General features: G+C 39.9%; 23 protein-coding genes across 33 annotated transcripts; 10 read left to right on the top strand and 13 right to left on the bottom strand.

Moving 5' to 3' along the window:
• Window positions 1–3,162: 3,162 nt before the first annotated feature.
• On the bottom strand, window positions 3,163–5,238 carry LOC130703879 (innexin unc-9-like). Its single transcript, XM_057525335.2, has 4 exons — window positions 5,164–5,238; window positions 4,247–5,061; window positions 3,708–4,167; window positions 3,163–3,640 (listed from the first exon to the last, which is right to left on the bottom strand). The coding sequence occupies exons 1-4, from the start codon at window positions 5,236–5,238 to the stop codon at window positions 3,449–3,451; spliced, it is 1,542 nt and encodes a 513-aa protein (XP_057381318.1). The 3' UTR covers window positions 3,163–3,448.
• Window positions 5,239–8,462: 3,224 nt separating this feature from the next.
• On the top strand, window positions 8,463–13,199 carry LOC130703861 (opsin-2-like). Its single transcript, XM_057525311.2, has 4 exons — window positions 8,463–8,925; window positions 10,122–10,252; window positions 11,912–12,331; window positions 12,391–13,199. Exons 1-4 carry the CDS (start codon window positions 8,627–8,629, stop codon window positions 13,170–13,172), a joined length of 1,632 nt encoding a protein of 543 aa, XP_057381294.1. The 5' UTR covers window positions 8,463–8,626; the 3' UTR covers window positions 13,173–13,199.
• Window positions 13,200–17,656: 4,457 nt separating this feature from the next.
• Window positions 17,657–20,220, top strand: LOC130704141 (rhodopsin, GQ-coupled-like). The gene is made up of 4 exons (XM_059496565.1): window positions 17,657–17,670; window positions 17,738–17,868; window positions 18,357–18,866; window positions 19,256–20,220. The coding sequence occupies exons 1-4, from the start codon at window positions 17,657–17,659 to the stop codon at window positions 20,146–20,148; spliced, it is 1,548 nt and encodes a 515-aa protein (XP_059352548.1). The 3' UTR covers window positions 20,149–20,220.
• A 578-nt stretch (window positions 20,221–20,798) lies between these two features.
• Window positions 20,799–22,145, bottom strand: LOC130703870 (leucine-rich melanocyte differentiation-associated protein-like). The gene is made up of 6 exons (XM_057525325.2): window positions 22,005–22,145; window positions 21,707–21,940; window positions 21,504–21,643; window positions 21,291–21,420; window positions 21,114–21,192; window positions 20,799–20,985 (listed from the first exon to the last, which is right to left on the bottom strand). Exons 1-6 carry the CDS (start codon window positions 22,038–22,040, stop codon window positions 20,906–20,908), a joined length of 699 nt encoding a protein of 232 aa, XP_057381308.1. The 5' UTR covers window positions 22,041–22,145; the 3' UTR covers window positions 20,799–20,905.
• Window positions 22,146–22,150: 5 nt separating this feature from the next.
• On the top strand, window positions 22,151–26,355 carry LOC130703855 (DNA mismatch repair protein Msh3-like). 2 transcript variants are annotated; one of them, XM_057525304.2, is made up of 15 exons: window positions 22,151–22,397; window positions 22,469–23,267; window positions 23,331–23,634; window positions 23,719–23,764; window positions 23,858–23,973; window positions 24,040–24,202; window positions 24,270–24,522; window positions 24,592–24,635; window positions 24,749–24,885; window positions 24,948–25,175; window positions 25,233–25,514; window positions 25,590–25,776; window positions 25,836–25,959; window positions 26,020–26,191; window positions 26,252–26,355. In XM_057525304.2, exons 1-15 carry the CDS (start codon window positions 22,254–22,256, stop codon window positions 26,298–26,300), a joined length of 3,048 nt encoding a protein of 1,015 aa, XP_057381287.1. In that variant the 5' UTR covers window positions 22,151–22,253; the 3' UTR covers window positions 26,301–26,355. The 2 variants fall into 2 exon arrangements, with proteins under 2 accessions (XP_057381287.1, XP_059352446.1); XM_059496463.1 differs by having other exon boundaries at window positions 26,017–26,191.
• Window positions 26,356–27,081: 726 nt separating this feature from the next.
• On the bottom strand, window positions 27,082–29,974 carry LOC130704030 (protein cereblon-like). The gene is made up of 9 exons (XM_057525504.2): window positions 29,913–29,974; window positions 29,779–29,851; window positions 29,487–29,644; window positions 29,226–29,425; window positions 28,994–29,164; window positions 28,485–28,908; window positions 28,233–28,426; window positions 27,535–28,167; window positions 27,082–27,240 (listed from the first exon to the last, which is right to left on the bottom strand). The coding sequence occupies exons 2-8, from the start codon at window positions 29,807–29,809 to the stop codon at window positions 27,999–28,001; spliced, it is 1,347 nt and encodes a 448-aa protein (XP_057381487.1). The 5' UTR covers window positions 29,810–29,851; window positions 29,913–29,974; the 3' UTR covers window positions 27,082–27,240; window positions 27,535–27,998.
• Window positions 29,975–30,048: 74 nt separating this feature from the next.
• LOC130704026 (uncharacterized) lies at window positions 30,049–31,623 on the top strand. Its single transcript, XM_057525498.1, has 4 exons — window positions 30,049–30,190; window positions 30,251–30,396; window positions 30,456–30,753; window positions 31,093–31,623. Exons 2-4 carry the CDS (start codon window positions 30,277–30,279, stop codon window positions 31,611–31,613), a joined length of 939 nt encoding a protein of 312 aa, XP_057381481.1. The 5' UTR covers window positions 30,049–30,190; window positions 30,251–30,276; the 3' UTR covers window positions 31,614–31,623.
• A 2,015-nt stretch (window positions 31,624–33,638) lies between these two features.
• LOC130704022 (H/ACA ribonucleoprotein complex non-core subunit NAF1-like) lies at window positions 33,639–35,364 on the top strand. Of its 2 annotated transcripts, none has more exons than XM_057525495.1 (4): window positions 33,639–33,879; window positions 33,938–34,047; window positions 34,129–34,567; window positions 34,633–35,364. In XM_057525495.1, the coding sequence occupies exons 1-4, from the start codon at window positions 33,751–33,753 to the stop codon at window positions 35,248–35,250; spliced, it is 1,296 nt and encodes a 431-aa protein (XP_057381478.1). In that variant the 5' UTR covers window positions 33,639–33,750; the 3' UTR covers window positions 35,251–35,364. The 2 variants fall into 2 exon arrangements, with proteins under 2 accessions (XP_057381478.1, XP_059352641.1); XM_059496658.1 differs by having other exon boundaries at window positions 33,779–33,879; window positions 33,942–34,047.
• Window positions 35,365–35,616: 252 nt separating this feature from the next.
• On the top strand, window positions 35,617–37,856 carry LOC130704028 (NEDD4 family-interacting protein 1-like). Its single transcript, XM_057525501.2, has 5 exons — window positions 35,617–35,824; window positions 36,083–36,175; window positions 36,238–36,529; window positions 36,997–37,182; window positions 37,242–37,856. The coding sequence occupies exons 1-5, from the start codon at window positions 35,780–35,782 to the stop codon at window positions 37,343–37,345; spliced, it is 720 nt and encodes a 239-aa protein (XP_057381484.1). The 5' UTR covers window positions 35,617–35,779; the 3' UTR covers window positions 37,346–37,856.
• Window positions 37,857–37,933: 77 nt separating this feature from the next.
• LOC130704029 (rab-like protein 2A) lies at window positions 37,934–39,599 on the bottom strand. Of its 2 annotated transcripts, none has more exons than XM_057525502.2 (6): window positions 39,033–39,599; window positions 38,798–38,907; window positions 38,585–38,663; window positions 38,394–38,506; window positions 38,223–38,320; window positions 37,934–38,165 (listed from the first exon to the last, which is right to left on the bottom strand). In XM_057525502.2, the coding sequence occupies exons 1-6, from the start codon at window positions 39,206–39,208 to the stop codon at window positions 38,043–38,045; spliced, it is 699 nt and encodes a 232-aa protein (XP_057381485.1). In that variant the 5' UTR covers window positions 39,209–39,599; the 3' UTR covers window positions 37,934–38,042. The 2 variants fall into 2 exon arrangements, with proteins under 2 accessions (XP_057381485.1, XP_057381486.1); XM_057525503.2 differs by having other exon boundaries at window positions 37,934–38,138.
• Window positions 39,600–40,610: 1,011 nt separating this feature from the next.
• On the top strand, window positions 40,611–42,486 carry LOC130704025 (DDB1- and CUL4-associated factor 7). Its single transcript, XM_057525497.2, has 7 exons — window positions 40,611–40,845; window positions 40,944–41,085; window positions 41,153–41,251; window positions 41,322–41,444; window positions 41,513–41,800; window positions 41,857–41,974; window positions 42,085–42,486. The coding sequence occupies exons 1-7, from the start codon at window positions 40,739–40,741 to the stop codon at window positions 42,258–42,260; spliced, it is 1,053 nt and encodes a 350-aa protein (XP_057381480.1). The 5' UTR covers window positions 40,611–40,738; the 3' UTR covers window positions 42,261–42,486.
• On the bottom strand, window positions 42,481–45,568 carry LOC130704021 (uncharacterized). The gene is made up of 6 exons (XM_057525494.2): window positions 44,941–45,568; window positions 44,528–44,870; window positions 43,818–44,467; window positions 43,136–43,257; window positions 42,874–43,016; window positions 42,481–42,777 (listed from the first exon to the last, which is right to left on the bottom strand). Exons 1-6 carry the CDS (start codon window positions 45,030–45,032, stop codon window positions 42,577–42,579), a joined length of 1,551 nt encoding a protein of 516 aa, XP_057381477.1. The 5' UTR covers window positions 45,033–45,568; the 3' UTR covers window positions 42,481–42,576.
• A 3,545-nt stretch (window positions 45,569–49,113) lies between these two features.
• LOC130704027 (exosome complex component RRP43-like) lies at window positions 49,114–50,422 on the bottom strand. The gene is made up of 6 exons (XM_057525499.2): window positions 50,278–50,422; window positions 50,045–50,219; window positions 49,684–49,978; window positions 49,498–49,618; window positions 49,326–49,429; window positions 49,114–49,269 (listed from the first exon to the last, which is right to left on the bottom strand). Exons 1-6 carry the CDS (start codon window positions 50,292–50,294, stop codon window positions 49,151–49,153), a joined length of 831 nt encoding a protein of 276 aa, XP_057381482.1. The 5' UTR covers window positions 50,295–50,422; the 3' UTR covers window positions 49,114–49,150.
• Window positions 50,423–50,944: 522 nt separating this feature from the next.
• On the bottom strand, window positions 50,945–62,756 carry LOC130704020 (intermembrane lipid transfer protein VPS13B-like). The gene is made up of 13 exons (XM_057525493.2): window positions 62,593–62,756; window positions 62,349–62,526; window positions 62,215–62,293; window positions 61,965–62,149; window positions 61,829–61,894; window positions 61,731–61,768; window positions 58,061–61,658; window positions 56,207–57,991; window positions 55,814–56,143; window positions 55,038–55,757; window positions 54,894–54,979; window positions 52,024–54,835; window positions 50,945–51,959 (listed from the first exon to the last, which is right to left on the bottom strand). The coding sequence occupies exons 1-13, from the start codon at window positions 62,677–62,679 to the stop codon at window positions 51,097–51,099; spliced, it is 10,827 nt and encodes a 3,608-aa protein (XP_057381476.1). The 5' UTR covers window positions 62,680–62,756; the 3' UTR covers window positions 50,945–51,096.
• Window positions 62,757–63,427: 671 nt separating this feature from the next.
• Window positions 63,428–69,721, bottom strand: LOC130704023 (protein phosphatase 1 regulatory subunit 3C-B-like). 2 transcript variants are annotated; one of them, XM_059496541.1, is made up of 2 exons: window positions 69,608–69,721; window positions 63,428–65,592 (listed from the first exon to the last, which is right to left on the bottom strand). In XM_059496541.1, exons 1-2 carry the CDS (start codon window positions 69,717–69,719, stop codon window positions 64,370–64,372), a joined length of 1,335 nt encoding a protein of 444 aa, XP_059352524.1. In that variant the 5' UTR covers window positions 69,720–69,721; the 3' UTR covers window positions 63,428–64,369. The 2 variants fall into 2 exon arrangements, with proteins under 2 accessions (XP_059352524.1, XP_057381479.1); XM_057525496.2 differs by lacking the exon at window positions 69,608–69,721 and adding an exon at window positions 66,049–66,438.
• Window positions 69,722–70,777: 1,056 nt separating this feature from the next.
• Window positions 70,778–74,323, bottom strand: LOC130704272 (beta-1-syntrophin-like). 4 transcript variants are annotated; one of them, XM_057525752.2, is made up of 8 exons: window positions 74,057–74,323; window positions 73,137–73,486; window positions 72,968–73,069; window positions 72,108–72,405; window positions 71,690–72,037; window positions 71,437–71,624; window positions 71,170–71,378; window positions 70,778–71,105 (listed from the first exon to the last, which is right to left on the bottom strand). In XM_057525752.2, the coding sequence occupies exons 2-8, from the start codon at window positions 73,477–73,479 to the stop codon at window positions 71,013–71,015; spliced, it is 1,581 nt and encodes a 526-aa protein (XP_057381735.1). In that variant the 5' UTR covers window positions 73,480–73,486; window positions 74,057–74,323; the 3' UTR covers window positions 70,778–71,012. The 4 variants fall into 4 exon arrangements, with proteins under 4 accessions (XP_057381735.1, XP_057381738.1, XP_057381737.1 ...); XM_057525755.2 differs by having other exon boundaries at window positions 72,108–72,381; XM_057525754.2 differs by lacking the exon at window positions 74,057–74,323 and adding an exon at window positions 73,650–73,797.
• A 1,046-nt stretch (window positions 74,324–75,369) lies between these two features.
• On the top strand, window positions 75,370–78,002 carry LOC130704273 (coiled-coil domain-containing protein 50-like). Of its 2 annotated transcripts, XM_057525756.2 has the most exons (10): window positions 75,370–75,480; window positions 75,791–75,891; window positions 75,963–76,022; window positions 76,085–76,147; window positions 76,211–76,349; window positions 76,426–76,540; window positions 76,600–76,691; window positions 76,761–76,827; window positions 76,889–77,306; window positions 77,363–78,002. In XM_057525756.2, exons 2-10 carry the CDS (start codon window positions 75,837–75,839, stop codon window positions 77,500–77,502), a joined length of 1,149 nt encoding a protein of 382 aa, XP_057381739.1. In that variant the 5' UTR covers window positions 75,370–75,480; window positions 75,791–75,836; the 3' UTR covers window positions 77,503–78,002. The 2 variants fall into 2 exon arrangements, with proteins under 2 accessions (XP_057381739.1, XP_059352525.1); XM_059496542.1 differs by lacking the exon at window positions 75,963–76,022.
• Window positions 78,003–78,469: 467 nt separating this feature from the next.
• On the top strand, window positions 78,470–81,805 carry LOC130704081 (esterase E4-like). The gene is made up of 13 exons (XM_057525564.2): window positions 78,470–78,773; window positions 78,840–78,990; window positions 79,101–79,295; window positions 79,403–79,464; window positions 79,532–79,655; window positions 79,729–79,824; window positions 79,905–79,996; window positions 80,067–80,232; window positions 80,306–80,496; window positions 80,554–80,737; window positions 80,844–80,970; window positions 81,223–81,361; window positions 81,486–81,805. Exons 1-13 carry the CDS (start codon window positions 78,519–78,521, stop codon window positions 81,699–81,701), a joined length of 1,998 nt encoding a protein of 665 aa, XP_057381547.1. The 5' UTR covers window positions 78,470–78,518; the 3' UTR covers window positions 81,702–81,805.
• Window positions 81,806–82,518: 713 nt separating this feature from the next.
• On the bottom strand, window positions 82,519–85,600 carry LOC130704050 (glycoprotein 3-alpha-L-fucosyltransferase A-like). 2 transcript variants are annotated; one of them, XR_009004867.2, is made up of 4 exons: window positions 84,605–85,600; window positions 83,648–84,116; window positions 83,113–83,558; window positions 82,519–83,077 (listed from the first exon to the last, which is right to left on the bottom strand). XR_009004867.2 is itself a non-coding variant. In XM_057525529.2 (3 exons), exons 1-3 carry the CDS (start codon window positions 85,206–85,208, stop codon window positions 83,177–83,179), a joined length of 1,455 nt encoding a protein of 484 aa, XP_057381512.1. In that variant the 5' UTR covers window positions 85,209–85,600; the 3' UTR covers window positions 82,519–83,176. The 2 variants fall into 2 exon arrangements, 1 of the variants encoding a protein (XP_057381512.1); XM_057525529.2 differs by having other exon boundaries at window positions 82,519–83,558.
• Window positions 85,601–87,008: 1,408 nt separating this feature from the next.
• On the bottom strand, window positions 87,009–91,102 carry LOC130703836 (uncharacterized). The gene is made up of 9 exons (XM_057525288.2): window positions 90,868–91,102; window positions 90,538–90,794; window positions 90,398–90,455; window positions 89,962–90,072; window positions 89,603–89,760; window positions 88,747–89,132; window positions 87,586–87,731; window positions 87,281–87,417; window positions 87,009–87,199 (listed from the first exon to the last, which is right to left on the bottom strand). The coding sequence occupies exons 2-9, from the start codon at window positions 90,756–90,758 to the stop codon at window positions 87,094–87,096; spliced, it is 1,323 nt and encodes a 440-aa protein (XP_057381271.1). The 5' UTR covers window positions 90,759–90,794; window positions 90,868–91,102; the 3' UTR covers window positions 87,009–87,093.
• Window positions 91,103–92,552: 1,450 nt separating this feature from the next.
• LOC130703845 (probable methylthioribulose-1-phosphate dehydratase) lies at window positions 92,553–94,141 on the top strand. Its single transcript, XM_057525294.2, has 7 exons — window positions 92,553–92,848; window positions 92,930–92,968; window positions 93,027–93,187; window positions 93,260–93,363; window positions 93,439–93,575; window positions 93,635–93,700; window positions 93,777–94,141. The coding sequence occupies exons 1-7, from the start codon at window positions 92,703–92,705 to the stop codon at window positions 93,862–93,864; spliced, it is 741 nt and encodes a 246-aa protein (XP_057381277.1). The 5' UTR covers window positions 92,553–92,702; the 3' UTR covers window positions 93,865–94,141.
• LOC130703839 (E3 ubiquitin ligase Rnf121-like) lies at window positions 93,721–95,576 on the bottom strand. The gene is made up of 7 exons (XM_057525292.1): window positions 95,370–95,576; window positions 95,185–95,234; window positions 94,970–95,111; window positions 94,850–94,899; window positions 94,322–94,792; window positions 94,147–94,248; window positions 93,721–94,085 (listed from the first exon to the last, which is right to left on the bottom strand). Exons 1-7 carry the CDS (start codon window positions 95,418–95,420, stop codon window positions 93,965–93,967), a joined length of 987 nt encoding a protein of 328 aa, XP_057381275.1. The 5' UTR covers window positions 95,421–95,576; the 3' UTR covers window positions 93,721–93,964.
• A 1,409-nt stretch (window positions 95,577–96,985) lies between these two features.
• Window positions 96,986–103,817, bottom strand: LOC130703850 (uncharacterized). Of its 2 annotated transcripts, none has more exons than XM_057525299.2 (8): window positions 103,407–103,817; window positions 101,198–101,626; window positions 99,815–100,660; window positions 99,534–99,694; window positions 98,241–99,021; window positions 97,922–98,125; window positions 97,571–97,765; window positions 96,986–97,367 (listed from the first exon to the last, which is right to left on the bottom strand). In XM_057525299.2, exons 2-8 carry the CDS (start codon window positions 101,265–101,267, stop codon window positions 97,288–97,290), a joined length of 2,337 nt encoding a protein of 778 aa, XP_057381282.1. In that variant the 5' UTR covers window positions 101,268–101,626; window positions 103,407–103,817; the 3' UTR covers window positions 96,986–97,287. The 2 variants fall into 2 exon arrangements, with proteins under 2 accessions (XP_057381282.1, XP_059352408.1); XM_059496425.1 differs by having other exon boundaries at window positions 103,610–103,817.
• Window positions 103,818–104,456: the final 639 nt, after the last annotated feature.

Below are 104,456 nucleotides of genomic sequence, written 5' to 3'. Positions count from 1 at the left end.
AAGCTCCTGGTCTTTCCCAAACACCTTCCAATCATACGGTGGCACTGGCCAAACCAGTGGCTAAGCCTAAGAGGACAGAGGATGGCCCAGCAACTCTCCCTGTCGAGAAGCGTTTCAGGGATGGAAAGTCTAAAGATTTGGTGCGCCAGTTACCATCTCGAGAAAGGCCAAATTATCTGGCGGCCAAGCGTAAGCGGGAAGAGGATGCGCCAGCTACCCTTCTCTTGGCTGAACGTGAACAAGACTTACCCCCAGGTGCCGGCAGAGCTTCTACGATTACAATTACCAATTTTCCTTTGATTAGTATAAGTTATTAGTAGCGTGCATTCATGAAATTCAGTGGGTATGTATGTGTATGTGCGTGCAAATGTGTATCCCTTTGATGTAAATAATAACCTAGTCAAAATTACCTCTTGTATGCATGTGTGTGTATGTGTGCGAGTATGAGTGTGTCTGTATGTTGTAACATTTTGACCGTAGTTGAAAATGCACTTATTTAACCCCTTACAATAATCGTGTTGTTTTTTATTGATGTTCGGTGGGGAGAAAGGAGGGAGATAGGGTAATCATCGAAATGCCGGCTCATAGTTTGGCTTAACTGAGACGCCGCATTTCGTTTGAAATTAATGACTAACCTTACTGGAACAGTCACAGAGGCCAATCAACTGCATTTGTTACTTACCACTTTCCAATACACATAACTTCGCTATTTAATAAATTGAAAACCTAAATCATGGCGAATCAGATATTAATACTAATCGTATGTTTCTAAGGTAAATTCGTTATTCTAGAGCAAATTCCGAAGAAGTGGCCGGTACGACCAAGTCCAGTATACGGTATTTGGGACTTTGAAATAATTTGAAAATAAAAATCTGGTGTGTTTTTGCATTAATTTCCCCTTTCTGCAATACTGAGTTCCCCCCTGCTATTGAATGGTGCTTATGAAATTATAGCCGATCAAAATCGAATGAATGGAGCAACAACTGAGTTATGTTAGCTTTTTGGATGACCAATTCACCATGCCAGTCCCGTTACATTTTTTTGCCTTAAGTGAATTCGTTGCCATTTGGGTTCTGTAGACATCAGTACTAAGCTATAATATTCCACGAGGCCTTCACGAAAATATTTTTAATTTTCCTGTTTGTTTTTTTGTAAGAATTTTTAGGTTACCGAGTCCGTTGCCATTGAGCTTCCAAGGATTTGTTTTGATACGAATAGACTCTTTGAAGGAAGCCCACATATGGCAATACTTTATTGTACCTTTGAAGTGCAGCTCCTTGCGCACTCTTTTGACGCAATTATGTTTCTGAACTATGCCGTTCCAAATCAAATTCACTCTGTGGTGTTCCGTTGCCTACATACGGGATCTCTATTTTTTGCATAAGATATACGAAGAATGCGTTGCAGGAAAAACAAAAGAGGAATAAATACATGTACCTTGCTTAAACTTTGCCTTTTTGATCAAGATAAACCACGAGCTTTTTTGTAGGGAAATTCTCTTGGGCTATACCGGCTCTTGAAAATCGACATTTATCTTATTGACAGTATCCGTAGGCTAGCGAAATGACTTAAATATACTGTACGGAAAAGGAAAACCACGTAGTAAGACACGTTATGGAACTGAATAGCAAAATCGATTTCTGCTTTTCCCTTCAGCTCAATAATTAGGCTACTTTTAAAAAAGCTGATTATAAAAGTCGAGATACACCTATGGGGTGTAACTCTTAAAGGGCGAAAAATTAGGCTGCATTTTTTTCAGTACCAAATGCCCTCCGTAATAGGTTCATAGTTTGAGGACTAATGTTCCTGTAACCGATCGGTGAACTGTATAGACGTAGGGTACGTATAAAAGTGCTTGAGTGATGGATGTCTGTCCAAAGCTGTAGCCTGATGAACACATATTTTATTCCTGCTATAAGCGACAAGTTTCGCAATCCAATTAGATACGTTTCAGTTAAAAATACAGCTTTTAAAAATGCCTTTTGAACAACGCTATTTGACAGGTATGCTGATAGGAAAAACATACTTACTATACTCCAGACAAGAAATCAAGAGGGTTCAACCAGAGACCAGGTTTAATTCCTACGATTAAATAGAAAAATACAACATTCAATTAGTCATAATTGCAAAGCTGGGAAACACGATGTGAATTACAACCGCTGGAAATTGTAAGTACTGCTATTACTGTGTCCAAGTGGTTTACTACACTGAATTGAATGACGTTTACATGCGTCCAAACTCCACTGTTTCGATTCATTAACCCTGCGGTACGACACGCATTGAAGGGGCCGTATTGTTCGTGAATTAAAACTGTATGCTTATTCTGTGCGGAATACAATAAAACGTATAAACATTAATTTCTATTTAAAGCATTATACACAAGAGAAGTGTAAATGTTGTTCCAAAAGAAATTGTAATGTTATCTTTGAAACAAGTTGAACGCTTGTTTCCTTAAACCTATGTTGCAAGATGTGTTCTCTCACTGAATAATTTATATAGTTTGGATTACGACAACGAAAAAAAAGATATGATTTGTTTCATGACTAATGAATGATATAATCTAATCCTTTCCCTAGTCGGTTATTACAAGAGGGTACTAGTATGTCATTTGCTTAGCGGAAACATTTTTGCTATTTTCCCCATAACTAAAATCAGAACTGGCAAACCAAAACTTTTATTTCTTCCGAATATTTGAGCAGCTGTGAAATAGAAACTTCAGGTTGAAACAAGGAAACAGCCATTAGCCATGGAAAGGCGAACTGAAAAAAAATTTCGCTGTACAATGCTATTTAGTTATAAAACGTGAAGGGTAAATGGATTTTAACCACAACAATTAAACATATGGCAATGCACTAACGCAAAGAATCAATGCTATTTCGTGCTATGCAACTGAATTTCTAAATTCATAATAAATTTATATGCGCATGATATAGTTCTTACAAATATGTCGTAATGCATAACTGTGTTATGGAATAATGATTAAATTAGATGCTGTACTCCAGACAAAAAATCAAGAAGGTTACGTAGCCAAAATTAAATCATGCACATAACAAGGTTGTGATATTGCTATTCGAATATGACCATGCAGTGTATTCCAACCAATGGCAAAGATATGTACAACACTCTGTGACACGCATAAACCTACATTGAGAGAATAGACAATGAAAGTTTCATTGGGCTAAGGAAGAGAACACGCTCCCTTGACTGATGATGTGAAAGGCTTCGCTTCACCATTTAATATAGCCTACTTCATATGGAAAGTGACCCCAATAATCTCGAGTAATTAGTTGTTTCCCAACTGTGGTTGAAAAATGCGCTGTGATTGAGAGAAAACCAATTTTCTCGCTTATCCCTTGAAAAGGTTCATGGGATCAATGCCCTTTCGTTAGATCAAATCCACATTCCTTCGTGAATTTTAATTATCACAAGCAATAAATAGAGGTCATAATTACGCGACACTCGACATCGAGTGGACTGAATGACCCTGTAGTGAAAGCCTTGATCGCATTCGTTGAAAAGGTGCTGGCCGCGAAGCGATGCCACTCAATCGCCGAGACAACGGTTGGGCACCTGGACTAGACGGATGTATCTTGGGTTGGCCTTGCGTCAGCCGCGAACTCATCGGCGTATACGTCTGCAACTAACCGCGCGAATTTCATGAAGCTAGATTTATTTTTTCTTTTAAATCACCAACGTTTCACTTTTACCTGTGGTATAGCAACAGCAACGGTAGGAATAAGAGCTGGATTACCAGGCTCCGGTGTTCTGGCAATATGTTGAGTGATCTTTCTGCGTTTGTAGAGTTCCTGGACAATCGTCCTGAGCGTCGTGCTGCCATGGTTAATCTCAATCAACCGTAGTACGAAAACTCCATCACAACCCAAATAATCTATGGTAAAAGCACGGCAATCGCGTCGCTGATTGTCGTTTTCTTCATCGTTATTTATGCTGGGCAGTAAATAATGTTCAACGAATTCCGTGCGAATAGAAACCAAGCAGTTTCTGTAGCACCATATCGCCAAGCTTGTCATTGTGAGAGGTAGCAGTGCCACAATATAAAACCACCAAATTGAACAGATTTTCTCGTTGAATAAATTAATTGGCAAGACGCAATGACATTGGTAAAGCCGGAGGGATCCTTGTTGCGCAGCTCTGACAGAGCATAATCTAATAAATAGAAAGAACCCACAAACCAACATTTGAACTAATGCTAAGCAAGTATCTCAGAAAGAAACTGATATTATACGTTTGAAGGGGGAAACGTGGGCTGGTCCACCATGTCCTTTTCGTCCACAAGTGTCTCACAATTTCCCAGCCGTGCGTGAGGTAATCGTCGCCGAGAAAGGTCACTAGCAAGTAGAACTGAAGTAGAACGTTGAGCAAGTAGAGAATCTTGATGAAGAGGAACGTTATGAAGAGCTGACTTTGTTGCATCGTTAGCCTGACGGGATGAGATGCTGGGCGTTGCACTTTATTCGCGGCGCCCGATTGCCTGTTGGTCGCGCTCACCAGGAAATGGAATTGTTCCACGATCTCGTGCAACAAATTACATCGATCGGGATGACTTGGACTGATTTCACTTAAACGTGTAATGCGTTTCATGAGCTGTCGAAGAGAAATGCCTCTTCGACGTGCCAGACATTTCCAGATGGCAAAGGGCACGTAGAATGTGATGGCTTTTCCCAGTAATATCATGGGCGCCCATTGATAGTAATTGACTTTCACCTGTACTCGTTGGCCTCCCTGTTGAATTGTCAATGGAATCTCATATTCGTCCACATAATCAACTGAATGCACTCTGGCATCGCCACGATTCGTATTGTGTGTCGTTCTCTTGGTTTCACTAATGTCGCTCATTGAAGGCGGTTGAAGCTGCTGCGATTGCTGTTGACCTTGGTCCAGGTAAAAAGTCGAAACGGTCCAACAGTAAGAATTGACGTAGCGTGACTGGGCTTCCGTAAAATAAGTGGGCGTGAAGCACTCAATCGGCTCGCCCGCAAACTGCTTCGTGAATAGCGGAAGCGAGAGCAACAGCAAGAAGACAATAGTGCAACGTCGATGCTATTTTTTCGTGAGCAAAAGTTTTAATCAAATTTCGCTTTCACATGAGAAGTATCGATTCTTTTCAAGTGTACGAAAGTAAAGGAAGAGAAAGATCATTACTATTTTATCGACGCTATCGTCGACAGGGTCTTTGCCATCCAGCAACAGATCTCCGAAATGAAACAGGAAAGACATATTCCTGGATATTTCAAAGCAAATAATTAGTTTACTAAATAAACACGGCTCGACTTTAGGATAACTGGAATGGGGGGAAATTCATCCTTTCGTCGTGTTCTCTTTATCTCGTTTGAGGAGATGAAACAGTTTGAGCGCATCACGTTTCCAGATATCTACCTTAAAGGGTTTGTTTGGATAGAGCTGATTCACATTACATGAGCACAAACACGTATCGATTCTAAGTTACAATATTGTTCGCATTCAATTGTTTCTATGCAGTGCTGCACACTGCGCACAGATTTAAAGGAATTCAACTTAAAACCTAGGCTAAGGGGTGAAAGACGTGCTACTCCATATCAGTACCGTTTTATTATTGTTTTCAATACTGCCTAACGGGGAAAAATACATGTACAATTCCTAACGCCGCATGCTGCTCGGTTTCACATTACGCGTGCCATCTCATTACCTAGTACGTTTTGAACTTGCATTCGCAGTTCAAAAGAACGTTTCAACAAAATAATTTCACGCGCATCCCTTGTTTTTGAATTGGTCAAATTAGAGCCAAGGTCAATAAAAGAATATAGTGGCTCCATTATCTCCATAAAAAGGAGCGCGAAAGGCTTTCGGAATTCAACGTTGACTTTGCTCAAAAGCCAACGATTTTGTGACACCGATTCAGATTGAAGGTACGTTTTTAGCACGCATGAAAGGATCGACGATTGTTAGAATCCGAGTTTCAATGCAGCATTGATGGACATACAAATCGATTCGGCATATAAGAGGAACAATCGGTTCGTTACGAACTCACTTGACGCAAGTCCACGCGAACACGACTCTTATAATACAAGCGTTACATTCTTGATACCAGCTTTATTGAAAGTAACCTAGGAGAAGTCGTTTGAAAGTATCGAACATTGACTAAAGGCGAAGTCAGTCTACGAAGCAGCCAACAATGTGTGTACGCAACTTGGAAATCTTTCAAGTAAAAAAAAAAAAAAATGAGTAACCAAGAAAGGGGTGTATACGATTTCAGTTAAACTGATATGTTATCCCGAGCACAGATGGTTGGCGCACGCATAACATACATCATTTTTTTAAATTTTTAAACACGCACTAGCAATTAGATTTGCGGTTAGCCGCCAGTAAAGAGCTTGGGTTGCGATACCAACACAATGTTTTTCTTTATGCCTGATATATTATCAAGCACTATTTATGGCATAGCTTTCCCCATTCGTAATTGATTCACAGTAACAACACCTCAAAATGGGATACCTAAAAGGCTCTTGAGAACAAAGCAAAAAGAAAAAGGTTGTTGGGGACAATGGTAAGAATTAAATTTCGAGCTGCTTCTGAATATGTTGTAACAAGATCGAGCACCTTTGTTGTTTTTTTAGGTTATCCCTGAGACTTGCCATTATCTTCTCTACTCCTTTTTTTTTTTTTTTTTTCACTTTTTGCAGTTTTTTATATGAAGAATGGTGTACCACATAAATCCTGAATTTCAGGCTAGTATTAGACAGCCGTCGGTTTTTTTTGCGATCGATGAGAACAGACAACTCTCAAACAAGCAGCTTTTGTTGTGTACCGGGACACACGCTCCTAACGCCCACTGTAGATTATTAGATATTGACGTCCTCAAAGCTACTGAATAGCCACCGACTTAGGCAGCTTATATAAGGACAGCAGGTCTCACACACTGACATAAAAAAAACTGTCCAGGCTAATGTCTAACAAACACGTTAAGAGCTATAATAACAATAATTTAGGTATAGACATTAATAAACCAAAAAGTTAAATAGCTAAAATTGTCTATAAATCACAAGTTAAAAATCGAATTAAGCAAAGAAATAAACAAAAAATAAAAACAAAAATTTGAAATAAAAATCAATGGGTAATAAAAGCCGGTTGATGACTTTTGCTTATTTAGGCTCATGAATGAGAGGCTAGAGTTCAATGAGTTTGCGCAAATTACCTCGATGGCGGCGATTGATCACGGCCTCCGCTTCAGATATATCCTAATTGATGATTTGCACTATTTTCAGAATCAGTCGTATCCGTCGATAGCGAAGGGAACACACACACACGATGGAATAGAGCTGGGCAAAAGAGACATGCGATTGGTTTGACAGCCAAGGGAGAACGTTTTCTGGGGGCCAGTGTCTAATACAGGATGACACGATAAGAAGACGAAGTAACAATTCCTATGGATTCGCCTTCCTTTCACTTTCTTTCCTTTATTTGATTTTCATTTCCTTTTCCTTCCCTCTTTCTCTCTCTCTCCCTGTGTGTGTGCATGTTAAACTTGTATGCATAGGAGAAGAACCAGTAGGGCTAACGTCAGTTGGTTTTGTTTTGCTCGAAAAATTGTTTCAGACAATCCGGCGAAGCCCGTCCCAGCTCATGATTGGTACCAAACAAGATGAAATCATTATAGATGTTTCCTGAAACATTGGGATAGATGCGTTATTCATGTTTGTTTTTTTAATCTATTCATCTGTTTTTCAATGAACGCAGCACTTTGTGTGCATGAGATTTTCGTTTGAAAGACAATTAGGCAGGATGGCATAGGTAAGCTATAAAAGCAGAGAATATTCTTAATCCTCTTCCTTTTCAACGAGGATTCTAATTAAGTCAAGAAACGCGCCAACCCTTCAGCGACCCTTCGAAACACTTCAAGAACTTTTGTAGGAGAATAGTTTAGCTGGAATAGACCGTCTCTGATGTTAGGGTATAATTTTGGTCCACAAGGACAGATGGAAAGAAATAGGAGGTACGAGGACGGCCTGAGTGCTTTCTTGTTTGAATTTACAAAAGACAAAATTTATTGTGCCCAACATAAGGGACTGTACTAACAAAGGACTGTGAATATTTATGCAAACATGATTTTTAAACTATATTTAGAAAACCATTGACATATATCAGTTTAAAGAACCAAGCGCTCGGACTGGCTTTGCTAGTCTTCCCTGTCCTTACTGTTGCGCCAACTAAAGAAGCTTGAAGAAAGCCAAACTAATTAATGAAATCTTACATTTCTTTTGGCGGAATGAAATCACATAAATGGGACAATGACTCTCCGTGGAGTTGATATAATAAAATTTTTAAAATTTCAGATCCTTCTCGAGGTTTCCTATTGTAAAATGACGTTAACTGTGACAATGGCTCTTATCCATGCACGTGCATTTTGCGAGGCTGCTATTGTAATGCTCTGGAATAAAAAAAAATGCTGACAGTTGCGCGGAGAAAGATCGGCGCAACAAAGCTCTCCACTTTCCTGCAGGCCGCGTGAGTCTTTTATCGCCCGTTGCGTATAAGAAACGGTAAAGCTGCACGTAAACGGGTCAGATAGTTTCAATCTTCCAAGACTAAAGCACCGCAGGGTCCGATCCGACTGCTGGCCGCATTGAACATGAACGAAGTTAACATCCATCAATCCTGCAGCGAAAGGAACTGCACAGTGGACGAAGAGATAGCGGACGCCATCATTTGCCCGTGGCTGGAAGAATACCGGCTGCGGCACTCGGCCCTTATCGAACGCTGGAAGTTGTGCGGATTCTTTCAAGACGACGATTTCTTGGACATCAACTGCCACTGGCTCCAATTCGAGCCCGTCCCTCTAGCCAACCATTTGCTACTCATTTGCCTATTCATTTTCATCTTGCTGATCGGCTGTCTGAGCAATTTCATCGTCGTCTACATTTTAGCCAGGTATTAAAAGTATTGCACTTTATGTACTGCTACATTGTTTTTTGTGGGTATTACGTTGTACAGCTTTCTGTTCCATAGTTGTACGTGGACATTAGATATTGCCCTTTGCATGTTGACTGTTGCGTTAATGCTGACTTTGTTGCTCTATTCAACGAACTTGTCAGGAGCGTTATGAAAGTATGGAAATGCTGTTTCCACGGCTATGACTGGGTGGTATAGGATTTGGCTTAGAGCAACAATAGCATTTAAATAGATTGAGAGCCGGTGTTGGTTTCCTTGCTTATAGTACTCGCACGTTACGCTTGTAGTTTACTCGCACGTTCGCTATTTTTGTAGGGGAAATGACCTAACAAGCCCCGGAAAATCGTTGTTCCGATTTTCGATAGTAATCGGATCAGCCAGTGGTCCACAATCGAGATCTAATTACACCCTTGTTGGCTAAACTTCCTTTAATTAAATCTTTCAATTGGGTCAAGTTACTGAACTGACATATGGCAAAGGCAACGATGGGCAACTATGTAATAGTTTACGTACGTTCAATCCGTGTACTGTTCCGATCTAAAAATCCAAAATCTTTATGCGCTATATCAGAGTTTAAATTCAAAATTTCATATACCTCAACGAACGCTACGCCGAATAAAACGGTCGTTTCATTCCTAGATCAGTCGATCAATAGCAGTGCAAAGCCAACGTATTTAGTAAAGTAATGATTTAGTTATTTTCATAGAACCAAATCGAATATAAAATCCCACAGAAGACGCATAAACCCATCACATGTCTACCACAGTAATTACATCGCGTTACGTTATAGCATTCTATTTGTGAACACTATATCCTTTATTCGTCATTCACGCGTGCATTTGACAGGACCATTACATGGCGCCGAATGCAAAAAGAGGACCACAGATAGTTGATTATACAATGGCATGTGTCCGTGAGTCTATCCGTTTCGTACAAATCTAACAAACTTGTTTGGCTTCTCACAGGAGGCATGGAAGTTTTGGGTGAAATGAATTGGCTTTTGTGGCCGCATATAACGAACCTAGTAAAAATGGACAGAGGAATCGTTGATAATCCGATTCGTGTGCACAGCCTGAATAATCTTTAAACGAAAACCCTCGATAAATAACCTATAAAATGGCATTATTTCATGCTTTAAAAAATCTAATTTGATCGCAATCTTAATTGGACCACAGTTCAAGGCATCTACGCACGCCAGCTAACATCATCATCATGAATTTGGCAGTCAGCGATTTCCTCATGCTCATCAAAATGCCAGTCTTCCTTTACAATTCTCTACTACAAGGACCAGCACTCGGTAGTAAAGGTACTTCCGTTTGAAAGCTAATGAACGGCTTTCATTTTTTTTTCTATGTCACCGTCCCGCAATTAAATTACTGGTACCACAATAAAGAGCTAAGAAACATACATTAGAGGCAGTTTAAATGGTATGACTGAATAGGCACAATGTGTAAGCGTCTACCTCGCTGCTAAAATGGCTTACAAAATAGCTTCATTTTCATGACAAAAAAAATTGTCATATGAATGCTGATATGCGTTTCAAAAGCAGCTACATCCCAAGTTTAGTTGCCCTATTGTATTGCATCCATAAGAACTATTAGTGTGCAATATACCAAAAAATGCGTGCAGTATCCCGGGAGAAAGCAGTCACGTGTCAATGGTAATATATATGTCTATATGTTTGAGTGATAAGCCTTTTTGCTATTCCTTTTCATATAGTGGGTTGTACATCTCGTTTTCATGTCTAACTTTATGGAATTTTTTAAACGATTCTAATTCCTACGATACATCTATCTTTTCCAAGAAAAACAACTTAAGGGGCTGTATGTACACAGTCTGGTATAAGCGCATGTATGCCATAGTTGCTATGCAAGACAATAATAAACACAGGTTCGACGAAGTACCACACATAACAACGATACACAGACGTATCTAATAATGCTGATTTTGTGCGCCGCCGAAAATGAATTTTTCAATGAAAATTGGATCGATGTTTGATAAGTACAAGAGCACCAAAATGGATGTTATCCGATGATCAGACAATTTGCCGTCATCAAGCCTCTCTGTAATTGCAAGCCGTTACGCGAGGGCGGTTAGTTCACAGGGGAGGGACCTTATATATAATAGCCATGATTGATATTTCTTCGTGTTTAAAAAGTGATACCCTTGGAAACGGTCGATAAATTGAAGCCTAACTGGCATCAAATAGTATAAGCTGCCCCACTGTGATGGATGACACATGCCATTAATAAATTCATTTACCTTTTGTGGAAAAAAAACAAACACATTGTCCTGCATTCAACCCTAAGGTAGATCGGGAAGTGGGGATATCATCGTTGTCAGTTGCTGTTTTTTTAGAAGGTATTTTCATAAACGATGCAGCAAAACAAATTTGAATTTGAAAAGTTCGGAAATTTTTCCGGGAAGTCAGATAATGAAGCAAAAGTTTTGGACTTCGACATTTGGCTAAATGCAAACTTTGATTCTGTGAAAAGCTTTCGCAAAAAGACGTTCATCCAAAAAATTCTAGATAATTCTTTAGTTACTAAATCTCTTTGTCAGCAAATCACAAAAAACAATCTTATTGCAATGGGGTTATTTGAATTGGTATCCCGCCGTATGTCTTTGCTCTTTAGCATTTTGCACACGTAGATATAGGGTCGCTATATGAAAGTTGATTTTACATTCTTATTAACCCAGAATGTTTGTATTGGTACTTGTATTCCATACTCGAGACGAACTATGTATCATATGAAACTATTTTTCTGTTTTTACGGCGCATATTAAACTGCGCAACCAACCAATCGGCCTACGCATAGGCAATAAAATAACGCCTATGCACATCCTTACGATCAAACAAAGGAACCTTAGACTTTTTTCCGTCGCTATAACATTCAAAGCTTACTTAGTTTTCCTCATTTGAAATCTAAGAGAACAACCGTTTTTTTCCTCCTCCTTTTTCCAGGTTGTTTAGTGTACGGCTTTATGAGTGGCTTAACTGGGACAACGTCTATCATGTCCCTAGCTGCCATTGCTATCGATCGTTATCTGGTTATCAGCCAACCGTTAAACGTCAACCGGAAGCAAACTCGAACAAGGGCTTACGTAACTTCTTGTTGCATTTGGTTTTATTCGGCCATTTTCGCTTCTTTACCTTTATTCGGCATTGGCAAGTACGTGCCAGAAGGTTACCTCACCAGTTGCAGTTTCGATTACCTTTCGGAGGATGTCAAAACTCGGATTTTCATCTTGGTTTTCTTCGTGGCTGCTTGGGTCGTCCCGTTCTTCACCATCACTGGCTGTTACAGTGCCATCGTTTGGTACGTTCGAAAAGCAAGGATAGAACTCAATCATCAACAATCCTCAACGAGAAACGTGGCATCAGGTATTAAAGTAGTGCAATCACGATTTATTCTTTATTAATAATCTTTGCAACTCCCCCAGGTTGGCGTCAGAGCAACATTGAAGTGGTTATCGCCAAAATTGTATTGGGACTCGTAATGATGTGGATGATTTCTTGGACGCCGTACGCAATCGTCGCATTGCTTGGCATTTCCGGTAATCAGAACCGACTTACACCTGGCATGACGATGCTCCCGGCTTTATTCGCTAAATGCTCGGCTTGTGTCAACCCAATCGTTTATACACTGACCCATCCAAAGATCAAGAAAGAAATGGTGCGTCGATGGTACTGCCTCATGGCTTCGGGAGCTTCAAATGGAAACGCTGATGCAAGTGCCAATGGAGGTGGACTTTCTACCGGACGCCACGGTCAAGTTTGGCGCCAAAATTCCACTACGGATGTCGAATCGGCCTCGCCGATGGCAACCCGTCGTTTGAGAAGATCTTTATCCAGAAGAAAAGAACTAGTCAACGAATCGCAAGATTCATTTTACAATCACGATCAGCTGATGATGACTAATACCCCGCTGCGAGCTGAAAAGGCTCAAGATAAAACGGGATCATCCTTCAATGAAAAAACGGAGAGCGATGAAACTTGTCTGTCCATCCCGGCAGCTAAAACGAACACAGTCGATGCCAAGAAAGTAATCGTCGATTCACTTTGCAATGACAATCAACATAATTCTTGTCGTCGTCTTCGTTCGGTTGTCTCTATTAATGTGTCGTTGAATATTAATCCTCGTGAAACAATGAATAAGCGGAAGGATGACAAACCGGACGTCACGAATATTCCCTACATTGATGCGGCGAACGACAACGTTTGAATTGCTGGCTTTCATTATTCGTATCACATTGTATACATGTATAGCATGTCGTCATTTTGTGTAACCTTCGTTGTACACATTGTTACTTGTATCGCAATAAAATTCATTTCTTTTTCGAGAATCACGTATTCGTCAATCGTAAAACATTTCGCAACACAAGATTCGTTTCTACCACCGTTAGGACACCCCAACGGCCACGCCCCTTTTCACGTAGTGATACGTCGTCGGCTGGTATCGTGCAAATCGTGGGCTTACTAGACATTGTCCAAATCATTGTCGATTTTTTTTTTATTGTCGGAACATTTTTTTAAACATAACCAATTCGCCATGTCTGCTGTTAAATTTTCTTTAATGCTTATGTAAGACAACTGGTAATTGTTTTCAGAATTTAGTTGAAAAACATGTTTTCACGGAAATTGATTTATACGACGTTATCAACAGTGTTTAGGCACTTAATCTACGGTAATTAAGGATTAATGTGCACATGAATAGTATAGCGACACTTCTAGAGTCTGTCTGAATGATTCAAATATAGCTGACGTCAGCTGGGAATACCAGCAGAACTGCCGAGATGCTGATATTATGACGGTATTTAGTTATCCTGACAGGTCCCACGGAACTGATTCGCCTTACCCCGCATTCATTAAGTCACACGACTAATTGAAAGTTAAGATGCTAAGCGAAATTTTCAGCATTCTCGATATTTACAAGAAAACGATACAAGAGGACGTTTGGGATACACAAATATTAACGTACTCGAATTGCAACATCTCCTGTTGCGGGAATTTGTTCACAAAATATCGCCCTAACACATTTGAAATGAAAATTCACTTACAAATTGTTTGTAAGATTTTTTAAAAAAAAATAAATAACGGAATGCCGTTCATGTAGCTAGATCTCGTATAGCATGATGGAATCTTATTACTAACGAGCATATAAGGACTCTTACGTCCCCATAATACTCCGTCTGTACACGTAACTGATCACTTGATTAACAGAATTATTTCTGCAATTAGATTCCTTCCATGTCTGCTGATCCTTCCTATATTCCCTTAAGAAAGAAGCCTTTTCATGTCTTTTGGTTAACAAAACTAACAAAGGGAATCTCAGTTTGCGAAATATTTCTTGGATTTCTCGACATTGTGTATCCGCTATTTGCTGATTAGGCTTTTGCGGAAACTAAGGAAAATGGGTCTGGCAACCACCTAATGGTTTTATCGCTGATTAATAAATTCCTCGAAATATTTTAGATTTCTGATTAATTAAAAAAAAATCAGCAAACGAGTGTGCCAATGTTAATATTTTTTCGATGTTTTGTACAGTCGTTATATTTGTTTACGTATTGCCCGTTGCCTTTAATCCTTTCAACGTAAAAATTTTGTTTTTAATGCGCTACGCGATCTTGGGATGTTCGACAACCGGACAAAAGAATAGCATGGTAGCCTACATCGTGGTACGTTTTTTATTAGTTATCTCTGAAGATCCTTCGACTACAAAGCATATATTTCCATTTTCCTCCGTGCAGGTCGGTGTATGATTAAAAAAAAAAAGAAGGAATCCTTGCACGATATTTTGCTTCTTTGTCGAATCGATATGAAAAAGGGCTTGAAAAGGCAAAAATAAAAAACGGGATGAAAAAAGTAAGACGTAAAAGTGGCAACCCTAGGCAACTGGAAAACGATGGGCGTGATAAAGATGCGTCGATCGAAAGCGCGTGCGGTACATTCAACAGACATCAGCTCGTCACCCTGACTCCCACGAACACCCATTATCAATGCAGCTAGATCTATGTTTTCTTAAGACACTTGGCCACATTAAGAGGGTTGCCTGCCATTCAATTGACCTCAGTGTGACAATAGACTTCGGTAACAGTGGCTCGATACGTTCTGCTTTCTGTTGTTTCATTCCTTTTCTCACCATTGATTGGCCCATTCTCATAGCATCAAGTGACATATTCTTTCTCTTTCAACTATGTGTTGACATTCTGATCGGAGGACAAACTCAGATTTAAAAACAGTGGGCCAACATGTTGAACCAAACGGACGTAATAAATCGTGAAACGCTAGATGGAACTTTGGCTTGCGAACTGCTTCGCAAACAATTTGTTGTTCTTTATCCTGTCGAAGCATGGAAGTCGAACGGCTTCTTTGATGACAGTGATCTGATGGATATTAACTGCCATTGGTTGCAATTCAAACCGGCCAGACCAGCAGCTCATTTTATGCTCGCTATTTTTTTTGCTGTTATCTTTGTCATTGGGCTCGTCAGCAACATTGTCATCGTCTACATACTCTTAAGGTAATTGCTTATCAAACATCTGCTAATAAGATTCGATTTGATTCATCCTGTGTGTTGCGTTTTAAGTATATATGAATATGTCTGATGGCGCCTGTGGGAATATGTACATCCATAACAACCAAATAAAACATTTGTGTTTTTGAGGGGCTTGATATGGGGCTAATAGAAAAGTATCAATATGAATGTGAAAAATAAGAGCCAAGTAGCTCGGCAGGTTTCTCATGTTATGACAAATGTTTCCATCAACCCGTCCAGTCTTTTTCTTTGTAGTTGAAGCTTTACAGTTCAACAATGTACTGTGATTATTTCCGCTGCAGTTTCTTTGAAACAAAAGAATCGATACAGCATATTTCAAAATGTGTATCTGTATTATTTCAATACTAGGCTGTTCTTTTGTGCGGTTATCTATATAGACAAAGGCGTATGATTGGTTCGTGACAATAAAGCCGGAAGGAAGAAAGGTATTACAACTTGTGCAATGCGGGTTGGTACGCAACATTTTTTGATGATTGTTGATAATTACAATCATTCACATCCGCAAGATTTGATGGATTTTTTTGCGATTATTTTTCTACGAGTGATATTGATTTCTTTCCTCGGCTAATTTCGTCTCGCTGGCTTTTCCTCGAGTCTTATTGATTCACGTTTACGACGTCTTCCTCTCAGAATCCAGTCGAAGGACTCGTGAATGCATAAAGAATCTCGTAGAGTCTCACATGCAGAGACCAGTATCTTACTTCAAAGTCATGGACTATTTTCCACTGTTAAATTTTCCGATGATTGCGAATGGGAGATCGATCGACGCCAGGATGAACAATAGGGATATGGAGAAACAAGAACCGTGGATGATTAGTACGCTATATGGATTACGCGTCGTTTAGGTTTATGAAAACAATGAGCAGCCCATCCAAGTTTGGGTTCCCATTAGAGAATTAGGTATACCTGATACGTCCTCTTATTATTTAGGACGTCTCGCCTTCTCGCATATTTGACCAAAAATGCTAACACAAAACTGCAGTCTAATTTACACCGTTCGAATGATCCCAAGTACACTGAACGAGAAAAAAAAATGCAGTTGTCTCACCAGTTTTAAGCTTCTTAAATGTTATTACATCGCATCGATTAAAAGCATTCATATCACGACGTAATTTAATCTCGTGATCCACTGCCCAACCCGCTCAGAACACATCATGTGAGATACCTCCATGCTTCGCGTAGCACACGGATTGATTTGAATTTCGTTTAACATGCGGAGGCACTCGACAAACAAGAGTTGCTTCATGTTTTACGGCGCCAAATAGAAGAATATTCACAAACACCGGTTTAACGGGTAAACTCTCGTTTTCGGATATTTATTCTTCTCTTCTCACCTTTATTCGCCTTCCTATTGTTGCCTCCACTTCTTTTGTGTCCTCTGTTGGGGACGTTAATTGTCGTTCACGCGTTCCTTGCTATTCGACGACTCTATCGACTTCATATTTGTTTACAGTTTTTCCATTCATCCAGTTTTGTACGATCCGTTCGCTGACGCACAGCTAGCAAATCTACATCCACTGTTTACAAACAAATATTTCGTTCCCCTGTCGTTTCAGTTTCGTTCATTTTTCTATTAAATGGATGCTATGAACATTTCCACTAGGGATGTAGAGAAAGACAGGGGATTAAGCTTGTTTGCTGATACGAACGTATGCAATCACGGGAAATGTTAGACGATTCAAATACGAGTTCCAAAGAAGCTGCTAACCCCAGGCTCCAAGAGACTCTTGAGATGTTCTTAATCGCGTACCTACGTCCAAACAAAAGGAGGTAGATACCTTAAATACCCTATATACTATAAATACCTTATAGATACCTATAACTCAAAAATAGCTCACTGATTTTGCAACACAACAATTGCTAATCACGACTGCAGTCATTTATATGCATCGCGATACAATTTTAGAACCATTCTCGCTTTTGAATCAACGTAACAACGTTGACTAAATCAAATCAGAGCAGTATAATTGCGTGTACAAGTAATATGCTGTTATCATGATGAATTCCGCTTTTAGTGGGTTCTTTTCGTTTAAACCGTGCCGCTAGTTGCTACCGGGCAAAAGCTAAAAACATAACAATACTACACAGCAACATTAATCGCTAACTTCGTTATAGCAACGCTAATAACAAAATCTGTCGATTGGCATATCATGTTTAGCGAACGGTATACCCCAAAAATGATGTTCGTTATGTTGCTTAAACCAACAATTGTTTTGTTTTGTTTATTTCAGTTCCAGGAAGTTGCTTACTCCAGCCAACATTCTGCTAGTTAATCTAGCTTTCAGTGATCTAATCATCATCTCCATGATACCAATCTTCATTTACAACAGCTTTCTTCAAGGTCCGGCAATCGGAGGCTTTGGTAAGATTTGGTTTCTAGCACATGCGTAGAACAATACGAATGCACAGCCTGTTGAAATAAAAGCTTCTTCATTTTTAGTTATACGCCGACGAATTCTTTAGTAGTTTACAACTGGAGCTTTTTTTATTTCGTGTAATGCTATAGGTTTCTGTTTATAGTTTAACCGATAGAATCCTAAGCCGATACACGTGTGGACATAACGAGAAAGCAAATGGAAGTTGAGGTACACGAATATGGCTCTTATCCTTGCCTTTTCCATAGAAACGCTTTTGTGGCTTTTATTTTTTAAATATTCGTTGGAAGACGAGATCGTCCCGCCATATTCAGTTAATAAAATTATGTTCCTCGTATTCAGTAAAAGAAACTTTATAAGTCAGGAATAGAATGGCGCTTTCTCACGATAGATAAAGGGCGCAATGGCCTTCCCTATTTTGTTTATTTTTTTTTCTGCTATAAAAAAAACAGTAATAATTTTTGCATATTTTCAGGTTGTAAAGCTTATGGCTTCCTAAGCGGTTTTTCCGGGACTTCGACCATATTGACGTTGGCTGCCGTAGCGGTCGATCGCTATCTTGTCATCAGCCGACCATTAGAGCTCGGCAAGAAACCAACTCGTTCGTGGTCGTACGTAACCATCGGACTTATATGGTTTTATTCGGCCACGTTCGCATCGTTGCCGTTTTTGGGAGCCGGAAAGTACGTCCCGGAAGGCTACTTGACCAGCTGTAGCTTTGATTATCTGTCAGACGACACTGGAACCCGTGTTTTCATCCTGATTTTCTTTATCGCCGCCTGGGTGTGTCCATTGACGGCCATCATTTTCTGCTATGCGGCAATCATCCGTGCCGTCTACCACGTCCGTCAAAATGTTACACGCGGAGCGTCTGATCTTGGCGTTGAAAAGCAGCGACATCGGCAGTCACTTTCGCCCATTACTAACTCCACCACCGCCATAGTTCGCGAGAAAAAAATCGCTAATCAACTTGGAGGTACTCACAGTAATTAGGAATGGCTATGCTTTCCTGAGCTAAGCTCTAATTCGTGATTGAAGACCACATTCGGTTGTCAAGGAGACCGCACGATGCCTTGAGAACACTAGGGGCTTTGACTCACTCGAAATATGATTCGTTTGCACGACATGGAATGCGATTTGAGTTTCATTTGCTGTCAAGTCAAGAGGTTTACTATTAGTAATTTTAGACCTGTATTGCACGGTCGAGCGCGTTCGAAATAACAATCAAATGAAAGTACGCACATAACAGGGAATTAGTGATTAGTAAAATACCAAGACTTGTGTCTAACGAGGTAAGAAACTTGTATACATACACAGTTTATTGAAACAAAAAGAGGCGTTATATGTTTATGTACTTTTACTTCTCGACTGTAGTGCCTTCTAGAAAATTATTTGATAAAGTTTGGCGTAAAATCTGCACGGTTGGTATATCCATTTTATGTTCCACACACCTGTTTTTTTTTCTATCGAATTTGTGGAAGTGCATTCAGTTACCTTTTTTCTGTGTCATTTATGTAACAGGTATCAACCAACCGAATGTCGAAGTAGCAATCGCCAAAATTGTTGCCGGTTTGGTCATCAGCTGGATTATAGCTTGGACTCCGTATTCTCTCATTGCTTTGTTAGGAATCTCAGGTCAGAGTCACCTCTTGACTCCCTTCAGTTCAATGTTGCCCGCCCTGTTTGCTAAGACGGCCGCCTGCGTTGATCCGTTTATTTATTCGCTAAACCATCCCAAAATCCGCCAAGAAATCATTTACCGAATCTACAACTGTTTCCTCCAATCTGCTGGCCGACGAGGCGCCTCTTTCAATTCAGATATCCCTGAGTGGAAGATGAGCGGATCGGCCAGAGCCACCAGGCAGCAATTTTACCATAGTAACTTGCATCACGGCCGGATTGCTGGTCCACTTTCTTCTTCTCGTCGAACAACAAGAGGCCTACAGGTCGGATTGTCGAGCGACGCAGTTAGAGGGGACTATAGCATCAACGGAAAGGACAATAAAAATAACATTACCAGTGAGTTATCCAGCGAAGAAAACCGTTCTTCCAACATTGAAGTGTTAGAATCGGCAGATATTATCACTGATATGATCGATTGCAATCAAGATTGGCATTTTGGACGACTCCGCCGTCTTTTGTCAGGCACAGATGAGACAAGTTGTACGTCTCAAAATGGGGTTCCTACAAGTTTGGTTCACATCCATTCGACAACGAATCACCATCTCGTTTGTGCTACATCATCTTCAATGTCCACACAGCTCTAACGCGTGCTACGGCAAAGAAAAGCGTAACGTGCATGAGAAGGAATTTAGAAATTCATTCTATTGTACATTTACAGTTTGCCGATAATGTCTATATGTGCTGAGACAAAATGTAGAATCGATACCGTCTTGGTGAATATAGCACGCCATGCGTATGTATTCCCTAGTATGTTGTTTAATTTTACACATCGTGTAGTTTTAAACGAAAGCTATGCGCAACTGTTTACTTTTTGCACTCGTGACCTACGGACTATTACTTTTGGCCGTTAAAAATATTAACGGTTTTTTTTTATGGATGTGGCCCTAATACGTGTTTGACTTTACTTTAAGTGCATAATAGACTGAAATATACTACTAGTTTGCTGAAACTGTCATTTGCTGCCATTTATCGACAACTGCTGAATAGCTAATAACATAAATATATATGTATATATATATATGTATATATCATCATACAAAAATACACTCCATATTCTAGTTACACACACCCGGAATTCCAGTTACATCGGGATTCAAAAGACTCACAGAAATATGGATAATTTTCCTTCTTTTACTATTATTTTTGGCTAATGTACAGATAACGTTTGTATTGTAGGACACCAAAGCTTAGCAGCTAAATACTGGTCGAAAACTACCATCATCAAGCCTTCTACTAGGTAGAACTGTGTATTGTTGCATTATCGTCAGAGTTTAAAACACTTTCATTAAAATTCCGGAAAAGAAAACAACAATATCAAATCTTATAATTACTTTTGTGCGTTTAGAGGTCATGATTACGGATAAAACGATTGCCTTCAGAGTTTTTCCCTGTGTAACGGTACCTGCAAGCGCCATAAATACCTAAAAGCGTTTATTTACCGCCAGGCATACAAGATGAAATCAATTAGTTTATTTTGGGAAATCATTTGCTATTTCAAAAGTTATTTTGCTTCAAAAAAGATCTATTATCACTAAAAAAAGATTATTACCTTTGTGTAGAGCTATGTTTAACTTTGCAGGTGGCAGGGGTACAAAGTCTTTTCTGTCTTGCCTGATAGGTTTGGCTTGCTACGAAAGCAATAAAAAAAAGTACAAATGTAACAAACGTTCAATGGTGAGGAAAGTTTCTCAACATGACTTCATTGCCTAAATAGGTAATTACTTACTGTTTTTAATGACAAGGGTTTTACGGTTTTGAAGTATTTTCCCCTTAAGTTTGCTTCTTCCCTTTCAGCTCTGGTAACAGGAGTGGAGTCTAAAAACTTTAAACTTGGCAAGCAGTATATGACATAACACCTAGTAAGAAAATGTTTATAGTTAGTTAGTTGATGTATTACTGTACTGAAATTGATAAAAATGTGTGTAAATAAAATATTTACCTGTAACGATGGTAATCATTATCATCATAGTCTAAACCCATTAATTGATGTGGGCAAGCACAGTTTCCAAGTAGACTCAGGAAACGAAGTCTTGGAGTATATCTTTTGAGGTTTCCAAGCAAACGATCCAAATCGGAGATCTACTTATCACTCATCAAATCTTTTACTCTTTATATATGAAAGTTATTCATAAATAAAATTACTTGATTTTTATTTAATGAAATTGTAGTCAGAGATTTACAACATGGAAATTCAACGTCATCACCGATACGGTTGCAATCAAGAATCAATGTTTCTAAGGAAGTAAATGATTCTAAGCCATCCAGTGTTGAAATTTTGTTATAGCTCAGATCCATGTATTTTATTTGACCAACATTTAGTCCTTCATGGTCTGTGGCTGTTGGTAACTTTCTCAATTTTTGACCAGAGCATTTCAACTTGAGAACACAAATCACGTTTTTAAACTCAAAAGTCATTCTAGTGAAATTTTCTTACTAATACCTCGGTTTCTGTCAGAGTGTAAAATATACCTTCCATTTTTATTTGCTCCGTTCGTGGCTAAGGCTGACCTTGGACTGTTGCATCTAGAAATGACCTTTGAAATAAGCAGACGACTTTTCTGGACGTCTCAGCAACAGACGAAATGAAGAACTTCGAACACGATTGTCGATTAATTTTTCTGTAGTCCACTTTACGTGCATTTTGCTTGGTCTTTATAGGTTTTAAACAAAATTAGGTGAAAGGTAGGAAATGAAGCGACAAAGGGCTAAGTCTACCGTAAAGAATCAACAAGTGAAAATATCAAAGTTTTTCCACGTCGCCACTCCCAGGAGGGATTTGATGAATAATGTGGTGACGGAGGAAAATACTGGAAAACTTTTAAAGTCCACGAAGGTTTACATTTTGTTGAAAAGGCTATTATGTACGTACGTTCATAACCAAAATTATACTTCCTATTGATATAGGTTGATATTCCATTTGGTATTAGCATCTTACAGAATGAACTGTGTGATGCAATTGCAGAAAGAAGCAATCTAAGTGGACCTTCTAGTGGTATACTAAAACTAAAAAAATTTGTTCATTCAGAGGACATTAACTCAGATGAAGAGACACATGGGAAAATAGAAATAGAAACCTCATCTTCACAGCTAACAGCCCCTGTACGAACCAACCATCATAGTATGCTAGCAACCGTCAGCACAAGCTCGTCAAATCATGACAAATGCAATCTGAAATTGACTCCTCTGGAACAACAAATTGTTGCTCTAAAGCAGGAGCACCCTGAACTTCTGCTTGTGGTGGAATGTGGCTACAAATATCAAATGTTTGGAGAGGATGCTGCAATGGCTGGAACAATCTTGAACATGGTTGCTTACAAGAAAAACAATTTTCTTAGCTGTAGTTTCCCTCTCCATCGACTATATGTACATGTCAAGAAATTAGTCGCTCATGGATGCAAAGTCGGAATCGTGCGTCAGAAAGAAACCGCCGCGTTGAAGGCGATTGGCGATTCAAAGCATGCACCATTCACAAGAAAATTGGATATGATCTATACTAAAGCCACGTTCATCAGTGACGATGATTGTGAGGGTGTCGTTGACACTCTGAATGTAAACATTCCGCTCTGTATGGTTTTCCTGGCTGAAGCGTATGGCAAAATAGATGGAACAGTAGCTCAAATGGGAATTTTAGCGTTTTTCACCCAGGATAGTACAGTCGTTTACGATCATTATCAAGACGATTGTGTTCGAAGTGGCTTGGAAAGTACACTTGTTATTTTGTTGTTTTTTAAAGTGTGACGCTTTATTTTACTCACTTTGTTTTTAGGTACGTTGACGCATCTCCAGCCATCTGAGATAGTGTTGCCCGACCGAGGTGTATCTGATCAAACGCTTAACTTGATTCGTCAGTTTTCCGCTCACAAATTGTCTTGCGGAGACTGCATTCGAACAGAATTTACGGCACGGGTTGATTGGACATGCGCCTCAGAACTGCTTTTAAAAGTTTATTGCAATGATGCGGAAATGATGGACAAATTGAAAGAGCTCCCCCCTGTCATTGTGTGCTGCCTTGCAATGGCTTACAAACACTTGAAAGAATTCAAGTTGGAGCAGTTAATAACCGCCATTAAGTAAGTGAAGGAATAGCAACCGTTTATTGCCTCTGGTAATTGTTGGTGTAACTAACCATCCGATACATTTGATGTATTTAATAGGAACGTGAGGCCCTACGAAGCTTTTCGAAACGATGTTTTACAAATGGTAAGTCTCCCCTTGATTTAATTTGCATTCCATCTACAAGTAAGAAATTGCAGTCAGTATTTAAGTCTAAAAATACATTATTTTTATTTTTAGGATGGAAATTGTGTACGAAATTTAAATCTGGTTCCCCTGACCAACGAAGCTGGTCCCCGACTTTTGGGTTCAGTGTTTCATGTTATTAATCGAACTAGGACAAAATTTGGGGCCAGGTGCGATTAAAGCAGCATTCTCCATTTTTTCTTGCAATTTGGAATCAATTACCTCAAGTATTTTAGGCTGTTACGGTCATGGCTTTTACGTCCTCTGGTTAAGCGTGCTTCCATTGAATCAAGACTAGAAGCAGTAGAATGGCTTGTTACGCATTGTGACGACCCCGAGATAGCACCGTTCAAAAAGTTGCTTAAAACTCTTCCAGATTTGGAAAAGCAACTATCTGCAGTACAGTCAATTATTTGCTTCAGAGTAATTACCAAAATTTAAAAGATGCACGAATAATGTGGAATAGGTTCTTCACACAAGGTCAAAGCCGGAAGAGTTCTTTGCCCTATGCAAATCTTGGGAGCAAATCAAGATTATGTGCACCCAACTCCAATTCCATTACCAGGAAATTTCACCTTCGTTAGTGAAACTCTTGTTAGAGACGGCTATAACTTCACTTGCAACAGTACATCATTATACCGAACAATTAAATGAAACCGCTGTAACTTCAAAGGAAAAAACGCGATTATTCCATCGTACCGATGACTATCCGCAAGTGGGTAATTTATTATTATGCTCTTTGTCTGTGTATCGCGTGCTTATTAATTGAACTTATTATCTTTTTTCAGCTGTACTGATGGAGAAGATTGATCAAACTGAAAGCCAACTTCATGTAAGTTACATCACGTAATACATAGTTACTTATCACTTTGTTCCAAAGACATTCGGGAAATATAATAACTTAATTTTTTCCGTCATTTTGATAATCGCATTGGTATCATTCAGGCATTGAAACCGTCCATTTGCAAAACGATCGGTTTATTGGCAATGAATTATGTAGCCGTATCTGGGGATGAATATTTAATTGAAGTGAAAAATTCTTTGATTCGAGCAGTTCCTGCAACATGGATAAAAATTAGCGCGTAAGTAGTAAACGAAGTACATGAGCATATTTCTATTAGATATATCGTATTTATTATAATAGGACGAAACAATGTTGCCGATTTCGCAGTCCTGAAGTCCAGCAGCTTTTCGGAGAGCTATGCTGCCTCAGAGAGTTGTTAAAAATTGCTGCGGACGAGGCGTGGCTTCGATTTCAACGTCAAGTGGCCAACACGTCTCACACAATTTTCAAAAAAGCTAACACAGCTATTGCAACAGTTGATTGCTTGATAGCTCTTGCTGAAGTGGCCAAATCAGAGAATTATACTAGGTTGGATGTTAATTGAAATCATTGTTTGTCTAATTTTAACTTCAAAGTTTACTGTAGACCAACGTTCGTGGAAGAAGCCGGGGTACTTGATATTTCAGAAGGCCGCCACGCAATTCTTGGTCGCTTTATGCAGCAAACTTCATCAAGTGCTGAGTATGTTGCAAATGACACAAAACTGCACAGTGAAGGCGTCCGTTGCATGATCATCACCGGACCAAATATGGGGGGAAAATCCTGCCTGCTCCTACAAGTGGGTATCATAGTCGTACTGGCTCAAGTTGGTTCCTTTGTTCCAGCAACACAGGCAACTCTCAGTATATTCAAATCTATTTTTATCCGGTAAAATGGCATTTTAAATTTCTATGTTGCAAATTTTTTACCGCTCCGCTTCTCTTATCATTTTTGATAACCTAGAATGGGGCTGCATGACGAAATATATGCAGGCAGAAGCACGTTTTTTATGGAAATGATGGAAACGTCTGCCATTCTTCATAGTTGCACACCACGCTCGTTGGTTATCATCGATGAATTGGGTCGTGGAACAGGTACCCACGATGGCAGTGCCATAGCGTTCGCAACTCTCAAATATTTGGTGGAAGAAGTACTAATCTTTCCATTGATTAAATTTCAATGCATTTTTAAATGCGAATTATTTTACAGGTAAAATGTCTTACGCTTTTTGTAACACACTACCCAGCAGTTGTCCAGTTACAAAAAGACATTCCAACCAATGTGGCCAATTATCATATGGGGTATTTGCTGGAAGATGCGGTTGCAGGTAACGGTAAATTAGTGAAAATATGATTTACTGAAATGATAATCCATGATAACAATATCTAAGTAGAAAAGGATGACGGTGATGGCGAAGAACTGGTCTTCTTGTATACCTTGACTCTCGGGACCTGCCCTAAAAGTTTTGGTTTAAATGTTGCTCGTCTTGCCGGTCTTCAGTCGAGCATTACAGCTAGGGCTAAATTGAAATCAGAATCGTTTTTTAGTAACGCGGAATCTCAAAGGTAGTTTATGCAAACATATGTCCATAAAGGTTAATTTACTTCCATCGTTTTATTCAATAGATGTCAGGTAGCTGAGCTGAAACAAATCTTTCAGATAAATAATTGTTAGTGAATTTTTCAACCATTCTTTTGTGCTTGTTTAACTCTGTTTTCCCATCGTTGCTATTGAACTTGAATTATTCCAACATTGATACGCGAACTACACGAAATAATAACACAGATTGTTTCGATGCCGTCACCTTCATGTTTCTTGATTTACCTTTTCTTTCGGCATGCAGACAGGAAACGATATAACGCGAAAAAATATCGCACAAAGGCAGTAACCGTCCTGGCAGCCTGGTTGCTACTATTTATTTGTTCGTCGTTGACTGTTAACGTGATTAGACTAGATGACATCAAGTGGATGCATAGTCTTGGCATTGAAATTGCTGTTAAAAACTTCAGTCAGATACCGAATCATGCAATGTGTTGGATTTTGGCCCGCAAATCAAATCCAAATTAAACCCAAATCATTTGCGGATTTGGATTTTAAACATTTTATAGTGATAATTTAGATTTGGATTTGTTTTGAAAATCCAACGGTTTGATTTTCGCGCGAAAATCCAATACACTGTTATGGCACACACATGGCACTTGTCTCGTACCTCAACCAGCTTCTAACTGCTGACATGATACTAAACTTTCCAGACATACATTCAATTTTGTCAGCATATCTTGTATATACAGTATGTAAAAAAAAATCATGTGTAACTTAAAGCATCAGTGAAAAAAAAGGTAGTCAAGTTATTAGCATGGAAATATGTATCCTGATTTACATTATTCAAGGTAAACATGATTGATGGCAATGTAATAAAAAAACAAATTAGAAAAGCTACAGCATTACATAATGGTCTCAAGTAATTTCTCTAGAGTCATCAATATACGAAGTAACAAACACTGAATAGCTAATAGTAATTAACCATGGTGTCTTCAACTGAACAAGTATGATGCCCAGTGCTCTAATCCATTCCATTATTAGTGTGCTCGTGAGCCATCTGCTTGCCTCGATCCTGTTCAATATATAGTGATCAATATTATTTTTCAATAAACTGTTAATCCCAATAATAGCTTTCCATGCATACTGAAACTTCTACCAACAGTTATAGAACTAGGTCATTTTTGTAACACAAAAAAAAAATCTATATTTCGGGAATTCTAATAATTCTACCTATGATATAAGGAATTTGACTGTATTAGCTGTTCCATGCCATGTAAAGATCAGGTATTAATACGGACCAAGATAGACTTAGATGCTAATAAAAATAATAAAAAAAACAGCAATTAAAGACATAAATATCGGTTACCGAGCAATAATAAACTTGGTGCGTTGAATCGGAACTTAATACCTTCGAACACTCCGATAGTTCTAGATTTCTTTTTGTAGTGACATTATACTGTTTAACTGTTTATTTCAGCAAGACGCATCCATCTTCTAACATGATACGTAGTCTTAGTTTCTGCTAGTTTCTACTTGTAACGTTGCCACGTTTTTCGAAAGTATCGAAAAAGCGAAAACCAGAAATGTATGTGAAACGCGAAATTCTTTTCCACTAAACAAACATGCGATGACGATCGTTTTCGATCACAACATGGTAAGAAAATTATTCCATAAACGCCCAACAGCGCATTAGGTGGATAATTCTCAATGTATCCAAAATTAAAGAAGCAGCGACATCAATAGAGACGAAGAGTTTTTTTTACTTTTTTTTTACTTTTTTTTTACTTTTTTTTTTAATTTTTTTTTTACTTTTTTTTTTACTTTTTCGATTTACACGACGACAACAAATTCGCTTTCGTCATTCGCTTTCAGTCTTGGCTTAAGAGATCTTCGGCATAAACCCCAAAAGCTTGCTGGCTGCAAGTGACGATCGTTTGCAGTAAACAGCCAGCCCATGTGATTGTGGCAATAGGAGCACTCGACGATTGACCACGCGTAACTAAATAGATAATTTGTGTTGGTATAGATATATATTGTACCGGAAATATGGAAACTCTTTATTACCCAGGGAACCAGCTAAATTCAGTTGAAGGTGGTGTAGTGACGGATAAGCCATCGACGCGATGAACAGTAACAGTTTCGTGTACATGACCAAAAGGATTCACGTAGACGCCCTGTGGCCCCTCTTTTGACATGGCAAAAACATCCGTTTGGCGAGCAACGGCATAATCGCACTCCCGACAACACAGAAATTCACACTGAAAGAAATAAAATTATATAAACAAACGAAGCGAGCGACTATTTTTATAATATTACTCGTTGAAGGACTGAAAGTTCTGCCCGCAACCTCTGGTTAGGATTATTAATACTCAGTAGTTGAAGTCTGAGGTCATCATCCAGTGGTAAATTTTGAATAACCCAATAAGAAAGATCAATCGGATTTCGAGGGACGATTGACCCGGATCCGACATCGACAAAAATCGATGTTCTCAGCTCTAAAAGCACGCGCTGTGCTACAAATTGAAGATCATACGAACGATGAACCCATGAAGGCCAGATGGAATAGGGGATTTTATACTGCAACTCATAGATTCGTTTTTTTGATAGCAGCGACGCAATAGAAACATCCGACGAATTTCCCGGAGAAAGCCGATGCTTATCTATGCTGTATGAACGGCAGCAATACAGCGAGTCACACACTTCCATTTCGGGCAGAATCTGTACCTTTGCAATAATAATTCTGAAAGAAGGGAGCATGTCTCAAATTTTGGTGATTCTGTTTCAAATATAAATTAGTTATTATGATACAACGAATACTAACAAACCCATCGATTTGTCTTCGGGCTTGAATGACTTTCACACGCTGACGAATTCGAGCTTTAATTCTAAAGCCGAAACCAGATTCATCAAAACCTTCAGCCTGTTCTCCATATTCATAGATTTCTGCTGTTGCTCCTATTTTGTACTTTGCGTTGTTGATGTGGGGTTCGAACGGCCTAGAAGCATGTTAATTCATTCTTTTTTTTTTTTTTATGAACTTACTTTGCATTTACTCACCTAAAAGACAGTATCCCAAATATGTGGTTTCCTTCTATAACACGCCTCATCATTGCCATAATATGAGGATGTGATATTGTTAACGGAAGGATCTGCCCTGGAACACATATCAAACCATCTTGGACTACTACAGGCATTTCAACAATACTATCTTCATCTAAGACAGTTCTTCCCCTAACTTCTTCCATGGCTCCTAGATACTATGAATTGTAAGAAAATTAAAATGCAATCAGGTTTCAATTACTTGTTTCCCTAGCTTACAAGATGATCACCAACTAGGTTTTCACCTTCAGTATTATCCTCTTCTGACAATGGAAGATTTTCAATGTTGTCTATTTGTTCATAGTCAGACAACTCAGAAGAATGGTCTTCATGATTGGAAATATCATGGTATGATGACGATCCGCTACTATCATCCCCTATGTAATCAAGAAATTGAAATAATTTGTACAGTAATTTTAAAAATTTTAAGTATTAAATAGCCATGCAAAGTGATGTGCTGCAAAGCCCTATTCAATATTATTATATTTTAATAAAAATGTAGAATTTTTACCATCACCAAGTTCAATTTGATTATGTTCCATTTTACTAATCCTGAACAGATTTTATAGAGCAAACCACGTCTTCTAGAAATGCAACCAAGGTGTAATAGTATTAGTTGCAATCATAGCTATTTAGGAATATCACCTCTTTTACGACGACAGTAACAATAACCTACAATGGGTTATGCCTGTATTTATATGTTGTTGACAAATTATCATGCCATCTATTGAACGATTGTGTTGTTGCGTTTTGATTCATTATGCCCTCATGTCCTTGTTTTGAATGTTTTAGGCTTTTAGCCAAAGCTAACACTTTCGTCGGTCGTAGTTACTAAGGGCTATGAATTTCCTATTTGTAACAAACTGGGGAAATTGCGGGCGTGATACAAACGGAACAAAATAGAGATTAAATTTGCTATTGAGGTATGCAATTGGAAATTCGCTAGAAAACTAAAGATCAAAATTTTCCACTTTAAAACCAAGAGCCTGAACCTTACCGAACGTTCCATATGGGCATTTTGAAAAAAAGCTCAGATGAGCTTGTGGTAGAGGATCTGAGTCGTGAGATGTACTCCATTGGAAACAACTACTGTAAAGAAAATTTACCACTCGGAGCAAAACTTCAATTGGTAAAATGTTTGAGAAACTCACGTTATCTCACAGCTTTAAACTTTTTTACTTCCTCTAGCAAGCTTTTATACACATCTCAAGCTTTAAGAAAACACAAATATCGTATCAAGAAAAATGGCTGAGCCGAATATCAGTCAACTCTGCTGTTGATGCCTTTGGGTTTGGATTGCCAAAATTAAGCAGAATAATTGATAAGCTTTCGAACAAGGAATTACTATTTGTTCTACATGCTATACTGGAAACAGAAGTTGATTACCCTGGAAAATCCCAACTTACGGAGCAGGTTCTAGACAAAATTTTCATATTAGATGATGCATCCAGTATTCTAACCAAGATCATTATGATGCCAGATTCTGGTAAGAAAGTATTTATAATTTTTTTCCCAGTCTTTAGCTAGGTTAGCAAATCATACTTAAGAATTTTCTCTGAAAGTTTACTGAATCCATATTCAAGATTTGCTTTATCCTGTAGTTTAGTATGTTGGCAAATGGCTGTGTTACATTATTAAGGGAGTTGTGCTTGTATTTACAAGAATTTCTATATTAGTAGAGTTAACTGCTTGCTAATTCATCCATTTTGATATAAACGTCACTTGTATAAGGGCATCGATATACTGGCAAAGAAACTCACGCGAAAATTCTTCCTTCTTATTTGGTTATTCGTAACAGCTTGTTTTAAATAATATATTTGCATAGGACGTATTGGTCTAAAAACAGCTACCGTTGAACGTATACTTGTGAACCATTCAAAGGCATTGGACGCGTACTGTGAAAGATTGAACGCACAATTGGAGAAAGGTCAAATTGAATCATGGATGGTCAAAGCATGTTCTGAGAGCCCTCAGCTATACGACACCATCTGTACAACACTGATGCAAAAGAATTCTACCAACCTTCCAAAATTTGTAGGTAACATTTGTGAACATGTACATGTCTTGCCATATCCTAGTCATGAACTGTCTTGTGTAATGCTTTGCATGATTACCCCCAAAGTGGTTTTTTCGCCCTTGAAGGAATTGCATTATTCAAAACTGTTAGACGAGTTGTTTCGTCTCTGGTATACTCGTCCCGAATCGATTTTCAAAATGATTTCTCATTTCCCTTGCATAATTCAGTGTCTGTCAGAAAGTTGTAACAACAATGTCAATGCCAAAAGACTATGCATCAACTTGATGTCATCTAGTCTAATCATGCAGCAGTCAACAATGAACAAATAAAAAGTAGCAAGCAGGTTGCCAAGACGGTTATTGCTCTTGTGCGATTCTTTTCGCCCTATATCGCTTCGTTTCTACTTGCCGGAAAAATAGGTAAATGAAGGTACATGAAGGTGACGGCATCGAAACAATCTGTGTTATCTTTTTCGTGTAGTTTGCGTATCAATGTTGGAATAAATCAAGCTCAATAGCAACGATGGAAAAACAGTTAAACAAGCAACAAGGAATGATTGAAAAATTAACTAACAATTATTTGTGTGAAAGATGTGTTTCAGTTCAGCTACCTGACATCTGTTGAAGTAAAACGATGGAAGTAAATTAAGTTTTATAGACCAATGTTTGCTTAAACTACCTTTGAGATTCCGCGTTACTAAAATACGATTCTGATCTTCAAGGAATTAATATTTGTTCCCCGTGCTTTTCTGGAGACGTGAGTTGATTACCCAGAAAAATCCCAACATACGGAACAGGTTGTGGACAAACTTTTCTATTGGATGATGCACCCAGTATTCTAACCAAGATCGATGTGATGCCAGATTCTGGTAAGAAAGTGTTAATAACTTTTTTCCCCAGTCTCTAGCTGGGTCAGCAAAATCATACTTAAGAATTTTCTGTGAAAGTTTTCTAAGCCCATATTCAAGATTTGCTTTATCCTGTAGTTCAGTATGTTGACAAATGGCTGTATTACATCATATTAATAGGGAGTTGTGCTTGCATTTACAAGAATTTACATATTACTAGAGTAAGCTGCTTGCTGATTCATCTATTTTGATAAACATCGCTTGTATTTGGGAATCGATATACTGGCAAAGAAACTCTCACACGCGAAAATTCTTCCTTGTTATTTGATTATTCGGTACATCTTGTTTTAAATAATATATTTGCATAGGACGTATTGGTCTAAAAACAGCTACCGTTCAACGTCTACTTGCGTACCACTCAAAAGTATTGGACGCCTATTGTGAAGGTTTGAACACACAATTAGAGAAAGGTCAAGTAGATTATTGATGGTTAAAGCATATTTTGAGAGCCCTGAGCTATTCGAAACCATCTGTTGATGCAAAAGAATCCGGCCAACAACCAAAATTTATGGTAAAAGTAGGTCTGAAAGTATTGTAATCGGGAACATAACTGGGTTTTGGATCCGATTAGCTTTTCGAAACCCGAAAGAACCCCGCACCGAAATTCGAATTGATCCAACCGATCGGCGAAAAAGCTACCCGATTGACGGGGGTACGAGCTCTACTCTTAATTTTAAATAATTATTATTGTGAGAACTGAGAACTACACGTCAAAAATTCGTAAATCTAAAATTAAATAAAAAGGTCTTTTGATAGCTATCCATTTCTGTAAAAATCTTTGAACAAATTCTGTAAACAAAATTTTTTTACGAAATCGTTTTTCTTCTTTTTGTCTATTTGGTTGAGTAAATAGGATAGGAGGAGCTCAAAACCTTTGAGAAATGCATTCTATCAATTTTTTTGCTTATTAAAATTCGTGAAATTTTTTTTGTAGAAACGCTCCCATCAAGGACTTCTTATTTCATATAAATATGAATTTTGAATGTACTGGCACTGGAGAATAATTATGGCAATGTCATATGATAATGGGAGCTGGGGAAAACGAAAAATCGAAATCTTTGGACTCTTTGTCTAGTCTAGCCAATGTTTTCATTTTTTCCTTTTCTTAAGATGATTACGATATAGTTCCGTCCACCAGAACGTTGACATTAAAATTTAGATGTAATTATTGATAATTAAAGTCACAGCTCTGAAGCGTGTGTAAAAGCCAGACTGGCACGAGAGCCCAAACTATTAAATAAGTACCGAGATACATTTATGAAAATAAGAGCCTTTGGTTATTTAAATAATAAGCCAAAACATTTAAAAAGTGTTAGAAAAATAATAGGCATTTTATAATTCATATAAGCATAAAAAACAATAGTCGGTGCTAAAATAACGGCCATGGCCGTTACTATAGTAGGCCATGGATACCTCAGAAGTAAGAACTTTGGATAAGGACGGTTTTTGCAGACCTGATAGCAGACGAAATATTTAAGTAATCCAAATTTTTTAGTTCACGTGGTTTTGGTTACTTTTGGCGTTTATTGTCTTATTAGTTTTGGGTTTAGTTTGCTGACATGGAATCGAAAAGTTTTGGACTGTCGCTTTTACAGTGCTATTCTGATGATGATGAGAAGTCTACTTCAGGAAATGATGATGAAATTAAGTCTAACGAGAACAATTTCTTACAACAGAACCCCACCATTGTATATATTTTCAAATACTTGATGTTTTTTTTGGGATGCTAATTATTCTGTATGTTAGACAGATGCACAAGGTTCCAGTAGCATAAAAGATGAAGAAGGTCTAAAACCTATGATGGTAGATTTGTCATCTGTCTCAGACAGCCAAAGTCCAGCTCTGCCTGATACAACGTAATCTAATTAATTTTTCATTTCTTATTGTAAGTATCAGTTTACAAAAATTGGGATTCACATCTTACGTTCCAATCACAGGCAAAGGCCGGCTCTGCAGTTTCCCCTTGTTTACAGAGACAATTGTAAAAATAATGATTCAGAAAGTGATTCTAGTAGTGACGAAAGCTGCATTACTGCTCCTGTCGAAGTAGACTTGGATGCAAGTGTAGAAGAGGATGAAAACATTGGTGGAGCAAATAACAAAGGATATGGTGCTAATAACTGCAAATCCAGAATGCTTGAAGATTTGGGCATCCTTGATTTGGCACCCCTTGAGGACTTGAAGATTTCTGTGCCAGAAGAAGAATGCATACCAATTGGCGTAGTGCATAACATAATTGATCCTTTGATAATTGTTTCCGCCAGGAAAGGGTGCCCAGCCATCGATTTAGACTCAGCTCTATTCCTTGATCATGGAAAAACATTCCTTGGACAAGTATTTGATGTGTTTGGGCAGGTCAGCGAACCAATGTACATGGTAAATAGGAGTTTCTATTATTCTTTCAAGTTTTTAGTTGCTAAACTTCCAAATATTCTGTGCAGGTACGTTTTAATTCTTTGCAACATATACTGGAACAAGGCATTGAAGTAGGGATGGAAGTATACTTTGCCCCGCGGACCCGTCACACGGCTTTTGTTTTCGTTGACGCTCTCTTTAAGCAAAAGGGGAGCGATGCTTCATGGGAAAATGATCAGGAACCACCAGAGGGGTGCGTGGATTATTCCGACGATGAACAAGAACGTCGCGTAAAAGCGGCGCATCGTCTTAAAAAGAACCCTCGTACTAATACTGAAGAAGCGTCAACAAATCCATGCAAGAAACGCCAGACAAAGTTCAATCGTACTCGAGGTCGAGATCCTGTAATAGTGCAACCCCAAGTGAATCCGTTTTATATGCTACCACCTCCAGGTTATCCCCCTTACTACTCTCCTCCTGATCCCAGTTACCCTAACCTAGTTCATAATTTTACTCCCGCTTCATCTGTTTCGAATACGGAGCAATCATTAGCCCCTTCGCCCTACGTGTATCCGCCTGCTATACCTCTGACTGAAAACACCTCACTTAGTCAAAATAGTGTAGACACAGATAAGCACGCAGCTCAACCAAATGATCAAATTTCACCTCCCCAGCCTGAAGGCTCAAGTCAAGATTTGAAATAGTGACCTAATTTGACATTTTTCACAAAAACTGCGTTCAAAAAAGACCGCTGCTGAAATCTCAACGTGAGATGCAGAGAACACTGAAAATATACCGTTTAATTTCAAATTATAAAATATTTTCGAATCAACTTTTATTAAATATGGCTGTCAATATCAAATTAGGCGTAGACTGTTTGCATGGAAAGTAGGACTTAGCTTAACTCCAAAAGGTTTTGCATATTTCTTCTTTCCAGGGATATGGCTGAATGCTTAAAGGGCCCATTTTCGAGTATTGGATTCCGCGTCAAGTTTATTGTGCACGTTTTTCTATTTCAAATACTCATCATATACAAAAGGCCTGTGCTGCTGCTCAATAGATGGCTTCAAATCCTAACTTTGTCCTGAGGGTATTTTCTACTTTCTCGTTTCTGTGTGTAGTGGTTGTTCACGGAAAAGAATTTAGGTCTTGTTTGCGAGGAAAATTATACATCTAGAAACTGTACGATCTCATTTCTGAGGTGGAAAACTTCTATTGGAGGTGTAACATATAATGGAACGCAATATGTCTGCACTTACTTCAACTTCTTCGTGTCAAGTAAGTTGATAACGATATTGTATTATAGAAGTCGAGAGTCTCATTCTTGGTTTTGGTATATGTCACCTATCAACCTAAGGGACTAAGCATTGACGTAACCCTAATCGTCGTCTATAAATCTTCTACTAAATCACACCTTTTCAACATCTACATTAATATAGAATATAATATGTTTGTATCAGTTGATTCTGTGTAGAAGTTAGGAAACAAACTGTTTATGGTGTTTCGCTTTTCCCTCTTTATTTATTTGTATGCCAGGGAGCTCATGGAACAGCTGAAGTTATTGAACCACTGTTGGCACCATCTGATGATCCACCACCCTTCACATTGACGGTTATAGAGGAAGGATTAGTATGACCAAGCTTTTGTTGAAGGCTGAACAAACCAGTTTTTTAACTTTCAGTGTATTGCAGGGTCCAGGATTAGGAAATGGAACTGGATTATCTAAAACAGATGATATGGAACCACCATCATATGATGTGGCAATCAAGTTGCCTACTTATGAAGAGGCTCAACAAGAGAAAATGATTGCTGAACAACAGCATCGTTATCCTCATTCTGTGGATCCCCGTTTGCCTCCAACTGGACCTGGAAATTACAGCTTCATGTCATCATTTTCACATCCTGTTGGGGAATCCCAATTTGATTCCAATACTGCTGAGCTTGCCCTAGGAACTGATGTGTACTTCTTTGCATCATTTTTAAGTAAGTATCCTTATGCAATTATTTAACCTTAAAAGTAACTATTTTGTTTTACATCTTAAAGAATAGCAATATTTTTCATAGCCTTAAAGAGTAGCTATTTTGTTCCCTTTAAAAAATTTTAGTTTCTCAGTTTGTTGCTGAAAATATGTTAATTACCCTTGGCTGGTTGTATATTTATGGCAAAAACAGTTTTATGATAGAGGGGAACCCCTTATATCTCTTCCATGCAGCTCTGTCTAGGATTTTATAGATAATCTGCCCACAGCTCAAGTAAAAGTATTATATTTGTAATCTTAAAACCATCAAAATATCAAAGTAGAGAGTTACAGGAATTAATAATGGGAGGCCAGTACCATGCGCTTTTCGTATGCAATATGGTTCCCCAGTTCTAAGAATTGTGATATGAGACACTGACCTAATGGAGTAACAAAAAAACAACATTCACTCTTTGCATGTATATTTTTCAGTTGCGTTTCTTTTCAACTGGATCGGATTTCTGTTATTGATGTGTGCTTGCCACACCGTTGCGGGGCGTTATGGTGCACTTGCTGGCTTTGGACTCTCACTAGCCAAATGGACTCTAATCGTCAAACATTCCACGGATTTGGCTTCGAATGACAACAACTGGTTGTGGTGGCTAATCATGGCTTTCGGTGAGTTAAATTTCTAGCTGATTTTAAGTGCCACATTAGGACTGTGTATTATTTTACAGGTGTTCTCATCTGCGTGCGTGCCGTAATTCAATATTTGTGTATCAAGAGAGAATGGCATCGCCTTTCACGTGCTGCCCAGGAACGTGTTGTTTTCTTTTACTAACAGAAGTGAGACAGCCGAAATCTCAAAAACTTTCAAGAGGCCGATTGAAAACCCTCGCGTTTCCATCCGATCATCTGCTTTTCCTTAATGCTGTATGGCAACAACCTGGTTGATATTCTTTTCACACCAATTCGCTATTTTTCATAGATGGTTTCTATCAGCATCTGAATTGTTTCGATCACCAGCCCGACCCATATTATATATATATATATAAATAGTTTAGTCACTAGTAAGCGGGCCAGGCAGTTTCTAATCTTGTTTTAAATGAACGCGTTCATCACCAGACGATCGTGCTAGAGTTTGCATGTGGATAGAATCCAATGCTGCGTGGCTTCTGGGTAGTTCAAAACATGGCGAATCTTTCGCACTGTATTGAAATTGATTGAAGCTAACAGCGTCTTATTTGTGATTTTATTTTATCTTTCAATTTGTAGTCGGACTATTGACCGATCAAGTTAAGACTGGTCTGTTTGTTTTATTGGTGTCGTAACAATATATCGTTGTGGACTAACTGGATAAAATTTTCGTCACATGCACAGTATCATAAATAAGCGTTTTCAAATCAAGCCTTTTTCAGCTTCATCAGAGAGCAATAATTACTTGTACGTCAGCAGCACTGGGATTTGCTTTCGAAAACTAAGTGCACAATTGCCAACTCAATAGATATTATTATCAAAGCGATACATGTCCGTGAGAATTAATTTAATGTTTCTAATTCATCCATAATTTGGTCGCTTAAGTCCGTTGGGTTAAGTCGATATGCTATGGCCGCATTTATCGCATCGTTGAAAAGCTGTAATTCACAATTGAATCTTAGAAACTGGTTCAATAATTGTTCCGCATTGCTATTAAGTTTTTATGATCATGCTTTCTATACCTTCACTACATTTGTTCCGTCAGACGCCGACACGTAGTAAAATGGCAAACGATTCTTGGTTGGAAATGCAAAATTCTTTTGAGTTGCGTCAAAATTTTCTTCACGAAAGAATCGTAATAGAAACTAGTATTACAATGGGTTCATCAATTTTGTAGGAAAACGCAGAATTACCGTCAATCTTGTTGGCTGCACACAAGCAGGGAATTTCAGGTCTGTACTGACGCATTTCATCGTACCATTTCTTTAAATTCTTGTATGTCACTTTCCTAACAGAATCGAAAATTCTGCAAAAAGAAAATGATGCAGTTTTCTTTCATGCCCCACATATTGCCATAAGAGAGGAAAGAAAAAAAAATACTTACAACACCGCACAGTTTGCCTGGTGATAGTACGACGGGTGTAAAGACTCGAAGCGTTCCTGTCCGGCGGTATCCCAAAAATCTTCCAGTTCAAAAGGTAAAAATTACTTTCACAGTAAATTAAAAATTCCACATCGTTTGTAATTGATTCAATTATAGTATTTTAAATTACAATTGTTGCAATATTACAAGAATTTGGCTAAAACAGTTACTAACCTACAGACACAGACTTCTCCTGCACTTGAGTTTTGTAGCGAAATAAGGTCAAGGCATACGTTGACAATTGATGTGGCTTATAATCATCCATTAAAAATCGTTCAATCAATCTGAATACAAATAAATGGAACAAAAATTTTTATTGATTTCCAGTATTTAGAAGTCGGAAAGGTTAACATTGAAGCAAAATGCTGCAATTTAATATTAATTTAATAACATTAGAATCATAACAAACTTTGATTTTCCTACGGCACTATCTCCAAGAAGAATTATTTTGACAGTTATCTCATTTGTTTTGCTAATGCTTGAGTAATCAACGCTAAAATTTACGTTGTCTTCGACTTCCATCGTTAACGATGATTCACTCGCACGAACGTTTCCAAAAACAACCGGACTATGTTTGCCTCCCATATTACCATAGCAACAACAAGTTCCACTTTAAGGCTAGAGTTTCCCCAGGTGCTATTATTCACATGTCTAATTGAAAAATCATACAATTGATAGTAAAGAATGCAAAAGGTCGGAATTATTGAGGTTATAAAATAAACTTGTTTGGCTTATGAATATATATGACCGAATAAATTTAGAAGATACATCGGCTGTGGGCTAATTCAGTTCAACGGATATAGACTTGCGTAATACATGCACCCAATCTTTCCCGAAGTTTTATATTTCATTCGTACTTCTAGTAATTTAATAGTTCTTTAACAACTGTATTATCTTTTGACAAATCACAGGTATCTATTCTAAAAATATACAACAGCTAAAAAAATTTGTGATGGCAAAGCACCTACATATTTTATTTAGCAGCTGATATACCAACTCCAATCATCAGACCAACTACTGTAAATCCTTGTGCAGCAATCCTAAGTCTCATCATTTTTTGGGACATTTGTGGTCTCCTGAAACGTGAATGAAATCAGTGTGGGGGTTAATTAATGCAGGATCTGTAAGCACATATGCAACATCAATTTGGATCTTACCCCTGACGAAAAGACCACAGTCCATACATTAATGCTGAGGCAGTTACTCCACAACCAATTGGGACAAAAGGATTTTCATAAAATTTCCTAGCAAACTTTTCCTTGAAAGTTTCTCCATTCTTTAAACTTTCACTTCCAATTTCTTCTCTCAACTGAATCCAACTAAGTTCATCAGCATTTAAGGAATCGATTTCGTTTTTATTCCTACCGGTGCTGCTCGTCATTTTCCTATATGAAATCAAACACATTAATCGAAATGATCTTTAAACGCTTGTAAATGAGATTCGTTTGTATATAAACTTCTGATACATACGTGATGTATTATTACTGCGATAGTGAAGGCGCGCAAAGGGATATCGAACCAGCAGCATAAACAAATTTTTTTTTACAGAATTATGAAAGTTATTATTACATAATTTAAACGAGAAAACTATACTTACAAGCAGACAATTTCGTGGTGATATGCGTAGTATCAAAACAAAACTTCATTGAGATTCAGCGTGGAACAAACTGCTACATCCAACCAGCATCATCTACTGGTATGTTCATAAAAAATTTAGATGTTAAGGTTTTACATTAAAAAGTAAAATATAACTCGCAAGTCTTGAAAAGTTAAAAAACACCTGGTATTAGAAAGAAGGGGAAAAATAATGAATATTTTTTCATCACTCTGTAAATTCATCACCGAGTAATGGCTTTAAAATATTATTATGGCTTAATATCCATTATAGCTTAAAGATGGCGTTTAGTAACTTTGACCAGAGGAGACGTTTCTGGCTTACCGTTTCATTAGGAAACCGTAAAATACGCCAGGCCTGATTTCAAAGGTTGGTTTGATTGTTTGCGTTGGTCACTTGTCAATCCGGTAAATTTTTTATTTTACTAACATCGTAAGACACGAAAAAAAGGCATCGAAATAGTTTATACCATTTTAAAATACCCGTGGAGTTGCAAAAAAATGGCGGGGCTCAATGTTGCCCCAAAGCGAAAAGAAATCTACAAGTATGAAGCACCATGGACTCTTTACAGTATGAATTGGTCGGTTCGACCGGATAAGAGGTTCAGGTGAGGGCTATACAACTTCTTTAGCACAATCTAATTAAGCAGATAAATAGCATCAACATGTATATTTCTTTGGTTTTCTAAAATTTCATGTTCATTAGATTGGCGATTGGAAGTTTTGTGGAAGAGTACAACAACAAGGTCCAAGTCATCTCTTTGGATGAGGATTCCGCAGAATTCAGTGCCAAAAGTACATTTGACCATCCATATCCCACCACCAAAATTATGTGGATTCCTGATGCTGTAAGAAATTTTTAAATTATTTGGTTTTTATTTTGTGATAAAATTTTTTTATTTGGATTATACATAGAAAGGAGTCTTTCCTGATCTATTGGCAACCAGTGGAGATTACCTACGCATATGGAAAGCAGGAGAGCCAGACACCAGACTTGAATGTCTCCTTAATAATGTAATTTTTTAAAAATTCATTGAGGAAATTATAAGCATTATTTGCAATTTGATTCATATAATAATTTAAGAACAAAAACTCAGATTTTTGTGCACCCCTCACAAGTTTTGATTGGAATGAAGTCGAGCCTAACTTGATTGGAACTTCAAGCATTGATACAACATGTACAATATGGGGTCTTGAAACTGGACAGGTATGACAATATTTTGTTTCTTCCTTCTTCAGAATTCTTCACTGTAGTTTTTTTTTTTTTCTTTACAGGTTGTTGGCAGAGTTGGGGGCACGGGTAACTGTGTGTCTGGGCATGTGAAAACTCAGTTAATTGCTCATGACAAAGAGGTGTATGATATAGCATTCAGTAGGGCTGGAGGGGGCAGAGATAGGTTTGCATCTGTTGGTGCCGACGGTTCCGTAAGAATGTTTGATCTGAGACATCTAGAGCATTCTACAATCATCTATGAAGATCCACAGCATCGTCCACTTTTGAGACTGGCATGGAATAGACAGGATCCTTCTTATTTAGCAACTATTTCCATGGACGCCTGCGAAGTATGCGTCTATACTCTTCTATTACAAAATATCTTGTTAATCATTTTACGTGTTAGGTGGTGATACTGGATGTTAGAGTACCGTGTACTCCCGTCGCTCGTTTGAGCAACCACAGAGCGTGTGTAAATGGCATTGCATGGGCTCCACATTCTTCCTGCCACATATGCACAGCCGGTAAGTATAAATATTGTGTGCATGCTTTTTTTCAGCTTGGTGATTTTACATTATTCGATGCAAGCAAATCGATCATTGATGACCGTATTCGGCTTTATGAATTTATTCAGGTGATGATCACCAAGCATTAATATGGGATATCCAACAAATGCCACGAGCTATTGAAGATCCAATACTTGCCTACACAGCAGCCGAAGGTGAAATCAACCAAATTCAGTGGGGAGCCACACAACCCGATTGGATTGCTATATGCTATAATCGTTCCTTGGAAATTCTGCGAGTTTAGCTCTTTACCACGTGTAGATCCAAACTCGGTATGACAAAGGTTGTATGACTTTCTATCAGGTTTCATTTCTACTAAATCGTTTTAAATCGTTCGTATCTTATTGTGGTTCGAGTCGTGAAATATTATTATGCGGATGTGTAATCATAGAGAAATTTTTCTGATATTCATGAATGATTACGAATTTTCTGTAATGTTGCAAAAATGAAAATATGTGACTAGATCTGAATCAACATGTTTTTATTAGCTTTCTATCACAGCACTCGGATTCTGTATAAGATCAGCAGGTATTAACACCATATAGTTTAAAGTACTCTTTTCAAATTTCAACTTGAGACGCTGAAGGGTTGACTTGAAAATTAACGTTTTTGTATGCTGCCGGATTCGAAAGTTGCATAGTTTCTCGCAAGCGCTCATTTAGCAGCTGGTACCTCTCGCGAATCTGCATTTCATGGTTTTTCTCTTCACGTTCCAAGACTTTTAGGAAACTTGACAGTTCAGCCACAGTGAATTCTTCCCACTGCAACGCGAAAGTAATGGTAAACACTAATGTCTACTCTTTTGAAATAATTAAATTTATATAGAGCCGAAAAGGTGGCGCAGACAAATACGTTACCGGAATGTCTCCATTTTGACTTTCTTGAAGAATTAGAGTTTTGGCACAGCTGGAGGGCACAGCATCGAGATTGGTATCACTGGCTTGCCAATGCTGGGCTAGTAGCAACGGGCAATCAAAATCGTTCAAGCGACGTAGGCGAGCTATGTACAAACACGAGCACAATAAAGCCACCGTTAGTGATCGAAGGCAGTGACTAAGGCAGCTTATTAGAGAAGAGAAGATAATGCAGCGAATGATAACCAACGTTAAACAAGAATACCTCTGCTGGTTTTTCCTGGCTGCCAGATTTTCTCATAAATAGCAAGTTTTCTTGCTTCCCAGTCTGAAAGAAGCGGATGAACTTCCACGAGTTGTTGCACCAACTCGATGCACGCGATATCTCTAAATAACAAAACGCAAATTGAAATTTTAAAACATAGTTGATGTCCTTCAAAACCATGGACACAAAGCCTCATGGAAAACGAAATAAAACGATACATTTCGTTAACTTAAAAAAAAAAAAACGAATTTGGTTAAACCAGGATACTGAAGAGTTCTATTCCAACCGATTTGGTAGATGGAAGAGACGTACAAATCGATGCGGAAGAAAAAGGAACCCTACTACGAATTTGGACGTCGGCCAAAGCAAAACCTATTACGAATTCAATAGGAAAGGGCGGGAAAACGTCGATCCAAGGCAAATGCTAATTCATCGGGTGACGTTCTAAGATAGTCAATACATTCAACATTTCAACGTCAAATTCTTCATAATCCAGATTGTACCAGATCCTATTGCACCTGAAACCGTAACTATTTATTTCAGCTTACGTGATGTTTTGGATTGATAAAACATGGGTGCTACCCCGCTTCTCATTTTTTTTTTATCTGAAACTAGTTAAATCCAGCTTTATCAAACCGGATGACAGGTTGCGTTTGGCATGATATTCGATACGAATTCTTACCTCGGAAATGAAGTCTGGGGGTCAGGGCTTCCGTCTTGATATGCAAGAACGTACATCTGCCTTTCGGGGTTCATGTTCGATGCACCAGCAGTGACGTCATAGGCCGGACGAGGAATTGGACGGAAATCAATAAATGAGGGCAGCTTTTTCTTCTGTCGGCAAAACGATTGCAAGTAAATTCGGATGGTGTCAGACAATGATTCGGTAACGATTATCGAAGGATCTTCAGTCAAACAGATTTCTCCAAGAGATGAAGTTCCGGAATCGTTGAGGACGGAGTTATTAACTATCTTGTTTCCAAATGACTGACTTATTGTATCGTCAAAATCGGATAAATCTGGTTCAAACATCCAACGCAGGGTGACTTCGTAAAGGCTCGAGAATCTCCAGTCATCGTTAGAATCTTCCGGTACCACCAGATGACTATTTGCCGTAGCAATCGATGGAGCTGCGGGCTCAGTTACTTTTTTTATTGCTGACGGTGAATTGGAAGCAGAAGCGTAGCCGCTGCTACGACGTGATCTTTGACCGCTAATGCCAGTGACTATTCGACTCTCGTCGATGTGTAAAATATCCACCATTTTTCCTACAGCACAGTCCAACAGAACGTCTTCTTCGATAACCGTTTCCACAGGAATGCTACCGACGCTCTGTAGGAAAACCAAAACTGATAAGATCTTGCATTTAGTATGTTACTGATAAACGCATACCAGGGGACTTATAGATGTTGAACATTTCTTTCGGGGCCGTAGAAAGATCCATTTGTCTTTGTCGACTTGGATAACGCGGCCACTGCCGTCATCAGTAGTAACGGTGGAGGGAGTAACGGCTTCGGGAGCGATATCAGCGATCCAGCCTCTGCGTTTAGCCCACGTCGGCCACTGATGTTGGGCAAACTCTTCGAAATTCTTTAGCATAGAGTCAAACGACAATGGGGATTTAGTAGGCGATTCATGCTGCTCTTGCTGAGGATCCGCGCTGACCGCTCGTCTCCGAAAGGACGGTGAAGCGGGCAACGAAACGCTGGATCTTTTTCCATCTCTTGCTTCTTCACTGAAAAGTGACGTATACGAATAAGATTAACAATTAAAAAAGACTGATAGCAATCGGCTGTTAGATTTACCTGTGTACGCGCTTGAGTGATCGGTGAGAATTTGGAGAAACGAGCCGACTCGATGGAGGTTGATGACTGCTTAAGCTAAGTGATTGTCCCATTTCGTTTCGGTGCTTGATCGATAGAGAAGGTCGATTTGCCACACAGACTTTTCAGCCCGGATGCACTATATCGACCGACGCCAGTGATGGAGTTTTCTCGTTGATAAAGCACGTTTTTCTTATAAATCCACGAACGAACGACTCTTCATTTTCGCCACTTCACAACTTTCTTCTATCACAATCAAACTTTGATCTTCAAGACCGACTTTTAAAAGATAAATAGTAACTGCTAGGTAAGCGAGTAGCGCACGGCACTGAATGTTTTTACTTATCGTCTAGGAATTCAACTTTCTAGCACGATGAGAGAAAGAACGTTGTCTTTCCACGTTGTTGTGAACAGTAGCGTCTGCGCAGAAAGAAACACCACATTGAAAGGTCAGTAGTGGCCAATTTTTGTAGCTGAAATCCTACGATAGCTTTAGTTCAATAACTGGCACAGAGTCAAAACGTTAGCGAAAACTCGGTCGATACGATTGACGATCATAATCATATAAAAAGCGAAACCAGCGTTCGTTCGTGACTATTGCAGGAGGCAGACTAGTGAGAGTTAGTAACTGCTCGTTCTGTAAGTCTCACCAAACGGGTGTGTGTTTGTGGGAAATCCCACCTGAACAAATTGATCCGATAGTTGTCCACCTAGTGGAGGCAAAAGTAGTTTGCTAATAACTTGTTTTGATAAAATGTTTGGTTGTGAAATGATGGTGACGATAAAAGCTGAAAGAAAAGTAAACCAGAGTTAGAGCTTGCTCATACATGGATCAAAAGTTGCAATTCTGCCTAAACAATCGTGGCGAAAATAGCTTTCAGCGGTTAAGCAGAGTCGACATGGCGAGTGGCCTTGGCAGCTTCTACTGATTCACTTTCTATATCAGAAACGTCGTCTTTTGTTCGGTAGCTGTGCGTTGGTTTTCTCTTTTATGATCATTTCTTGGACGACGAAGGTTTAGTTAACCCTCCTTGGCAAAGTTTTGAGCACCACATTTTCCGCCATGAATAAGAGTTTCTCAAGAACGACCGTGAACATTTTCCTGTATATATAAAAAAAAGACAAAGAATGTCCTTGGCTGTCGATGACTCGAGGATAGATCTTGATTTTTTTCTAAAATGGAGGCTTTTTGAACAACATATGGAAACCGTTTCCACCCTTTATTTGGTGTGAAACAAGTGAACGCCAGATACGATTTTTTGTTAACATTTTCTGGATACCCGCCCTTGTATTCCAAACACTGGTATGCATGCCGTCAAGACACGAGAGATTTCAGCTCTTAGATTTATTTTAAGAATGAACAGCCAAAGTTGATACTGTTCACGTTGAACTGTGGAATGTCACCTTTGCTAAGCACTATGCTATGCTATTTTAAAATCGTATGACCTAAAATTAATAGCAGCTGTTCGCGTATTTACAGTGAACCATAACTACGTCAGCTACTTTCAATTTCGCAAAGTATCGCCCTGACTGTCTGACATCCTTACTCGTTCATGTGTTCAAAATACGGAAGGTAAATGAAAGTTTCGGAAATCTATTACTTTCTTTCTTAAAGTTAGTTCGTTGCTAGGAAATAAACGCATTCAGCACAATTAAACAACTGAACACCCAATGCTTTACCCTGTTGCCCTATCATATCCTGCTTCTTTACAAGCCCGGCCATGTTTTCCGCTGTGGTACCAAGTCATTCCGTTTTCTCTCTATATTATACATTTCAAATCCGCCAGGCAGAACTATTTTTGTCTAGAAAACTAGAACCATCACAACTACTACATCAATGCCAAAAAGGTCAGCACGAAAAGTAATTCAGTTTCGATGAAGCGTATAAAAAAACAAACCCCATTCTCTTTCTTAGCAACGAAGGTGATCTAAACTCGAGTAAAAGTAAACTACCTCAACCAGTTTTGTCTAAAATATGTGTTGGGTTTGAGTCATAAAATCCCTGTTGCATAGCGGCTGAAGCATGTATAGCACGTCTGCACGTCATGGGGTTTTGCTACTGTCCAGACAACCCATCAGAATCCATAACCGGGCGGGGGGAGGGGGGCATGTATAATGGAGAACTGTTCATCATCGGCTTTTCATCACAAACATCGCAAAGAAACAATTGAAAATGCTTAGATTAATTTTAAATTTTTACTTTAATTAACCTAACTTTTTTAATTTGCGTTTGACGATACTCACATATTTTGTCATCATTCAAGAATGTATTACTGGAGTCCAACATTATTGTTTGCAGCACACTTACCAGTAAGGGATGCTGCTAAGCTAATCTTAATGATAATTCAAATTACAGTAAACAGTCTGTCTATCCGTATTCCATGTAATTTCCCGATAGTGAAATTGTCTAGATAGCTAATTAACCACCATTGTTACAGGCTAGCGCTCGGTTATCCGAGACCCCGTTACTAACAGAAGCTACTGACGCGATTGTTTAACAAACTTGCGAATTGTGTCGCACTAGTCTTTTCGATAGTAACAAGTTTAACAAGAAAACCAATAGCCAAAACCAAAATCCGTAATCGAAATCAGGGTTCAATTTTGAGTATGCCATATAATGTTTTTCTCCATGGCTGTCGAAAACTTGACAGCCACCGGGAGCCGTATTGTGCTGTAGCAAGTCTGCGCTGTACCGTACTAGCATGCCAAAATTGTTACTGTTTTTCCCTTTATGTATGAAATTTTTGATACCATAAATAATATAAAGTCAATGTTCCTTATTCTCATTGATCTAGAATCTAAGGCACATCCGTTTATTGCTAAATTGAAGATTTTGGAAAAATACTAAACTGATGGAAAAGTCGGGCTTATTTTGTCGGGCTTATTTTCAAGCCCAATAATTTGACCAAATAAGTATACCACTGGGAATTCTATAATTAATTTTACTTTATACTCAAACATAAACGCTGATTTCATCAAAATTATTCATTTTCTCGACAAAGTAACTGTTGCTTTAATTTATTAAATATTAAGCTGTAGCACTACTTCACTGTATTGTACTAGCACGCTATATTGTACTGGCGCGCCAACTGTTTCTGAAATTTCTGATTGAACGGAAGCTGATTTAAGAAGAAAACTATAACTTAATCAAAATTAGTCTTCAACTTTGCTTTTTGACAAAAAATGGGAAGGTATATACCTTTCCCAGTTTTCATTTTCTGCCAAATTTCAAATTTTGCTTAAAATACAAAAAAAAAATTTTTAATTGCAAAATTAAAAATAAATCCTTACTGTATATGATTTTGATGCAGAATTTATTGCCTGTACATAGATATAACTCATAATATCACATGATTGGAAAACACGGAAATCACCGCCATGCTAAAATATTGACTTTTAAGTTTTAGTTGTTTACCTTTAAAATACTTAGTGTATACTCGTTTAATCCTTTACAAAAAACTGTGAAACAAAGAATTTTGGTTGGAATAGAATATAGTTTGTCTCACTAACGAAGCAGTAAGTAGGGTCACATGGCAGCAGAAATTCCGACCTTGTGATGGAGTGCCTTCAAGTGCACCTGCTTCACATGCCAATTCTGGGTTGGTTGAACTTGGTTTGTAATTTCATTTTAGTATTCAAGTTACTAACTTACAGAATTACATGGAAACAACCAACTTACTCGACACATGTCGACAAGTCTGTCCTTTGTCCTTAGCGAAATTCTAGCAAAGTTCTTCATTCATTTAATCTAGGATTAGTACAGGTAATTATACAGTCAAACACATGATCAAGTTTTACTTGCCTGGCCTGTTAGTTCAATAAAGATCTGTTGCCATCTAAAGCTGAAAGTAATTATAAGCGCCCTGATGTTTAGATGTAAAAGCTGCGGATAATAAAGCAGCTTTAAGAAAAATTATTACCAAAAGGTACATAATTATACTATTCTATAGATCACATTAGCTATTTTTAATACTTGGAGATTCATTGCATGCCGTTATTTCCTTACCACGTACGGAAGTTCCGATGTTAAATGTGACAAGGAAACCGCTGAACTTAATTTAGAGATAAGTAATAACTTTTTCTAGGCACAAGATTTAAACCTAAGATATGGAGCTGCGAATTTTGATTTTTATATAATTGAAACTGATGTTCGAAAGTTTATTTCACAGAAATAGAAGCGATGAAAACAATTTCATCGTTCTGCAACTGATGACGAGCAAACCTCTTCAATCAATCTTACAATTTCCTTGGCTTTTAATTCTGATTGCTGAATCAATTTTTTTACCTGTTTCTCATCAAGAGTGCAGCCCCCTATAAAATGAATGGAAGTTCATGTAAAGTTGAAATAGTTTAGTTTCAATTTATACCTGGTTTGTACATGTGTGTAACGAGGGTGCCTTCCATGGTGATGGACGTTAAGCCTGCAGCTAATTGTTCTTCTTCCGATGTCGGATCGCTAATTAAAATGCCACTAATTAAAATATAATGGAATTATGCTCTTGTTCGTTTGGGTTCCCATATGTACATTAATGTAAATACTTTTCAAACAGGGAAAATGTTGAAGTGACTGGCTGTTTAATGCCCTCAAGTGGCCTTTTCTGGTCTGTGTCACAAATTAACTTGTCCAATTCTTCATCATAAGTGACAATTGGAAGGGTCACTTCAAAGCATGAGAATTAGTTATACATAATTAAAAACAGTTATAAATAGAGCAGTTAAAATCACCATTCTTCAATGCAGTTATCAATGCTATTACGCAAGCATCTAATAAACTGCCATCCAGATTAATGCAGACTAGGTCACAATGAAGAACCCAAGCCCATTTAGCACTGTGTATGCATAAGTTGTGCAGATCAAGGATGATATTATTAGCCACTAACTCAGCTATAAACTGAGTGGCTGATTGAGCTGCTTCTCCAGGCGGACCTGATTTGATCTTAGATGAGCATAGTGGAGGTAGAGTCACGTTAGGGATAATAAAGCCTTTTGCAGGTTCATCCATTGCCGGTGCTGCAATTTCCTGAACATAAATTTTAATTTACTTTTTTTTTTTGCATTTTACAATCATATTGACTTCATTACTTACAGCTTTGATGCCACATACAACTGTGGTATTGCCACATTTGACAATGGCTGATCCATCTGCTGTGCCAATTGAACCAGCATTTAGAGTCATTTTACGAAATTCGAGTAAACTGCGGCCATCAGGACGTGACTTGCGATCAAGAAAAGTCTTGTAGAATTCCAGAGGCTGCAATGTTCTTTGCAAGAAGGAACGATGAAGTTCGGTATCAACAACAAAGATAAAACTTAATTTACTTGTGGTCAGTCGCCATGTTTGATATGTCTCCAGACAAGATAACTCCTCACAACAACGAAACAAAATGATGGCTTGATACGGATCACTGAAATGAGTGAAACAAGTAAGTAATGAAGAATAATAACAATTTAACATGTGTTTCACAGAGTAAAATCGTCTGCTAATCTTGCTTAGGGATCGGCCCGAGCCAATCGGAGCGTTTTTTGCCAATCGGGGTTCACATTTCGGGGCATCACGGCACAGCCACCACCATTTAAAATGGCGTCGGGGCATTCGGGGCAACATTAGATTTTTGCCTCCTCCAGTCCTGGTTGACAAAGGGGTCTACTGATTGTGTCCCGCATGCCTTTTGTTCGGGGCACAAAAGATATTATACTACAATCCCTAACTTAAACTGCCACAAAACCCATTCCAAGTAATACTGGTCTTTCTTATTTTGGTACAGTAGCTAAAGCCACGTAACGGTATTAGCCGAGACAATGCGAGGAAAAAGTTTTCATTGACTGCTATACTTCATGTGAATTTTATAAATTCGGTGCATCTTTAGAATTACGTAACCGATTGATGTATTGAACCCTTGAATTACCTTTACGGCAACGAATAAAGTACACTGTTGAAAAACCTTAGAGGCACTTATCGGGATAAGTAAATAACAACACAAATCAATGTGACGAAAAAAATATATATAGCACAAACAGCATAAACCAACAAATAGAATTAACAATTTTCAAATTCACAATTGTTCACACACACACACACACACACAAATGCTTAACAATAGCGAGCGGTCCAAGGCAAGTTAGCAACCAAACAACGAATCAAATAAGAGCAAAACCAATTCCCTTTCTTTGCTGTTTGGCCATTTGAAAGCATTGAATAAAGAAATCCTTGGTAGTGGGATTGAGAAAAAATTCCATAGTGGCTATTGAAGAGGTCTGATAGACGGTTGCAGCGTCTTGAATAGTCTCCACTGCAGCGTCTTGTAGAAAATACGGTGTTGTAAGTCTGACAAACTCACTGACTCGCTGATAGTCGTAGTGGGGATTGAATTCATCGTCACGTCGAGGTTCCATGGGCGCCGGAGTGCTCAACGGAGTAGGTCTTACCAGAATCACCGTTGGATCGGTTTCGTGAGCCCAACAGTCGACTTCGTTCAAGTCAAGGACCACTTGTACTTCTCCGTCTTCAGCATTCAGAACGCAAAAATTCTGGGTTGAAACGAGTAAAATCACGGGTGCCAATTGTTCGCGAATGGGAAGAGCATCATTAACACGAGCTCTCATGGCCTCCAAACAGCAACAAATCCGACTTGCTTTAGTTTGATGTCCAATCAGTGGTGGCATCTCGTCACTCAATTTCCACAATATTTTTGCTGGTCCAGAACATATGAGTTCGAGCTGATTGGTTCCCAATAACTGTGGTCGTCTTGCTTGAAACGGTTCGTTCCATTGGGTTGCGCTCAACAATCCTTGGCCGGTTTGCGCAACCAGATCAGCTGCTCCAGAAATAGGTTTAGCTACTACACCGACAATTCCTTTAGTCAAACCAACGGCCAGACCTCGCGGACTGACTGTTCCGTTCTCTATCAAAGATTGAAGCGGATGGTGAGCCAATCCACCCAAAGCACCAAGCAGGCTCAATCCTAAAGCGCTGAGACCCCAGCCGATTCCTTGGACCAATCCTGATGATAAAAATAATAACCAGAATATTTAATACATCAGAGATTGTGTAACTAAAATGCAAACCTTGGGGTTTTTTTCTTCGTCCTTCTTCGCTTCGTTGCTGGAAATCCGAATCGAAAGACAGGCGATCGACATTACGAGCCACACTACTTGCCAACTGGGTGACTGATGTGACCGTTCCAGCCGTAACGTGACTCACCAATGAGGCAGAACCATTAAAAATGCCCGCAAGGAAACCTCGTGGGCCACGCCATATGCCCTGGTATGGTAACCGAACGAAATCTTTCAAACCAATTGTAACAGTGCGGGCTAAGGCGGTTGGGGAACCAAGCAATTCCATAGACCCTACGACCCAGCCAGCTTTGAAGAGGGCACTGGAAACGTAATGCATTGCCAATGTTTGGCCTAGTTTATAAGGCGTCGTTAACACCAAAGAGCGTTCAAACGCGTCCAATCGGAGGGGAGAATGATCCAGTGCAATATAGAGCTTGACTGAGCTGCGTAGACTTAAATCGAGCGAAATGGTTCGCACTGTCAACTGATCCAAGTTGACCGAGACCGATAGGCTAGACAATGCATCGGCCACTCGATCCGGAAACGACACCACACCCGAAGACTCACTTGTTTTCTTTTTAACAATTTGCGAATTGAATGAAAAAGTGTTCAGGTAATCCATGGCCGCCACGATGAAACGGTCTTCGACAAAAAGAAAAATTGGATCTAACTGGAAATCGAGTGACGCTGGCCGACCAGAATTAGTCAAACCGAGTTCCAAAACAAAGAACGCGTTCTCACGAAGGGTACCCAGTAATTTGGTCAGCGATTTCTCCGGCCACGTGAGTGTAGCCTGAGCCAAAAGAATGACCGGGAAATCGAATCCTTGATTCTCTTCATCTTGAGGTCGATTGCCAGCTTCTGGAACGTTTGACTGCGGCTGATACATTTGGTTGTCCATTTGAATATGTCCGAAGCGGAGGACGATGCGACGAGCAGAAGAACTGTGCAAGTAGTCTATCAAAACATGGTCAGCTGTTAATCGAGACATTTCCCGGCGTTGGAAAGTAGTGTCATCCCGAAAACAAACACCAATTTCTGGCCAGTAAACAGTCGCATTATAATCCTTTTCTTCCGAAACGATGTTGGATATTCCGGCGAACTGATTACCAGCTAACTCATGAAGGTTTTGGCAATTTCGATCCGTCTTACAAGGTAGACGTGGAGTCGGGCGTAGTGGCTCAACTGGAATAGTTTCTACCGGTGAATGCGGAGGCATTTGCGGGAGTTCAATCCGTCCTCGGACATCCGATGCTGATATCTCAACGAGGCTGACGGGTTCGATGTAAATCGCCGTTTGATTGGGTGTGATTGTTCGAACAATTCTCACCATCACGTCGACATTGGGTGATAGGCTAAGGAATTGGTCGTATGCATGGCTTGGATGTACTGGATGACTCCATTTTGGGTTGGCCTCTTCCAAAGCAAGTAGCAATCTCGGAAGATTGGTAGGTGGTGAAACGTCCATGTAGCGCAACTGGCCCCATGGTGGGGTATAGAAGGCCGCTTCATTGGGGCCAATAACAGCATGCCAATAAAATTTGTCGCAATCTGATTCGGGTTGACCAGGAATAGAATCAGAAGCTTGTGCGTATGCCAAAGTCAATTCAGTTTTGTTGATAAGAACCCATAATGGGTTAGGATCGACGGCAACGGAAAGATACGTCAGTCCGTTTTGCTCCAATCGGGTAATGATGATGGGGCAATTGTTGATCGTTTCGGGTTCACGACATTCGTTAGACAGCGGAACAGATACGGAGTAACGTTGGGGGTTGAAATTGTAGCTGTTCGCGTTCCGAGATCCTGAATGGCAAAGTTGGATGGGACAACTCCAGTCCGAACAAGCTCGAATCGATAAGAAGAGGTGGTCTGAATTTTTTCCTCCACCTTGCCAAAATAGCAATGGAACAGCACAAGAGTCTCCTTTAGGTTCCATGACCGCCTGTTTCCATTCCAATTGATCATATCCAATTACGCAACCGGCTTTCAAAACACTCCCTGTGTCATTGTGGATACGGAATGTTGGTTGAACGGATAAAATGCGAATTCCATCGTGCATTTTAGACGTCAACGTCAAAAAGCACACAGTGCCATCTTCTGTATTTATTTGAACAGAACAGTGACCTTCCAAAGGAATGGCACCTTCCACTCTTGGTCGATACATGAAGTGAAAATGGTCTTGGTCCTGTAATAGTAGCGGTTGGGAATAGAATGCAGATTCCGTTTGTCCCTCTTTGGTGATGCCAATTTGAAAGGTATCGTCGTTCATAGGCGGAGGCGCCATTACTGCACGATTGGGAATCGTCCAGTAGTCGGTTGAATCACTGGCCCGTTTCAGCACCAAATCAATGCCAGCGTGGTTGATGAACAATGCCCATGGCTTCAATTCGACCAACAACGTATGGCAACATCGGTGTAGGCTGGAGAATGTGACTCGAACATCCGTTTTCGGTTGCGGAATGTCATTTGAGTCAATATAGTCCCAGTCTTCGGCAAATGGCCATTTCTCAACTGGATGGTCAGTGAAAAGTTGTTCCAGCAAATCGTCAATAAACGGTGGCTGTGGGCTAGCACTTCCGCTATTTTGCGAAGCCATCGTCCACGATAGTGGAACTGGTGGGGTAGATTCTGGTAGACTAGAACTCAGCTGAAAGCTTAGCTGGTGGCCATGATCAACACTGCCCGGGCATTCCATGACAGACTGACTACCCCGTCCATCAATTTCCGAGAAGACGGACGAGTTCAGTCCGGGAGTTCGCAGGTGCAGCCGTAGTGGTTGTGGTAAATACGAACGTACCATATACAATGGAGAGAAGAGAACCTGCATAATGGATATTTTTCAAGGCCGTTCGCAACTTGAATTATTAAAATAGATTTACTAATAATCGAGAATGATGGCTGTCAATTTTCTCTGTCCATAGATGACACCACAAGTTTAGCGAATCACTCTTGTCTTTTTGGGCCACTTTAAAAGCAAAAAAATTAAAGATTAACTTTTAATTTATATTTGATGACGTGTATACCTCGAACTAATAAAACGTTCCTCGTCTTCGTTTCCAGTTGGACAACAGGAATCAGCCCAGACCACGTATTACCGGATAGGCGCACTTTAACAGCGTGGAGATGCTCCAGTGGGAAAACAAATGAAGGAGCAACACAAGACGCACCTATTTGACCTTTCATTTCGCCTATTATGATGGCCCCACTTGGCTCAGACTTGGAAGGTACCAATTTAACTTCCAGCACGTGAGGCAATAGATTAGCGACCTGCACCTGGCCACGGACTGTGACTTGCTTCTGGATACAATTGAGCGCTTTGATGGTCCATATCAGTGGCAGTTTAGGGCGATTTTCCAGTACCGAACGGACAATCGTACCCGCTCGGTCAATGGAACACGGCTGACACCATCTCCATCTTCCACCTTCCATGCAAGCTTGCAGCTGATTACTTTCTCCCATAACTTTCCAGGCGTATTGATGAGCTCGGCGTGACGTCAGCAGTATCGATTCACCTGTCCCAGATTGGCCGATTCGCAAAACGTTTTGGGTGTCATTTTGTAGAACATAATCCGTATAGATGGGATCAATGTGACTTTCTCGATTAAAATACGCGTTCCATGAGCTCAAACACGCTGTCAAGGTATGAACGCTACATTGGCCAATGTTAAAATCCATGGATCTATGACTCGAAATCAATGCGGTCACGAACTTGCCCTCATCCAACAGGATTTTGACATCCATATCTAGAAATTAAATAGATTAATGATTAGGAACATGCAAAAATGGAAAACTTGTATACTTGTTGGCTCGAGAATAGGCTCATCAACCAGGAAACGAAAGTTGATGAGATTAGCTTGCACTTGGGACGACAGATCCAAAGATGCCGTTAACGTTTCTGCTAAACGATATCGTAAGTTGGCCGAAATGGAATGGAAATTTAGAGCTGCGAATGGGAAATCGGTTGGCATCGTTCCGTCCAGCTGGAATTGGCCATCCGGCAAAGATGATGGTGGAATAACCACTTGATTGTGTAGAGACAACGAAATCTGATTGAATGTAAAACCCAACTGAATGTCAGGCACCATGGAAGCATTGAAGTAAGAATCAATCCTGGTACAAGCCACCAAACCTAATGCACATACGTAATAATTAACCTTTTGCTGAACAATAAAAATTGAATGGATTTTCTTACTTGGCGGAGCAGCGATGATTTTTTTCGGCCGGTTCTCAGGCAAATTTTCTTCCGTGAAATGCATCACGATGCGCCACATATCCGAAAAAGCCACTTGATTATCCAAAAGTTCTTTTTCGGCTCTCTTCTCATCTTCCTGTGCAATCTGTTTACTCTGAGCAGACACGCTGGGTAAAGGAACTCGAGTGAACCGAGTTTCCGATAGCGAAAAACGTCTCAAAATTCGAAATTGTTGACTGCAATGATCCCAATACTCCAAAGTACAATCGACTTGTTCAACTCCAGCTCCGGGATCTTGATTGGCTCCATCCGCTTTCATCAGCGGGATCGGATAAACATCAACTCGGGTCAGCGCTCTTGGCTGAGGATATGCCCAGCACATGGAAGCCGGTTGGACGTTGAAAACCACCTGATACGGACGAGGTTTTTCTTCAGTTTGCATGGAGCTTCTGGATGAAGATGACTGTTGAATGGTAGTATCACGCACTTGGAAATCAAATGCTCCAGTCCTTAAATCATCTTGGTAATGCTGCTCATCCTTGTCCGTGGTGGCTTTACGGGTCGGCTCGTCATTCTGCGATGGACGGCAATTGTCAAGGAACCATTGCGTAAGTGACTGACACACGGAAATTTGACGCGGTCCAGCATGAAGACGAAGGTTATCGGCTCGACAAAATGCGTGCAGCAATGAACGTCCATCTGATAGCCAGTGGGGCCAGAGCAACTGGACACGACAATCGAGGCTAAATGGGTCGCACAATTGCAAGTTTACATCGGGGTCCATGTCCGCTTTGACGCAAAATGCATTTACTAGTAAGTTGGCTTCCATTTTCTCTCGCTTTTCTTCGTTCGTGTCAAATTGGCAATTGACCATCAGCGATATTTCGTTCAGGCCAGCAATAACCACGGCCGAAGTAACAGGTATTTCAACTATAACTTGGCTTGTTTTCAAATTAATTCGACGATACAGAGATGGTTTTGAATGCTCTTCATTCGCCTGAAAGCGTTTTAATTGTCCGACGATAAACTGAAGATTAGAAATATTATCGGCGTGGAGAATCAATTTAAATGGTCGGCCTAGTTCGATATCCATTTGATGGGAAGAAGTGATTTGTAGACGAAAAAGAGAAGGTGGCACGCCAGTAATGACGGACGGCTGTCCGGGTCGTGTTTCTGTTAAACTGATGGGAAACATGCTTTCATCCGGAAGCGAAATGCTTTTAACAGGGGATCCATCCGACCAGCAAGGAAGCTGTGACCGGATATCGTAGACTGCAATTTCTCTTGTTTCGTGCTCATCTGCTTTAATCAGCACATGAGGCTGGATGAGACTGACTAACGCGAAAGGCAGAAATCCTTCGGCTTGGGATGAGTAGATGATGACTCCAATCCGGTTAGACGTGAAAAATGAGTGACTTGGGAAACTGATTGATGGCTCTCCTCCAGAAGACAAATTGCTAACAGCTGCATGGAGGATTTCTACCCACTGGGCGTAGTAATTGATTTGTTCAACATCGATCAGTAGCTGTACATCACTGGAAGCGCTGATCTCAAACGATTGGCCAGCCACGACGCATTGTTGTTCCAAACTAACGATCGGCGGAGCGTAAACGGCGCGGAAGGAGCAACGGGCTAAAATGGGGGTCAGTCCAACGCGAGGTTCAGACGGTTGTTCTTGACGAGCATTCCATTCTAATGCTGGATTTTCGGCCATGGTATGGAGAGTCGAAGCCGGATTGAGCGTACGCCAAACCCAACTAGCTTGACTGACTTCACCCCAACATCCTGTAAATGAATTCAAACATCGATCAATTTATTTTTACAAAATCAAACAAAAATAGAACCAAGAATCACCTGAACTCAAAGACAAGCCAGACACATCGATCTGATATTGCCGATCTTCAACATCATGTCCTGGAACAAAAAGAAGACCTTGCCGTTCGGCTTCGTCATACAAGTCAGGTTTGAGCTGAGCGGTTCGACCGATTGGATTTTGCACATGGGGGGATAATTCTGCTCCATCTAAATTCAAAAGAAGAAATCTTTCCTGGACGAAAAACAGTCGCAATCCTTTGCTAGTGGCGAAAATTAACGGCAAGGTATGGCTACTAGCTGGGAGGGTAGAAGTAGGAGTTACAATCCGCGATAACGCACAAAGCGCCGGCTGGACAAGTTCAACAAAATGGTTCAAGAGAAGTTCTGTCACCACGATATCTATAGGTTCCATGGCGATATCCACTTCGTGTAGATAACTATCAGACTTTATAGCAACCTCTTCAACTTCCTCTTCAGTTTGATTGCTCTTCTTGCGTTTTCTAGACTGCCATTTAGAATGGACGTCTTGACGGCGAGCTCGGGTCCACGTCAGCGATAAAATTCCTCCAGCATTTCCTGCAGCGCTACTCTTACTTGTTGGTTGATTCTGGAAAACATCTGGTGGCGTAGCGGCTATCGCCGGAGCAGAAACTGTCTTGTCGATAGCACCGGATGGCATCAAATCACGCGTGATATCGTCTACGCAAGACAAGACGATGCCGTTTGTCTTAGATTCCAAGATCCACGTCTCTTCGATGAGCGTGAATAATTTGACCGACAATGATGTCAATCGTGATTTAATCTTGGCGTAATGATGATGTTGATAATCGAGAGAAGTTGTTACATCTTCCATGTCTAAGACAGTTCGGCTGGAAGGAGTTTCTAGGGCTAATACAAATCGCGGAACGGCCCACTGAAGCCACAATCCAAAATCAAAGTTCGATTGGCTGACGGATGTAGTCTGGCTGTTTGATGTAGAAACGCCTAACCAGTTCGATAAATCAGCGAACTTGTTACATAAAAGTTGTAGTTGCTGAACGTCGAGTGATACCTCGATGGCATTCATGTCGATATGAATGCACAAATCGATACTTGGTGGCACAACTTCGATAGACTTCCGCGCAACCGGATGATGTGCAGTAGATGGATTTAGAGCTATCGTCATTTTTAGCGAAATAGGCTCCAAAATGGGACAAAGGTTTTGCATTTGATGACCAGAAGAAAGCCCGAAATTTTGGAAGCTAACTGTCCACGGAAACGACGAAATGAGTGATCCGCTATCTTGGAACGGAAGATCCTCGAGGGTTAACGTCGATGTTCGGCTGTGGGGACACGCCACGTAAACGACAGGCAATTGGAATTGGAGTCGCAATTCTCCTGCGTCTCCTGGAATGACAAGACTGCTTGGCTGAATGTCAACGTGGAGGATGGAACGTTGAAGCATCCGTCGGATTGCCACCCAATCAAAGGGTTGATTTGATGAAACATCTTCGGCCGATTTGGTTAATGCCGATTTCTGCAAGCTTGACGCTCGCCACGTTTGACCATCCATGGAACTACTTAATCCGGAATCTCGTGCACAATTGGATTGATTGCTACGGAAAGATGCCGGTTGTTTCCTTTCCGTTTCTTCTTCCGGTTCGGCTGATTGCACATTCTCAATTAACGCATCCGAATGATAATTCAGCCATTTCAACCAACCAGGATCGAGGAGGATGTCGAAGCTAGACAGTTTGAAAATAAACACGGGTACAGTACTATCTGCTTCCATCTTCCGCTGGATGAGGCAACGAGGCGCCTGAATCAAGCATTCGACAAGGTTGTGACCATGAGGATCCGGCATATGAGAAAAGAAAAGTACTGGATTTGGTTGCAAGATGGACGCATCCAGCGACCTGAATGTCGTCCCGACACACACAGTTGATTGCGTTTGCATGTAATCGATTTTGATTCCGTTCATATTCAATTGCAAAATTGGATAGGTCGATGTATTTAATGCCTCTAATGGCCAAACTCTGGTGGGAATTGTAAAGCGATCTGTCAAAACGTTCCAGACAAATAAAAGGAAATCCAATTGGGGTCGACTAGCCAATAGTTCCAACGTTTCCGATTCCAGTTTCCAATGCGAAAACGCTCGTTCCGTTTGCCACAGTTCCGGCAACAGAAGTAGCTTCAGGCTGGCGGAAAAATTGCAGGGCCTGATGAGAGGAAGTTGGCATTCTTCCATTCCAAGATCAGCCGACAGTTCTTGCAATTTGAGTTGGGTTATGGTGTGGCATTGCTGAAGGAGAACAGGCGGAGGTGATGGAAGCGCCTGCAGCGCCAGTGTCAACCGGATTGGATACATGGGCCGGATAATTTGAAGATCGGCACACGTGCAAGTCAATTTCAGGACAGGCATGGACAAAGCAGAGCCGGAATACAAATTATCTTTCGTCCGGGTAACTCTCCGTTCAACAAGACGCTGTAAGTCAAAATCCGGATGCGGCGAATTGATAGAAATGAAAATCAGGGGCCGCAGGATTGCTACTTGATACGTCCTGCTGGGCAAACTACTGCCCATAATTACTAGCTGATCTGCTTCCGGAGAAGATGATGATCTCCGGATCAGTTCCAATTCGGGATCGGCATAATCTGGATAGTTGTAGAGATGAGCTGCATGGAGTAAGGCGCTGAGGCGATGGCACAATCCGTAAGAGACTTTCAATTGCAGTGGACTGACGGCTAGGCGGAACAGAGCCTTTTCGGGCAAGTTCCTGTACTCGAGCTCTGATCCTAGCTGTGACAGATATTCGGAAGTGATTTCGCTCGGAAGTTCCAACTGATACAAGTAATCAAAACCTAATGCTGGGGTGCGTTCCAACAGAGTAGCTTCAGTTTTCCTTTGGACGTGATCTTCCCACTGACAATTAGGTTTGGATTCCACCACATTTTCATCCGGGTCATAAAGTGAACCGTTCAGGTAAGCTGCCCGTTCGCAGCCTTGTAGATAATAGAGTATAATTTCTTCTGGCACTCCGCACAAGCAACAAGGCGAGGAAGGTTCTAATGTCAAGTGACTGATCCCTCCTTGTACGTCGACCCATTCAATGCCGACTAATGTTACTTGGAGGAAACATCCTTGCATTCGGGCTGTCAAGAAAGGCTGGAACCGAAGTCGACTTGGGGCGGATGAGATAGATACATCGCGAATCATTTCAGCCCATTTGAAGGTCCAGTTGATACGCTCAACAAATACTCCGAGTTGAAAGATTCTTTCGCGATCGGAAGGCAATACATCACTGCCTTCTGTAGCCTCGTTTTCCCAGACGGGCAAAATAGCGGGTACATAACCCCAAGCCCAGCCAGCCCACGACTGGCTACCAGAGTTTTCTTCTTCGTCATTGGCATCGTTATCGATTGTAGACGAATCTACTGCCTCTTCTTTTGCACTTGGTTTGTTTTTGAAATCACCAAGATATAAAGCCAGAGCCAAGTTGAAAATTCGGATAAACATGGGAATCTGCTGATCCGATAACGAAAAATCGAGTTTGGGGAAGAGAAAGTCTATGCAGGTTTTCAATGCTTTGGCCCCATTGGCATTTGGATACGTTGAGCACAATCGTACAGTTAACGAACACCTATATAAAAACGGTTCCTTTGCAGTCGAAAATAAATAAATTGTTATACTTGTCGTCTAAAAATAAACAAAGAAAAAAAAAAAGAAAACCTGGTATGTAGGGATTTTTCCTTGAGCGTTACACTGATCTAGAATTCAAACGTTTATAAGTAACAGGTAAATCACCAAGCTCATTTATTTGAACTTACCCAAACAAATAGTCAAATCAGACACTGTTACTGTCTTCCTTGACTTGAAATCTGGTGCAGTCAATTCTGTGAGGGATTAGCACATTTACGCACTTCAAAACACATCTAATTGCCAATTAAATGATAACCAAATTACCTGTAAAGGCTGTTTCCCATTTACTGTTTACAGAGGTAAGAGAAACTGTACGGGCATTTAGAGAAAGAACTATGTCTTCTTCTAAGTATTTCAAAATTACATTATTGCAGACAATACTGATGTTGTTTACAATTTTTGACATTAATGACTGAATGTAACCAGGAGGGCTCACAGTCACTTCTTGCCTGCAAATTTGTTTAAAGTGATTTATGAATTTATTATTGTATGGAGATAATAAATAATGACATACCGTTTTGATTTTGCTTTTTGGCTCTGTGCCGACTTTTCTGATGAACGATCCTCTGTACTTTTCAGCTTTAGTGTACATTCTTGTAAGAAATAAAGTTAGACATGTCTCATCACTAGTAAAAAAAAATAATCAACCTATAGTGTTGATTGTGATGACAATAGAGTCAGAGGCAAGCTTTGTCCAAGGAACATGAATTCTCAGTTCGTGAATGTGTCCACTAGAAAACGTGAAGGGAGAATGTAGTTCAGCTTCGAGTACATCCAATCTCAAATCCAAGTTGTGAAACACTGCATCACCTCCCCAGAGAGAAACCTGTGGCCATGAAATTAGAGTGTTCTAAAAAATTTTAAAAACCAGGTCAATATTGTAACAGTTTACCTGTGAATCTTCAGGTTTGATGTTTTTTATATACTTGTCGACGTAGCTCAGAATGAGCGGCGTGACGTACGATTCAATTTTAAACATTTTTTGTAACTTGTGAAAATCATAGATCGTCCATCTAAAAAATCAAGTGGGATGCGGTGTTGCACACGCGTCAAAAGCGCCAACGGCTATTTTGTTTTGCCAGCTGTTTTCTGACAGCCATCTATCGATATAGCTACGTCGATTATATATCGATCAACTACGAAGAGAAAAACAACAACCAAAGTTTGAAAATGGAAAAATGATTATCCAGCACTGCAGCATTCGATAATTATTTACGCGTTTCCAGGCGATACCGACTGTAAAGGCAGTAGGAGTTTTCAACAACGATCCATCAACGTTATTCATCTAGCTTACGAATTCCCGGTTTCATAATAACTACTCTGCGTTACGTAGGAAGTTTGTTTCCACGAACCACTGGATAGCTTTGAGGTTACATTATCTTTTTCGAGAATAACCTCCAAGAGAAAACATTTATAACTGTATTTGATTTATTGCGGGCTGAACGTAATGAACGACAGTTCATCCGGGGGGCGAGAGAAAACGAAACACCTTGTTGTATCACAAAAATTAATCATGACAACGATATAATATATATATATATAATTCCATCCATTCTAGCGCACTGTGTGACACATACAAAAATATAGTCGGCTACCAGAAATTCCACAAGTATACCAGTGATGCGGCTTGTAATCGTGATAGACGTTAATTGATTCGCTAGAAAGATTTTTACTCCGCATCGCTGGAAGATTTTTTTTTGTTTTTTGTTTGTACACGGAAAACAGCATATAGTCAATAAGGCTCTATTTCTGAATTTTAAAAAAGCGAAAAAGAATGATCCCGATTTTGATAGCCTCATAACATGGTCACACGCAGGCAACATTCAGACGCGTATATGAGCATGGGAGGACGGTTGTAAATAGTGATGATGAATACATCAGTTGATTGCAAAGTGATCACACATGACAATTAATATGTATATGAATGTATATGTAAAGTTGGTATTGCCCGCTGCAGAAAACAGCTCGTATTGGACACTTATTGACGAGCATCTCTGCCATCACATCCGAAACAAAATTCATTGAACACATCTACCACCAAAATGAAATCATCGTCATCCAAAAGAAAAAAATTTGATGCGAACAAAAATCTACAGGCACTCATTATAAAAAGTATAAACAAATGACAAGGGCAGGTGGGATGAGATATTATCGGCATTTTCCAAAACATGCACACACGCACACAAACACACAGGGCTCTCATACACAAGACATTGTGATGATTCAGGCAAAACATGAAAAAAATGGCTACTGTAAACAGCATACAAACTTGAAAGGGCAAAACCACAACTAACACCCTCCTAGCCAAAAAAAAAAAAAAAGATTTTTTTTTGGCACGCAATAACATAACACAATTGAATAACATGAATAATTCCCTTTTTCCTCTTTAATTTTCAGAGACTAAGGCTAAACGGAATCCCCATGCTAGGGTATTTCCAAGTACTCGAAAACGTTCCTTCGAACAAGATTCTGTGTCTGAAAAAGAAAGCGAATCAGAGAGCTGTTTTCAAGTGAAGATATTTCAGGTACGTTTGAGAACCTCGACCGGGAACACCATTGGGTAGTTTGAAATTTCCGTGGTCTCGGCGCCAACACAACACAAACGCTCTTGAAACAAAAGTTTGTAAAAAGAAAAGAAACATTTCAATTGCTATTCAGGTTTTGTTATTTCACCAATACGGGGAATCGTTGACTAAATGATTCCAGCTGGCAAAATCGGCCCAATAGTCGATCTTGGAATTGGCCGACATCAAATCAGAGTATTTGCCGGTAAGTGATCGCCTGTTGTCTGTCGTCAAGCCATTGATGAACCCCAATTTATTTCCGCCTACACTTGGATTCGTTCCAATCTTCATAGATTCAATGACGGGTTTGATAACGACGTAATTTTTGCCCATGTTATTGTCCCAGAATTCACCAGCGTCGCTCTTGAAACGGATGCAGAATTGGATACGATTAGATGGCACCACTGCTGGAATCAAGATTTTGAATGAAAAGGTGTCGAACAGGTTGATGGCTGACAGCGAAGTCGCACCTTGAAGTCCACTGGGCACGAATGTAGCCTCCACGTCCGTCTGTGACGCCCAGTTATCGAATGTTACTCGGATCGTCACTTGTTTGGAAAACGACAGATTCTTGACTTTGACGGTGCCAATCAATTGCTGGTCCGCCTCCTGGACTAGGACGTTCTCCAGCGATAAATTTTGCTTGTCGAGACGCGATCGGAAGTCCAGATAATCGCAAGCAGGCTGGGCAAATGTCAATTCCCAGCGATCAGCTGTGACTTCTGCAGAGGCACCACCCGTCACCTGTTCTAGAAATTCGGCAGTCCATCGTGGCGGGCAATCGCTGGGCTCGGTCATCATCTTGACTTGCGTCAGAGAGAGTCCTTTATCATCGGCAAACACGACATGCTTCTTGGTTTTGGTGGGCGACATCGGTTCGGCCGCATCCTCACTGACGGGCGAGGATGGCTCCGAAGCAAGTTCACTTGATGACGAATCCGCATCAGTACGGACAACTAGACAGGATCGAAGCGGAGCGTTAACGACGACCGATGTGCTACGATTGTGACGTGAGGCGAGAGGGACGCTACGCCTGCCAATCGATTCGGAAGCAGCTGCGCTTCTCATTAGGGCAGGTGACAGCGTCATATTGCTAAAATCAAAATCGAGATTGTTGATTCCGTTCGTCAATGAGCTGATAGTTGTTGCGGGTTGGCGGACGCGATAAGACGATGTAAAAGGTTGACGACGGAAAGCAGAACGACCGGTGCTGACATCTAACGGACCCATCAGAGGACTGACGAAAAGCGGTGGACTAGCAGCGAGATACATTTCCACATCCAATTGCATGACTTTCCGTCTTCGACGTCCTTTTGGCGATTCTCGATCTATTTCCAGAAATAGATGGGAACAAAGGATAATACGTGTTAGAAAAACCCAAATGGCATTGTTTATTGAAGGCCAATCCTAACAAAGATGACATGGCGAGGTATACTCTACTTTCTCTCAAGCTTGTCTTGGAAAAACAACAGAACAACACTAAGACCGGCTGAAATGTAATTCCACCTTTTTTCGCACAGTCGACCGTGACATAATTTTAGACGCACCTTGGGTGTCTAAAATCAGACTTTATCACGTCCGGATTTGATAAATGTCAGTCAAGGTCATGCAAAAATGGCCCCCTCTCCCCACATCGTTTCCAAAGAAAAAAAGCCCCCCTCCATACAAACAGCCATTGCAGAAAGAAATGCACGCACGTAGGCCTTCACAATGAAAGTTGACATTTTATTTCAGCCCCCCCATTAACTCCACAAAGCACAAGGAAAGGTAAAAACGATACTTACATCCACATGAATATTGACTCGGAGATCAAGTACTGATACCAGTGAGCAACGTACCGACGATTCATGCAGAAGATCACTGGCCTATCGACTAGTAATAAGTAAAGGGGGTTTGTGTGTGTGTTTTTGAAATATGTCGCGCACGGGGGGGAAGAAAATGGCGTCCAGATTTTATAAATGTTAAGTTTTTTGACACTGCATAGACCACGAGCACTTACACACACACGACCTACGCGTCCCGAAGACGGGAGACGAACTGACATACTGGGATACCGAAAAAGTTTCGCTTTAGTTCTCCCTCTGGGTTGAAGTGACGTCACATGAGAGGATCACGTGAACCTACTAGGGCGACCAATCCGCACTCGTTTCACATGCGTGGACATTTCCCCTTCCCTTTCCACCCGCGCCACTTCTTCCTAGTTTTCAATTGGAAGTCCACGAGGCATCCTAAAAGAGTCTCGAAAGGGGAAAAAAAAAAGAAAAATCACATTCAAAGAAACAATAGAACAATCGTCGTCGAGGAGGTGTTAGAACATCATGCAGGTTGACTTAGTGTTTATATTCCAATGACCAGTTGATAAGATTACATATGTTGACAATACGCTTTGATTGATTGTACAACTAGTGTTGATGAACTTACGGTAATCTTATCAAAAATGCAAATCTGCGTTGTGGCTTTTTGCACACCGCACATTCTTGACGACTTTCTTAGCTGTGAAAAATCAATTCAACAAAAAATCTGGACGAAAAAAACAAAAAAAAACAAAAGCAGAACAGGCCGCTAACATGTCTCTTTTCAATTTCGGCTAGTAATCAAAAGATACAACAGATTCCGCCATGATGCGAAGAAACCAAAACAAGTTTGACACGAGTTGTGATGGATTAAACAGCTCAAAACAATAACACCATGTTTTGTGCATCGTCACCCAATGTTTTTAATGTGAAGCGTAGCATTTTTTTTTTTTTTTAATTTCGCTACTTATCTATTGGCGGAGGTGAACGTCCGTTTTACGAATCAGTTGGTAAAATGCACGTGTGGACCGGTTACGGGAAAAAAAGATCTCTCTCCCGCTCGCTGTTGCCATGGTTCAATTGATCACGTGATTCTTCCGTGGTGGTAAGGCGCCAACTGTTTAATGCCGAAGAGAAATCCGCCCCACTTGATACCAAGTTTCTTTCTCTCTCCTGGGTGGTTTAGAGAATCCCAGTATCTTTAAATGAATAAAAATCCAACCATAGATACGAAAAAAAAAAAAAAAAAATCTTATAAGATGAACAATATTTTCAATCACGTGCTTTTCACGCCATTGTTATCAATAAGGGCGTTTTGTAAAAAAAAAAACCAAGGCCGTTAGATTTTTGGCGAGTATTTGGCCTCCAAAAAGGGCTAAATGTTGTCTTTTTCTTGGGGCACCAATTGGTTGCTTGTTACCAGGAGCCAGTCACGTGATGGGACAATTTTCTGTGTCTTTCATTGCCCGATTAGGGAATGTTAAACAACCGTTGCTTTTTGAGAATCAAACCTTAGAACAGTCTGGTGACCGACATACACTTTGGATAGAGAGGCACACGATTTTTCAACACTTCAGAAAATCACAGCATTCTAACAATTTTTAGGGAGGTATATGGAGGAGGTGTAGGAAATGGGTGGGACCAGAAAATCTTTTTTTTTTCTCCCCTCTAGAAAGTCTGTCTGAGAGTCAAAACATTCCTCCGCATCTTTTCCCTATTTTCCAAAGACCATGGGGAGTCTGAACGGAAGAACAAGGTCATTAAGAGGTCAGAAGATTTTTCTCCCCTCTTTCGTTTCTGAAAGAAAATATTGTTTTCATTCGCATTTTTCTCCGACGAAAAACGTGTTAAAGTTAAATATTAAAGAGTCATCGACATCCGATTTTTTTTTTTTAATGATTTGATTCCCCCTTCGCCCCAATTAGAAATGCCTTTCGTGCTGTACAGAACACGTGACTGTCCGACATCGTGGCTTGCAGTTCCGAACAACCCCAAGTCACGAACGCTCCAACACTCGAGAACTTTGTCCGCTACTAAAATAGCTGGATGCTGCAAGTTTTTCGTGCAGCTATTTTTTTTTCAATGGATATTTTTAATGCCACGAGCGAAACGTGGATATTCCTTTTTTTTTTTTTAATTCGACGGTCGACAAAAACAAGGATCGATCACACCATTTTCCAAAATCTTAAAATAGTTCCGAGCTACAGACAATCGTCGCCTTACATATTTCCTGATTTTTTTTCTCAAGTCATCCATCATCATCATCTATCCATAAAACAGCTTTCTCTTTTGGCGTATTCTTTAAATTGTGCACGTGATTTTGCGTGATATCCGAGACAGCGAAAAAACAAAACAAACAACCATGTGTTGCATGTGCGCAACAGCCCCGTTTCATTTTTCGAAGAACGAAAAGAGAACATTGATTCGAAGAAATAGAAGCACGTGTCTTCAATTTAAATGACATGCAGCAAACCTTCGAGAAAATGGTAAACTATCGATTCCCTGCTACATGGTAAATACAAGTTTATTCGAATGTTACTAAGAAATTCTAAACCGGCCTCGGAGAATGATATTTATCTTTTTATGGAGATGCTATTGACATAAAGTTCCGTGGGCTGTAAGATTTTTTCTTCCCCCTCTCTCCGAAAAAAAAAAAGAGGAGAGATGCCCAAATATGGATAAGGCATATCACCTATAATGCTGTAACAGCCCTCGAACCCGTCTACAAAGCACGTTCTTTTTATCTCGCCCTGGGATCCGACCATTTCAGACTTAACATAACTTGATTTTTTTCTTTCCATTTCAGGCCTACAGGGCCAACCGCTCGTTTTTCTTTCAAAGAAAAGAAAACCTATATCATCAACTTCCCTAACTTACGGCAATTAATAATCAAGACAAAGTTCTACCCTAAAGCGTAGTACAGGTGAAAGACAGTAGAAAACCCATTTGTCCTCTCTATGTCAAAAACGATTCTTTTTTAAAAACTATAATAAAAAGCTTTTTTCAACAGAGGGTTGGTAGAGAGAACAATTTAGAACGTTGCCGTGAATGCAAAGCCGGGACTTTCGAACAGTTGGCAACAAAGTTCACGTTGTAAAGCAGACAACGGGAAAAGAGACTTAGCAACAGAACTCACGCTTGTTTGAATTGGACAAAAAGGGCAGCCATGGTGGCGCGTTAATTCTTTTCCCATAAACAAGCTTGTCAAGATAATTTTGGTGAACGTTCTCCTCTCTAAATTATTAATCAGAACAAAAAAAAAGCAGACTAGAAACGGGGACTAGAATAATGACTGCGGAAATGTGCGAACGGGTAATTAGTATCTTTGCTACCATTTGCTAAGGCAATTGAAAGTATTCGAGAGTTAGATTATTACGTTTCACTACTGTAGAATGATAGTTGTGGTGTGGTACAACGAAAACATAAAAGCACGGCCCATGGCTGTTATTGAAATTCAACAAGTTCTGCCAGGAACGCGCTTTTACTACTTGAATGCTGCTGGGGAAACACGAGAATAGTAAGTTTGACATTCGATGTAGGCCAATTTTACCTGAAATCTGGAAATGACGGGATTCTGAGTGGTAGGTCTTGACAATCAAGGGCGACGAGGTGATCACGACACAGGGAGTGTACTGTATGGGATTTCTGTTAACCCAAGACATGTCTGGAATGATAATAATGTACTGCATCAACTTTCTTTTATCTCGGTATGTTTGTCTTTTCATTTAGATTACTTTTTTGATTTTTTGCGACCCCAGTATTCGTACGACAAACATTCCAGCAAGATGCATCGATGACGGAATTTCATGTTGTCTCGCCGACTTGTCGTTCAATTTCCAGCTGTCTCCGTGCCAAATCGCCATGGTTATTCCTAAGCAAAAAAAAAAAAATTGCCACGTGTGGTTTAAAGCTACCCGCAAACTCGGTCGATGATGAACTTCTAGTTTTTGCCGTATCTCGTTTTAGCTACAACTAGTATCTATATGCAAGTTTCGAAACTTGGGAACTCATATTGACAAATGAATCACCCATTGTACCAAAAACCAGACCAGCTGAATAAAGACATTTACACGTGAAAAAAGCAGCTTGAGCCAGTTTCGCCTATTTTTGGCTTACACACATTCAAGTAACGCAATTTTGCAAAAAAAGAAAGAGATTTTGAGAAATCCGTTCACTGGGTCTTTTCGACATCAACTGTTTTGGACTTACGGCGTCTTTCAAGATTATATCTTACTTGGTTTTCTTAACAATACTTATAAAATTTCGTGTAGCACGTTATAGTTGCCAATGAAATTTTGGGATGCCAAATAGTTTACATTAATATTAGTTTGAAGGATACATTTCATGGCATCGCTCCAAATAATTGTTAATCCGCCATTGCCATCCCGGCAAAACTGGTGCCATCTAGTCGCAGTAACTGTAAAAATTCCTTAACTTTTACATGAATTTGCAACAAGTTAGAATGCATTACGCATGGTGGATCGATATTAACACAAATTGCCACGAAAAAATATTTAAATTTTCATACGTCAAATGTGCATGAAGTACGTGTCAAAGTTAAATACTTTTTAGCTCGTGGGCGTGAATTCAATTTGGGACTAGCTCAAAAAAAAAAAAGAAGAAATAAGGGCGGACTGACCTAGATAACGCGTATGCCATGAATGTTTTTGCTGTCAAGCTACCGTTTACGTGGGTACTTATAAGAAAGATCGACAACAAGTCAATTGACAGTATATTAAAGGTAACAATATGGTTGTAAACAATTGAATATAAGCTGCATGGCTTTAACACGCAGAACTGGTTCTTTAGCTGTATGTTGTCTTCCACTTTTACTGACAAGAAACTTAACATTTACCATCGTAACTATCTTAGTCGTTCTTGATAAACTTTATCTTCGGCAGGCATATGGAATATGTTTTATGGAAAGGAATCGCAAAGAATACTTTGCTGGGGAATCACGTAATCATTCCCATGCGATTGATCTTGGCTGACAAGAAAGAATGTAAAGTAAACACGAACGGTTTCGGACACGTAAGCATATCCAACTCCTGCAAAACAAATTTGATCATTATAATTATTTAATATTCAAAATTAGAATTAATAAATAAGTACCATTTCCCCTTCTTCGTTTCCAATATCAAGCCACAGAGTGCGAACTCCATCATCAGCTGAATGGCGTAAATTGCCAAACGGGGCTTTCCAAAATGGAGCAGGCAGGGTATTCGATTTTTCAGTGCACTGCATTTCGGTAGCTGGATAGAGCTTTAAACCATCTTCATAGTGCAAGTAAAGACGAGCCTCTTGTCCCCGCCATAAACAATCTAAACAATACTGAAAAATAGGATGATAGAAACGAATTCAGATTTAGAAATATTCTACCCCATGCGGCTTCTCTGACAGCGACCACGCAATTGTGCGTTCCTGTAACAAGGCCACGGGCCCAGGATGTCAAATCTCGTTCGCACTCCGCACGGAATACGCGATTCACAACTCCTTTAGATGTTCCGGTACGAATACAAAACGTACAGAACTCCCCTTCCGTATTACTTTTATTACTGCTTACCAACCTGATTATAATAAACGTGATAAGTTACAAACAATGAAACAAGATGCCGCTTTGGAGTTTAAATACCTTGTCATTAGGAGTGGTATGCGAGCGTTGGGTTTGGTCCAGCCATCAATGCACCACGGTACCGTGTCATACAGCAAAAGATCACGATCAGTCAAGGCCACAAAAACTGGTTGCCAAAGTTCGCTTAAATTATCGCTCGTCAAGAAGGATGGATCGTTGCCATGACTGTTTAAGCTTCCATTATCAACATTACTACTATTATGAGCATCTTTAGGTCGCGGACCCAAGAGGGCCAACCAACCCCACATTCTTATGGAAGCTGTAGTTAAAGCTTTCGCAATCCGATGCCCGTTCTCGGCTAAGCCACGTGATGATAATACCGAAATGGCTGTATGTAACGACGCAAACCTGGAAATAATAAAAAGGAAAAAAAAAACATTAAAAACACTCGATTATGATAGAAATCGATTAATAATACCATTGGGATGCTTGCGATACGTCTAACGCACGTAGTAGACACGATTGTTGTCCATCCGGCGAGTGAATTTCCAAAACTCGGTTGTCATTCTTTTTGCTAGTTTTCAATCGTCTTGCCAGGCAGCAGAAAAGAAGAGGAACCGATCGTGTATCCGGCTTGGTGGACGCTTGTGCCACATGAGAAAAACCCAAAAACTGGCGCTGCAATTCCCATCCAATGTCGCTGAGTAGCGATGCCTTCCGGATGTAAGGCGTCACTTCCCGAAGGTACTTCACTGCAAGGTAGAATGATGTCACCACTAAGCCACAACACATACGGCCAGCGAGGAGAGTAGTAGTCGATCGTGGAGGTAATGAAAAACGAGAAAGGGATCATGCATCAAACAAGTCATCTAAATGACGGATACTTGTGATCACCCTAGCAGGGAAGCAGGATGTAAGTTCAACAGTTAAAAACAAAAGGCTAAAATTGAGGGGAGAAAAGCTAACAAATTTTTTTAAAACAAAAACAAAACTAAAAAAAAAAAAAAATGGAAGAGGAAAAAAAGAAGCGAATGAAATAAAATTACTTAGATTACTTGAAAATTGATAAACAAAGAATGCGGAAGATGCGTGATGTGGCTGGAAATATGCAAACGAGCAGTATGTGCAAGAGCTGTGCAAGCAAACACGCTTTCAATATAATCAAACCTGTTTTATACGATATTATAATGTCGTTGCAAGACGGACAGGTCTAATAGGGGAAAGGCTAACGAATTATGGGAAGAATGTGAGTTTATCCACGACAACTTTCCCAGTTTTATCGGTAACAGAAAAGTTGGTGTGGACAACTTCAGCAGAATCCTTCTATTTACACGGTACCTTCCAGCTCAACAGTTCTTCCGGCATTTTTTAAAGCAGAAACGGCTTCATCGTGTGTTGCGTTATGTAGATCTTCTCCATTAACGGAAAGAATAGCATCTCCTGTTTACAAAGGAATTAGTGAAACATTATTATTAAAATTTAAATAAACAAGAGTAGATTTTATTACCGACATATAGTTGCTCAGTTTGATCTGCTGCCAATCCCTTGAAAATTTTAGAAATCAAAATTGGCATACGATTTTCGCGGCCACCTTTGATTGAAATGCCTAAACCAGTGTTATCTGACTTAATGATGCGAACAATTCTCTTTTGATTTGCCAGTGAATCTCGATACTGCTCAGCTGAAATTATTGGTGTATTAAGGGTATCTGTGTTGTCTCTTTGGTTTGTTGATGGATTTTCAAGTGTGATATATAGACACCCAGCATCTCCATTTAATGATACTGTTGCTGCATGCCATTCTTCTTTAGCCCACACTTCCAGTTGGCCAATTCTGTCATAATTTGTCATTTCTGCTCTGTAAAATGCACAATATAAATCAATAAATTGGAAAAAAAAGTTTACTTAACATCTATTTGAAAACTGCTTAGGAATGTTTAACAGAACAGAGGTAATCTGAAATTACTAGTTCTCTGCACAACTGTTAACAAGGTCGCTGTTTTATCGCCAGATACCTGTACCTGGTTTTTAAGCCGATCGCTCCACTAAAGCATGGCTAGGAAAAAGCCAAATATACAACAAAAACGGTGAACCTCAAAGGAAATCATATCTTCGAATTATGATTTCATAAACAATAATTAATACTCGTAAGCCCTAATTTACCAAACCTTCCCAACTGTAAACACACACACTTGTGGTAACCCAATACATACAGAGACATCTACCGTGGTAAATAACCAATATCTCAAAAGTGAAAGCGCCTTGTCTGCCACGCCCGGTGTGGCTCGAAGGCTTCCGTCACAACAGACAACAGAGATTGAACTAAATATCGAAACTAAACTGGTTTTTCGTTTCTTCCAATCAAAACACGGTTTCGCTTTTATTATTACCTAATGCTAAATACGGTAGGAACTCAACTTTGGATTACCTTTGCGTTACGACACTTCTTTTTACATTGCAGCGTCAATATGCAGACGGCTGCTAGGTTTAGCGAGGTTCAATGCTCTTCTGCTGGCTATCAGTGTAACTCTTTCAGTAACATTAACCAGGCTTCTCTATGATCGAATGTACACTGGCAAATCCTTGAGACGGAGCAGCTGTTTACCCAGATCACGTTTCCCCCTCTATCCTTTAGCCTGGCTTACAACGTAACGCCTGAACTTGGGTTTCGCTAGGGACGTTTGTCGGCCAAAGAATGGGTCAACTTGAAGCTTTGACATAACAAGTCTTTTAGTTCTTTAGCGCCGCTTCGACTTTGTGTTGATTCGCGGGTTCGTTGCGTCCCGCTTAACAGTCTTAAAGTTTCGTTTTTGCCCCTTTCTTCATACTTTTATAAAATATTCTATACATAAAACTGCCATTTCTTCTAAGAAAATCACACCTTTTGCGATGCCATTTCCAAAAATAAATTTGTGTAGAGCCATAATTCACTAGATAGCTTCATTATTACCCTTGCCTGTTCTTTATTTTTATTTTGTTAATAGATCAATGAGACTGTCATCAGAAACTGAAAATCCATGATGAAGTGCAAGATCCAATATAGTTGTAATGTAAATAAAAAATGTGTCCTGTTTTAGTATTTCTTTCAATTGAATGCCAGTTGTACAATCCCAACCCCAAGAGGTTTAATAATATCCGTTAGTTGTGTTGTTGCTGAACTTATAGTTCGAATTAGTTGTCCCAAGACCACATTTCAAGTGGATATTATGCTATTAAAATAATCTGACATAATTATACCTATTTCAGGATTTTCTTGAACATTCTTGGCAACGCCTTGTGGATTAAACAGGATGCAGTCTTGTGGTTTCCATCAAGTCTCAAGTTTTAATTTCTGGAACGCAACTACCCAGCACTTCAGCCACGATCAAGTCGGCAGGAAATGGCTAGTTAACTGTGTCAGGAACTAGATGAAAAACGGCTCTTACGGATCTCCTACATATAAAACATATAGGAAAAGATAGTTAATGATATACAGTACATTCCGCGATTTGCCACAGAACTCACAGCCATATTAAAAGTAGTTGCAGGAATCTCCATCTAGAAGTACATAATAGCTCGTTGTTCAACCTAGTAGATTGATTTTTTGACAAATTTATTTTTTACGATACGCCTTGACATCTTATCTTATATTTTTGTGGAATAAGTATTTGGTAGATGTCTTCATTGCAATTTGATTTTCGCGGGTACAGTTTCAGCCATCTAGTGACTAAAGGCTTCAACTCTTTCAGATTTCTAATTCCTTTTCATCTAAATAAATGTTGCTTTGTGAAAGAAAGTTCGTGAAATGAAATTATGTGTTTGGTACAGTGTTAACATAAGAGAAACTACCATCGTCGGTTTTTTTTTACAACGGTAAATTACTTAAGAAAAAAGAGAAATTTAACTGCTTCATGTCTAGTGTCCTGTATGTTTGTTGTCAGAGATACTATGTTAAGTTTTCAAGTGTCAAAAATTGTTGCAATAAAATGTTGGACAGCCCTAGTTCTAAATATCATTCTTTTATCTAAACATTAAACTCCTGATTTCAGGTTAAAGCCTCATAGTAGTAGTGTTAAACTGATTACAATAACTAACTTGTATTAGTTTTAAGAAATAAAAAGATATAAGTTGCTTTTTCCTATTTATTGTTATTATTTTTCTTTTTTTATTCACTTACCAACAGTAGCGTGTCTTTTGAGGCTGCATTTTAATGTTTCTTCCTCTCGGAGATGGATCAATCCAAGTCCTCATCTGGTGTCCAGCACAAAACACTTGTTCAGGAAGGCAAGCACATTTAGATAAATATTAGTGATAAAAGAGGATATTGACTCTTCATGAATGTACTGTTTGTAAAGGAGTAATGAGCTCAGCTCAAAGATCCTTCACTTGTCCTAAAATAGGAATTTTTCATGAAGGTGATAGAAGCTGCTTAAGTTCGTTCTTTGTCTGATTCTTGCTTCACACATTTATCCCTCAGTTTGCAGAGAATGGCTTGTTATTGAAGATAGTGCCTTGGCTCATCAGCTTCAAGACCAGGAGAGTAAGTTTCATTCAATTTAGAATGTTGTTTTAATGGTTGACAACATTTCAGCATTTTATTTAGTTGCAGCCCATTATGGACACAATCGGGAGAGAAATCGCATTGTTAGAGGGGATGTCTCTCAGGCGCGTTCAGAGCAAGAGGATGAATTAAAGCAAGCACTTGCTTTACAACAGTTTCAGCAGGAACTCCGTCTGCAACAGTAATGCTTCGCACCATTGCCTTTCTGTGGTAAAAGGGTTCTTTAATCGAAAATTAATATAAATTTTTAAATAAAGAGAAAGAGAAGATGAAGAAGCAGCAAGGCTATTAGCAGAAGAATTGGAAAGGGAAGAGGAACTTCAACGACAAAAGAGAGTTATTCAAGATGAAAAACTCGCACAGAAGCTACAGGTGACTCGGTATTCTTAATCAAAGATTTGAATGGCATAAAAAATGTTCATGTTTATCAGACTGCATTGGTTCTAAAACCTCCTGGAAATCCCTATACGACCGAAAAAGTATCTCGCCTTAACAAAGTGGAACCTATCTCCTCTTCAGTAAAGTATGTTTGCTCTAATACTTTCATTCACTGTTTCATGATAAAAAAATCTTTCACACGTTATTTTGCCAGAATGTTGGATATGAATCAACCTATGTCGGAGGAAGAGTCTCGAGAGTGGCAAGAACGTTGCGATGCAGTAGGTTCCAATAAATTAGCAAAGAAAGACATAGTAAAATTTAACAAATATTGTTTCATAGGAAATGGCTCGAAAACTGCAACAAGAAGAGGAAGAAGAATCAAAATTCCGTAGAGATGTGACCGATTTGAGCCGAAAACTTGCTATTGAAGCAAAAGATCTCGAGTTAGCTCAAATGCTACAAGAAAAAGAGAAAGCTCGTCTACGTAAAGCCAAAGAAAAGGCTCGTCTTAAAGCACAGCAAGCCCTTCAAGCCCAGCAAGCCCTTCAAGCTCATTCCCAACAACCGCCACAAACCCAGCCGAGCCAGCAAACAGTTAATAATGAGGAGGACTTTAATCGACATGCAAATTCCTTTTTACCTACTGGAACTCAAAATATTGCTGCTTGCATTGACCCTACGTGGGCCAGAAGATATCATAATCCTGAAACTCGATCTGATGTGGTACCAAGGACACAAATTCCGATTACCGATTTAGGTATATTGTTCATTAGAATAAATCAAGAAGAGAATAAGATTGGTTTGTTGTTTTAGATTTTCCTGCACCGGTTCAACCCATTGTTTCTGGTCATCGACGAACTCCTTGTGGAACTCGATCTGAATCACCTGCTACAGAAACGGCAAACGTCGATCAATCGCGAAACAAATCTCGGAAAGGATGCTCTCACCAATGATTTAAACGCCTTAGTTGTAACCTTGTCATTCAGACCTAAATAACTCTTAATCCTTACTAATTATTTCGATCTGAAAATTTTACGTTCCACCTATTTTTTCTTCTTTTTTGTTTTAGGACCCCAAAGTCTTGTACTATTTTTTTTATTTAATATTAGCTTTTTATGTAACACACTTACCTGCACCGTTTACTTATAACTAACTTGTTAACCATCCTGACCATTTGGTTGCCTTATTCTTGTCTTACCATTTCGTCCAAGCGGTTACGGTGTTTAATGCCAATGAAACTCTTGATCTAATATGTTCCGTCCCGTCTAATGTTTCGCCTCAATTCTATTTACACAGGACCAAATTCAACTTTTCTTCTTCTTATGAAGCAGCTTTGAAAGTTTTTGCCTTGACCAAATATCATCATTCGTTTCAAACTGATGGGTATATTGTACGAAATTTTCGAACCATTTTACTCACAACTTAAAATATACTGATTTTGTAGTTCTTGTAACACGTGTTAGAGGTATCGTATCGATTAAAACACGAGGTCAATGTAAAATTGGGTTGCTGATGCAAGCAAGTGATTAATTTGATTGAAAAAGGCGGGTATTCATGACCAGGTAGTTTGTGACCTCAATATCGCTGTCTTGGAGAACAACATGGGGGCGCAATAATGAAATATCATTGCTAAAATCAGAGATAATACGAGTTACCAATAGTTTTTACCATTTGAACGTTAACTAATTTTTTAATGTGTACTGATTGACATTCTTCGTTTCGTTCGTTAAGTTTAGCTCTGATTTCGCAATTGTTTACATGAGTAAACGCAGGTTTGAATGCGCACCACTGACGAATACATTACCAAGTAACCTAATATAGCACGTCGCACCCGCACACATCTGCCAACGTAATATGGTGGATATAATGCACATATGGTCTTTGGAACTGAGTTCTATCTAGTACTATATACAACTGATAAGACGCAAGTCAGTCTTAAAACAACCGACAAGTGAACCACTTTGGAGCCATGAAAAGCGGTCGTGTTATAAATCACGGTGCTCTTAAACATCTCGGCGTGTTGCTTTTAGTTTTGCCATGTATTGCTGTGATGAATCGACCATCTGTCAAAGTGACTACCAAAATAGGTAGGGTAGTCGGCACCGAAGAAACAGTCGGACCTGAAGATGGATTTTCGATTGAAAACAATGGGCGCAAAAGAATTTTTCATTCGTTTCGTGGAATTCCTTATGCAAAACCTCCCATCGGAGAACTACGTTGGAAAGTTTGTTCTAATACGATAGCTACCTAAAAACTTACACAATGGAGTAAATTATCATTTGCATGACAGGATCCAGTCCCGTTCGGCTCATGGCCAACTGATTTGGATGGGACAAACTTTGGAAATCCCTGTCCCCAATTCGATAGAGTTACGGGTCAAGTGATGGGCAATGAAGATTGTCTCTTTCTCAACGTTTTCACCCCCTTCCTTTCAATTTCAGGTGTGTCACACAGTTGTGAAACGTCTCCCAATTTGACTAAATGACAAAGTCAGAGACAGTAGGAAAGGTGCAATAAAGTTGTAGCATAATCAGCTTCAATTTTCCGCCAGGTCGGGCAGAAACAATTCAGGACGATGAAATTATTCGGCAAGAACATCAACTTCCGCCGAAACCACTGTTCCCCGTCATGGTTTGGTTTCACGGTGGCGGTTACGTGAGAGGAGGTTCTCATCAATTTGGACCTGCCTTTATGATGCGAGAAGATATTGTTTTGGTGACAGTCAACTACCGTCTTGGAGTGTTAGGTATAATTTGCATTTTCTTAGTTTCCGTAATTTACCATCTTTGGCTATTAATGTCAGTAAACCAACTCTATAATGGACATGATGGATTGGTTTGAATTATTTTAAAGGATTTTTGAGCACCGGTAACAGAAACCTTCCGGGAAATTACGGAATGCTGGATCAAATTGAAGTACGTTGTGTGCGACAACAGCTCATATTATGGATTTGGAAAGTTTAATGCTATTTAAATTTTCTAGTCTTTAAAATGGATCCAAAGCCATATATCCAGTTTCGGTGGAGATCCGCAGCAGGTAACGATTTTCGGAGAGTCTGCAGGCGGAGCAATCACGCATTTGTTGGCATTAAGTCCACTAACGACAGGTTAGGAAATGTTTAACGCATACAACCTTACGTGTTTTTCGCTTGCTCTTGTCAAAAACGCGTGTTTTTATAGGATTATTCCAAAAATTCATTAGCCAATCGGCCAGTGCCCTTTGCGATTGGTCAATAGAGAAGTCTCCATTAGAGTATGCTTGGCAAATAGCTGAAGGTAAGCCTAACTTAACTGTTTCATTGAAGCAAACAAAAAAAAGATGTAAATACATAATACTGACTGAAATTTCCGAAAAGGTCTACAATGCTCCGGTCATTTGGACTCGGCCCTCAATTGCCTAAAAAATCAAAGTGTCGAGCAATTGATTCGCAGGCAAACGGATTTGTTGGTATGTTGTGCTTCAACGTGCCAAGATAACGAAGTGTAAATAAGTAATTGTATTTTCTTATTTTTCGTAGCAATACAGCCTTTTTCCAGTAAGATGCGCACCTGTAATAGATGGTGGATCGAGAGACCATCCCTTCCTACCGGAATTACCACAAGATATCATAAAAAATCGACGATACAATCCTTTACCCATGATGTCTGGTTTGAATCCCGATGAAGGCCTCTTGTTCTATTTATGTAATTAATTTTTTTTACCCTAAACATTCATAAAAGAGGATTGTCTTCAAAACTTTTGTTCTTCTGTTTTCAGGGATTCATTATGAGAACATGGCCAAAATGTCAAGTAAGACCTTCCTGGAACACGAACTCGTTCCCGGAGTGATTGCTTCTATGATTAAAAATGCCACCCAGTTAGACTCAATTGTAAAAATAATTCAAGAGCAATACTTCGGCAACATCGATTACAGCGATTCGAAGCATTTCGTTCCACGCTTTTCACAGGTTCTATAGTGATTCGCTCATCATTTTCGTTCAAAATACTTTATAGAAGTTGTACAGTTGATTGACGACGCTGCGTTCACGTCGTGCGTATATTCCGCTCAGCTATTGCACGCAAATTCTTCATCGATCCCATCGTACGCGTATCTCTTCAGCTACAAAGGCGAAACCACTCCATCATATTCAGCAGCTTTTGCTAATCTTGTCAGAATGTCTGGATTTGATCATCCCATTGTAAACAGAGGTAGGCCAAATTGGATCCCAACTCTCGTGTTTTTTTTTACGAGACAGTGCCACGCTTCTGCTTCATTAAAAAAATGAATTGTATATGACGTATTTTTCTGCTGTAGCTGTAACGCATGCCGACGAGCTTCTTTATTTGTTCCGGATGGCAGGACTTAATGCTGGTTACTCGCCAAGGGATATGCAAATGTCTCAAATAATGACGAGACTATGGACCAGCTTCGCCAGGACAGGGTAATAACTTTAATTGTAGGATCATGAAATACTTAAGTTGTAAATGTAGAAAAATTGTACATTAATTTCACACGGCCATAATCTGACTGTCGCGAAACGGAGTGGACAAAGTCATTTTCATGGACACATTCTTCAAAACAAATAAAACCAATATAAAGTCAAAATTGCGCAATATAAAGCAAATAGGAGGAAGTAAAAGCTATATCAATATGCCTGGAATAAAAGCGTAAACATACATTTGCATTCGTACAGTAATCCGCTGGCGGAATGGCCCCATCCGGAGGTGATTGCAAATTGGCCACACGTTTCTTTACGCAACGGTTTAGATGGCATCTTGTACTTGAATTTGGATCTTCCCGTAGCTGCTCTCGGCCTCGATTTTCGCAGAGCAGTAAGACTTACTTACATGTCATTTATTACGAATACAGAACCGTTTATTGAATGTTCAGTGAAGAATTTAAATGCTAACGGATTTTAAAGCTCCATTTCAAATTGTATTTCATTAATTTAAACAGGAGCACAACTTTTGGATGAACGTCGTACCTCATATCCGCACCGCAACAGCAACTTCAAATTACAAAAGCTTCGAATGTCTTACAGCTCTTTGGTCATTATTAAGTTTGCTAATAGCTTCTCTCATCATCATCGTATTGCTTTCCTGTGTCATAGTCTTAAACAAACGGAAACGTCGATATCCCGAACGAGGAGTCGTCCTGCAACGTAATAATTGATTTTTGGGATTATATATAGTCAGTGCATAATGAATAGTGAATTGCATATTTTAAATGCTGTCTATCTATAGAAAAATTGGCTATCACGCCATGTGTTCTTAGCGTATCGCCCAAGTGTGCTGCTAAAGCTAATAAAAAGAAACATTTGGTCTGCTGTAACTGTGTCGTGCAATTCACGGTCGAACTGGAACAATGCCTGAGCACGTTTCTTTTCATTACAAAACAAATTCTATTTCCGTTTTATTTGTTAAAGAATTTTATCTTTTTCCCTTTGCATGACCGCACAAATTCTCCACTTAGAAAGACATCTCACCCAAATGTCGTGAGCGTACCAGGTCATGTCCAAATCATTTTTTATGTTGTTTATTAATTGGCATAAGTTTATTTTTCGTACAATAATAATCGAGTACATTCTTGACATTGGGTAATATCGTTTTTAATAATAATTTATTTTGAAAATAGACTTGACTAGGAAGATGCATTACGCCATTTATCACCACTGTTTTGGCACCAAATTCGCGATATTTTAGGGTTGATGTGCACGAATGACGTGCGAAGCTTCTAGAGGCTGTCTGAGATAATTTAAATTGTCGACGTGGGCTGGGAATACCAGCAGGACCACCAAGACGGTCATTCTGGCAGTATTCGGGCCAGGTCGTGTGATCGCTGTTATATTCTAATTTATTATTTTCGTTTTTTTTTTTGTCGAATCACGTCCAATCGATCCGGATTGAAAAGACAACGTTCGACGCATTATATCGACGTTATTGTTAAATCAATGGAGCCAGCCGAGAAATGAACCTATGCGTCAATAAACTTTGTTTCGGGTATATCGATCCTTTCGTGTATTTTTCAATTAGCGATTCAGTGTAACAGTAAATTTCATTCGAAGTGATTTTTAAAAAACGGGCAGTCAAGTATACAGATGACGATTTGAAAAACAAAATCTGAACAGCCAAATACCTTCAACAGAAAAACAATCGAAATGGCCTCTTTTACTTTAAACAGTTATGTGCAATCAATTACGACTGGGTTATGTGCGCCCGTTGGTCTGAAAGATAATGACGTTACACAAAATAGAATCGCAGTGTGCGGTAGACATTAAAAAAACAAAAACAACAAAAGTTAGCGTATACACGTTCACTGTGTCAGTGACTAGCACCCAGAGAAAAAAAAAACAAACTGATTTGGGGTAAATCACAAACATCCCTTTTTTCCCCAATTCAAACAAAAATTGGAATTGGCATTAAACCTTTTTAAATACTAGGGTGTTCAATTGCTCATTCCAATTCTCACCTATAAATCCTTCACGAAATGTATGTGTGTGCGCGCGTGTGTATCTGTTTCTCTTCGAGTTTCTTAAATAACGTGACAATCTGGAAAACACGGACTAAGCTGACTAACTCGAGACCTCTGCCATGGAATTGGCCTTACGAATCGTCACGGAATTTAAATAGTGGAATGTAATTAAAGATTCAACTTGTTGCCTGCTTTAACTGCATCATCTTCTTCTTTTTGTTACGTCGATGGATTTCGAGATCCCGCCACGATCCTTTAATGCAGTTTGTGCCACCTCGCCACCACTCGTTGAAATCTTCGTAACTGCGCGCCGGTGAATGAGGAGCTTCGTGCAGCATGGCGCACAGACGGCAAAAGAAGTATGTGTTGATAAACTGGCCGGTTTCTCTCCATTCGAAGTACTCGTTGTACAGCGTGTCGTTCGAATCCAATTGGTGGAGGTAATCGGCCAACTCTTTGGGCGACGCAAAGTCGTCTACGTGAATAAAAGAATGTTCAGGGGCATGCTTTTCGTAATCTGCTCTTGGAGCGCCCATCACGATGGGAAGGACTTTAGATCTGTCAAGAAGAATTAGAAAAGAAACGAGTTTCAGCACAAGGTTATCACCTTGAAAGAAAAAAAAAACGAGTCTCCGAGTAAAACTTACCCAAGTCCATTGACGTAAAACTTTTCGGTGATGTAGTCTCTGCAATTTGAGTTTTCGAAGGCCAAATAGAATTTATACTCCTTGGATAAAATATCGAGGCAATGGTCCCCGCTGTGTCGAGGGCAGTTTTTAGTTCCGCAACTCCCGTAGATATCAACTTCTATATGCTTTTGCAGGTTGTGTGCATACTCCAAGCGATTGTTCTTGGCCCCGCAGTTGGAGACAAACCAGGCAACTTTTTTGGTCTTGTTGGCTGCAAAGTTTGTTGTGACTGGTTTCCTTCTGACTTTATCGTCGTAGTAAACCCATTTTTCGTATGGAGTCACCAACTCGCTGTCCGACTTGTAGGTCGCCGTCCAGTTGAAGACGTCCTTTTCTCTGACGTACTGGGTATGCAGCGGGCATTCCAGCATGTACATGATCCAAATTTGATGAGGAGGTCGTTGATGACTGGGTGTAGCAAAGAAATCTATTTTTGGTAAAAAACAAAAAAAAAAATTAAGTTCGTTTTCTAAACAATTATTTTCATGGTACAGGTATTCAAAGGAGTTTCCATGTAAAAGTATTAAATACCACCGCTAGATGGATAATGGAATCGTGAATGAGATTAGTTCTCTTTTGAGTTTTCACGACTTTGCTCTTCCCGTTGATGAGAAATCGATGTTGCAACACCACCCCAGACTACTGAGACCTCCCCTCCGTTTTTTAACTTCCCGCAGGTGTCGTGAGCTGGCATTAATGAGTTGGTTCGTGATGCAAGGACGCCTGAACTCTCCACATGAATCTGTGCTTTCAAAATGTCTATCTAGTCCAACTAACTGGCATCAACAATAAGCCTCAAACTTTATTGTTTTGTTTGTTCTTTGTTCTCAACGGTATTCCTGGGTTTTTCCAGATTTTATGTACACAAAAACATACTTAAATAAATGAAAAAAGATAAGATAAAATGCTAAACACCTTTAAACATGATAGCGTCTGCATTGGATGCTTCTTCGCGATTGCTTGTCAGCGAACACCGATCCACAGGACATTTCTGTTCGGTGAAAACTTTTTGTCCGCTCTTTGTCTGCCATGAACCCAATCCGTTTGGCAAGAAAATTTTCTTCAACGGCTTCACAGCACCGGCAAGAAGAGATGAGCCCTCACCTGAAATGCCATCAGCATCTCGTGTGGGAACCATCAGCTGTTGTTCGATTCGGTCACCATTTAATCGACCATCGGGCCAGATGTTGTCTACCACATCTCCCTGCGAAGGTCTATAACCATCGTTTTTAATGTACCATGGCAGACCGTGGCTACGTAAGGGATTGATGTTGTCGGTAGTCACATTATCCACAGTTGTTTTTTCGTCGTTGTTGACCACGACGAAATGTGCTGGTGCCTCTTCGTCTACTTCTTTGCTATTTTGTTGATAGTAGCCACCTGGACCAGAAGATTGCTCAAGAACCCTGAGCCACAAGGGATTCTGTTGTTGAACGTGCAAGGCCAACATGACCAAAGATGTGACCACCACAGTATAAATTGCATACACAAACAACCGCCGAACGGAGACACGTGGCATTTTGACGGGCAATTCTATAGGGCAGTACTGCAGCTAAAATGTCACACTATTTTTTTTTAAGCAATTCCATCTGGGCATATCACAGTCGTAGGAGGATGTGGAGACGGATGTGAACGCGAACGCCGACAACAAACTACTGAGAATGTTGTAAAGAAAGACGCTTTTCTTCCGTTTACTCTGGCGGCGCCCGTGACACACCGCCCCGAAAATCAATACCGTCGCGCCGAATCACAAAGAGCCACCATCACTTGGCCGATTCAGTTCCTGTCCACTATACTCTGAAATTACAAACGACACAAATGGTCAAACATTCATTCGCCGGATAAAAGCTGCGTACCGTTGGCCTCGCACCGAAGCAGAAGGCTGACTGGCGTGTTTGACGGACAAAACAAGTAATACACTAAACACCACCTGGCGACCAATGCCAACTGTGGGCAGCTGGCAGCTTAGGTGTGTTAACTAAACGCACCTGAAGCGTGTACAACGCTATAGTACCAAATCCGCTAGCCGACTTCCCATTTTTCTCACTCGCAACCAATTCTATGAGATGCATTGAAAATGAACTGTACACATTAAACGCGACGTAGCCGAGTTCATCGAACAGTTTTTTCTTCGGCCGTTTCATTCCAGTTGAAAATCTAAAAATTTCAAGTTTTTACAAAGCCAGACGTCAAAAGCAATGCGGCCCATTCAACTAGTGTCCTTGAAAATGTCGACGCCTCTGGGGGGATTAGAGTAACAAGTATTTTCTTACTCTTCTCCCTCTTCTGTATTTTTATTTATTCTTCTTTTCCCCTCCATTTTCCATTCTGTTTCCCCATTATTCTTTTTACCTGAGAAACGAAGAGCCATCAAATAATTTCCTTAAGATGGCTGCAAAGTTTGCTCGCCTCTTCCCCTTTCCTCCCCACCCTCTCCGCGCTCTTTTCAGGTGACAGACTAATTTGTTTGTTAGACGACCTGACATGGCCGGAAGCCAGACAGGTATGCCAACTTAATACGGATTAGGGAATTACATTTAAATTATTTCCCAAACCGAAATAAATTGAATTGTTCGAACACGTGAACGGCGCCGTTGAAAATAATTACCACGAAGTGCTACAATGCACTTCAACTTCTTTCCGTAACGAAACTGAGATGAGTTAGCCAGTAAAAGAATGATTAACTTTCATCAGTCAGGCCTGGATTACGTCCAACTGGCAACCACTGGCTTCATTCAATGGCTGAAGGGATTTTGACCACCACTCCCCTTCAAACAAGATTATGACAACGTGTTTTGATCGGCCCCTAGATCCGATTTTGAATAGGATCTTGTGCTCGATCGGGCTGAAAAACTCCTTTTTTTCTTTTTCGATGCAAAGCCACCACTGCAGGGTTTATTTTGACCCGATTATTCACAATAACTTTTCTTTAATCCGCTGTCAAGCGCCAATAAAAATCTTTTGTTATCTGGTCCCGTTCTGACTGTCGCTGCCATCGCGAGTTCGAGACTACCCAGGCACTGTTCTTTTTTTCCCTTTTTTTTATAGACCACTCAATTCCTGCCATGTTATTGTGGCTTGCCTTCTCTCCTCTTTATTTGTTGTTGGAATTTTCCTAGGCTTTTCACTGGGTTATTTGCAACGTCCTCGTTCTTCAATAGGGCGGATGTGGTTCGCGCTACACACTGCAATATAGACGCCTATCAAACTGCGGACATTGAACCCGCATAGTTAAAGCGCCACGGAAGAACGACCGCAACGGCTTGCAAAATTATCGGTAACGCAATGCGACCTCTTGCGAAAAAAATAATCAGATAACTGCTGTGCACAATGCATATATTGAAGGAACACTTTTGATTTTGAGACAATGTAAATATCTAGGTTTGTGGTGTGTGTGTGTGTGTTTAGAAAACATACGGAATCATTCGGTAGGGAACCCGTTTGCAATAGTCCTTCCAAAAATGGCCGTACTTGGCGGAACATTTTTCCTCGTCACGGTAGCAGCGATGCCTGTTTGAGATAATTAGAAAACATCAAACGAGAAGGTAAGGTTTCTTCTGCACCGTCTTTGTTCTGTTTTGTTGCACTTACACAAGCAATCCAATCAGGAAAAAGAAGTAGAGGAATGGCCAGATTCCAAGACCATAGCCGGGGAAGCACCACAGGAACGCGGCAATTATTTCAAAGGTATAATTTAAATGCCGACCAACGCCCCAAAATCCGGACAGCTGTCATTTTTGTTTGGTTTAAGAACACACAAAAAAAATAAATAAATATCAACATTTTTTAAAGATGTTTGAGATTGTTAAAAGACAACGTTGCTTATTTTCAAACAATGTTATTTTTTTTTCCCCCAACAATTTTATAGCCCTGTGATTCTATTTTTCTTTGCTTACCAATAAAGTTGATGGGCGGTTAGCAATTTGGTTGCGAACTGCCATTGCTTTAGCTGGTTTGCCCCATAAAAGACAGTTTCCGTTAGTTGCCCGGAAGAGTTGCTTTTCATAATCGATACGGTAGTTCACCGATACAATGAACAATCCTTCGAAATTCAGAGCAAGAGAAAATTAGAAAACGTTTCATTCAAACATAGCGAGGGCACAGTACGTTGCCGAAACGGGTTTGTCAATGGTCGACAAACAATCAAACTCTTACAAAAGATGTTCAAGCTTCACGCAACAGCCATTTCTACAAAATGATATTCAAGCTTTCGAAAGTTCCATAGATTCCACTCTCCGCCGCCGACGCTAATGTACTTTTCCGTACCATTGACAATAAAATGTGTTTAAAAAAGAAAAACAGGAAAAAAGAAAAAAAAAAAGGGCTTTTGGCATTCAATGTTATTTGACTATCAATGCAGCGGGGGAGGATATGATTTCCCTTGATTTTTTTTTCCCCTATCTCTTATTACTCAGCAATCTAAAATCAGTCGTCCGTTGTAATCGTTGGCCCGGAGAAGAAAAAAAAAATGTGCAAACTGCTTGAAAAGCGAAAAGAAACAATCAAAGAAATTGTCCAGTTGCTGGTTAAATCCTTACAAAACTGCACTTTGATTTACAAGGTATTCGTCAAGCATCAGGTAATTTACGTTCGTATTTTGTTTTGTTTTTCCCACAACTTTAAAATACGCCAGACCACCCTCCCCCCCCCCTCTCCAATTCGTGGCAGTAAAATAAGCTTCCGTCGCTATTCTCTAAACGAATAAAATAGTGAAAAAAAAAAAATAAATTCTTTGATGTCTGAAAAGCTATTCTACCCTAAACTTATCCTCTTTTGGTTTTGGCATTGAATCGAGTCACATGTTTGGCGAACGTGACCGCCATGAATAACTTGGTTTCTCCAATCCTACAATATCTATTGCAAAAGGCAACGGTGTGCTGCACTACACTCAATGCCATTCAGGTTTGAATGCGTTCGTAGATCAGCATAGATAGAAGGACAATCTTCCCCACACCATCCCTCCCACAAAAAGATAAAAAAATGTGCGTGTTGTCTTGGCGATTGTGTACCCACCATCTACGGAAGTGTTGTAAAAAAAAACATGTAAAGTAAATTACCTAACACTGCGACGAGGAAGGCCGCTTGCTCAGAGAGCATGGAGGGATGTGCCACCAGGTAGAAACTGGAATAAGTATAAAATCCAGGCACCCAGACGAGGCATCCCCAACAAATATAGTATCCAGCTCTGTCCAACGTGATATCCAGCGTGTTGAAATAGCCCGTCTCCCAGTAAAAGAATTTCGTTATGTAGAACGTCTGGATGACTACGTTGGCCAGATGGCCTGGATTGATGTTATTTCGTCCACCGGCAATCAAAAAGGCGACGATGAGAATTTGCCAGGCCATCATTCCGACACGGCAATTCGTCCATTGTTTGACGTCCACTCCAAATAAACGTGGATGGATCTCCATACCGCGATAGAATTCCAATAATATCGGTGCACTGAGAAATGGCAGGGAAAAAGAACAATCAATACATTTGATGTTGAATTTGCATATCTTCCCCTCTGTATGATTCTATCAGACATTATTCTGGGCACACAGACGACCGCCATACATGTACATGTGTACGACATCAAAAGTTTCTGTAACTTCATCGTCAAGCATGCTCTACAAGGCAGAAAATTTACATGAAACGGTGACATTCGAGACAAACCGACAACGCCCACAAAAAAATTGCTGCCATGAAATGGATTCAAAGAATATCGATAGCGATAGTGCTGCCATCAACTCCCTCCTTTAACCAACACTCAATGGTTTTCACTTTTTAAAAGGGATCATTCACTTAGTAGCATTTGTGGGCGTCATTTTTCCATCTCTTTGTCAAAACTCGGATTTGTTTACTCAGCACATTCGCCGGCTTCCATTTAGAATCCATAGAGCAAAATTAAATGTATGCAAAAATGTCGGTACCTTGGCATCCGTTCAGAAGTTTGAGGTCGCCATTTGCCCATAATCAAGAGAATGAGGCATAACGCGAGGGCGACAATATTTAACGAGCCAAGAATGTAGGGCATGTTATCGTAGATGTCTCGTGATAAGTTGGGATAAACGATGTGCAGTCCCAAATACTATTGACAAAAAGAAAATCCATATATTCCTTTTTTGTTTATGGGTTGGGTCTCACAGTTAAGCACAAACAAAACGACGAACACTTTTTTCTTTCAAATAATTCTCGAAGTTTCTTCGCAATAAGATTTGAGAGAAATTTGTTGGCGAACAAAAGAAAGCATTATTTGTAATAGCTTCTAGTTTAATACAGGGCTTCTTACCGTAATAAAAGTGGTTGCATAATAGAACAATCCATTATCAGCGTAGACGGGTACGTAGCCAACTGAAGTAGGTGGCCCTTTGAAAGTACGATCCGAAATGAGCAAAAACATCTAAAATAGAACAATATAGAAAAAAAAAAAACATTTTTAAAATAATTTGCGCTTCAGGGAAGGTTTCAAGGTCTTGGATTTTTTTCTGCAATTGGAGGAAATTGCTGGCATTCATAAGTAAGTAAAATGGCGGGCAAGGGAATTGCCATGTAGGTCGCCATCAACACGTGGAAACATTTGATCGTCTATCGGCCTTTGCTCTGTCCACGTCAGCAAACGAAACGCATCTCAAAGGTTACGTAAGATAGCAAAAAATTATGCTGCGAGGCATAATAGACAGTCATTGCAAAGACGAATAGGCCTATTAAACGTAATTATAAATTACCAAAGCCCAGCTGAGAAAAATGATGACGACTTTCCACGAGTAGACATTTCCAAGAACTCTAAAAAAAAATCATCTTCATTTAGATGGATAGCTGAATTTAAATAAATATTTATGACATTGAAAACAAAGTCGGTTACTACCTGTCCCATTCAAACGGAATGTCAGGGATGGCTTTGAATGCCAAAACCTGAACGATAGGAGTAAAGAAAACCAGAAATAATGGCGGCACCACGTGATTATGTACGATGGTTTTTATGCGTTTCCACGTTTCAGATTCCACCTTCTCAGGCTCACTCGTTTTTTTCTCAACTGCTGACGTCACCGGAGCTTTTACTTTTTTCTGCTTTTTCTTGGCTGCCATTCTCGTCTCGAATTCGATACGCCCGGTTGTTCGAGCCTATACAGACAATGCAATCATGGATTCAAACAACAAATGTTTTAGATTAAAACATAACAAAAGAGACTGTTACTTGAGTGGAATGTTGAACCACTAATAAGAAGAAGTAATATCGTGTAGATCGAAAACCGAGTGAATGTTGCAAGAAAAAACGGTAGCGAATGGCCGCCCGGTCAATAACCTCAGCCACGCAGCATCAGAGCACTTCTCCTAATACAACCGGCGAGCACAACACTATTTTTGTGGCTGGGATCGTATTGCGCAGTCTCCAGCTACACTGAGACTATGCCGAACACTACCAAGGCGCCCCCCTAAAAAAAACGAGTAAGGGGAATATGTTAACAGTCTCTTCATATTCCGCGCAAAGTCCGTGAGCCTGCTCTCAACGGGAAATGAATTACTGTAAACAAACCACATCTGCTGATTAACTTTCTTGTCCCTGAAGAATAACCAACGTCGAAAGATTTTTTTTTGGTTTGTTTGAAATTAAAAAATCGATCACGGTGTTTCTTCATCCGTTGAGGAGAGTAATGGTTGCATCTAAAACTTGCGAATATGCTTTTTTTTTCAGCTTGATTTGATAAGTTTCGTGATTTTTCTAACGAGATAACAATTTGAAATCGTTTAGTTGTTATGTAAAAAAAAAAATTAATGAGATCCACGTGAATGTCGGAACTTGTTGAACGTCCACAATCGACTATCGTTCTTTAGACATTTTTCTTATCAATCGATTATGCAAGTACAGAATCCTTTTCCTTCTTGGAAATGGGATGATTCTCGAAGGGACGCCTAATCGCATCGCTGTTGGGAATACTATCGAGCGAATGATGAGCACAGCAACAGTCAAAAGTTCAACAAGTTAAAATCACTACAGAATATGGTCGTTGCCACGTTTCTTCTGTCTTTGCTCGATCGGATAGATAAGCCATTACAAATGTGAGTCGTTTTCTGAAAGCTTTTGCAAGCTGTACACGTCTCACGTTGACAATTCGGAGACAGGAATTAAATAAAAGATAGGAAAATCAGAGTGTCACATTGTGAATCATTAATTAAACCGCAATGTGCGATCAAATATACAACTATAAGGTTTCATACGATCTGCAGAAACAAATAAATTTACATAGTAATATGCTGCTCCATATCGCTTTACCTGGAAGTCATATTTAAATCACGATTCTGCCCTTCTTAGCTCTATGAATCAAAATTTGTTCTTTTAATGTATCTAGTTTTTTTTGTACAATAGCAACACGTGGTGAATAAATAATATCTTGCTACGAAAATGGGTTGGTATTCTGCCAAATCGAGCAGATTATCTCACAGGCTATTTGCTTTCTCTAACATCATGGAATGGTCATCCTTTCAATTTGTGTTATTGTTACTAGCAAACCGAAACAGATCGCTGTTGCCAAGGGAGCTTTTAAAGTAACGAGATCAATTGCGCAACAAATAAAGATGCAATGGCGAAAAAAGCAAGGCAAGTAATGACAGTGAATGAACGAAAAACAAGTTACCTCATTTTGCTTCGCGCGCTTTCGCGCAAAATGAACCTACTGCGTAGACCGAGTCTGCAAAAATTCACATTGCCAAATTTTAAAATTTTTTGGGGTTTCTGCGTTTTTTTCATTATTATGAAACGTTTGTTCATCAAGAATTTCACCTTTGTTAGTTTGGCCCTGAAGCTAGTCGTGTTTAGATTTGAAATTGAATATGTTTAAGTTTCCCTACTAACAAGCCAATCGGCCATCTCTTGGTCCCATTTCGAACAATGTAAATATACAGTAATCAAAAACATGGACGAATCAATCGTTGACTGTTAAGCAATGATTTGCCAGTTATTGACTGTCACCACTGTCTAACCAGTTTATGTGATACCCATTTCATTTTCTACTCTCTCTGCCCACCAATTAAATGGATACCGATTCGGTAAGCAATGTAACAGTAGACGTGTTAGGTAAAAGCGAAGAATGGAAAGAAGAGCCAGAAGACGAGTGGGATGAACTGCATCCACGCCGATTGATTCCAGAAATCTGTAATCTGTTATATCATTTGGGTTGGTAAGTAATATTTTATTCAGAGGTTGAAACGTAAAGCTTATATACACCGCGTCTTGCCGTCTCTTCTTTCCATTTGGGCAGGGTTACAGGAACTGGAGGTGGTATGAGCATCAAACGAGGGCAAGTAATATACTCACATCTTGATGAATGGCTGAAATTATTAATATTGTTTCTGCAGAGATGCCATTTATATTGCTCCATCAGGTGTCCAAAAAGAAAGAATTAAGCCAGAAGATCTATTTATTCAAGATATTCAAGGTCATGATCTAAAATTGCCTCCTCCTTCAAAAGCACTAAAGAAAAGCCAATGTACCCCATTATTTATGTGTGCTTATACTGGTATAAAACTGTGATACAAGTTGTCCTAGCTTTTTTTGGCCGTACCTCAAATTTTGTTTTAAATTTCTACAGAAAGAAATGCTGGCGCTGTTATTCATACTCATTCAAAAAATGCTGTTCTGGTCACATTACTTTGTGATAAGGAATTTAAAATCTCTCAGCAAGAAATGATTAAAGTTTGTTATCAGTCACATTAATATATTTCTTCATTTATGTGTTTTATGGTAACTGATTTCATGTTTTTATTGTAGGGTATATGGAATCCAGGATTGGGAAGGTACAACAAATACAAGGAAGAGATCGTAGTACCAATAATTGAGAATACTTGTTGGGAGTCGGAATTAGAAGATTCGCTCCGAGCTGCGATGCATAAATATCCCAATACCAGGTATTTTCATTGTTTTCATTGAAATAGTGTGCATTACAAATCTCGTGTAATTTTTGAAGTGCCATTTTAGTTCGCCGCCACGGCATTTATGTATGGGGATCTACGTGGGAGCAAACAAAAGCAATGTAAATATGTACCGAATAACTTTCCGTCATGAATTCGTGAATTTATTTAAGTGATCTAATCGTTCGTTTGGTTTAGGTGTGAATGTTATGATTATTTGATGGATTTGGCGGTCAACATGAAACAACTTAATATTCCCTGGCATGCAGTTGAGTGGCGTCCTTGATCAAGTCTTGCACATCAGCACTGACTGAATTTTAACAGAAGAGAAAAATATAACTAAACTAAAAAAAAAAAAAAAAACAACAAAAAAACTCCAAATTAATCTATTCAAGTCCAAGGGTCCACGAAATGCCTTGCACAAGCAAAAGGATTAGTGGCTGCCATGCAACGAGCCATCGAATCCAGTCTAAAAGTTGTCCGTACAAGACGTGCGGACGTTCCCACCTAAAAACAAAAATCGATAAGACATTGAATTTAATCATGAAAAAAGTATGTTTGTTCATACGGGTTGCAAAACATTTTCTTCAAATCGACTTTCTCGCGGCAATAAGGGCAGGTCTGTTTCTTGCCCACTATGCACCAACCGCGAATGCAGAACTCGTGAAACCTATGATGACGAATTACAAATATAAAAAACATGCACATGAATTAGGTGAAATGTAAGGGAAATAGGTGCTTACTCGTGATTGCAAGACAATCGGCAAGTTTTTTCGATAATGGCTTCTTCTTCAGCTTTAAGAAGTAATCGGTTTCCACAAACAGCGCAGACATTGGGATCGAGTGTTCGGCTGGGAATCGATCCGGCCGGAGTGTAAAATCCCGCATTAGCTGCCATTGTTTCAGCTGCAATTTCGGCCAGATCGCGGCCTAAAACTCCATAGTACAGTCCATAGAACAAAAGTAGGATACCACAATCCATCCAGGTCGCAGGGAGCGCACCGAATATCAAGTTAATGCCCATGAATGTTGCCATAATAATGGTGTATCCCACTATTCCTAACCCACAACTAATTTGATGCAAAAAATAGAACCATTTGTAAACGAGTCGAGGAGTCGACCCGTGCAATGGCTTTTCAAGAGCTTTTCTTAAAACTAGGGTCGAAATACTCGAGAAAAGGAGCCAGAAAAATACGAAACGCCACCAGTAACTCCTGTAATCCAAATGATTATTGATAGACTCTTTCATGAAACAGATAACAAAAACCTACCTTATGCACAATACTAAGGGAATCACCCACATAGCAACCAACGTAGCACCCTGTGAACAATTTCAATAATAAGTAATCTATGTTAACGAAAACAAAAACAGAAAATAAAGTTACTTATACTTGATAGGATCTGAAATGCCTCTTTCTCCATTCAACAAGAACAACTTGCGCCACCAACACAGTAACCATCAGGATAAGTAGCATCTGTGCATGCATGGATTCATGTCCTTTATGTGCCTTATGAACAGCATCATGTGCCAGCCTATACATAATAGGTGAAAATTTGTTGTGATTGGGTAATTTCCAAAAGAATCTTTGCAAACTTGGTGACTTACTTGTGTTTCTCATGCTCAGAAATCAATACACCATGGTCGCCATTCAACGCCTAATTTTACAAATGTAAAATAATGTACGAAAAAGAAGTCATTAGCAAGGTGGTTTGTGAAATATTTGATAGGTCAATATTTAGGCGGTTCCTTATTGACACTGGGATGGAAGAACGAAGGCAATGTAATCATACCGGAGGATCGTGATGACTGACTGTTTCTTGTTGATGAACAACTTCTTCCATTCCACTTCTTTCTTTTTCTCTTGAGGTGTTGGGTATTTAAAATATCTGTATATTTTTCTATTTGAATTGATCTTAGCAGGGGAAACCAGTCAAGCCAAACAAGTCAGATCGATGAGCAGACTAACTTTCCGGTTGAGCACAGTGTTACACCAGTTATTTTCAGAATGCAACAACATCAAAGTGCCACTCTTAGATGGCTCTGACGTTAAAAGGTTTTAAGATAATAGCAAAAATTCTTTGGGTGATTATCTTCACACGCCTTGCAATCGTTTCATGTTTTTTTTTGTTTTTTGTTTTTACACGAACCAAGCCGCGAATAAAGCCGTGCTTGAAAATAGAACTGAGGCGTGTGTGATGAACAACGACACAGCACACTGAACTGCGATTGGAGATTAGCTATTCGAAGTCTGCATCACGACGAGGTAGAGATCGGCTGAAAGCATCCACATTTTGTATACCAAAATAGTCAATGGCGTTGAGATCATAAGTGGAAGATTGAACCCTGAGACCTCGAAGGATGCAAAAAAAAAAAATAAAGTTGAAACAAACTGCAGAACAGAAAAGTAGACGCCTACGCAGAACGATCGATAAAGAGGTTTATAGCCCGGGGATTTGCAGGACGATTACTCGACATATATATAGGTATTTCCTCTGCAGCATAGAAGTAGTATAATTACAGTGGCTAATTGATGTAGCATTGTAGTGTAACAATGATTACTATTCTAATTTGATCCAATTTATTTGTTTGATCGACGAAGGAAAGATCTTTTAGTCGAAGATTATGTAGATTATTTTATTCCCGAATTCAACACGACCCAACAAGTCGTAGAGTAAGAATTACGATTATTCTTTTTCATTAGCAATCGACTTGGGTAGCCAGTGTTCTGCTATAAGTTAATACACGAAGAATCACGGCAATTGAGTTTTTTTTTCATCGACAAGTCTGAATGTTCTTCCGTTCACAGGGGACGGGGAGTGGAAGCAAACTTTTCATTCCTTTCATTAGTGCTACAGATATCTAATACGTGGAGAATTCATATTAGAGCAGAAAATAATAGCAGCTGCGTTCGAATTGAAAAACAGGAAACAAAGGTACACAGATCCCCAGTTTCTTTTTTTTTTATATCCAGGGTTCATCATATTGGCTTGTGAGAAATCTCCTAGGTGTTCACATATTGAAACAGCTGATTCTACTCATAAACAAAGATGACAAATAGGCACGAACGCGTCACGAAGAGGGAGACCGATATGAAAGACCCAATGTCACGCGAAACCGTGTACTATACCATTTATTCATCTACGGTAGAACAATGAGGCGCGTATTGTTCTGAAGCATTTCAACTAAGACAATCAAATGGATCAAATCAAGAGCTTAAGCACTGCCTCGAAGAAACATTGGATTTCGAAGCGTAGTTGACAATGGACATGGTACATACATTGTCAGGGACGTCCATTTCCCGAGCTCTTATGTTTTCCAAAAACTCCAATCGTATTTACATTTGCGTGTGTAGATAACAAGAGGCGGGCTGATCAAACAAATAAAAAATAACAAGTGTAAACGCATCTTTCCATTGTCTTCTTGTATTCCATATCAGCGCACGTCTCCCTATAATATCTACGTCCTTATTAATTTATCAATGGCATATTATGCAACCACTCTTCTTTCCTTTTCTTATGTATACTGTATATAATATAAGGCAACTGTTAGATCTAGTTCTCATTTTTTTTTTTTTTAGGCAGGTTAGGATTCATGAGGTGACAAGAGATGTGACAACATGAGGTGAGCAATGATATTAATCGAGAATAAAGATAATTATTTTAGGCTTTCAAAAATTGACCACGCTAAGTGGCTTAATGGCTACGAGGATCACACGGGGCTGGATCGAAGAAGCTTTTGCTTCCGCTCTTGTTCAGCCTCATTCCGGCGGCGCGGTGGTTCGGCTATTTCTAAATCCAAAACAAACAAAAGAAAGGTGTCATCAGGAATAAGAACAATCCAAACATTAAAAAAGATATGATTATTTTAAAAGAATAGACGTATCTAGGCTCCAAGCGGCCCAGTTCTACAGGTCTATGGAACGCTCGGTGATAATAGAACCGAGATTGAACTATGCGGATGTATTGACCAACCAAACATGGAATTCATTTACCTTTGGGAGATGGAGTGGTGGTGTTGGCCTTTTTGAAATTCTTCCTGCGACTCGTTTGACACGGAGATTTCAAATGAATCCAGAGGAACCAGCAAGCAGCCACGAAGAGGCAAATGAGTGCAGCGCCAATAAAGACCCTGACCAATCCGAAATGGTGGGCCGCAAGAGACGACACCAATCCACCTAATGCTCGCCCTGAATTTTCAAAAAGTCATCCATTATTTCTTACCGTCTCTTCACGTTTTTGTCTGTCATTGGAACAAAACGGCGATAATAGAAAAAATTGAACAGGGGGGGGGGGGGGGGGGGGTCCGCGACCCTGTTCGTCACCACGACAGAAACTGTACGTACCCAGTGAATAATGGAAGACGATGACCAACGCCCAGGTATTCACTTTCCACGAGTGCCAACGATCTCGTCCGATGCCGACGTCGCGATATCGACACTCCAATCGTTCAATACGCGCCGCGGCTGTCAGTAACATCCACAAGCTACAGAGTGGCTCTAACGTTTCTATGACAACGATCCACACATACTGGTCCAGCATTGTATACCCTGCCATTGAAAATAAGAATTGAAAATATAATAGCACGCGTTCGTTAATTGAGTTCATTAGGTCGTCAGTTGGAAACAGGAGATGGGAAAAAAACAAACAAAAAAACGAACGTACCGAGGAAGCGAATGGAATAAAGTAAAAGTCCGATGATGAAAATGTAACGATGGCCGCATCGCTTCCACAGCCATCCGCTGAGGAGGAGGACAAGCGGAGCGATGGGCAGCCACTGGGCCGTAACGGAAGCGCCCAACATGAGCCGCGATGAACCCAATTCGAGTAAATACCAATAAAAAATGGTGGGATTGACTGCGGCAGCCATTCCCAAGAGCAACATAAATAGGAGAACGAGAATGGCCGTTCCGTCAGACAAAATGGCACGAAGATCGCGTCCGCGGATACGGTAAAGGGGTGGAGTCACGCAACTCGGGTCTTCTGGCTCCTCTTCGATGGCCAGCGTGGCCTCCAGCATGGGATGAGGGCGAGACGGAAGCGAATTGGGCGAGAGGGCGATGCAAAATGCAGCCAGGCCCAGCATGACGCTGCCCAGCAAGAAGGCGATACCGAAACCGACGACATCGGCTATCCATCCGGCCAAGGGCGCCATTGCGACCAGACCGAATAAAGCCCACGTCCACCAGAGGACGAGTGACGATCGCCTTTGCGTCATCCAACTGCTTCCGCTGACGACATCCGCGCCGAGATCTTCATTGAGCGTGACAATACGCAAGAGAAGGACGGAGCCGATGATGGCCATTTCTCCGCACGTACGGAAGATCAGGTAGAGCCAGAAAACCAAGTGGAAGTTGCTGCCATCGCCCGGTTGGCCGTGACACGTGCTCGTACCGTTTCGAGTCACGCTAGCTCGTAACTTGATACCTTCGGCCCGACAGCGCACCTGCAAAACATAAAAAAAAAACAAAAAAACAAACAGAACAAAAAATTCCGCATTTAGAAAATCAATAAATTGATCACCATTGTTTTCATTTCTTTCGTTGTTGTTATTGTTTTTGTTTTTTTTGTTTTTTTTCATCTACTTGAGAGTTCGTGCCTGAAGAAAAAAGAAAATGAAAAAAAAAACTGTGTGTGACCACAAGAGGGGGATCGTGCACCATTTTCTATAACGGGACACATAAACAAAAACAAAAACAAAAACACAAAAAAAAATAAAGTTTATTGCTGCCAGCCATAAATGGCGTCCGTGTTTATTCGTGAATCCGGATATCAAGCAACCTACATGCCTGACATGCACCTTTGCATTTTCTGGGTCACGAATGGCACACAGACGTGTCTCGCTTCGTGAAACGAGCTCGAAAAAAAAACAAAACAAAAAGACAAAAGTAGGGATGGCGAAAAAATGATGCACGTTGATTGGGCTAGTGGATATAAATTTTTTCTTTTTCTTTTTACCTGATGATTGGGTTTGTTGGAGCGACATCGCAATTCCGAAAGAATTTGATTGTCGACGTCGTCGTAATTGAGCGAGTAGAAGCACTGGCCATTATGTGTGATGCCAGAGTAGAAGGACGTGTTGAACCGAAAGAGATGATTGGTTCCCGTGAAAACGTGACCTAAATTGGGTTAAAACACACAAACAAAAGGGAAAAAAAAAAAAAAAAAAAAAGAAGGAAAATGAAATTCACGAACATGCCAAGAATCGCAAAATCTTTGAAATGAACTGCGTTAATTACAAGTTGTCGTCGACGACGAGTAGCTGGAGAAACAAATGTGCGGTGACGAAGTGTAGGGCAAATCCGCCTTCTCGGCAATTTCAAACTCGTCGTCGATTTTCAAGGTGGGCGGTAGCTGGCCAGCGTCGTCCATTAGTGGTATGGACTGCCTTTTCTTGCGACGACGTTCAATCTCTTGCACGTCCTCTTGTCGATGATTCTCATCGTAATCGTATTCGTAGGGGGCCACCCCGAACGGCGGGGAACCGGATTGGCCGGGCAACAAAGTCTCATCTGTTTCAACGTCGCTCGGATGGAATTGATCTTCGAAATCGGATGGCTGGACGGGGATCTTTTGCGGAAGATCTCCCCTTTCGGGCTCGCTCAGGTCGTCATCCGTTCCATCGCTACCTTTGCCACCGTTGATGTTGGTCAGAGCGAACCGATTGATCCAGTCGATGAAATGAACGGGAAGCCGCGATTGCGGCTCAAATCGGCAATCGGAGACGGACAGTTCGGTCCGCGCCACGGCGTCCAGCTCGCACGTGTCGCCGCATTTTCGGAAAAACAAAGCAGAGCCTTCGGGCCGGCACAGGATTTCCGCTACGGGTCGTTCCGTTTCGGAGCGGCCGTGCATTCGTTCGTTCAATCTCGGCACGAGGATCAAACCGGCACCGCAAAAGGCGGCCATCAGTACGGCCACGGCCAGGTTGGATCGATGGCCGTAACGTGGCGTCCACGTAGCGGCCAGCAGCAAGCCCAGCGCCGCTCCCGTTGAAGCAATTAAATTGATGATTCCGATTTCTTGTAAATCGAATCCGAGCCACTGGAGATGAGCCGCCAGTAGCGGTATGTAACACGATAGGCCTAACAAAGTACAAAAAAAAAAAAAAAAAAATCCAACAACGCAGTTAATCAACAAGATATATAAATATATATAAAAAAAAATAAAAAAAAAAGGAAAGCAGTTCGATATCCTTTTGCAGCGGTTTGGCTCGTCAGCAAACTTCGCCTCCACACCATTAAACGAGCCACGATCGATATCTACTTGTACCACGTGCGGGATAAAATCATTGCCAGGTTTTTGTTTTTTTGTTTTCTTTTCTTTTCCAGACAACATGCCAACAACTTTAGACAATTATGCGTCTTTTCCCACCCCGCAGAAGCGTCTAAAATATCGTAGGTGTAAAAACAAAAGCTCCAGAGCTTGGAACTTTAAAAGGTTCGCTATAAACTTCTGCAGCCTTTTCGATTTGTGTACTACGTTCCCTGACTTTTTCACGTTTAATGGCGTCAACATTTAGAAAGCAAAAAAAGAAAAAAAAAAAAAAAAAGAATCAACTATTGTTACGTTTGATAAAAAAAAAAGGAAAGGGAAATGGGAAAAGTCAATCGACTGTTTACCAGCAAAGAAGAAAAAACATGCCATCCTTAACCACCAGACGGATGGCTCTTGTTGGGTAGATGTCGTCATGGCGAGCCTTTGATGTGGAAGCGACCCAAATGCGATGGGGGATTTTTATTTTATTTATTATTTTTTATTTATTTTTTTCTTTTTTTGTGATAGAATCGAAAGAGAATCTCTTTCTTCTTCTTCGTTTCTGCAAGCCCGCAGAATGCGACGTCTTATATATCTTATTCCGGGTGAGCTGCTGGATGTTTAACGCTCGTTTACGTATCCGCGATTCGACTGTGGCTTCTTCTCTCCAACCCCCGCCGTGTGTTCCAACCGGCTCTTGGTTTACGACGACGTCGACGACAGCAACGGCGGCGGCGTCGACAACAATAACCCCATTTGATTATTGCACGTCATTCTTTTGATTCCCCAGAAATCTGTCAACAGCAAAATGCAAAAACATTCACGACGCGTTTTTAATAAGCGCAAGAACGTGGAATTCTTGTTCCGAACGTTAACGTCAATAAAAAACAAAAACAAAAAAACAAAATGCAATAAAAATCACGACATAAATTCTATAAACATCGGCGATATATACGAAAAACGAATAAAAAATAAGATAAAATAAAAAAAAAACGCCGGGATTTCTATTGAATGTTTCGACGGCGTCCGTGTTGTGTGTCAGAAACGGTATATCTCGTTGACATCGTTTAAAAATTCAAACTCCTCTGGTGCAAGGGACAGAGAAGAAACCGAATATGCTTCAAAGCTAGTTGAATCTATTCTTTTTCTTTTTTTTTTTTTTTTTTTTTTTTTTTTTGAAAGAAGGAAGTTCCTGTGGCCTTCGAAACGAGTGGCGTAATATTTTGAGTCTTCAATTGTTATTAAAACGGGATGTGGGGGGGGGGAGGGGGAGGGATATATGGCTTGCCTTGAGTATAGCAAGAGTTGAAAGCCAAAATCTGGTCAGCCATACAAATTCAAATTTCCCTCTTTTTCCTATTCTATTTTCAAATCATAAAAAAGGGAAGAAAGAACACGGGGTGAAGCGACCGTGTGCGTAGTGACATGCGCCTGAGACTCGATCCTTTTGTTGACGGCTGCTGATGTCTTCTCCAATTTCGTCCCCAAGAAAATAAGAATCTTTTTTTTTTTTTTTTTTTTTTTTTTTTTTAAAGAAATGCATATACTTATGGCAACCCATAGAAATGAACCACCCAACTCGTTTTCATGTTTCCATACATTCGTTTAAATAGGAAAAAGCTTCGATTATCTAACAACGTCTGACTACACGGCCATTGATGGGTGTGGTTGCGACGATGATGATGCTGCTCGATAAGCATCTCCGATTGGCCACGTTTTTTTTTTTTTTTTTTTTTTTTTTTTTTTTTTAACGAAAGTAAAAATGGCCGCCGACTTCGTATTTTGTTCATTTCGCTTCCAAAAGGGAAAAGGAAGCTGGAAATAAAAACTGAAGAAGGAAGAACTAGCTTGTTGTTTATTGAATGTGGAACACAGCTGTGGCATCCTAATGGGTCTATTTAGCACGGGGGGAGGTGGGAGGGCACACAGTCTGGCGGTTGTTTTTTTTTTTTTTTTTCCCTTCCCCCACGCCCAGCCGTCGGAAGGTTTCGGCGGAGCTGTTTCACGAGACGCCCGTCCTTCAACTGGAGTCATGTACCTACACCCCAAGCATCCGGGGTTATTGTGAGGATAATTTTTTTTTTTGCCTTTTCTTTTTTCTTTTTCTTTTTTTCACGCATGTTTACGGTATCTTTTAAAAGCAGCGACGAGTGCGTGATGACGTCACGCTAAAAATATCTTCATCTTTTCTTTTTGTTTTTTCCTTCTTGTTTGTTAGTGTCCCTACCCATTTGTTTGCATCACTGAATTCTTTTCTCTATTATTGAAATTTTCTTGTTCTTTCCGGTGCGTAGGAAGAATAAGAAAAAAAAAAAAAAAAAAAAAAAATACAAAACAAAAATTCTCAAAATAAAACCCGGCGAGGGAGGGTTAGAATTAAAAGAGAGACAGTCTCAGTTCCGCTTTTAACGCTGTGAAATAAAAGATGATCACCGTGAACAACGCAAAAAAAAAAAAAATATATTCTCATTTTTGGCTGTCGTGAATAGCAGACGACGGGTCACGGTTTTCGTTCTTATTTCCACTCTAAGAAAAATGTCTATTTCCGGCTTGTCAATCAAGATAAACATTTACCTGGCACACACACACACACGGCGTAAAAACACACACACAGATACACACACACACACAAAAAAAAACGTTGTCGTAATTGACGAGCACTGTTGCGATAAAAATGGGGCGATATGTTTTTTTTTTAAATGCTGGCACTATTAGATACACGTTGATTTATTTTATTTTATTTTTTCAAGAAAAAAACCAAAAAAAAAAAAACGAACCACCATCCGAAGCTAAATAATGGAGCGGTGCGCTATAAGCTTCACGCTGACGCACAGAAGTGTGTCACTATCTGAACACGTTGAATCACCGACTGAAAAACTTTTTCGGCGTGTGTGTGTGTGTGTGTGTGTGTGTGTGTGTGTCTGAGGAGAGGAATCCTAAATAAATCCCCTGAGGGCCGAGGGGCTTCACTTTTCGTAATGGCTCCGTGTGTGTCTGTGTGTGTCTGTGCAACTCGCGTGCTGCCAAAGGAAAGGTTCGTAACCGACGAGAAGAGGAGGGGAGAGAGAGAGAGAGAGAGAAAGTCCCGACGCATACACACACAGACACAGGCGCCATGTTTTTTCTTTTCTTTTCTTTTTTTTATTCTATGTGTTGTGTTGTTATTTTGTAGGACGAAAAGGCAGGGGCTACTATCCTGTTTTGGTCTTCTCTCTCAGTCTGCCCGTTCCAATGCGATTAAACTGGCCAGATGCAGCAGGCACCGCATCGACGGGTTAAAAAAAAAAAAAAAAGACGCCATTTTTGTTTCTGATGTTTATTACGAACGATGATATCATATACACATCAGTTGGTTCGAGGCCCATAGCCTTATAGGCTTAGCAAAATGTAAGGGCCAGTTCTTATATATAAATATATGTACGGCGGTATAGGCCTATCCCGTAAATCACGGTAGTAGTTATGCATACGTCAAAGCGGCCATTAGTTTTCGCATGTTTATGGCATCTGATACCGTACGACATCTCCAGACTATTCGCTTTACTTTTAAATTTAAACGAAATGTCCTATTTCTGTGTGTGTGTGTGTGTGTCTTGGTTCCAGTACTAGCGACATTCCCTCCCTCCC

This window comes from Daphnia carinata, chromosome 8, assembly GCF_022539665.2.
Source record: "Daphnia carinata strain CSIRO-1 chromosome 8, CSIRO_AGI_Dcar_HiC_V3, whole genome shotgun sequence".
Taxonomy (NCBI): domain Eukaryota; kingdom Metazoa; phylum Arthropoda; class Branchiopoda; order Diplostraca; family Daphniidae; genus Daphnia; species Daphnia carinata.
Note: the sequence above shows the minus strand (reverse complement) of the source record. Positions and strands in the feature narration are given on the sequence as shown.

Bases quoted from the DNA above. Each gene is read 5' to 3' on its own strand.
- LOC130704081 (XM_057525564.2), top strand. From the start codon at position 78,519: ATGAAAAGCGGTCGTGTTATAAATCACGGTGCTCTTAAACATCTCGGC. The intron at 79,656-79,728 runs GTTAGGAAATGT...GTGTTTTTATAG, and splicing joins ATTAAGTCCACTAACGACAG to GATTATTCCAAAAATTCATT. The intron at 80,233-80,305 runs GTAATTAATTTT...TTCTGTTTTCAG, and splicing joins AGGCCTCTTGTTCTATTTAT to GGATTCATTATGAGAACATG.
- LOC130703870 (XM_057525325.2), bottom strand. From the start codon at position 22,040: ATGGAAGGTATATTTTACACTCTGACAGAAACCGAG. The intron at 21,644-21,706 runs GTAATTTTATTT...AGTGATAAGTAG, and splicing joins TTTCATTAAATAAAAATCAA to ATCTCCGATTTGGATCGTTT. The intron at 20,986-21,113 runs GTAATAATCTTT...AAACGCTTTTAG, and splicing joins AAACATAGCTCTACACAAAG to GTATTTATGGCGCTTGCAGG.
- LOC130703861 (XM_057525311.2), top strand. From the start codon at position 8,627: ATGAACGAAGTTAACATCCATCAATCCTGCAGCGAAAGGAACTGCACA. The intron at 8,926-10,121 runs GTATTAAAAGTA...ATTGGACCACAG, and splicing joins GTCGTCTACATTTTAGCCAG to TTCAAGGCATCTACGCACGC. The intron at 10,253-11,911 runs GTACTTCCGTTT...TCCTTTTTCCAG, and splicing joins ACCAGCACTCGGTAGTAAAG to GTTGTTTAGTGTACGGCTTT.
- LOC130704272 (XM_057525752.2), bottom strand. From the start codon at position 73,479: ATGACAAATTATGACAGAATTGGCCAACTGGAAGTGTGGGCTAAAGAA. The intron at 72,038-72,107 runs GTATTATTAATC...TATTATTTCCAG, and splicing joins GTATCGCAAGCATCCCAATG to GTTTGCGTCGTTACATACAG. The intron at 71,379-71,436 runs GTAGAATATTTC...AGTATTGTTTAG, and splicing joins TGTCAGAGAAGCCGCATGGG to ATTGTTTATGGCGGGGACAA.
- LOC130703850 (XM_057525299.2), bottom strand. From the start codon at position 101,267: ATGACGACATCTACCCAACAAGAGCCATCCGTCTGGTGGTTAAGGATG. The intron at 100,661-101,197 runs GTAAACAGTCGA...GTACTTTGTTAG, and splicing joins ATGTTTTTTCTTCTTTGCTG to GCCTATCGTGTTACATACCG. The intron at 98,126-98,240 runs GTACGTTCGTTT...TTTCAATGGCAG, and splicing joins TTATTCCATTCGCTTCCTCG to GGTATACAATGCTGGACCAG.
- LOC130703879 (XM_057525335.2), bottom strand. From the start codon at position 5,238: ATGTCTTTCCTGTTTCATTTCGGAGATCTGTTGCTGGATGGCAAAGAC. The intron at 5,062-5,163 runs GTAATGATCTTT...ACGAAAAAATAG, and splicing joins ACGATAGCGTCGATAAAATA to CATCGACGTTGCACTATTGT. The intron at 4,168-4,246 runs GTATAATATCAG...TCTATTTATTAG, and splicing joins CCACGTTTCCCCCTTCAAAC to ATTATGCTCTGTCAGAGCTG.
- LOC130703845 (XM_057525294.2), top strand. From the start codon at position 92,703: ATGGATACCGATTCGGTAAGCAATGTAACAGTAGACGTGTTAGGTAAA. The intron at 92,849-92,929 runs GTAAGTAATATT...CCATTTGGGCAG, and splicing joins CTGTTATATCATTTGGGTTG to GGTTACAGGAACTGGAGGTG. The intron at 93,364-93,438 runs GTTTGTTATCAG...TTTTTATTGTAG, and splicing joins CTCAGCAAGAAATGATTAAA to GGTATATGGAATCCAGGATT.
- LOC130704027 (XM_057525499.2), bottom strand. The intron at 49,619-49,683 runs GTGATTTTAACT...CATGCTTTGAAG, and splicing joins GATAACTGCATTGAAGAATG to TGACCCTTCCAATTGTCACT. The intron at 49,270-49,325 runs GTATAAATTGAA...TTCATTTTATAG, and splicing joins TACACACATGTACAAACCAG to GGGGCTGCACTCTTGATGAG.
- LOC130704022 (XM_057525495.1), top strand. From the start codon at position 33,751: ATGGAATCGAAAAGTTTTGGACTGTCGCTTTTACAGTGCTATTCTGAT. The intron at 34,048-34,128 runs GTAATCTAATTA...TTCCAATCACAG, and splicing joins CCAGCTCTGCCTGATACAAC to GCAAAGGCCGGCTCTGCAGT. The intron at 34,568-34,632 runs GTAAATAGGAGT...TATTCTGTGCAG, and splicing joins TCAGCGAACCAATGTACATG to GTACGTTTTAATTCTTTGCA.
- LOC130704026 (XM_057525498.1), top strand. From the start codon at position 30,277: ATGGGCATTTTGAAAAAAAGCTCAGATGAGCTTGTGGTAGAGGATCTG. The intron at 30,397-30,455 runs GTAAAATGTTTG...TACTTCCTCTAG, and splicing joins TCGGAGCAAAACTTCAATTG to CAAGCTTTTATACACATCTC. The intron at 30,754-31,092 runs GTAAGAAAGTAT...ATATTTGCATAG, and splicing joins CATTATGATGCCAGATTCTG to GACGTATTGGTCTAAAAACA.
- LOC130703839 (XM_057525292.1), bottom strand. From the start codon at position 95,420: ATGGAAGAAGTTGTTCATCAACAAGAAACAGTCAGTCATCACGATCCT. The intron at 94,900-94,969 runs GTATAAGTAACT...AATTGTTCACAG, and splicing joins GGCATTTCAGATCCTATCAA to GGTGCTACGTTGGTTGCTAT. The intron at 94,086-94,146 runs GTATGAACAAAC...TTTTGTTTTTAG, and splicing joins AAGAAAATGTTTTGCAACCC to GTGGGAACGTCCGCACGTCT.
- LOC130704030 (XM_057525504.2), bottom strand. From the start codon at position 29,809: ATGGAACATAATCAAATTGAACTTGGTGATG. The intron at 29,426-29,486 runs GTAAGCTAGGGA...TACAATTCATAG, and splicing joins ACCTAGTTGGTGATCATCTT to TATCTAGGAGCCATGGAAGA. The intron at 28,168-28,232 runs GTAATAAAGAGT...TTATCTATTTAG, and splicing joins GAATTTAGCTGGTTCCCTGG to TTACGCGTGGTCAATCGTCG.
- LOC130704141 (XM_059496565.1), top strand. The intron at 17,869-18,356 runs GTAAGATTTGGT...GCATATTTTCAG, and splicing joins TCCGGCAATCGGAGGCTTTG to GTTGTAAAGCTTATGGCTTC. The intron at 18,867-19,255 runs GTAATTAGGAAT...TCTCGACTGTAG, and splicing joins TCAACTTGGAGGTACTCACA to TGCCTTCTAGAAAATTATTT.
- LOC130704029 (XM_057525502.2), bottom strand. From the start codon at position 39,208: ATGGGAGGCAAACATAGTCCGGTTGTTTTTGGAAACGTTCGTGCGAGT. The intron at 38,664-38,797 runs GTTAGTAACTGT...TTGAACTGGAAG, and splicing joins GGAGAAGTCTGTGTCTGTAG to ATTTTTGGGATACCGCCGGA. The intron at 38,321-38,393 runs GTAATTCTGCGT...TCTTTCGTGAAG, and splicing joins TGCAGCCAACAAGATTGACG to AAAATTTTGACGCAACTCAA.
- LOC130704050 (XM_057525529.2), bottom strand. From the start codon at position 85,208: ATGCCACGTGTCTCCGTTCGGCGGTTGTTTGTGTATGCAATTTATACT. The intron at 84,117-84,604 runs GTGTTTAGCATT...TACCAAAAATAG, and splicing joins AGACGCTATCATGTTTAAAG to ATTTCTTTGCTACACCCAGT. The intron at 83,559-83,647 runs GTAAGTTTTACT...TCTTCTTGACAG, and splicing joins TTTTACGTCAATGGACTTGG to ATCTAAAGTCCTTCCCATCG.
- LOC130704025 (XM_057525497.2), top strand. From the start codon at position 40,739: ATGGCGGGGCTCAATGTTGCCCCAAAGCGAAAAGAAATCTACAAGTAT. The intron at 41,445-41,512 runs GTATGACAATAT...TTTTCTTTACAG, and splicing joins GGGGTCTTGAAACTGGACAG to GTTGTTGGCAGAGTTGGGGG. The intron at 41,801-41,856 runs GTATGCGTCTAT...TTTACGTGTTAG, and splicing joins TTTCCATGGACGCCTGCGAA to GTGGTGATACTGGATGTTAG.
- LOC130703836 (XM_057525288.2), bottom strand. From the start codon at position 90,758: ATGGCAGCCAAGAAAAAGCAGAAAAAAGTAAAAGCTCCGGTGACGTCA. The intron at 90,456-90,537 runs GTAGTAACCGAC...ATTTTTTTTTAG, and splicing joins ATTCCGTTTGAATGGGACAG to AGTTCTTGGAAATGTCTACT. The intron at 87,418-87,585 runs GTAAGCAAAGAA...CAAAAATGACAG, and splicing joins ACCGCCCATCAACTTTATTG to CTGTCCGGATTTTGGGGCGT.
- LOC130704028 (XM_057525501.2), top strand. From the start codon at position 35,780: ATGGAACGCAATATGTCTGCACTTACTTCAACTTCTTCGTGTCAA. The intron at 36,176-36,237 runs GTATGACCAAGC...AGTGTATTGCAG, and splicing joins CGGTTATAGAGGAAGGATTA to GGTCCAGGATTAGGAAATGG. The intron at 37,183-37,241 runs GTGAGTTAAATT...ATTATTTTACAG, and splicing joins GTGGCTAATCATGGCTTTCG to GTGTTCTCATCTGCGTGCGT.
- LOC130704021 (XM_057525494.2), bottom strand. From the start codon at position 45,032: ATGGGACAATCACTTAGCTTAAGCAGTCATCAACCTCCATCGAGTCGG. The intron at 43,017-43,135 runs GTATTCTTGTTT...GTTTGTACATAG, and splicing joins GCCAGGAAAAACCAGCAGAG to CTCGCCTACGTCGCTTGAAC. The intron at 42,778-42,873 runs GTAACGTATTTG...TTCGCGTTGCAG, and splicing joins GTCAAAATGGAGACATTCCG to TGGGAAGAATTCACTGTGGC.
- LOC130704023 (XM_059496541.1), bottom strand. From the start codon at position 69,719: ATGTCTTGGGTTAACAGAAATCCCATACAGTACACTCCCTGTGTCGTG. The intron at 65,593-69,607 runs GTAAAATTGGCC...TTCTGGAAATAG, and splicing joins CCGTCATTTCCAGATTTCAG to ATCGAGAATCGCCAAAAGGA.
- LOC130703855 (XM_059496463.1), top strand. From the start codon at position 22,254: ATGAAGCGACAAAGGGCTAAGTCTACCGTAAAGAATCAACAAGTGAAA. The intron at 25,176-25,232 runs GTTGGATGTTAA...AGTTTACTGTAG, and splicing joins AAATCAGAGAATTATACTAG to ACCAACGTTCGTGGAAGAAG. The intron at 25,515-25,589 runs GTAAAATGGCAT...TTGATAACCTAG, and splicing joins TTCAAATCTATTTTTATCCG to AATGGGGCTGCATGACGAAA.
- LOC130704273 (XM_057525756.2), top strand. From the start codon at position 75,837: ATGGATCAATCCAAGTCCTCATCTGGTGTCCAGCACAAAACACTTGTT. The intron at 75,892-75,962 runs GCAAGCACATTT...CTGTTTGTAAAG, and splicing joins CAAAACACTTGTTCAGGAAG to GAGTAATGAGCTCAGCTCAA. The intron at 76,541-76,599 runs GTGACTCGGTAT...CATGTTTATCAG, and splicing joins AACTCGCACAGAAGCTACAG to ACTGCATTGGTTCTAAAACC.
- LOC130704020 (XM_057525493.2), bottom strand. From the start codon at position 62,679: ATGTTTAAAATTGAATCGTACGTCACGCCGCTCATTCTGAGCTACGTC. The intron at 62,294-62,348 runs GTTGATTATTTT...ATTTCTTACAAG, and splicing joins CATCACAATCAACACTATAG to AATGTACACTAAAGCTGAAA. The intron at 56,144-56,206 runs GTAAGAAAATCC...TATGTGCATTAG, and splicing joins AATCATCGCTGCTCCGCCAA to GTTTGGTGGCTTGTACCAGG.